Raw genomic sequence first — 144,179 nt, 5'->3', positions numbered from 1 at the left:
ACACCCCCAGGGAATGTTTATATCAGCTGCAAAGTATCAACTGGTGCATAATAAAGGGCCTTTTAATACAGTTTTGTTTTACAGTTAAAGTTCAGTTATTTCAGTATTTTGTTCATACTTGAATAAATCACAGACACACAAACATACACACTCAATCATACAGGTACACACAAACACTTTGTTGTCACCTTTATTTTATTGCACTTTTATGAAATTAAATATTGTGTAAAACATTAAACACGGATCTCCAGTTGTTTTTATAGGAGCATTAGTCTAAGGATGTACACAAGTGACCACCCAAACATCTATAGAAATCACTAATGGTCCCTGTTTAGCCCATATTTAGTCCTGGTTTGGTTCTGGTCTGGTTCTGGTCTAGTCTTGAGTTAATCCTGGTCTGGTTCTGGTCCAATCCTGGTTTAGTCCTGTTTTGGTTCTGTTCCAATCCTGGTTTAGTGTTGATCCAGCTGGAGGTTACTCCTGGTTTCGTTCTGGTTTCGTTCTGGTTCAGTTGGAGTTTAGTCGCTGTTTAGTCTTGGTTTGGTATTGATTTTGTCCTGATTCGGTCCTTGTTTAGTCCTTGTTTTGTTCTTGTATAGTCCTGGTTTAATCCTGTTTTAGTCCTGGTTGAGTCCTTGTTTAAGACTTAGTTCTAATGTAGTCTTGAATTAGTTCTGATTTACTCTTAGTTTGGATCTAGTTTTTTCCTGGTTTAGTCTTTTATCCTGGTTTAGTCTTTAGTTCGCTCCTGGTTTAGTTCTGGTTTAGTCCCGGTTTATTTTCTCTATTAAAAATCTCACATTGAGATGTGCTGCTACTCTAAGGCTAAAATCTACAAACCACTTTAATCTAGAGACATGACTTCACATTGACGGAGGTAATGCACTTTGCCAGAGATGTGCTGGTTCTGGTTCTTTTGTTCAAACATTTTCAAATCTAAATCTAAACTGCAGCACCAAAACTCTAAAAACGGTTTGATTCAATTGTCCAACTGCCCTTCATTTAGATGCATAGTCATTTTCTCTCTGTGCTTTTCAAATTAGGCACAATTTGGCATTATGGGGTCTTAAGGTGCCAATTGTCTAAATATTTGGCTTGGCACATATAGTTGCCGTGTGTCAGATGCCCTCCCGTCCTCCCATATAATCCCAGTGTGTCAGATGCCCTTCCATCCTCCTATCTCCTTGTAGTGTTGTTTAGCTGAGGTGGGAGCAGGTAAAAATGTATATTATTGATCTGCAGATTTAATCTTCTATATTAATCTTGTGGCTAAGGCTATATTTAAAAACATTTCACCTTAGTTCATTTATACTGCCAGAGAAGACATTTTTGTTCCATGTGGATAGAATGACAGAAATATTAACCATAAACCAGGCCACAGCATCTGCATTTTGACAGTTAAAAGACAAATTCTACCATAGACTTCACTTGTTAAAACCATTCAAGTTTTTCACACCAACACGACAAATCTTAAAACTAGGGAGGCATCGATCCAGCTTATTCTGTTCTGATACTGATGTCGATACTTTGGCTTTAAGTCTTTGCTGATCCTGAAATCAAGCGATACCAGCGCAGAGGCTGAAAACATAAGTTATTTCATTTAAAAACAAACGGCGTATGGTAAAACATGATCCACATGCGTTTTCACTATCGGCATATCTCTACGTAAAACTTTTGAATATTTAAATAGTTTGAGAATAAAACAACTTGAACTAAAAGCCACATGAAGGTGCAGTTGATCCAGTAGTGTTCGCAAGTTTGTTTGTTTTTTTCACATTTCGAGAAGCATCATTCCACTGGAGTCCGGCTTCGTAAAGTGCGTTCACGATGGAGACGACAGTGACACGAGCAGGTCTGGTTCAGTCCCAACAGTCTGTGGTCTGTACAGTTGAAACCTTTAATGCAGACGTCAGTTTAAATGTGCTCAGGGACGGTCCCCAGTGCCTCCTCGGGGTCTCTGTCCACGTCCACATTCTGAAAACAACAAAAGGAAATAAAGTTAGATTAATTTCTCTAAAACATAGTTAACTTAATTATATCTGACTACAGATCTGGCCTAGTGTTTATAAGTTTATCATTTTACTTCCTGGTTGGACACAAGCAGCAGATGTGACATAAGTGGAGGTAACGGGCTCTGTGCATGTCAGCTAGCTAACTGTCTCAAAGCTAACAATCACTTTTAATAAAATCAAAAAACACAATAAACGATGTATTAAAATTCAAATTAATTAAAATAAAGACTACACAATATTTTTACATGTGGAATACAGTTTGTGGTGTTGCTTTAATATTTATTATGCATCAAAATTAGCATTAGCGTTAGCATTGAAGCACAAACATCTCTTAGTCCTGGTGAAGTATTCTTTTTTTGTGTGTAGTGTTTAACATGTTGTCAGTGACATCCACCTGCAGCTCCCTGTCCACTGTCTGACCCTAACCCCTATCCTCTGACCCTTAACCCACACGCAGCTTCCTGTCCACTGTCTGACCCTAACCTCCTAACCTCTGACCCCTGACCCACCCGCAGCTCCCTGTCAACTGTCTGACCCTAACCTCTGACCCCTGACCCCTAACCCAACTGCAGCTCCCTGTCCACTGCCTCATCTTTAAATATGAATTAATTTTAGCTCAGTAAAAACCTCAGATAAAACTGGACAGGAAGTAGTGACGTTAACAGTCAGGTTGCCGGGTGCTGTTGTGCAGAGAGCTTATTCCATAACTGTTACCCAGCAACCATAATGTTAACAAGGGCTAAAACTTGTCAATATTACACAATAGTTCTGATTACACTTTTATTTTGTTATTTGAAGGTGTAAACTGGGTATTTTGGATGGAGTTTTCAGTGTCGATGACATAGATGGAGGGATTGTGTTTTAGAACTCAGCGCTACTTCCTGTATTTTTGTACTTTTCTTCTCAACTTTTTTCCCGACAAACTGACACTTAACTGATGAAAAACTATGATACATATTTACCACAGGAAGTATCCCACCAAACCTAGTTAGAATTTGAAAAAAAAAAAAAAAAAATTAAATGAGTACTGACCAACTTGACTTAACAGAGCAAAATAACTCACCACTGGTCTGTCTCGGTGTGTGTTCACCGCTTCTATGTTCAGGTAAATGGACTCCACTTTACAACCTGAGAAATGAACTCAAGTCAATATGGGACTAGAACACACGTAAAGGGCTCATATTACGCTATTTTCTGATCTGTGGTTTTTTGTTTTGTTTTTTTTTCCTCATCACAAACATTCGAGTTGTGTTTTGTTTCTTTCACACATGTTTAACACACAAACGCTGCATATTTAGGCTTTAGTTCACAAACAGAAACCACGTCGTGAACAGAGCATTTTGAGCTTTGGAGATGTAGACAGACGAATAATAAAGTGTTACTCAAACAAGTGTGAATAAAACAAAACACAACTCCAGGTATGTTTTTGGAGAGGTAACAACATAACAGTTGACAAGAGTAATTTTTGCACAATATATAACCTTTACACCCAGTCCATATTGGATTAAAAGTTTGTAATGATGATTTTATATGCAGGTTAAACTCACCGTAAGCCACTGGAGTGAGCTTCAGGACTGTGTGGAGAGGGCACTTCAGGTACGGCAGCTCATCTACAATAGAATAACAATAATACAGGTCAGTTTAGTGTTATTGATCCTTTGCAGCTGACGTCAGGTCATCAACATTCCCTGGGCTTGTGATGCTAACTGGAGGCAAAGCTCTGTCTGAATCTCTGTAACTCAAGTTAGACTCAATCTGAGCTTTAATTTAATACAATCTGACCTGAAAGAGCTAGCTTGGTTAGAACTACAACAGATTGGCTGATTTATGCTGTTAAACAAGTCCCTCTCAAACATATTACAGTAGTTTTTTCAGTGCGTCACTCTCACCTTTTTGTTTAAAATCAAACACTTAAAACAGGAACATGAACTCGTTTTGATCACAGGCTCCTGAAAATGTTCTCTTTAAATCCATTTTGTATTTTTCCTTGAGTTTTCAGATACTCTTCCACCTTTTTGTCAGTGTTTGCCAATGTGTGCATTGTGTCTCCAGGGTAACTGCTGAACATTCTGCCATAGAGATACATGTAGAACACCCCCAGCGAGCCCAGCGTCCGTGGTCTCACCGGCGCTCTTGTCAAGGAAGTACGCGAGCAGACACCTCATCACAGCCTGATGACAGATGACAAGAACGTTCTCCTGACGCTCCAGCTCCATGATCACAGGCTCCAGGCGATGAACCAGGTCTTCATACGACTGGAATATACAGAACAGGTATAAGGCCTCTGTGTCAGATGCCCTCCCATCCTCCTTGTATATCCCTGTGTGTCAGATGCCCTCCCGTCTGCCTGTATCTCTGTAGTATTAGACTGAGATGTAGTTAATCTGCAGATGTTGTGGTGTGGTTGGACTCTCTCACTTCTCCTATGGGATAAAGCCCCCCTCTCTTTCTCTCCCTCTTTCTCACCTCTCCTTTGGGATATCGGTATCGATATTTGTCCTGGTCCCTCAGAGCAAACTCCTCAGGGTGGTGCTCTTGTATCTCCTCGTAGGTCATCTCCTCACACACTCCCTGTGAAACAAAACAAACTATTTAACAAATACAAGAATATACCAAGACCTAACCAACTACTGCAGACTAAACCAGGACTAAACCAGGACTGAACAAGAACTAAATCAGGACTGAACTAGGATTAAAAACTTGTACATATGATGTACATATGAGGAGTATTGAGTTGCTAAGTATCAATGCAATTTAATTTAAATAAAATACAATTGAGTTAATTTTAAGATGTTAAAAATTATTTATATATATATATATATATATATATATATATATATATATATATATATATATATATATATATATATATATATATATATATATATATATATATATATATATATATATATATATATTTATATATATATATATTTATATATATATATATATATATATAAATATATAAAATGGACTGGTTCAGGATGTGTCAGTATGGCGGCCTGAGGCAGCAGGGTCTCATACAAAAGTATTATGCTGTGACTGAATGGTAAAAATTGGAACTGTAAAGGATCTGTCTGTATCCTGAGATCTTAAAGCAAAAAAAGGGACTAAAATCCTATCAGAGCCTGTGTCCAGAGCCTTAACCTGCAGATAGAGACAGATACAGTGTGTCTCATTCTCATTTTATGGACAGGCCTCATGTGAAAGAACCTCCAGAATTCACTCCCTGAGCTGCAGAGGCTGCACTGGTGCTGATTAATGATTGGCTGTGGGGGTTTAAGTACTAACCTTTCAGATCAGTGAGAGTCTTTTTAGGTTTAAACCAACTGGATTTCAGCATTGAACACAACGCAAATGATAGACTCATGAGAGGCTCTTTCTGCTTTCTGACTGGATAATTGTCTTGAACCAAAACACCAAATTATAACAAACAATTTGACCACCATGTCCAATGTTTTTGCAATTAAGAATAAATCAGCATTAGATTTGTTATCAGTAAAACTGTATTTGATTTGAACATGTTTACCTCGTATCTGGGGTCGTGTTTATGGAATTTAAAATCAAAATCTTACAGTTCATTAATATTTAAAAATGGATTAAAACAGTGATAGAATGAGAGGTAGTCTGTGCTCACGGCATCGATCTCGTTGAGGGCCTTCCACTGCTCGTATGGCACTCCCAGAGCCTCGGCCGTCTGGATGGTCCTCTTCATGTGACTGGTCCAAACCTTCAGGTCCTTAATATTCTGACCACTCATGTACTTCCCCAAAGCCTGAGCATACTGAGGAAGAGGAGTGAGAAAGAAGAGTGGGAGAGGAAGAGGACAGGGTTAAAAAGGAGAGTAGGAGAGGAGGAGGAGAGGAAGAGGACAGGGGTTAGAAAGGAGAGGAAGAGGAGAGGTGTTAGAAAGGAGAGGAGGAGAGGGTTGAAAAAGGAGAGGAGGAGAGGCGGAGGAGAAGAAGAGGAGAGAGGTTACAAAGGAGAGGAAAAGAGGAGGAGAGGAAGAGGACAGGGGTTACAAAGGAGAGAAGGAGGAGAGGAAGAAAAGAGGAGGAAAAGAAGAGGAGGAGTTAAAAAGGAGAGGGGGAGAGAAGGAGGAGGAGAGGGTCAGATGATGCAAAGGATGCAGAGAATGCAGAGGAGAGGGTGAGATGATGCAGAGGATCTTGTACCTTGCTCCCTCGTGCTGACAGGCCCGAGTCTCCTCCGATCCTCCCGAGCAGGTTGAGTTCGCTCTCTCCGTGTCGGCTCAGGAAAATGGCGCGAGGGGTGACGTGGATGTTCATGAGGTAGTACACGATCCTGCTCTGGATGTGGTCCTGGACGTGGTTCACAAGGTACCGACTCCCCACGTTAAAGATCTTTATGTACGAAAGACTCCTGAGAAGAGAAAGAGACAGAGAGAGGGAGAGAGAGAAAGGGAGAAAGACAGAGAGAGAAAGACAAACAGATAGACACAAAGAGAGAGAGACACTTTAGGTTATATAAACTCCCAGCATGCATCAGTGTTTAGTACCTGTCCTTCTGGTCGTCCAGGGGCACATAGTTCTGTTTGTAACACTCGATCCTCTTGAGGAAGTCCTCCACGGCCTCGTCTTTGTCACAGTCCACATAGTCTGGACTGCTCAGCTTCACCTGCTGTTTGATCAAACACAAAACGTCAAATGTTAAATCAGGGAAACAGATAGAATCATAAACTCCATTCGCCTGAATTGCAGTACTGAGGATTTTGGCTCTGAAACGGCCTTTGTGATGAAGATAATATTTTAAAGCAGCATTGTGCAACTTTCGGGAGGCAACATGTCAGCTGTATGAGTCCATGGAAAGAGTTAAATTTAATGCCATACTGTGGAAGATTATAGAACAACATTTCCATGGAAACAGGCAGAAGAAAGCCCTCCTCCTCCAAGCCAAATAAGAGTTTAATCAAGTTTGTGGAGATGCAAGCCCATTCAGAGTAAGGACACACGCTTTTCCACTTCAGTGCAACAAATAACCAAAATGAAGAAAACATGCATTTATTTTTGTAACTTTTTCTGGCTAAAAAGTTCCACGGTGGGACTTTAAAAAAACCTAGATGTCACTTACTTTAATGTTCTCTTCGATTATTTCAGGGTCATCACATATGGACTCCACAAAGAAAACCTGCCACCCGGAAACAGTCCAGATGAATATAAGTCTTCTATAGGTAAATATACAGTAGACTTTAAATGGACCATTACGGAACCTTGTATCCATTTTCTTTGGCGAAGCTGAGGATGAGGTCTCTACGGTCAGGGGTCGTGTTTGTGGCGTCGAAAACCTGAAAATGACACATGTTTAAGCTGATGTTTGGTTTATTTTATACTTTAATACTAATAATGCATTGGACTTATATAGCCAAAAGACATCTACAACTCTTCATTAGATATAAGATACTATTGTAGCTGCCCTGGGACAGAAGAGACCAACCAACGACCACCAACACTCACCGCATTCATACAAGGCAGTGTGGCTGAAGTGTCTTGCTCAAGGACACAATACTCACCGCAACTTGTCCCATTTCTCTGCTGAAGTAATCGCACACGTCCTTCAGAGCAGTGATGGCACAGGCCCTGTAGGAGAAAAAAGTCACGGTTAAGTCATGGTTCAGTTCTGGTTTAGTCCCTGGTTTAGTCCCCATTTAGTCCCAGGTTAAGTCCTAGTTCAGTCCAGTTTCAGTCGTGGTTCAGTCCCGTTTCAGACCTGCGGATCTTCATGGCCTCAGAGTTGTCTGGTCTGAAGAACTCGTAGCTGTTGTAGGTTTTAGTGGCGTCTCTTCGGTACTGGCCCACGTTAAACACTGGAACACAAAACACAGGACGTTACCATGGAGAGCTTCAGTAAAGCGATGAGGAAGGAGGGGCTTAGACAGGTACCTTTGGTGGAGACCCCGATCCAGTTGAGGTACCTGGTGAGCTTCTTGGAGATGTAGGTCTTCCCTCTGGCAGGCAGCCCCACCATCACGATCATAGTCGGGGAGTTTGTGAACTGAGGAACAGACGCTGGAGGTAAAACAGATCACAGTGAGAAATGTAAACGCCACAGAAGAGGATTACCTGTGTCTAAAGTCTTTATAGGGTCAGTAAGGAGGCTCTGAGCTGATATTTTACGAAATGACAATATAGCGACAACTCTACTTAAACAGCCCTAATAAATATTCTGTCTACTAGGGATGTCCAAACGAGATGTTTTTCAGTTGTAACCAATAGAGGAACAAGGACTAAACCAGGAACTGAACCAGGAACTGAACCAAGGACTAACTCAGGACTGAAGCAGGACTAACCCAGGACTAAACCAGGGACTAAACCAGGGATTAAACCAGGGACTAAACCAGGGACTAAACCAGGGACTAAACCAGGGACTAAACCAGGGACTAAACTAGGGACTATACCAGCACTGAGCCATGACTGAACCAGGGCTCAGTCTTTACAGTCAACAAAAAGTCTTACTTTACAAAAAGTCTTACTTTTTGTCAGATAGGTTGGATTAAGACCTATTCTTGCTTTTATCTGAATAGTCCAGATTATCAATTAACTCACTAATCTTGACCTCCCTCGACCCTCCCAGTGTAACTGCAGCACATGAGCCACTGCAGCGTGTTAGTGAAAGTAGCTCTTACATCATTGAACCAGGACTGAACCAGGACTAAACCAGGACCAAACCAGGACCAAACAAGGACCTCCCGCGACCCTGGCTGTGTGTTAAGTGAAAGCAGCTCTTACGTCATTGAGTCTTATCAGTTTTCAGGGCAGGGTTTACGATGAACGCCTTCCCTTTTCAACCTGTGCATTTCACTCATAAAAGCAAGACCAAGACAGAGTGCACATCATAAACACCTCCAGGAGCTCGCGTCACAATACCAACATTTCAAACTTGATTTCGATACTAAGGAATACACTTGATACTTGATACTCAATACCGGTTCCGAAAATAATAGTACTGTGTTTTCTATTCCCATGTGTCTTATATCTGTGTAATCCCTCAGTGTCCAGTAGGTTCATAGTGGTCCATGGTGTAAACTCGTCTATGTGTCTTATACTTGTGAAAGATACAGCTCAAGATCAGTCTAAAGATATTCAGGAAAGGTTCATTTCTGTCCTGTGAATGTGACTTTTTAGTATCGATATCTGCTCAAATGAGGATCTAGATTTTGATACTTGTGACAACACTTAACCAGAAGCATTTACATTTGAAGGAAGACTGAAATCTGAACTGTTAAACTAATACAAGGCTCCCATGCATTTCAGAATATGTTTGTAGAGGGATAAACTAGAGAGTTAGCAGCTTTTATACAATATAAGAGCCCATGGAGACACAGGGAGGGCATCTGACACACAGGGGCAATGACACAGGGACTCATGAGGGAGATTCTGCAAAGTCATTTCAAAACCAGACTGACCCCAGATTTCAACCGTTTGTGCAAAGGGTCAACGTCCAGCAGGTCAAATCTCCTCACTGAGCTCACACCAGAACGAGGTCACAAACGTTTATCTGTGGAGCACAATATCTGCTATAGTCATTCAAAGAGACTAAACTAGGGTCTAAACCAGGAACTAAACCAGGACTAAACCAGGACTAAACTAGGACTAAACTAGGAACTAAACCAGGACTAAACCAGGACTAAACCAGGACTAAACTAGGATTAAACCAGAACTAAACCAGGAACTAAACCAGGACTAAACCAGGATTAAACCAGAACTAAACCAGGAACTAAACCAGGACTAAACCAGGACTAAACTAGGATTAAACCAGGAACTAAACCAGGACTAAACCAGGACTAAACTAGGATTAAACCAGAACTAAACCAGGAACTAAACCAGGAACTACCCAGGAACTAAACCAGGACTAAACCAGGACTAAACCAGGACTAAACCAGGACTAAACTAGGAGGCCAGTTTCTGGCACTCACATGTGGAAGATGTTCTTTGGTGCTGGGCCATGGAGAGACTTGTTCACAAGCAGAGCTGCTTTAAAGTCTTTCAGTCGTGTGCACAGCTAAATAGAACCATTTGAGCCTGGATTTAAACATTGTCAAAGCAGAGGCCTGTCTCACATCTTCAGGGAGACTGTTACAGGTCTGAGATAAGATTACATAACGCAACTGTCCCTCTGCATCTTTACTCCTTTTCTTCACTTTATCAATGAATCAATCAGTTTTATTTAAAAAGCTGTTTCTAAACCTCAAGGAGACAAAGCACTTTCCACTCCAGCAAAACTCTCACATCTATGGAGTTATTTATGACACTTTTGCCCAACCAACAAAACAACTCATATCTCCCTGTGTGTCAGATGCCCTCCCTGTCCCTCCATGGGGTCTTATTGTGCATAAACGCTGCTAACCCTGTAGTTCAGATCTGTACAAACATGTTCTGAAATGTGACTCTTGTGTTAATTTGTCAGTTCAGATTTCAGTCTTTCTTGCCAGTTCTTCTGGACGTGTTCAGAGGTGGCCAGTACTCAGTTACATTTACTTTTTACATAAACTGTACTTTTTAGAGTACTTTTCTAGCAGCATACTTTTTCTCCTAATTGAGTAATATTCTTAGTGAAGTAACAGTTCTCTTATTTGAGTAAATGTGGTGGTTCCTCTTCCCACTGTGAGTCACTCTAAAGTGACTTGAGCTTTATGTCGAGAATATCAAATCATTTGAACATTTGTGTTTCTTGCAGCTCCTCCAGATATGATTTAGTTTGGCCACCACATTTTGTGCAGTTTTGTCCTTCACATTCACTTCAAATTATAAATCAGATGTTACGTCCCAACAGTTACTCTAAGGAGTTTTCCAAATACTCGAGTAATTTCTTGTACCACTACTTTGTACTTCTACTTGAGTATAGTATTTTGAAGTAACGTTACTCCTACTTGAGTGAAACTTCCAGCTCCTCTACCCTCCTCTGGACGTGTTTAAACTGAGAACTTTGAACAGAATCTGATTATTAAAATATAAATTGCAAATCTATTCACAATTGTTATGTTTGTCAGAAAAAGCACAAAGTACAAGTAGTAAAGTACTGTACTTAAGTTGAATTTTTAGGTATCTGTACTTTACTGAAGTACATTTTACAGTGGATACTTTTTACTTTTACTTCAGTACATTTGAGAGCAGTATCTGTACTCTCTACTCCACTACATTTTTGAACTGGACTGAAAAGTAAAAAGTACTTCTCATATGATTTGAGGGGTTATTTTTACCATGTTCGTGGAAACAGCCTGCCTAAATTTTTCAAGTTCAAGCTTCGGCTTAGAGCAAACAAACATAAATACAAAAAATTAATGAGAACAGTTAAGAAATCGATTTGTATTATTATTATTATTATATTGTATTATTTTTAATATCAGTATCAATATAAATAATCAATATCACTACATTTACACTTTAACAAATGAACAACACTTTTACGTTTTGCTCTTAAAGTACATTTTTAAACGGGTACTTTAATACTTTTACTTAAGTAGATTTTTTCATGTGATACTTTTACGTTTTATTTTTACTTGAGTAACTTTTCACCTCTATATCTGTATTTTTCCATAAGTAACAAAATTGAGATATTTTTTTCCAAACTCCTGAGTCCTATTTGAGATATATTTATAGTCAGCTCGTCTTTACTCACATCCTCTCCTTTTGCTCAGTCTGTTTTTCATCCATGGTACCCACGTTTTCTCCAGTGGGTTTTGGGTGAGTGAAACATGCCCCTTTGACATGACGATGATTTTAAAATGTCCAAACTTAAACGTATATGTTATAAATCTACTAGAATCTATGAATGAACCTGGAGCAGTGGCAGCTCCATGCAGGTAAACCCACGATTTGAACTTTTCACAAGCGCTGAGGTCACAGGAGGAGGGGCGTTGGGTAATCCTCTCCTCTGATTGGTCGATAATGGATGACAGGGAAGGGTGTGATTGGATGGAGAGCTTGTCAGTCACACTACCTGAGCCACATTGACCAATCAGAGGCAAGGCTGAGGAGGCACCCCTTCTGCCCCCAAAGCATGGTGCGAAGAGCCAGTGTCAGTCCTGTTTCAGTCCTGTTTCAATCTATTCCTGGTTTAGTCTGGTTTTGTAATTTTCAGATACAAAATAATAGAACCTTCTTGATGTTAGCATGTGGTCTTATGCTACTTCCAATACAGCTCAAAATCACACAAAAATTGTTCAGGAAAGCTCAAATTTTGTCCTGTGGATGGGACTTTTTTAGTAACTACACCTTCTCAAATGTGTATCTAGTTTCGATGCTAGTTTTAATATCGATTAGGATCTGATTTTCGATACTTTTGACAACCCTAATCTCCATACACATCTTCAACTGTTGATTCATTCAGTGGATTGTGTTCATGAGGCGTCAAAACTGTCTAAAAAACATATATATTTTAAAGGGCCCATATTACGCTATTTTCTGATCTATGTTATAATGTTGTTTCCTCATCACAAACAGACCTGGAGTTGTGTTTTGTTTCATTCACATGTTTAACACACAAACCCTGTATATTTAGGCTGAACTCTTCTCTCATAGTGAAAACACTCTGTTCCACCTTGTGATGTCATGTGGTAACACAGGAAGTGCTCCACTGTGTTTTTAAACTCCACACACCTTCACTAGAATCATTGGGATGATTTCAGTCCTGGAATTGCCAATCGCTACTGAACTGAAGGTAAAAGGAGCTGTTAACTTGAAAGCTACCACTTTGTGACATCATAAGATGGAACAGAGCATTTTGAGCTTTGGAGATGGAAAAAGACTATTAATAACATGTGGATGAAAAAACACAACTCTAGTTTGTTTTTTTGTTTTTTTTGATAAGGTAACAACATTATAGCACGGCTATGAGATCACAAAAGTCAATTTTGTGTAATATGTAACATTTCTGGTGAAGCTCCTGTCACCTGCTTGTCTCCATGGAGATGTCATTGTTGGAAATACTCACTTTTGTCTTTAAAGTTTGCACCTAATTATTGGGTCTCTTCAATTCTCTCCTCTGAACAATAGCACCATCTAGTGGTGGACCTAGTCACACACGGACGAATAATCAAACAAAGTTAAAGGGGCACTGTGTAACTTTTTTGGTTTGGGTCAGTTACCTGCTTGTTTCCAATGAGATGTAATTGTGTTGCCTAAACATTTCCACAATATGACATTAAACTTGTCTCCAGGGAGTTGAGCTAGTAGCACCAATAGGTCAGATCTGTGGAGAGGCGACCCCGCTCACAGTAACAATGCATGCTTTTTATGGTGGTTTTGAGCAATAAAAGCACCTGTAACGGAAAAAGTGCAAGATAGTAAATACGTTTAATGCCATACTGTGGAACATTCACGCAAAGCAACCGGTGGTTTTCAGAATCTAGAATCTGATGTCATACTCCCAGATGGGGTAAGTTTTCTCCATTGATTACACTGCACTTTGTCATGAAATATCCAAAAGATGAAATCACAAATGTTGAACCTGATCATTTCTGTCAGTGACTAGACCCAAGAACTCACTGTATTACGACACACATCTGCATTTGAACAGACGTGTGTTTGCACTGAATTCATCTTAGTTGTTTCTTCTCATTGAGCCTCTGAAGTTGTATTTGGAGTGATTCATCTTTAAGTAATCTTTAATCTCTTCTTTTCAAGATGCCATTTTGATGATCTGCCCCCATTTCACCTCCCCCGGTACACGCCCACAGTGACATACGCACTTCCTTCTCCAGTTTTATTTTCTTAGTAGGTAATATTTATGGGATTCAGCAACGTCGCATAGTAATTTTGGTACAAATGAAAAAAAAATGGGCTGGTCGCTAGTGTGATGTGCAGCTATGTAAAGGGGGCACCAACAGCATGTGGTGCTTTATTGTAATGACATTTAATGCTCCCATTGGACACCGCAAAATTGGACACAGAAGTCAGTGGACTTGTTTCTTTTATTAACAAAATTTAGCTCGTCAGAAATGTAACAAAATTTAACAAAATTTCTGACGAGCCAGTGACATGTTCGGGGAAAGAAACCAAATTAATTCTTTCTGTGAACGCTGTCGGAACTATCAACAGCAAATTAATGAGCTACAAGCACGGATATTTGTTTTAGAATCTGAAAAAGGACTTCACCAGATGCTGCCTGTGACTCTTCCAGTGATAAACAGCCCAGTTACTTTCAGAGAAGAGGGTGAAAAAACTGCTACTTTCAACTTAAACCTCAGTGTTATGGTGTCTTTTCCAAAACTTTGTAAAGACAAGAATGCCAAGCCAACGCAACAAGTGATTAAAGACAATGCTAATATAGTTACATCACCCAAAATACAACTTACAAACAGATTTTTACCACTGTCACAGACTGATGTAAACATACAAACAGAAAATTGATTTTTGTCACAAAATAAGAACAATGAAGCAAACATCAAGGTCACGCTGTTGTTAGGAGACAGTGCCATCAGAGATGTGAGCCACAGAAAAATCCAAAGTTGCTCCTGTCCCATTTACACTGTTTTTGAGATTACAAAACTCCAAAAAAAATAAAAGTTTTGTTAAATTCCGGGGAGTTAAACAGTTAATTGTGCATGAGGGTAAAGTTAACCCCAGAATGGAACAGACTAAAATCTTGAAAAGGGATTTCATTAAATTACTCGAGGAGCTTGATAAAGTGGAGGTTAAGACATTCAACAGTGGACCTCTTCCTAACATAGACAGAAGGAAGATGAACAAATTTACCCGGCTGTTTCAGCTGAACACATGGCTGTTCAACACGTGTGCGCCCAGAGGATTGCACTACATTGAGAACTTTAATCTATTCTGGAAACGAGAGGACTTGTTTAAGGGAAATGGCCTGCACCTGAGCAAAGGTGGAGTAAGAGTGCTGACGGAGAATCTCCTCCGTGCTCTGAGGCACCAGCCTGGACAGGGTCCTGGCCCAGTGAGAGAAAAGAGGAATGAGAGAAGCTGTGCCAGCCAGAGACTGAGACAATGTGTCAGCACCACCACACTACCACAACTATTACAACCACCTCCCCCAGCGAAGGAGTCACCACCAGCAGCACAACCATCTCCCCCCAGAGAACAAGTCAGCAGCCCCACCACCTTCCCAAGTGAAGGATTCATCATCAGCATCACTTCCCCCAGGCCCCTCGTCACAGGCCTTAAACCTGTCTGTGATGGCCCCAACAGAGGTTTCAGTCCCAGCAGCACCCCCATCACCTCCCCTGCCCACGGACCAGCCCTGGCTCCCCTTTGCTACATCTACTCCCTCTAGGGACTCTTCACTCTCCTTTTCGTCCCCACCTTCATCCATGGCCCTTCCCAACCATGTAGAAAGCCTCATCACATCAGAAATTAAAATGGCTCCCCTCACACGTAACATAGCACAATCAAGAGTTCTGGCATCAACTGTGCTGAACTCTTCCTCGTACCCACCTATGCCCCCTTGTCTTTCACCCAAACTCCCCCCTGCTCCACCTCCTCAGCCCAAAATCCCCCCTGCTCACCTTTCCATGTCTTCCAGAGCTGTTATCACTAAGAGCTAGGACACACAGGGCCTCTGCTGTCTCAGGACATATAATTATGATAAAGATAATATCATGCTGAGGCCCTGTGATGGAGCTATATCTGCATTTACACCACGTAGACTGATTAACAGAAGGACAGTTAGACTGTCCAATCAGAGAAATTTAGACCATATTCCCTGTAAAGAGATAACATCCAGTCCTTATGTAAGAAGTCATTTTTAATTAATGATTTTCTTTCTTTCTTCTTCTTTTAATCTTGACTTTATGTTTTTAATCGAAACATGGCTTGACAAAAACACATGTAATGCAATTCTAGAGGAATCAGCTCCACCCAACTTGAAACTTGAATGTGAAACAGTAGCAAACAAAAAAGGGTGGAGGTGTGTGTGCATTTTTTAGAGATAATTTAGTTACTCACAGGTTGTCATTTGGGGTGTTTTCATTTTTGCTCATTACAAAAGGAGTAAATATTTCAAATGTCAATGTGGTGGATGTTGTTCTGTCTGATCATTTCTGTGTCTTTTTTGAACTGTCTGTTATTCCCAAACCAGCGGCTGGTCCTGCAGTTGTTCGAAAGAGACACATAAATGATAAAACAGGTGCACTGTTCATGGAAATGATGCATGTGAATGTTCTGGACACCATTGCCATGATGAAGGTTAAAATGGTTAAGAATAAGCAGAAAGCCCCATGAAGGAATGATGAATCTGTCAGGGCACAGAAAAGGGAGTGCCTTAGGGCCAAGAGGGAATGGCACAAGACAAAGATGAGATTTACAGATAATAGATGTACAACCACAGATTATGTAAAACAAGGCTGAGGTATTTTTCTGACATTATTGGAAATTGCAGTAATAACTCTCATGTCCTGTTTGCAACAGTAAACAGATTAACAAACCCTCCAGCACCGCTGCCGTTAGAACTAATGTCTACATCTAGACATGCAGCATTCTTTACTGACAAGGTTCAGGGCCATCAATGCCATGAACTCGACAGACCTGCAGCCACCCAGACCTTAGAGCTGACTTGATGTCTTACCCTAAATTTCTAAAGTCTGTGCTCAACAGTTTGCTGCCACTCACTTGCATAGTTAACATGTCACTTCAATCTGGAACATTCCCAAGAGCTTTGAAAACTGCAGTTATCAAGCCTCTCCTAAAGAAGAGCAATCTTGATGCCACAATACTGAACAATTACCAACCAATCTCAAATCTGACATTTTTAGGCACAGTCCTCAAAAAAGTTCTTTACCAACAGCTTATTAACTTTCTCCAAATGAACAACTCTTTTGATGTTTTCTAGTCAGGTTTTAGACTCCACCACAGCACTGAGACTGATCTTATCAAGGTGACAAATGACATCCACCTGAACACGGATGCAGGCAAAGTCTCAGTCTTGATCCTGTTAGACCCGAGTGCTGCCTTTGACACTGTGGATCATGGGATCCTCTTACAGAGACTAGAGGACTGGGAGGGCATCTCTGGTACTGCAGTAAACTGGGTCAAGTTCTATCTTGAAAACAGGGAGAAATTGTTGAAATTGGAAAATGTGTCTTAGATAAAATGTCCCTGACCTGTGGGGTGCCCCAGGGATCAATCCTGGGACCCCTGTTGTTCAATCTCTACATGTTGCCGTTAGGACAGTTAATACGCAGCAATAATGTGTCCTACCGCAACTCTGCAGATGACACTCAGATCTATGTCTCACTGCAGCAGGTGAATATGGACCAGTGGATTCACTCTGCCACTGCATCCAACAGATCAGTGTGTGGATGCAAAACAACTTTCTCCAGCTAAACTCAGACAAGAGTAAAGTCATCATCTTTGGCCCACAGAAACATTGAGAAAGTGTCAGAAAAGGTTTTTATGTTGCACTCTATGATGATTATTTAAGTTTTGATTTTCTGTATTGTGAATTTAATGTCTTTCTTATTCTGTAAAGCACTTTGAATTACTTTATGTACCGGTTTTGCTATATAAATAAACTTGCCTTGCCAAGTTATAACATAATGATCCACGGGTGTCATATATTATAACTATAGAGAGACACAAGCACAATAGGGCTTTCTTTATATGATTCACAAACACATTTGCACCAGACTCAATAAAGCCTGTAGAACGTGTGAGGACATGCTGCCATTATCAGCGTGTTACAGTGGACTGGTTTGACTGGAGCGGGAGGGACACTGCTTATAAATTCTCTATGTTCTTTGATAAACACATCTGAGAGGCCTGTTCACAGTTTTAGGTTCTTTATGCAACATTTTAGAACTAGATAAATATATTCTTTTTAAAAGGTTGCTGTGGTAACAGTTCTGAAACACACTGATAGTAGCATACTGTCGTTTTGCTTGAAATATGAAAAAATAGCAAGTTAGACAAGTGGCCAAAGTAAATGGAAATAGTCACACGCTCTTCCTGTTAAGATGTGAAGTTCTGAGAGCTTTTGACCATTCAGATTTTGTTTTTGAATAGTTAATTGCTATGACAACTGTTCTCAGTTTTTTACCACTCAGCAACACATGGGTACAATGTTATATCTGTTGTTCTTAAAATGTTGCAGGAAACTGAAACCCATGAACAGAGAAATACAACTTAAAGGCTTGTCCACTTGTCAATTTTGCATGAAATACTCTCTTTCTCTCTCTCACCAATCCTCTCTTTCTCTTCCTCTCTCACCTGCGCTATCTCTCCCTGTGTGTGTCTCTCTCTCCCCCTCTCCTGTGAGAGAGTTCTCCCTCTCTCTGCTTCTCTCGTTCTCTGTGTGTGTGTCTCTATCTGTGCCTCCCTCTCTCTGTGTGCTTCCCTCTTGTTCTCTCTCTCTCTCTGTCTGTGCCTCTCTCTCATTCTATGTCTCTCTCTCCCCTCTCTCACCTGTGCCACCTCTCCTTATGTGTCTCCCCTCTCCTGTGAGAGTTCTCCCTCTCTCTTTCTCTCTCTCTGTGCCTCCCTCTCGTTCTCTGTGTGTGTGTGTGTGTCTCTCTCCCTCTCCTCTCTCTCTCTCTCTCTCGTGCCTCTCTCTCTCTATGTGTGTCTCCCTCTCGTTCTCTCTCGCTCTCTGCCTCTCTCTCGTTCTCTCTCTCTCTCTCGTTCTCTGTGTCTCTCTCCCTCTCTTTCTCTCTTTCTCACCTGTGCTCTCGCAGCGTCTCCGGGTCCGCCTCACGGGCGCTGCACTGGGCTTCAACACTCTCTCCATCTCGGCTCTTTCTCTCCGCGGATCCGCGGTCTCACGCGCACTCACTCTGTCCCCAAATCCACCGGCGCGCGCTCTGACACACAGCTGCGCCCTGTGTCTCCAAACCTAGCACTTCCTCCTCTGAGCGCAAACCAACGCGACACAGACATCCAATACCTCCAGAGCGGACAGACACAAGCACGTGCGCGGCCACAGGCTCCCAAAGGCGAAACTGACCTCCACCACAACATCAGTGCACAGGGGGGCGGAGGAACCAAAAATGTACCCAAGTAAGGGTAACCTTACTTCAAAATAATATTACTCAAGCAGAAGTACAAAGTAGTGATACAAGAAAGAGTAACTTAATGAGTAACAATTAAATAATGCACAAATGTGGTATTTTCAAACAGACACAAAAATGAGCCAAACTACATCATATCTGAAGGAGCTGCAAGAAACAAATGTTCAGATCATTTCATATTGTTAAATAAAACTCAAATCACTTCAGACTTACTCACAGTGAGAAGAGGAATCACAACTTTCACTCAAGTAAGAGTACTATTACTACTAATACTACTTCAATAAAAAATATGAAAGTAGGTGTAAAAGTATGCTGCTAGAAAAGTAGGCCTACTCGGAAAAGTAGTCATTCTTTCAAAAAGTACTCAAGTAAATGTAACTGAGTAAAAGTACTACCCACCTCTGTGTTTGCACCTGTTGCTTTTCTCATCTCTGTGAGCTACAAGCATAAAAACAAAAACTCAAATGGCATTATTCCAGTTGTAATCTGAGTTTAAATGTCCTTTTTGTACTATTTTAGATGGTTACCCTATTTATTATTATTATTATTATTATTAGTAGTAGTAGTAGTAGTGTATTTGGTTAATTAATTAATTGTTGTTTTTTGGGGTTTTTTTTTTAGGCAAAGCTGCTTTCCCTTCTCGTCCACGCGCGCTTACGTAACGCACGGAATTTAAAGGGGCCGCGGTGAAAAAATGGTCCGGGGTAAGCTGTTCATTCATTCATTTCAGTTTTACGCACGAGGACGAATGCACGGTCCATTGATAAAACGAGCACAGAACCGAGGCGTTAGAGGATCATTGATTCTCAGTGTGGCGCGCGCTCTGTAGTATCTGACGTATTTGACGGCAGACGCGTCAGAGGTGTGTTTATGTCATTATTTTGTCCTGGTCGCGTACAAACATGTTATCTCTTCTGTATCAGTGTGCACAGAGTTTAGTACTGGTTTCCTCCTGGTCTGTTCCTGGTTTGGTCCTGATTTAGTGCTGGTTTGGCCCTGGTCTAGTCCTGGTTTGGTCCTCTTTATAGTTTTGGTTTAGGCTTGTTCCTGGACCTGGTGTACTCCTCGTTTGGTCCTGCTTTAGTCCTGGTTTGGTCCTCTTTATAGTCTTGGTCTAGCCTTGTTCCTTTACCTGGTTTAGTCCTGGTTCTGTCCTGGTTTAATCCCAGTTTAATCCTTGTTCAGTCTTGGTTTAGTTCTGGCTCAGTCCTGGTCTAGCCTTGCCTGATAGTACCATCATCCCAGTTCCTGATTAAGATAACACTATCAGGCAAGATTTAGCCCTGGTTTAATCTTGCTTTAGTCCTGGTTCAGTCCTGGTTTAGTCCTAGTGTAGCTCTGGTTAAATCCTGGTTTAGTCCTGGTTTATTCAATCATTTTGCGTGACTCTTACATGAACATAGACGAAAACAGCGCCTCTATGACCAAGGCGCAGTTTACATTACGTAAAGGTACTTGAGGTGTTTCGTTTCTGGCGCGTGTCTCGTTAGTCTCACCGTGCGTCCGCCTCTGTAACCGGACCGTCCTCTCCACTCCCCCCGGCAGCTGCACTTCGCTCCGGGCTTGCGTAATCACCGCGGCTCCGTTCATCCTCGGCTCCTCCGGTGTATTTTGAGCCTCGTGCCGTGTTTTGACGCTCATATTCAGCGCTCTTCTGTCCTGCTCGCTGCGCACGGCTCGTTGTAAATGACGCAGGTGGAAGCTGTGTGACTGTCGCGCGCAGAGGACTCAAGAACCGGTCCCTCTTGTTGTTGTTTAACTCCTCGCTCCCCGCGGATCTGTGCGTAAAAAACAACGTGGCGTCGCCAAGTCTGTGCGTGATGGTCCCCCGCGGACAGGATGAAAGGCCCGCATAGGATTTGCGCATGAATAGGCGGTTAAGATAATGTTATTTAACCTAATAGTTACAGCAAGACGCCTTTGAAATGTTCATTAGTGACATAAGCTTCACAATCAGGTCATGTTAAAGATGTACTACGGAACTCTTGTGTTGAAAGCTCCTTCTTGTCTCTATAAAGATGTTATTGCTTCGCCTGTAATGTTCCACGGTATAGCATTACACTTACCTGGATTTATTAAAGCCCCAGTACGTAACTTTTTTGCCTAAAATAAAAGCTAAATTTTTCGTCATGGTTGTGTTGCATTGAAAAAACGTACAAACGTGCGTCCTTTCTGTGAGCGGACTTGCCTCTCCACAAACCTGACTCTTGTTTGGCCTGAGGAGGGCTCCTTCTCCTTGTTTCCATGGAAATATTGTTCCTTTGGCTATAATATTTCACAGTACGGCTTAAAACCTATCTACGTTCCAAAGCATGGTTTTAACTTTCTCTTTCCACGGAATCATGCAGTTGACTTTCCACCAAGAGAAAGTTACATACTGGGGCTTTAAATTACAGATGTTTTTTATTGCTCAAAAGTATCTTGAAAAACATGCATTCTTACTGTGAGCAGGGTCGCGTCTCCATAGATCTGACCTGGCTGTAGAGTCTGCATGAAGATAGATATGTGTAATGCCATATAGTGTAAAATTCCTGGCAAAGCAATAACATCTCCACGGAGACAAACAGGTGACAGACCCCTCACCAGAAAAGTTAGTGCCACTTTTACTCAAGTAACTTTTTAAAGAAATTGTACTTTTCAGAGTACTTTTCTAGCAGCATACTTTTACTCCTACTTGAGTAATGTTTGTATTGAAGTAACAGTGCTCTTACTCGAGTAGTTACTTGAGTCTTCTTCCCGCTGTGAGCAAGTCTAAAGTGACTTGGGTTTTATGTAACAATATGAAATGATTTGAACATTTATGTTTCTTGTAGATGTTACGTCCCAACATTTACTCTTTAAGTTACTCTTAGTAGCTTTACTTGACTAATATCTTGGACTAATACTTTTCACTTCTACTTGAGTAATATTATTTTGAAGTGACCCTTACGTGAGTTCAGTTTGTGTCTCCTCTCCCTCCTCTTTAGCTGAAGGTAAAACAGAGACATGTCGCTGAGGTGTAGTCCATGTTTATTTTATTAGTGTCAATTCTGTTAGTTGTTTACACAGCGCAGAATGCAAAAGCAGGTTTAGTTTTCATATTGCCATGGCACAGTCTCCAGGCCGACCACACAAACCCAAAAGCACGTTCTCAGCAGCACGAGCAGCACACGTCTGTTTAGGAGACATCTGAGATCTTTAAGGTGAGCTGCACAGGACCCTCCGCCTTTACCGTCCCTCTGACCAAGTCTGGGGGGATTTGAGACAGTTGGGGTGGACTTTTGGAGAGTTTTTGACCCCAGGAATCAATTAACTAAAGCATGGACCAAACCAGGACTGAACCAAGACTGAACCAGGCCTAAAGGAAGACTTAACAAAGAACTAAACCAGGACTAAACAGGACTAAACCAGAGACTAAAATCAGGACTAAATCAGGACTAAACCAGAGACTAAAATCAGGACTAAATCAGGGCTAAACCAGAGACTAAAATCAGGACTAAACCTGGACTGAATCAGGCTCAAATGAAGACAAACAAAGAACTAAACCAGGACTAAACCAGGGACTAAATCAGAGACTAAAATCAGGACTAAATCAGGACTAAACCAGAGATTAAAATCAGGACTAAACCAAGAGTAAACCAGGGATAAATCAGGACTAAACCTGGACTGAACCAGGCTCAAATGAAGACTTAACAAAGAACTAAATCACGACTAAACCAGAGACTAAAATCAGGACTAAACCTGGACTAAACTAGGACTGAATCAGGCCTAAATGAAGACTTAACAAAGAACTAAACCAGGGACTAAATCAGGATTAAATCAGGGACTAAAACAGGACTATAAACCAGGACTAAACAAGGACTGAATGCGCTTAAATGGATCAGATTTAAATGACGACTTAGCAAAGAACTAAAGCAGCAGTAAACCAGAGACTAAAGGACTAAACTATAGGCTAAGTAAAGTACAACTATACTTAACCAGGATGACCCAGCACTAGACCAGAACTAAAACAGGACGACTGGTGAGTCCTGGTAAGACAATGGAGAGGTGGAGGGGCATTTTTGTGGTAACTAAACCCAACTCAAGTTACATTTAGGCTTTTCATTTACTCATCTGTTGTATGGTACATGCATTATTCATATTATAACCTATATTGCTTTGGTTAGAGCAACATTTGAAACCATTTAAACCATAATCTTTCAAAGGGACGGTAACAGGCGGAGGGCACTGTACATTTGAGTGACATTTTGGCTCTGAAATGTTTTTTAAGTCATTATTAGTATAAAAGACCACAGACTGTAGGAGCAGAGACACAAGGCAACAGCTGGGACTTACATTAAAGTCTACAGTGCAAGAGATGCTCTGTTAGTACTGTTATTAAGACATCATAATGAAACAGAGCAGGAACCACTGTGTACGCAACACTTTCAATAGAAATACATGTTCTTTTTAGGGCTGCAGGATTAACTGAAATCAAATCGAAATCGCAACTTGAGTGGACACAGTGAGCGACGGCTGCAGCTGTAGAAGTTCCACCGTTTACTTCACAAGCAACGAAATCTAGAGCTGTACAAACGTGTTCTGAAATGTGATTCTTCTGTTAGTTTTAGGGAGGCACCGATATATGTTTTTCAGTTTTTCGATACTGATTTTGATACTATAGCTGAGCAGAGCAGAGACTGAAAACTGCATTTATTTCTGTAAAACAAGTATAGGAAGAATTCAAATCTGTCAACTGGACAAAAAGTTTAGCTGCTCATCCAAGCCGTGTCTTTGCTCTAAAATTTTTGTCCATTTTTGATATTTGGAAGCTGATATCCCAACCAGCAAATGTTCCCAGTATCAGTACCAGTATCGGCTCGGTGCATCCCTAATGTTCAGTCAGTTCAGATTTCAGAGTTTTTGTCAATTCTTCTGGATGTGTTTAAAATGTGAACTTAGAACAGTATCTTATTATTAACATGAATCGCAAATGTAATCACAATCAGAGTTAGACATTTTCCAAATCATGCAGCCCTGGTTCTTTTAAAAGCACATTCAAAGTGGAATTTTGTATTTTTATTCAAACTTTAAGGATGTATTAATTTAACAAATCTCACAATATTATCATGGCTTTTTTTTTTATAACAGAAAAAGGTAAAAGCTCAAACTAGTCCATGTGTCTTATACTTGTTCTGACGCAGCTAAAGCTCATTCTAAAGATATTCAGGAAAGGTTCATTTCTGTCTTGTCAATGGGACTTTTAAGCATCAATATCTGCTCAAATGAGGATCTAGTTTCGATTTACTTTAGTATTGATTAGTATCTGATTTTCAATACTTTTGGCAACCCCATATGTAAGTGTTTTGATTTGGGATTTTTACACTGGTCAAGACTGTTTTCCCTTGTATGACCATACCTCAAAACCTTTGTTGGTGTGAAACTGTAATACAAAACAAAACAGCAGAGGGCGCTCGAACTGCATCTGCTGGCACAATGAAAAGAGGTAAAAAGTCACAGTTCAAAACAATGGCAGATATTAATATGAGATTTGAATGTTGTTACATCCTTATAGTTTAGGAGTAGTTTTGGGAAGACATTTTTTTGCAATTCTTAACTTTGGCTTTTGATCTACAGTAAAAAGGTTTGGTCCCTCTCTCCTTTTAGTCTTAAAACTAAAATATTAAACTACCCCAAAACTTGATAAAAATTCCCATGTTTTTAGATTTTTGTTGTGTTTGTTGTGAAAAGTACACAGGGAAGATTTGTGTCCAAGGCATCTGGACCAGTCCTGGGCACTTGGAGAGATGATTCAGGGACAGTGGGACATTTCAGCGCTGATTTAAAAAGCATTCCTGGGTCAGTCGTTTACATGGAGTTTAATAGCATCACATTTTTGCAGCATAAAAAAAAACAAAAAACTTAGAGATTTTTGTTCTAGATTTTTCTAAATTCATCTGGACTACTCAAGGCTAAGTGTCAACAATAGTGAGATTATGATACAAGGCTACAGAGACTGGACCAGAGACCGGCCCAGAGACCAGAGACTGGACCAGAATCTAGACCAAAGACCAGGCCAGAGACTGGACCAGAATCTAGACTAGAGACCAGACCACAGACCGGACCTGAAACTGGACCAGAGACTGGACCAGAATCTAGATCAGAGACCAGACCAGAGACCAGACCTGAAACTGGACCAGAGACCAGAATCCAGACCAAAAGTACAAAACCAAACAGAGCAACAAAGATTTAAAAAGTTACAATTTCATAATCGTACAAAATAATAATAAAAAATAAAAAATGACAATCTTAAGGTTGTATTTACATTCAGAGAAAAGTACAGCTGATTCTCTTCTATCCCTTTACTGTTACATATTTACTCTGTCCTCTCTCTCTCCTCCCTCTTTCTTTCCTCCTTCTCTTTTTTCCCTCCCTCTTTTCTCTCTCTTTCCGAGGGTCCATTTTGGAGTTTGCTACACAGGACCTCTCCAGACTCCACTGTTTACAATATAAAACATATCGTTCATTATAGATGCATAGGATTCAAGTAGCATTGTTTTGGACCCATCTCAGTCTACTTTGTTTTTTACAGGGATAATGGTAAAGCAATGGGTCATTAGCCTGGCCAACCAAACTACCTTTTCTTCTAAACAAATAAGTCTGGTGACTCTATCGTTGAAAGCTGTGTAAGTAAAATACATAAAATCAAACTCTTAAACAGGACCATGAAAGCTCGGATTAATCACAGACTCCTGAAAATGTGCTCTTTAAATCACTTTTGTATTTTTTTTTTTTTAGAGTTTAAATACTTCTTGACCGTGTTTGCTAATGTGTGCATTGTTTCACCATGTTAACTGCTGAACGTTCCGCCATAGACACACATGCCGGAGATCCCCTGCATGATGGAAGTTTACTGTATTTGAATGAGTTAAACAGCTGTGATTGGTTGGGTAGAAACTCAATTGAAAGAAAGAGCTTGGAGTGAGATACCAGACCCCATTGTCTAATTACAGTTTGAAAAGCCCTTAGAGCGGCTGGCCAGGCTAACTAAGGGTTTAGGTGATAGAGAGAAGTGTTGGGAGAGAGGGAGGAGCAGAGGACACACTGGACTCTTAAGGCTTTGGGTCACACGCACACACACACACACACACACACACACACATCACACACACAATAATCATACACTAAGCTCCCATATTATGATTTAAACAGGACTTGCACGCTTTTGCATCAGTATATAAGTTTGCATACTAGTTTACACTTGGGCTGGATGTCTGTCACCCTCTAGAGGCGACAGTGTGGAGTGCGTTTAGAAATGGTATTTACTTGAGTGACCTTTTAATAAATTTGTACTTCTCAGAGTAGTTTTCAGATACATGTACCATACTTTTACTCCTACTTGAGGATTTTATACAGTGTAACAGTACTCTTACTTGCGTAAAGTTGCGGTTCCTCTTCCCACTGTGAGTAAGTCTAAAGTGACTTGAGCTTTAAGTATGAAATGATTTGAACTTTTGTGTTTTTTGCAGCTAATTCAGATATGATTTAGTTTGGCTCATTTTTGTGTCTATCATTTGAAAACGCCAGATTTTTATCCTTAAAATTCACTTCAAATTATAAATCAGATGTTACACCCCGACAGTTACCCTTTAAGTTACTCCTACTTGAGTAATTTTTTGGACCACTACTTTGTACTTCTAATATATAATTTTAAAGTAACAGTACACTTTCTTCAGCACAATTCTTGGGTACTTTACCCACGTTTGCCAATGCATATCTGAGATTATATATTCTACTGGGTTAAAAAATGGTCATTCAAAAAACAATGCAATGTAGAGTAAATATTAATAATTGGATTGATCATAATATGGGAGCTTTGAACTCAAATGCTAAAATTTTGCTTCTTAGGTGTAGGCCTGTCCTGAACAAGTCGAAAAAGATCAAAATCATTCCCGGTTACATGCACAAAACCGAACCAAACTGTGCTCCAACAAAGATACAAAGTAGTGACTTCAAAATGGCCGACAGAAACAACAGAACCAGTTAATATCGAAGTAAAAATATGCAAGAGTCTGTACATGGAGGATTAGTGTGAGAATAATAGAAGTACGTCCCTTTAATAGAGCACGTCCCTTTAAGATCGCTCGTAACATGCCACTTCTGTTTTCTGTCCTAAACATTTATTTCATTAAGAGATAGATTGATAGATTTGTTTAAAAGCTGTTTTACGTGTAAACTGCATTAACCTGTGGAATGTACAGAGACGACAGTGAAGAGGCCTGCTTATGTTAAAATGACTTGGATTCAAAAATGTAAGGTTTATTTGAACAAATTTGACAATTCTCTATTAATTTATGCATTAGGCCTGGTGATTTTGACACATTTTTAATACATTTTTTTAGTTCCATCGATGACAAAATTGTGCATGAATTAGCAGAGGTGGGCAGTACTCAGTTACATTTACTTGCGTAACTTTTTAAAGAAATTGTACCATTTAGAGTACATTTCTAGCAGTTTACTTTACCTCCTTCTTGAGTAATATGTTTATTGAAGTAACAGTGCTCTTACTCGAGTAAAAGTTGTGGTTCCTCTTCCCCCTGTGAGTCAGTCTAAAGTCAAGTCACAGCTTTATATTTTTTTAGTATGAAATTATTTTAATATTTTAGTTAGTTTCTTGTACCTAATTTAGATATTTTTTGACATTTTTGTGTCTGTTTGAAAATACCACATTTTGAGCAGTGTTTCATATTTTGTCCTTCAAATTACCTTCACTTCAAATTATAAATCAGATGTTACGTCTGGTCAGTTACTCTTTAAGTTACTTGATTAGTAATTTTCCCAAAATACTTTTTTACCTCAGTAATTTCCTGGACCACTAATTTGTATTTAAATAATATTATTTTGAAGTAGCGTTACTCTTACTCTTACAGTTTTTAGCTACTCTATAACCTCTGATCATGATCCATGCTTTGTCATATCTCCAGCCCTAATTTTGGCTCAAATCAAGATCACAGCTGATTCCAAGTCATTTTCACACATGCAGACGTCTGTTTACAGTGTGTGTGGGAGTGTTTAGGCAGTGCACAGAGCGTGGGAGTTTAACTGGGCCGGTTGGGCACAGGGGGAAGGGGCGGAGGTGGACCGGTTGTCATGGGGGAGGCGGGGCTCGAGCTCTCGTTGCCGTGCGGCACCGGGCCTCTGCCGCTGTATTGGCCGATGAAGGATCCGTCCTCATTGAACTGGATGTCAACACTGTCTCCGTACTCAGCCAGAGAGTCGTCACTCCCCAGTTTACTGCCGCACAGGGATGGCTGGCTGTCGGTGCGCTTCTCATCGCCATCACTGAGGAGAGGGAAAACAACTTTGTGAGAAGCAGTTAAAGCAGCTGAAGCAGACCTCATGCCACAACAACATTTCAGAGCCTTTAAGCGTGGTATAGTTATTTCACTTCTCATTTGCCCTCTCAAAGTTATATTCAGTGTGATTCATGTTTAAGTAATCTTTATTCTCCTGTATTCAAGATGCCATTTTGCCGATCTACCCCCGTTTTCACCTCCACCGGGACATGCCCACTGTGACATACACACTTCCTTCTCCAGTTTTATTTTCTTAATCAATGATTCACGTAGGATTTGGCAGCGTTGTGTTGTCATTTTGGTACAATTGAAAAAAGTCTGCTGCTCGCTAGTGTGATGTGCAGCTGTCCATAGGGGGCACCAACTGCATGCAATGCTTTGTTGTGATGATGTTTACGGCGACGTCAGCTCCCATTGGACACTGCAGTTTTCTAGCGTAGAAGTCGGCAAGGTTGTTTCTTTTATTAAATTGTTTTAGATGAATATTGTGATTTAAAATGTGCAAATAATAACATAATGATCCATGGGTGTCAGATTATAACACAAGCACAGTATGTGTTATTTAAATACGTGTATCACGAAATTTTAAAGGCCCTGTACTCCATTTTTTCCCCTGTATCTGAGCAAAATGTGTCTTGCCCCAGTACAGATTTGTTGACTAAGCAGCTCTTGTGGTCAAAATAAGTCAGCTCTGTACTCTAATTATGAAGAGTTTTAGAGTGTCCAAGTAACAGAAAATTTTTGGTTAGGTTTGATTGCAAAACTCCACTCTGATCTATAAAAGTTGTGCAAAGTGCTTATAAACTCATTGTGGTGAATAATTAGGATGTTCAGAATTGCATAAGGTAAGTGAGGAATAACTTTGGACCACTGCAAACGGTTTAAAATGGACTAGTTCGTTTTTTAAAACAGTAAAAATCAGGTGCAGCACTTTTAAAGGTGGAGGTGGAGCTATATTTTAAGAAGTGATAATATTGCAAGTGAAATGTGCAAGATTAGAATATTCATCAAAAAGAAAATTGTCATCTTCACAAAACAACCCGGGATAAATCAGGACTAAACTAGGGCTAAGCCAGATATAAACCAGACCAAAACCAGGACTAAATCAGGATTAAATTAGAGTTAAACCAGGTATAAAACCAGGGCCAAACCAGGACTAAAACAGGACTAAAACAGGACTAAAACAGGACTAAACCAGGACCAAACCATGTATAAAACCAGGACTAAACCAGGCAACACAATGCACGGTCTGATCTCACCTCTCCAGTGATCTATAGGACAGCATGGAAAGGAAGAAAAGCAAGTGCAATAAGACATTTAACATAAAGGTTTATATTAAGCAGAGAGAAAGAACAGCACAGAGAAACAGGGTGGATCAAATTGAGACATTCATTGAAACACATTATGCAGATGAAGTGGATAAAAGCTGTGGACCAGGATCCAGTAGATACAAACGTCCATAGAAATGTACATTGGCCCTGAGTGCTTCCAGGCAGCACAACCCAACATGAACTCTTAATGTTTTTAATCAATATGGTCTGATTCATTTCCCTTTATATTGACTTGTGCAGTGAAGCTTTCAAAGCGATATTAGCACAGAAAAGCATCATGGTCATTATGTTTTTCTGCAACTCTACAATAATGAGTTAAATGTGCTTAAAGGTCATATATTATACAAACTTGGCTCTTGTGAACTTTAAGTCATGTTCTAATGCTGTTACCTCCTTAAAAACATGCCTGGAGTTGTGTTTTGTTTCATTCACACATGTCTGAGTGACCCTTTATTATTAGTCTGTCTACATCTCCAAAGTTAAAAATGCTCTGTTCCACCTTGTGATGTCATGAAGTGGTAGTAACTATTAAATAAAAATATGTTTAATGTATCAAAGTAATTTGAACTCCTGCAGATATTCCTTCAGTGGAATTTTATATAACGTATTTGCATCAGGATTAAAATGCACTGACCTGTATTCTCCAAATGTCTCGTCTTTCATCGGTCGAGCTTCTGAGTCCACTTCTTTGTCTTCTTTATCTTTAACTGCGACACAAAATATGAAAAAATAGATAAATAAAACAATAATACGATTTATTTTAACCTATCTTTAGACAACAAAACACTACGTATGTGTGATTTGAGTGTGGTCTAGTTTTGAGCAAGATTTGAGCTTGGGTGTTGTGTTTTGAAAATTATGACTGAAATCAATTTTTAATAAATAAAATCAAATAAAAAATTATGTTGTGATGACAAAAAGAATTGTGTTTAATTATTTCACATATCGACGAGCCCTCGTTAAAATACAGACATCAGGACAATTAGTCATTCTTTACTTCTGATTTAGTTTCTAATCGCTAAATACACGACCAGTCAAAAGTCTGGACACATCATCTTATTCAGCGTTTTTTCAGTATGTTTACTACTTTATATTCATAGAAAATAAATCAAATACATGATGCCAAATATATGGAATTATGTAGTAGAGAAAAGCTAAATAGAGCTAAATATTTTAATATTTTCTATTCAAATCCTCAGATTCTCTTCCCTTTGCTTTGTCCCTTTGCTCTGTGGACAGCGCTGCAAACCCTTGTCCTTCTCTCAATGAGCTTCTTGATGAAGTGTCCTGAAATGGTTCTCACTTTACAGCTGTGTCAGGGTCAAGAAATGACAAAAGTGCAAACCAGTGTTCAAAGCAAAGAAAGCTGTTGCTGTGTGCCCAACCTTTTGACTGGTAGTGTATTTCAAGAGCAAAAACTAAATTAAAACATTCATTCAAAATTCCAACACTACCACCATCCACAGCTGTATTCTAAACTGTGTGAGGTGCGTTACCTGCATATTTTCCTCCTTTGCGCCGCTTGATGAGGCAGAGGATGAGAAGTATCAACACCAGCAGCACGATGGCACTGATGAGTCCGATGAACCAACCCTGAGTTGCAAAATTTCCAGGCATCTCCGACAGCTCTGCAACAAATAAAGCACTGTTACACACCACCACCAGGATTTTTCAATTTAAGGGAGGGTAGCATGAAATGGGTTGGTGAAGGTCAGAGGGGCTGATGACACAGATCTAGTCTGCCCCAGGATGGCTGTGGCTACAACAGTATCTTGTGAAATCAATAAATAATGTAGAAAATTGTAAAGCGACTGAAAAAGTGCTAATTAAATCTATCAAACTTAAACATGCCTGAATAAATTTAAAATATCCTCCAGTTTGGAGTTAGGTGTAAATGTTAGATTGATTTTGAGTACTAGTACTTAATACATACCTGGTCCTTTGGTCTGCACAATCTGCTCCCACTGTGTGTTGTTGTGGTGCAGGATGACCAGGTGATACGTGGTTCCCGGTTCGAGCCCCATCAGGGTGTAGAAGCCCTGGGTGGAGTTTACCAGCTCAGACTCCTGCCAGGTCTCTTCAGCTAAAAATAAACAAACAACATCATGAACCTCATTGAGAGAAAGTCAAGGGTTTGCAGTAGACTTGTCAAAAGTATCAAAAATCAGGTACTATTTAATACTGAAACCAACTAGACACTCATTTGAGCAGGTATCCATACTGCAAAAATCACATAAACAGGATAAAATTGGACCGTTCCTGAACAGTTCAATCTTGAGTTTATCAGAACCACTGTAAGATTGCATGGTATAATAAACAAATACTATTATTTAGAAATACAAATTACATTATTGCAAAATTGCTTTTAAAATTATCATTTGGGTCAAAATCAAAATCGGTATTGAGTCTATTCTTTAGTGTTGAAATCCAGTTTGAAATTTTAATATTGTGGCAACACTAGTTTGCAGCGCTGTCGACAAAGCCAAAGGGGAGTAATTTGAATATAAAACTTTTTCTTTTCTTTGCTACATAATTCCATATATCTTGCTTCATATATTTGATGTCTTCTATAATAACTAAAAGGTAAAAAGTAGTAAGAAAAAAACACTGAATGAGAGGGTATGTTCAAACTTTTGTCTGGTTGTGTATAAACAGGATATCACCAAATATTGACTGTGAGTACAGAATTTATAAATAAAACATGTTAAAAACTTCTGTCTAATTCAAAAGGACAACAATCTTTTTGGATATTTTTGGGTGCAAAACATACAATTACCATACACTAACCAAAACACTGCCAAGTTTAGAGTTATTGACAAAATAAAACACATTTCTGTCTATCATATCTCATTAAGTATTTCAGTGACAAAGGAGAATAAATGCTAATAGAATTACATTAAAAAAATCCGTAAAAATTTGTGAAAAATGTTTACACAGTGACTTTTTAAAATTGGACACGATATTTTCTATTTTATGTTATGAAAGTTTAAGCTTCCAGGACTCTAACTTGTCTCTCCTGTTGATAATATCACAAAATGTAAAATACTACATGAATAAGAAGATTTTCAGAGAGTTCTTACCACTCTTTCTCAGGTACTTGATGTGGAAGCCGTAGTTTCGGTCTCTGGGACCCGGGACCCAGCTCAGGTTCAGATAAGTGTCTCCAAAAAACATTGTGACGTTTGTCGGAGGAGCTGAAAATAGAGCACAAAAGGTAATCCTCTGATCTGCACTACACTGGCAATACATGTACAATCCAGATAAAGGCAAGGCAAGTTCATTTGTATAGCACAATTCGTACACAAAGTAATTGAAAGTGGTTTACAGAATAAGAAAGACATTAAAATCACACAAATCAAAACATAAATAAACACAAATAATCATCACAAAATTAACATTCAAATAGAAGAGTGCAGAATAAAAACCTTATATCATATACACAGGTAAATAGAACTGTTTTTAGCCTGGATTTAAACATTGTCAAAGTAGAGGCCTGTCTCACATCTTCAGGAACACTGTTCCAGGTATTAGCTGCATAAAACTGAAACGCTGATTCTCCATGTTTAGTCCTGACTCTGGGCACTAGCAGGAGGCCGGTCCCTGAAGTCCTCAGAGTGTGAGATGGTTCATATGGCACTAACATGTCGGAGATGTACTTTGGTGCTGGGCCATGGAGAGAGTTGTTCACAAGCAGAGCTGCTTTAAAGTCTATTCTCTGAGCCACAGGAGCCAGTGCAGAGACCTGAGCGCAGGACTTATGTGCTCGCACTTCCTGGCTCTAGTCAGGACCCGAGCAGCAGCGTCCTGGATGTTCTGCAGTTGTCTTAACGCTCGTTTGGAGAGACCAGTGAGCAGGACGTTACAGGAGTCTAACCTACTGGAGACAAATGCGTGGATAAGTCTCTCTAAGTCTGTTTTTGACAGTATACTTTTGATTTTTTAGATGGTAAAAAGCTGCAGATGTTATTGATTTGATGTGACTGTTTAAGTTCAAATCTGAGTCCATTATTACCCCTAGATTTCTATCCTGATTTGAAGGTTTTAGAGAGAGAGACTGGAGGTGACTGCTGACACTTTCTCTATGTTTCTGTGGGCCAAAGATGATGACTTTACTCTTGTCTGAGTTTAGCAGAAGAAAGTTGTTTTGCATCCACACACTGATCTGTTGGATGCAGTGGCAGAGTGAATCCACTGGTCCATATTCACCTGCTGCAGTGAGACATAGATCTGAGTGTCATCTGCAGAGTTGCGGTAGGACACATTATTGCTGCGTATTAACTGTCCTAACAGCAGCATGTAGAGATTGAACAACAGGGGCCCCAGGATTGACCCCTGGGGCACCCCACAGGTCAGGGACATTTTATCTAAGACACATTTTCCAATTTCAACAAAGTACTCCCTGTTTTCTAAATAGCAATTGAACCAGTTTAGTGCAGTACCAGAGATGCCCTCCCAGTCCTCTAGTCTCTGTAAGAGGATCCCATGATCCACAGTGTCAAAGGCAGCACTCAGATCTAACAGGATCAAGACTGAGACTTTGCCTGCATCAGCGTTCAAGCAGATGTCATTTGTCACCTTGATAAGAGCAGTCTCAGTGCTGTGGTGGAGTCTAAAACCTGACTGGAAAACATCAAAGGAGTTGTTAATTTGGAGAAACTTAATAAGCTGATGGTAAGCAACTTTTTCGAGGACTTTGCCTAAAAATGGCAGATTTGAGATCGGTCGATAATTGTTCACTATTGTGGCATCAAGACTGCTCTTCTTTAGGAGAGGTTTGATAACTGCAGTTTTCAAAGCTCTTGGGAATGAGCTAGATCAGGAATCAGTTCCAGGGAATTGTGCAAGTTCCAAGATTATTTCAACCTGGAACGACTCAAACAGACAGACTTCGGCACTCAGACCCAGTCTTGGCAGAAGACATTGAAATGAAGGGTGGTGCTAGGGAGGTGGTGCTGAGTAGGTGCTGGGGAGGTTTAAATAGGGAAGACTGGATGCTGGTTGGAGGATGTGCAGCGAGTAGTGGGAGGACGTGATGGAGGCTGATGAGCAGGTAAACTCAGGAAGCGGTGAATAAATGGGAGCGGAGTTCCAGGCTGAATTTACGCTAGCTCCATTTGCAGGCTTTTGTTGGCCCAAAACCTCTCAATGTTTGAAAATGTATTCATACAGTGCTATTCTATATTACTAAATAAACCAGTTAAAGAAGGGCTGCAACTAACTGTGGTTTTAGCAGTCAACTAGACAAACAATTAATTCTATTGCACATTCAGAGTTTAACAGGCTGAAGGCTTCTAGTTAGAGCATATGCACAAAAAAAGGTGTATTTTCGATGAAAATGAGAAATATTTGTTCTATTTCGTCATTTTGATTGAATAATGCTGCTGCCCTTGTGATCTGTAAAGGTCACACAATGATTATGATTATCACAATACGATTAAGGTTATTTCATTAGTTGACCAGACATGATCATTCAGATTAACAGTTGCAGCTCGAAGTTACAGTAACATATAAAGATCTGTTTTCAGTATCTCTGCTCTGATCTGGGTTGGTATCTGCATGTACTAAGTCAGAGGAATCAGACTTGTAAACACTGAATTGTATTTTTTCTGAAAAGCATTGCAATCAGATTTGTAATTTATGTTTTAATAGTATGATTCTGGTCAAAGTTCATATTTAGGACCTGACGAAAATACTGAAATCTGAACTGACAAGCTAACACAAGAATCACATTCAGAACATCTGAACTACAGGGTTAGCAGCGTTTATGCAGAATATGTGGAGGAAATGACCGTACTTTGAAAATTGCAGCTTGTGTCCATTCAAATTGTGATTAATCTTGCAACTCTAGTTGGTGCATCTCTAAAGTAAACACTGATTAGAGAACATGGCCTCGCTCACCTCCATCCAGCAGTGTGGCGGCCCGGAGTCCTGTGGCCGGTCCTTCCCCTGCAGCTGTGCGGGCCCTCACATTAAACAGGTAATAAGAGCTGGAGTTTAGAGACTGCAGCTCGATGTGGGTGGTGCTGGGGTCGTCAATGAACGCATACTCCATGTTACCTACTCCCTCTGCAACATAAACAACACAAACAAACAATACAAATAAGCAATATATTTACTCTGTAGGTAACATGTCCCTGTCAAATCAATACACACAAATACACATAGTTACAGGTGGAGGATATACTGAGAAACGGATAATGTTACAATTGTTGTTATGGAGATTTGCAAAATTAGAATATTGAGTATAACATCTATAATTAAACTATTAAAAATGACAACTAAAAGACCCAATTAAAAGGCAAGTCCTCCACCAGAAAAGTAAAAATTAGTAAACTACTACTACTACTACTACTACTACTACTACTACTACTACTAATAATAATAATAATAATAATGCATTGGATTTATATAGAGCCTTTCAAGACACCCAAAGCATTGCATTATTCATTCACTCTACACTCAACGGTGGTAAGCTACCACTAAGCCACATCTGCCCTGGGACAAACAGAGAGATGCAACGCCGCCAATCCGCGCAATCGGTTCCTCCCATCACCAACAACACTCATTCACCACATTCATACTAGGCAATGCATGACAGTTGTGTCACAGGCGCCCCACTAAAAACAAGCTGAATATTCTGAATTTTCACTTCCACAAGTTTCAGTCTGTGAACACAACTAAGATAGTTTGTACATTTTCTGTTTAAAATACACAGAAAAAGTTTATTTATTGGAGTTCATTTCTAAACCATAAGCAGAACAACTGGTTTGGACAGAATTCATATTTTCACTAGTGGTGAACATGTAGCTGTGTGTTTGGCCTGAATAAGCACATTTAAACCTGTGTGTTCTTACCCTGTTGGTACTGCACGATGTATCCCAGCAGGATGCCGTTGGTCTCCACAGGAGGAGTCCAAGTCAGTATGAGGGTGGTGTCTGTGGGGCTTTCAGACGAGAGAGACGCAGGAGGCCCAGGGGCTGGAGGCAAAACAATGATCAGTGTGTAAGAGACATATTCTGCTTTTGTCTAATCATGACTTTTAATAATTATTTTACATTTTTATATATTATAAACCACAATGTTGTTTTTAAAATGGCTTAAAGAGGCTAAATTAACTTCCCTCATCAAAAACATGCCTGAAGAGGTTTACTGATTCCTTCTTGTGGTCTCTCCTTCCTTAAGCTTAGGTGTACAAGACCACAGGTTTTGTCTAACATCAGCTCACAAACCCTATTCATGACAAAATGGCTATGAGACACTGCCGAATCCTCTGTGTATCGCTGATTAAGGAAAAAAATTCAGTACAGAGCAGTGGGTGTGTATGTAGGGTTGGTGAAAACAAAATTTTATGTAGAAATGATGACTTGACTGAAGGAGAGTAAAGATTACTCAAATATGTAAGAATCACTCCAAAAGAGAATGGAAAATGATTATGATATGGTTAAAGCTTGTAAAGAAGACATAGAGTGTGTGTCTGCTCTGTAGTTATAGTCTATGACACCCGTAGATCATTATGTTATAATTTGGACATTTTAAATCATAATATTCATCTAAACTGACTTAATAAAAGAAACAAGCCCAGTGAGTTCCATGTTAGAAAACTGCGTGTCCAATGGGAGCTGACGTCGCCGTAAACATCATCACAACAAAGCGGCGCATGCTGTCGGCGCCCCCTATGGACAGCTGCACATCTCATCACTAGCAAACTGCAGATTTTTTTTTTCATTTGTATCAAAATGACTACACAACGCTGCCGAATCCTACGAGTATCACCAATTAAGGAAATAAAATCGGAGAAGAAAGTGCACACATCACAGTGGGAGTGTACAGGTGGAGGTGAAAATGGGGATTGATCGGCAAAATAGAGTCTTGAAAATAAGTGATTAAAGATAACTCAAACATGACACGACAATTACAATTACAATACTGATTTATTGTTCAATATATGAAAGCTCAATATTTATCCTGAGTTCTTTTTCTTTGCAAAGGTTTGGAGATTTGGGGTGTTTTTGTTGTAATACGACAGGATTTGAGTTCACACGTGACAAAATGCAGGTGAATTCAGACTGCATGTGTGAGTGGAGCCTTGTTTAACCCTTTGTGCTCACCTCCCTCGAGTGTCTCAAAGCGGTGCATGGGGGAAGGCGGACCCTGGCCTTTGCTGTTGAAGGCTGTCATTGACAGGTCATATACAGAGTACAGCTTCAGTCCCGAGACCTCATGTGACGTCTTACTCCCTCGCACCTCCACCACTCTCTCACTCTGCTCCTCCTCCTCCTCCTGATACTCCGAGTCCTTCGCAAACTGCAGTTCCCCAAGTGACCTGCGGCGGCGCTGTGATTTAGGGCCCAGTCTCCGAATGTAGATCTGAGAAGGGAGCATCAGTTTAAGACCAATTTAGGTAGTTATTAGTTATAATTATACTAATACAAATAAATTATCTTTATTTGGTTAAATGCCTTCCTTCTGTGTAAATTGTGAATGAGTTTAACTGACAATGCGATTGACATGTTAGACGACTCATTTGAATAAAACACAGTTAACATAATTATACTGATGACAGAGGTAGACGGATTCTGTTTTAGTACTCAGAGCTACTTCTTGTATTTTTGTATATTTCTTCTCAACTTTTTTCCACAAACTGACACTTAACTGATGTAAAACTATGTTAAATATTTACTACAGGTACTATTGCACCAAACCAAGTCAGAATTAGAGGAACATGAAATCTAATGACATCCTATGCAGTTTAATGTCTGAGGTTAAGATCTAATTACCTTGTATCCGAGCAGCAGACCGCGCACATTTTGAGCCTCGTTCCATTTCACTATCACTGTGCTGTTCGTCACTGAGGTTGAAACACCACCGGGGGCCTCCAGGGGCACTGTGGAGCAGAGAGTGGGGATATAATATCTAATAATGCAATATAAGCAAACCCCAACAAACCCCTCTGACTCACATGGAGTGTCAAAGCTGCACTATGAAACTTTTATGATGGAGGATCTGTCACCTGCTTGACATCCAATATAATGCTACTATTAAGTCAGCTGTGTTCTGTGTGTACCTAACTATGATGCAGGCTTTTTATCAGAGAATCAGGAAATGCACTGTTAGCATGCAAATTATTGTTAACTTTACTGAGATGAAAAACTCAGCTCTGGCCTCTGAGAGTTGTGAAAAGTGCTTATAAACTCAAAATGTATAATGTAAGTGATTTCTAAAGACAGTAAAAAGAGGCTACAGTGGCTTTAACTACATCTAAACAAGTTCAAACTGCATTATTTAACTTGCTTGTAGACATTGTGTTTGTGTTGATGCTTGAGATGTACCGTCCTCTCCGGAGTATCCAATCTCTTCCTTGGGATTAGGCCCATCTCCGATGGCATTGACGGCCTGGACTTTGATCTCAAAGGGGGTGTAGGTGCCTGTGCCCGTCACCACAAATGGAGGGGAGCTGGTGGAGTTGAAGTACCAGCGCTGGTCTTTTTTTGACGCCTTGCGCCACCAAACTTTGTACATGAAACCGTGTCCGTTATGAAGACGCTTCTCCATCTCCTGTAGAGGACAGGGTTAGGTTAGTCTTTATTGTTCCAGTAGGGAAACCTGTCCTCTGCATTTGATCCATCCATCACTGTCTCTGGGTTAAACGTGTCGGGAGCAGTGGGACCCATCTCCAGATCTTGAGCTAGTCTTGGTCAGGACTAACTTAACTGGAGGATTTGACCTGTTGTGCATGTTTTTGGTTCATGGAGGAAACCAGTATTTATGGGAACTTTACTATTGATACTTTGCAGTGACATCACGCTGGGGGTAATCTGCATGTATGTGTATGGCAGAATGTTCAGCCGTTACCATGATGACAAAATGCAAACATTAGCAAAGACTGTCAAAAAAGTTTTAAAATAGTCTGAAAATACAAGAAAAAAATACAAAATGTGTTTAAACTTCACATTTTCAGGATCCTATGATCAATAGGAGCGTTCATGGTCCTGTTTAAGACTTTGATTTTCAACAAAAAGCTGAGAGTGTCTAACTGAAAAACTGTTGGCTAATGCTAGATAGCTTGTGACCGTAATGTTATTTTAGAGAAACTTTTACAGTACAAAATCAGCTCACCTGTTTATAGTTTCAACTAAGTCAGCTCTTTCTGGCCAGATTGTGTTAAAACAAAGCTCAGAATAAAGTCTAAACTGAGTAACAGAGCTTCAGACAAAGTAGGGCCTTCAGTTAGCTTCAAACCCCCAGGGAATGTTGACATTAGCTGCAAAGTATCAATTGTTCCTGTAGGGAAATTTGTCCTCTGTATTTGACCCATCCTTCAGTGTCTCTGGGTGAGCTGTGGGACCCATGTTGGGCTACCTAAGCTGAAAGATTTGGCCTGTGATGCATGCTTAGGGTTGATGAGGGAAACCAGTATTTATGAGAACATCATTATTTTGAAGAGCCTGCTGTTTAAAGGTCAGAATTGTATGGTAGAATTTTCTGTGCCAAAATGCAGATGTATAAATGTTGTTGCTTTGCCTTGAATATTCCACAGTATGACATTAAACTTATCCATCTCCATGGAGACAAGAAGGCGAAGCCACAAGGCCATGCTACAGGGTTGTGTGGAGAGGCAAGTAAGTTAAATGCCATATTCTGAAACATTCCAGGCAAAGCAATAATATCCCCCCGGAGATCAGCAGGCAGGAGTGCTCCTTTATTGGTCAATATCCCTGTAACTACTGGGCCAATCCACATAAAATGAACGTGGTACTGATATCCGTGTCAGCACAAATGAACTAAGGTAAAAATGTTGACACTGCTATAATCTGGTTCAGTCCTGGTTGAGTCTTTGGTTTAGTCTTTAGTTCAGTCCTTTGTTAGTCTTGGTTTAGTCCTGGTTTAGTCCTGGTTTAGTCTTGTTTTAGTCCTTTGTTAGTCTTGGTTTAATCCTGTTTTAGTCTCACTTACATCCCACGTGATGACCAGAGTTCCTGGTTCTTTGGATTCACTGTGGACTCCAGTCGGGTTACTGCTGGGAACTACAAACAAAACACAAAACATCATCTAATCATCTCAGGGACCAGGAAATCTTGTCCACCCCAAACTTACAGAGGCTCTATTTGTCGCAAGTGAAAAACAAACTTGTGTAATTCAGCAGGGGTAATTAAAATCTGATTTTTTAAATGACTTTTTAAAGAAATTGTACTTTTCAGAGTATTTACTTGAATAAAACCCATTGTGAGTAAGTCTAATGTGACAAAGGCTTTATGTAACAATATAAAATGATTTGAACATTTGTGTTTCTTGCATCTCCTTCAGATATGATTTAGTTTGGCTCATATTTGTGTCTATTCTTTGAAAACAACGTATTTTGTGCATTTTTAAAAGTTTGGTCCAATAACATCAACTTCAAATTATAAATCACATGTTATGCTTTATACTGTTGCTGTTATACTCTTTAAGTTACTCTTACTTGTTACTTTTTACTCTTACTTGAGTAATTTCTTGGACCACTACATTGTATTCTACTTGAGCAATATTACTTTGAGGTAATGCTACTCTAACTTGAGTATACCTCAGGCAGTTAATCATGACACATGCAAACACACTGTCATCAAAGTAAAGCCCAAAACCCGGGTCTTACTTGCAGGCTGTGTGCTGTGTTCCTGGGAGACTTGGCTGGGTTCACTTGGCCCTAACTCGTTCACCGCAGTCACTCTGAACCTGTAGGTGCAGAATGGGTGGAGGAGGAGCTCAACCTCGCGCACATCTCCTGGGACCCTCTTAAGCTCCTCCCACCTCCACCTGGACTTCTCAGTGTGCTGCTCCTCGCGCGCCTCCACGATGAACGCTGCAGACACAAGCACAGGGTGTTTGTGTTTAGCGGGAAAGCTTTACAAATTCATGGTGTAATAAAGAATACATAAATCACAGAAGCTGGAGTGTAACACAAGAAAATACAAGGAAAGTGTCATTTAAAGGTCCATCCAGTAAAAAAAATCTAGTTAAAAGAACTGATCTGATTATGATTTAGACTCAAAGAATTTTAACTTGACATTCCTTTGTTTAAAGCCACAGTATTTAACCAAAAAATAGACCCAAATAATATCATGATTTTTGATAATGGATGTTTGGCTTACATCTCCACAAACATGACTCTTATTTGGCCTGCTTGCTTCCATGGAAATGTTCCTTTGACTATAACTTTCCACAGTTTACCTTCAGATGTATGGTTTTAACTTTGTATTTCCATGGAATCATGTAGGTGACGTTCCACCTCCAGAAAGTTGCATACTATACCTTCAATTGTATTACTATTGTCCTTTTCCCCCTACATGCTTGTGAATTCCAGCATTATTGCATAGAGAGGCCAATGGCACAGATGGGCTAAAATATGTCTGTGTAATCTCTCAGTGGTCCAGGTTTGATCCATAGTAAAAAAAAAAAATTCAAATCTGTCACTGGACTAAAAGGTTGTTGTCTTTAACAGTATAGAGTTGTACCAGTGATGGGGCTGTTGTGGTGGTGGCCTGGAGTCCAGCCCAGGGTGATGCTCATGTGGGCGTCGGCCTCAGACAGAGACAGGTCAGTGGGTGGGTCTGGAGGAGCTGAAGGGAAGAAAGTTTACAGTTTATTACATTAGAACACAAACATTTATAAAACACACTGTAGCTGAAGTTGTTTCAAACCCATTTACACCCCTCTTCAGTATGCCTCAGTGTGGGTATTTTTCACTTTTATTGGAAATTTTGTGTGGTTTACTTAACCCAACTGTTCACAAAGCTGGGTTAAGGTTGGTTAAGTGTCATGCCCAAAAACACAACAACAGAAGGCAGTTAGATAGAGCTTTGATAGAGCTGTTTTGAAATAATTATCCAAACTTATGACCTTAAATGTTGAACAAACTTTATATATATATATATATATATATATATATATATATATATATATATATATATATATATATATATATAAAGCCATAAGATTAATATATTTTTATATATATATATATATATATATATATATATATATATATATATATATATATATATATATATATATATATATATATATATATATATATATATATATATATATATATATATATATATATATATATATATATATATATATAATATCATATTAATCTTATGGTTTAAAGTCCTGACAACGCTAACATCTTTAGGGCTGAATAATATAACTTTTGTTTATTTATGCTGACAAGGAAGATGCTGCTTTTGTTTCATGTGGATAGGTTCAGTAATGACAGATATTAACCATAAATCAGGTCAACACATCTGTAATCTGACAGTTACACAGCAAATTCAACCATAGGATTCTGAACTGTAGGGATTGTAAGACATTGTGATGTTTAAACAGGCCGCACATACCGATGACCCTGATGGCTCCGCTGGCCTCGGTGTGGTCCAGGCTGGTGATGACCTCACAGCTGTATTCTCCACTGTCATTTGTGTCCACACTGCTCACTCTCAGTGTCCCATTCGCAAACATGGTGAACCTAAGACCAGACAAAGCACAAAGCACATTCACAATACAACACATACAATTTATAATCACATATAATATCACATCATTTATTTTATTTATTTTTTGCTTTACTAGATTTTATTGACTTTTTGAAATTATTTTGACTACTTTTGATATATTTCTTTCAAATCTAAATTGTATCGGCATAAATTTGTTTCAGTATTATCGTTTATTGTTATATTTCTCTGTAGCAATATATTGCGCTTCTGCCCTGTAATTTTAAAATGTAATGATCCCTGTGTGTCCTTTAGAAGAGAAATACTGTCCTATTAATACTTTGTAGTGACATCAGGCTGGGGGGGTTCCACATCTATGTTTATGGCAGAATATTCAGCAGTTCAGCAGAGTGCACACATTAGCAAACACAGACAAAAAAGTCTGAAAACTCAAGAAAAAAATATGAAATTTATTTTAACAACACAAATTCACATTGCAGCTCACCTGTAAATATATCTACGTGAGTTCTTTATGTGAGATTGTCAGATTGTGTTAAAACAAAGCTCAGATTAAAGTCTCACTTGAGTAACAGAGCTGAAGGTCTCAGTTAGCTTTACAAACTGGGAAAACATAGTAATGTGTTTAGTTTGTACTTGTCATCTGCAGAGGACTCCTGTATCTTGAGCCCGTTTTTCCTCCAGACGATCTGCCGGTCGTGTTTTAGCCGAGGGTCAGTGAACGACTCACAATGGAGCAGAGCCGTGGAGCCTCTGTCTGCACGGACCTCATCTGGACTGGTCAAAATCACACTCCGCTCTAAAAAGACAGACGGTAATGAAAGAGGTATAAGAAAGAGCTTTGCCAAACTGCAAAAGCATGGATTAAAATGTAGTGTTTTGGTCAGTTTCTTTATTAGCTTTACATAGTTTGGCCTGTCAAATGAAAATGTGTTAAAGCAGTTTCAATTTGAATTTCAAGCAATGCATCTGGGGTATTTTTTTCCTCTTATTTCAAATATATTTTTCTTACTTCACTGGTAGATCATTTTTCTTGTTTTTTTAGTTAAAATTATCAGGAAACCGGTCAGAAATATTTAACAAAAGTACAATTTCCAGTGGGGTTAGGAAAAGGAAAAATAAAATTTCCATTATATTTGTGAGTTCATAGAGATTTTGTCCCACTCCCACTGTAGTGATTGGGCCTGAGATTGGACCAAGGGTAAAATTGATGTATTGAAGATGAATCTGGTTTGAGCAAACATGTTTTACTCCGAATACTCCTGTTTCACCCAACATCATCATACCTTTGTTCTCTTTAAATCTAAATATTATAGTTTGTACAGTTTTCTCCTTCGTACCGTAGACGTCCAGATGTGCGGTGATGCTGATGTTGCTCTCATGCACAGAGCAGACGTACTTTCCACTGTCACTGCGGCTCGTGTTAAACAGCTGAAGAGTCCCATCGGTCAGAAGAGACACGTGAGGGAGAGAGAGGAGTGGGGACGAGTCCTGCAGCTCCCTGAACACAGAAGCACAAATTTATATTAAACAGACAAACTATATGGACTTTAAAGCTACCATCCGTAAGTTTATTCAATTTTTTTGTTATCAATAGATGGCTGAGGTGAAACTTGTTCCCCCCTCACCTGGCCCCTCACCTGGTCTTTGTTCAGACTCACCTGGGTTTTGTACCATGTTACACATTTTATACCATGTGACGTGTGTTTTGTACCATGTGATGTGTTTTGTACCATGTGACCTGTGTTTTGTACCATGAGACCTATGTTTTGTACCATGTGATGGGTGTTTTGTACCATGTGACGTGTGTTACGTACCATGTGATGCGTGTTTTGTACCATGTAATGCGTGTTTTATACCATGTGATGCGTGTTTTATACCATGTGATGCGTGTTTTGTACCATGTGATGTGTGTATTGTACCATGTGACATGTGGTTGTGGAGACCCAAATGTTTCACACTTCAGACTAATGTCCCCCATCTCTGTGACTCTGTACTGTAGACCATCTGGAGTCAGGATCTGCGCTGGGAGCTCTGGAACAGGACACAAAATATACTGTTAATATTACATCTACAAACTGCACTTTTCAACAGGTTTGGTCTGAGCGTGGTTTCTGAAAAAAGAAGAGACTGAATCTGCTGAGCTGAAAAGTGAGTTATTCATAAATCAATTGCTCTTATACTGAGGACAGTTGTTTTAGAATATTCTGATTTAAAATGTCCAAATTATAACATGATGATCCATTTTTGGAGACAAAGCTAAAATTATTTTGATAGTTAGCCTGTTCCCAACCAGATTTTTGCCTGTTACTATGGAAACTCAGCGCCAAGTTAGCCATGTTGGCAGAACAGAATTGAGGATTAGATAAACCTGGATTACTCAATAAGACAGGCTTTGTTTTAATCTCATTTCTTGGAATACCCTGTTGGTCGCATTGGTCTAGTTATTGGTCTAGTTCCTGGTTCTTACCCACGACGTTAATATAGGTGTTGAGGAGGATGGAGCCATGTTTGTTGTGGGCCTCGCACTGAAAAACGGCAGTGTCTGAAACTTCAACATCCATCAGCTTCAGAACGCCCCCCTTAACACTGCGCCGAGGGTCTGGGTCCACTTCTGTGAGAGGCGAGGGGGAGAGAGTGAAAGAGAGAGCAGAGGAGAGATATAGTGAGAGGGGAAAGAGAGGGAAAGATAGGAAAAGAGAAGAAAAGGAGAGAGAGGAAGGGAGAAAGGGAGGAGAATATGGTAGAGAGAGGGAGGGAAGGGAGCAGTGGAGGAAGGAGTAAAGAGGAAGAGGAGGGAATTAGGAGCAAGGGGAAGACAAAAGACTAAATAATGTAATACTGTAAATCAATTATATTATTTATATTTGCAATGTATACAGTATGATACAAAATAAAAATGCAATATAATGGAAGGCGTGTATCTATAACAGACATGGGCAAACCACGGCCTGAGGGCCACACACGGCCCTTTGGGTTTATTAATCTGACTTGAAGAACGTGACCAATTTGTTCAATCTACCTTTTCAACAAGTTGTTGATCTTTTGGCACTTGATAAAAAAAAAAAAAAAAAAAAAAAATATATATATATATATATATATATATATATATATATATATATATATATATATATATATATATATATATATATATATATATATATATATATATATATATATATATAAAATGTCAAATTTAGAACCCATTGTGGCCTGTGTGTTAAAAAGTTTGAGCATTTAGGCCAATGGTGGAAGAAGTACTCAGTTGTGTTACTTGAGTATTTTTTCTCTGGTATCTGTACTTTTACTTAAGTAAAAGTAAAAGTATCACATGAAAAAAATCTACTCAAGTAAAAGTATTACCTGTTTAAAAATGTACTTAAAGGGTAAAAAGTAAAAGTATTTTGTGCAAGATTTGTGCTGAATTTTGTTCAACAGAAACAATTCAATCAACAGTTAAGAAAGTAAATAAGGCCTCGGCCTTTTCAGCAGGTCTCACACAATAATAAAAAAATACTTCTACTTTTCAGTCCTGCTCAAAAATGTAGTGGAGTATAAAGTACAGATACGTTCTCTCAAATGAAGTGAAGCAGAAGTAAAAAGTATCTACTTCAATTTTTTTTTAAACTTTACTAAGTGAATTGTGTTCTTATACTGGGGACATTGTGAACAGGGAATTCCAATGAAATCTGTTATTCTACATGATAAAAATACTATTAGTGAACTTTCAGTGAACTTTTTTGTTTTGGCTGACCTGCTTCCTTAAGTTGGTTTTATATATAATATATAATATAATATATAATTTTATATATGTAAATGTATGTGTTATAGTTTTTACAGTTTTTACTGTTATGATCCGAGTGGACCAAACATATTAAAGAGGACACAGGAGTCAAACAGGTTACAAAAAGGGAAATTGTTTTTATTTTAAGTTAAGTTTTAATTTACTTTAAAATGCCAAAACTCCCTCCCATGCCCAAAAACAAAGCAACAAAAGAAAGGTCGGCCCAGTTCAACAGGGCCATAGAAGCCGGTGCCGACATCACTAACCTAAAAACAAAAACATCCCCAAACCAACCTTAACAAACAAAAGGCGAATACAGGGTAGCTGGTCCCACCAACTCAAACACAAAAGACTAACTGCACCTAACAGTGAGCTAACAGTAACACTGACTGCACAGTTCCATTATATGGCTTGTAATAAGTAAAACAGGTTTGTAGATAACTTTGAAATAAATTTTAATTATATAACTTGAGGAATATTGCCAATATATCAGCCCAAAAATATCGTCAGATTTTATCAGTTTCACTGGATTCAATAAACAACAATCGATACTGGCCATGAAAAAACAGTATCAGTCAATCTCAACATGCATTGGGATATATCTTGTACTGTGAGGTACTTGGCAAATACCCAGTCCTAAGAATATGTTAAAAATGTAAAAAATATGAATCCTTATCAGAGGTTTTAGTTTTTACTATGTTATTGTGATATACTGAGCCCTAAAACTACTACTGATCAAAGATACTGATTCTACAAGAGTGTGAGTTCTTTGACTGAAAACGATGCTGTGTTTGTGCAGACCTGCAGCTGTTACAAGTCTTGAGCCATTCACTTTTCAGGTTCAACAATTCTGAAGAGTTGCCATTATATTAGACTTTACTTATGGTTTCAGTGCTCGAGACTGTTTCAAATTAAGCTACAGGACAGGTCTAATGTGCTAAATAAAATGTTTATGTTTTAAAATGTTTATCGTTTTCTTGATATATAATTCATAAGCAAAGTAATGTTGAAAAAAATAATTTGAAATAGCTCTTTGAATGTTCACAGTTAGCTAATTGTCCCTGTGTCTTCATGGGGTCTTGTTCTGTGTAAAATCTGCTAACCCTGTAGTTTAGGTTGTCCTGGTTTAGTCCTAGTGCAGTCCTGGTTCAGTCCTGGTTCGGTCCCGATTTAGTCCTGGTTTAGTTCTGACTTAGTCCTGGTTTAGTTCTGATTTAGTCCTGGTTTAGTTCTGATTTAGTCATGGTTTAGTTCCTAGTTTAGTCCTGGTTTAGTCCTTGTTTATTCCTGTTTTAGTTCCTGGTTTATTCCTGGTTTAGTTCCTGGTTTAGACCCAGTTTAGTCCTGATTTAGTCATTATTTAATCCTGGTTTAGTTCCTGGTTTAGTCCTGAGTTACTTCCTGGTTTAGTTCCAAGTTTAGTTCCTGTTTAAGCCCTGGTTTACTCCTGGTGCTTACCTGATAGTTTTTGTCCGTTCATGCTCCAGGTGATGGTGGGGGTGGGGATGCCTTCGGCTTGACAGTCCAGACGAACGTTCTCCCGAGGGGCATAAATCAGGTTCTGGGGCTCCTTCACCCAGTATGGAGCAGCTACACAAAAACATACGGTTTATTTCACTGGACAATGGTATAAAGCTGGAAAAATTTTCAGTCCTGGTTCAGTTTTGTTTTAATCATCATTTAATTCTAGTTCAGACATGGTTCAGTCTTGATTAAATCCTGGTTTAATCTCTATTCAGTCCTGGTTATTGTGTAGTCCTGGTTCACTTTTGGTGTAATCCTGGTTCAATCCTGGCTCAGTCCTGGGTTAGTCTTGGTTTAGTCCTGGTTCAGTCCTGGCTTAGTCTTGTTTTAGTCCTGGTCCACAGTGACAGTGTAGGACAGTTCTGTCTCTACATGCTCGCTGTGGGCTCTACATTCAATTCTGGTTCAGTCCTGGTTCAGTACTGGTTTAGTCCTGGTTCAGTAACAGCTCACCCCTGATTTAGTCCTGGTTCCGTCCTGGTTCAGTCCTGGTTCAGTCCTGGTTCAGTCCTGGTTCAGTCCTGATTTAGTTTTGGTTCAGTCTTGTTTTAGTCCTGGTTTGGTCCTGGTTCAGTCCTGGTTCAGTCCTGGCTCAGTCCTTGTTCAGTCTTGGTTTGGTCCTGGTTCAGTCCCGGTTTAGTCTAGGTTTAGTCCTGGCTGAGTACCTTCCACAGTGACAGTGTAGGAGTGTTTTGCCTCTCCATGCTCATTGTGGGCTCTACACTGATACTCTCCATCGTCGCTCTGGTCCACACTCTCAAACTGAAGCCAGCGGCCGTAGTTTGTCACCTCTCCTGTGGTGTCCTCCAGGTTCCCATCCTTCTTTATCCATTCCACTTTGGGAGTAGGTCTGGGGACAATTAGAAACAATTGGGGGAGGGTAATAAGTAATAAGTAATATAATAAGTAAATATATATATATAATCCCAAAAACTGTTATCTGATTTTTTTTTTTTTTATTGTTTAGTTGTTCCCCTCACCATTTACTCACCCAAAGTTGTAGGGCCATTTTCTGCCACTGGCACACGCCCCCTGCTCTATACTTACTTCGTTCTCCAATCTTATACGGCTAATGATTTACTAGCATTGCACAAATAAAATGTTAAATTGTTGTTTGCACTCTCATACTCGTTTTATAATCCAGTAACAGGCATTTTTACAGCTCCAACAAATGGAGTGTCCTACATTTGTTTCCTTGGTTTCAACTTAAGGCAAAAATATATTGAAAACTATCACAACCAAACATAAAAGAGTCCTAAAAATGTGCACTTCTCAAATGCACTCATTCTCAAAATGGAGGAAGGAGAGACATGAAAAAACCAACTTATTATGGTTTCTTATTCAGAATCACAAATTTTTCCATTCGCTTTGTAAACAGCGCCATTTATTTACTACTTCATTTGAGCATTTCAGTATAAAACATGCAGTGTAGAAGGCACCACTATTTCCTGGTCACACCACTGGTTTGTTAGGGGACTGGAATATAAAGTTTAACAGTGTTAAACAATGTTATCTCGAATACGCTGTTGATATAAGGTCAGTAAAATAAGTCCAAGAGGACGATAAAGGAATGAGGTCTTTTTACAGGTCTCAGTGTCTTTTTGATCCATGCTCTGTGGTAGAAAGTTTTTACACTGCCACTAGTGTGGTTGACAAAAAAGTGGCTTTCGAAACTGGAGGTGGGGCGAGCATGGGGTGACAGTAGCTGGCTCAGGCCGACCTACAGAGTCACAGTGACAGTAAAAGTGCTTGGTAAAAAAATCAAACATATTTTTATGAATGGGAGCTGCAGAGCTGCTATTTGAAACATTCATCTGACAAGAAAATTTGGATCAATTTAATATCAGTGACACATCTCCTCCTACCTGTCTGCGCAGGTGAGCCTGGGTCTGTCTGCACAGATAAGCTTGACTATCTGCGCACAGGTGAACCTGAGTGTGTCTGCGCAGGTGAGCCTGAGTGTGTTTGCGCAGATAAGCCTGGGTCTGTCTGCGCAGGTGAGCCTGGGTCTGTCTGTGTGTTGTTCAAAAAGCTTTTTCTCTGCTGTCACCAGGGAACATCGTCCTGACGATATATTTAGCCACAGCTGAAAGAAAAGACCACCGTGCATAGCACAAGGAAAGTGATTGCGTGTGTATTTACAGTGCTCTTGCCATAGAAACATATTCGGCAATGAGCTGATGGCCTCTCACGTGGCTCATGGAGTTTACACATCTTAAATGGGGGTAGCCTTTTACTAGAGTTATTTTTTGCTCTTGTACTGTACGAAAATTGAGTAGCCTTAGCTTACTTCACACTATGTGGTATTGGACAGGTATCAGTATCGGATTAAAAAAACTGCACCAGAACAACATTAATTTTTTCCCTGTTTGTTTTAGGGGCACTCACAGTCCGCTGGGGATGCACTCCAGTGTCAGACTGTTCCCTTTCAGAGCCAGCACGGAGCTGCGAAAGCCAGAGGGAGTAAAGAGGTGGGGCTTCCTGCCAGGGAGCACGCTGTTACCTGAAAACATAAGACAATCAGTGATGCAAACCTTTCACCCTAACTATGGTTGCACAACTTTGTGGAAAAAATGTAATTGTTTAGTCCTTGTTTAGTACTTGTTCAGTCCTGGGTCAGTCCTTGTTGAGCTCTGGTTTAGTCCTGGTGTAGTTCTGGTTTAGTTCTGGTTTAGTCCTGGTTTAGTCCTGGTTTAGTCCTGGTTTAGTCCTGGTTTAGTCCTGCTTTAGTCCTGCTTTAGTCCTGCTTTAGTCCTGCTTTAGTATATGAACTCACTAGGCTGGACAGTGAGGGAGACCGCGGTTTCGGGCAGAACTGTCATGGCTGTTGTGTACTGGGCGTTGCAGATGTAGTCAGGTCTGGAGTCAGACTTCAGCAGATTTGAAAAATACAGGTTTCCATCCAGACCAGCTGTGACTCTCTCACTGAGCTTTATGTGGACCATCCCTGAAGAAGACAACACACAAGACCTTGTGCAATTACTACTATTCAAATAAAGCAATAAACCTACAATGCATATGACAGTTTTTCATGTTTTTCTAATTCTGACTTGGTTAGGTGGGATAGTGCTAAATATTTATCATCAGTTTAAATTAGTTAAGTGGTAGTTTGTGGAAGAAATAGGTGGAGAAGAAAAGCTGAAAAATACAGGAAGTAGCACTGAGGTCTAAACTGGAATACCTGTGCCTATATCATCAACATGGAAAATTAAATGCAAAATGCAGGGGCAAGTTACAGGCAAGGAAGGCATTTATTATTTTTTCTAGCTTAAACCTCCATTTAACAAAAAGATGTTGCTATTTATTTTTAATCTAATCATAACTATCTCAGAAGCTAAGCAGGGCCAGGCCTGGATACTGCTCGGATGGGAAACCACTGGGAAAATGCATAATGCACTGGAAAGTACTTTGGGGGTCTTGAAAGGTCATACGTAAATCTAGTGGTTAATTAAAAAGTATTTAGTAAATAGTAAAAAGTTTTGACCATTGTTTACATTATGGTTGCTAGGTAACAGTTATTGAAATACCTCTACATATGTCATATCTGCTGCTTGTGTCCGACCAGGAAGTAAAATTATTAAATTTACCAGAATTTTTAAAACTAGGCATAATTTTAGTGATATTGTACATATAAGTAATAACTAGAAAAACATGAAAACCTGTCACATGCACTTTAAGCCTAGTATCAGGAAGTAAGTATCGGATTAACCCTAAACGAGATCTGAATTAGATTTATATTCTGACCTAGAGACCTTTGTTGTTTGTTTTGCAGCATAGTGTAGCTTAGACTTACTTCTGTCCATCCAGTGAATATGTGGAGGGGTGGAGCTCTCAGGAGGACTACAGGATAGAACCAGACTCTCCCCCTCCGACGCTCGCTTGTAAATTTTCTGCTGATTCTGAAGAACCGGATGACCTAAAAAAAAAACCACACAGCTAAAGTCATCAGGTTAGTGCTAGTCAGTTGGGATGGAAGTGATCGCATAGCTCTGGTTGCCATGGTAATGTGTTAGCTTCTGCTGCTATGAACATTAAAAAATGGTTATTATTGCAGGAGTGTCGGGTCGGGAGAGATGGTCTGCTATGATTGGTCATTTGAAGTGATGAAATTTAGGAGCAGGGATATGGTTCAGGGACATGTTCAGAAATGGGTCATGGAAGGTTAGAGTTAGGCAAATGGTAAAGGTTAGGGTTTTCTTAAAAAAGGGGATATTACACTTTTATGGCACATTGCTAACACATAACATATTAATCAGAATATAATCAGAACATCACAACACAATCACCGTGCATCCTGTTAATGAAATTACTGCACATCACATCGAGTTTGTGAAGTTGTAGTCTATTGTTTTATATCATGTTTTTGTATATTTATGGACAATTTTCATGCAGGAGCATGGGTGATGTAGGCTTGTGTACGGAGCTTTGGATATGATTGTACTGCTAAACTTATAAAACCTCTTCAGGCATGTTCTTGATGAGAGAGCAAAATTATAACATGATGAAACAAGTTTACTTTGCATAATAACGAGGGTATAATGTGAAATATAAAAACAATATAATGGATGTTTGAATGTATTTTATAATGCTGTTCTATCATCACACATGCCTGAAGAGGTTTTAGATGTCATCCATGTCCGTCTTAGTAATTTAGCGATCTCGCCTGGGCCCTATTCAAACCCTCCATATGGTTACCTGTATGATCCTGTAAAAGGCTCTGCCCACAAGCCCATATCACCCATGCTCCCACAACAATTCTACATAAATATACATAAATATAATATGAAACTGTACACAGCAACTTCACAAACCTGATGCACACTGACTGTGTTACAATAGCGCTCTGAAGGGTGAGTGACTAAGCACGGGGAGCAAAGGGAGGGGGGAATAACAGTGTCAAAAATGAAACTGAAACTTATTAAATATTTGAATACAGTGTTTTGCCTGAATATAGAATTTTCAAAACAATATATAGCAGTTAATACACCATAGAAGTGTAAACCCCAATACCCCCTCTTTGAAAATAGGTGAATAGAGTAATACAAGTCCAGGTCCTGGTTGACTCACGTTCGACGATGACGTGCACAGTCTGTGTCACAGCAGTCCCTAGTGTGTTAGAGGCGTAGCAGCGGTAGGAGCCGTGGTACTGGTCCAGCGTGTCATTTTTATCTGCGCGAATAGTCCCTTCACCAATGAGGTCAAGATCCAACGTCTCATCGTCTTTCACCCAACGGAAACTAAAACACAAAGAAATCATCACAGGGAGGTGAGTAGTACTCAGTTGCATTTATTCAGTTACATTTACTTGAATAGTCTTTTTAAAGAAATTTAACTTTTCAGAGTACTTTTCTAGCAGCATAATTTTACTCCTACTTGAGTCATATACTCTTACTTGAGCAAGTCTAAAGTGACTTGAGGTTTAGGTTTCAATATCAAATGATTTGAACATTTATGTATCTTGGAGCTCCTTCAGATATGATTTAGTTTGGCTCATTTTTGTGTCTGTCTTTTGAAAACTCCAGATTTTGTGCTTTATTTAATATTTTGTCCTTCCAGTTACATTAACTTTAAATTACTCTTTAAGTTCCTCTTACTTGAGTAGTACTTTTCCCAAATACTTACTTTCACTTCAGTAAATTCTTGGACTTCTACTATTATTTTGAAGTACTACTCCTATGAACTACTACTACTCAACCACCTCTGCCTAGGTGTCAGTTTTAAGAATTTTAGGAAAGGAAAAGGGGAAATTGTGAGACCTATCTATATTAGATGAATATAACCTGTTTGCGTAATTAAACTAATACTTCATGATAGATTTTGAGGTGTATATACCACACAGCACACCATGTGGTCAGAGCTTGAGGTGCCTAAGACGAGACTTAAAACCAGGAGGACAGATTAAACTGACCCATTTTTGCTACTTATGACTTATCTACTTATCATTTTTAGCTCTTACAATTATATAGTGACCTGAATCATCACAATGATCTTGACGTTCCAACCTGGGACTGTGGTTGTGCTGTCTGTAATACAAAAGTGCTTGTTTGGTTGTATCAGGGCCAGGTGATAAAGCCAAAAAATAAAATCTTAATATTTTCTCACACACTGGACGATTATGATTTTAATATATTTTGGAAGTCAGAGTAGAGAATGGTAGAGGGGAAGCTCATTTTTATCATATGCTATTACTTAAGAAACTGTAAACTGCTTTCAGCTGTAAGAAAATCAAGAGTAAACCTGTTTCATAATAGTCCTCAATTTCATGATTTTGCAATTTGTAATTTTGCGATTTACAATTGCAAAATCTGGTGCCCAGCCCTAGGTTGTATCATATAAAGTACATACGTGGCTATGGGGTTGCATCATTTAAAGTACTTAGCTGTTTGTGTGGTTGTACTGTCTCTAGTACTTACCTGGAGAGTGTAGTTGTACTATATAAAGTACTCACCTGGGCGTGGGGTTTCCTCTGGCCTCACAGTCCAGAACAACGTCGCTTGGAGAAAAGGCTGTGAAGGACTCGGGGGTCTTCAGCAGCACTGGGGGCTCTGGTACTAAAACACAAACACAATCACATTCTTAACGTTTAAAGGGCCCATATTACACTATCTTCTGATCTGTTATAATGTTGTTTCAGCAAAAACATACCTGAAGTTTTGTTTCATTTACGCATGTTTAACTCCATATGCCTTCACTACAATAATTTGGATCATTTTAGCCCTAGAATTGCCTATCTCTACTGAACAAAAGGTAAAAGGTGGCTTGATGTAGACAGAAACCAGGATGACTCAAACATGTGTGAATGAAACAAAACACAGCTCCAGGTATGTTTTCATGAGGTAGAATTATAACATGGCTTAAAGCTCATAACAGTCAATTTTATGTTATATAGGACCTCTAACACACTTACTGACCTCTAACACTGCACAATCTATTATTGACCAGTGGAGTGCTGCTGACACTTTTGTACAGATGCAGAGATTTGGAGAAAAATATATTGAAACAAGTAAAAGTCAAATAATAAGATTTGAGATTTAAAAAAAAACAACAATAAAAAATACTTTAAAAACTGTGAAATTTAAATGTTTTTTCTATATTCCTTTTTTGCAGTGAGTAACAAACAGAAACTCTTTGTTGGTCCAAATCACAGGTTTTTAAAGCACATATAAGGGAGACACACAAAGGGGTCGATTTAATCACAACAAAACCAAAAACAAGTGCCCTCCGCTAATATACAAATCTGTCAGATTCATTTTCTTATCAACCAACTAAATAACTACAGTTCTAGACCAGAACTGTAGTGTTTCATGGACCAGGACTGATCTAGGGACTGAACCAGGACTGAACCAGGACTAAACCAGGACTAAACCAGAGCTGAATCAGTGATAAAACAGGAACTAAACCAGAGACTAAAGCAGGGACCAAACCAAGACTGATTCAGCACCATAACAGGAACTAAACCAAGACTTTACCAGGGACTAAACTAAGGATTAAACCGGGGACTAAACCAAGGACTTTTTTTAATCCATCCTTTTTGATCATATTTGTCAAAAGAACTAGAATTCACGGAGGGCACTGTAGGAAAAAAATCTGGTTTACAGGTTAGTCACATGAGTCACATCTATGGAGAGAAGAGACTTACTGTTTTGAAACGTGTCTATGTGTCCGAACGGAGGCAGAAAAGCAGCAAATGAGAGAGAGGTTAGTGGACATGCAGTACACACATTAATGCAGAGTTTATAAAGTTAAACGAGCCAAGAGCATCCACTCTGCTCTGAATCAGACAGACAGGCGACAGGCATCACATTACAATATACACCAAGGAGCAAGAGCAAACCAGGACTGAACCAGGACTAAACCAGGACTAAATTAGGACTGAATCAGGAGTGAACCAGGAGTGAACCAGGGTGAAACCAGGACTAAACCAGGACTACACCAGGACTGAACCAGGATGAAACCACGACTAAACCGGGGCTGAACCGGGGCTGAACCAGGACTGAACCAGGACTGAACCAGGACTAAACAAAAAAAAACAATAAACCTCAGTCCAGATTTTTTTTCCATCTTTTGTGTCTCTTCATCCTCAGCTCTCCTCCTGTTTTTCTGCCTCTTCCTCTCTTCTCCCTCTTGTCACATCTGGTCAAAGCCACACCCAGAAGAGCAGAGAGTGAGAGGGGGAGAGAAAGAGAGAGAGGGCGAGAGATGGAGATGGGGAAAGTGAAAACGAAAGAGAGGGAAAGAGATTGAGAGGAGGAGAGAGAGTGAGAGAGTCATGTGAAGGTCAGACGATGGAACCCGACTCCTCCTCATCTGCCATCTTTCCCCCTGGACCTCCCCAAACCAAATAAACTGTGCCCTTTGAACTTCACTTCCTGGGGTCAGGGTCGGGCTAATTTCATTTGAGCTGATGTGTGAGTGCATTTATGTGTCTGATGTGATAATTACTTTATTTTAGTCCAAAGATTATCTCTTAAACTAGCCATGGTCTGGTGTAAAATAACTTGTTTATTTAATAGTTAAAGTGTGTAATGTTACCAGTACAGATCAATAATGATCGTAGTAAGACTAAACCAGGACAAAATGAAAATGTCTGGAATATTCCACAGTATGGCATAAGACTACAAATTGATTTAGCATGTATTTCATTGTGGGTGGGTGTTATTGCTATAAATCCATTGAAGAACTTGCATTCTTACTGTGAGTGGGGTCGCCTCTCCACAGATCTGATTTACAGATTTACAGAAAACTAGGACTAAACCAGGACTAAAGCAGGACTACCTCATCACAAACCACCGTAAACATTACTTCATCATAAAAAACAGAACTAACCATCAGATTAACGTTATTGTGAATGTATTCAACAAACCAAGAGTTTACCAGAACTAAACCAGGACTAACCTCATAAACTAAGACTAAACCATAACTAATCTCATAAACCAAGACTAAACCAGGACTAACCTTATAAACCAGGACTAAACCAGAACTAATCACATAAACCAGGACTAAATCAGACCTAAACCAGAACTAAAGTCATAAACAAAGACTAAACCATGACTAAAGTTGGACACCCTCATCATAAACAATAGTAAACATTACCTCATCAACCAAACCAGCAGTTAATGGTTAATCTAACCAGCAGATTAAGGTTATCATAAATCTATTCAAACAAAACCAAGACCAGAACTAAACTAGGACTAACCTCATAAACCAGGACTATACCAGGACTAATGAACCTCATAAACCAGGTCTAAACCAGAACTAACCTCATAAACCAGGACTATACCAGGACTAATGAACCTCATAAACCAGGTCTAAACCAGGACTAACCTCATAAACCAGGACTAAACCAGGACTAACCTTGACATCCATAACATGTAAATGAAAAAGCCTCGCGCTAACTGCCAGAGTAAGGTTTACATGGATCTCTATGGGAATCTGACCTGCAGGCGGCTAACGTGTGACGGTCTGAGCTAACGCTACAAGCTAACGGTCCTCTCAGGTGAAAAACAAGCGGCATTCTTTTGTTAAATTTATGAATAATTTAACAATTTAAATATTTCACAACATGCAGAAACAGTGCAAGGCTAAAGATGAAAACAAGGGCTAAAGAAGAGATTTGGCGCTAGCTATTCATGTTAAATTAGCACAATTAGCAGGCATCAAACACCGTGCCAAGAACATTGCTAACCGTTAGCAAAAGCTTTTAGCAACTTTAGCTTATACTTTGCTCATGTTTACATTTTAATAACTTACTAAACATACATTCTCTAGCCACGTAAATGGCGTGGTATAGCGCTGCTCACCTGCCCGTCTCTGTCCCATAGACTGTGTATGTGTGTCCAGTCTCAGGTAAAACTCATGTCAGATTTCTTTATGTCACTTTACTTAAAACAGGATTAGACGAGGGCTAAACCAGGACTACCTCATAAGCCAGGGCTAAACCAGGGCTAAACCAGGACTAAACTAGGACTAACCTCATAAGACAGGACTAAACCAGGACTAAACCAGGACTAACCTCATAAGACAGGACTAAACAAGGACTAAACCAGGACTAAACCAGGACTAACCTCATAAGACAGGACTAAACAAGGACTAAACCAGGACTAACCTCATAAACCAGGGCTAAACCAGGACTAACCTCATAAACCAGGACTAAACTAGGACTAACCCTATAAAACAGGACTAACCTGATAAACCAGGACTACACCAGGAGCCCTACTAGGTCTATACAACAAACCAGGACTAAACCAGGACTAAACCAGCACTAATGTGATAAAACAGGACCAAAACAGGTCGAATCTCATAAACCAGGAGTACGCCAGGTCTAATATGATAAACCAGAACTAAACTAGGACTAATCTCATAAACCAGGACTAAACCTGGAGCTCTATTAGCTGTATATAACAAACCAAGACTAAACCAGGACTAACCTCATAAACAAGGACTAAACTAGGACTAACACTATAAACCAGGACTAGTCTCATAAACCGGGACTAAACCAGAACTAAACCAGGACTAACCTGCTAAACCAGGGCTAAACCAGGACTATACCAGGACTAAACCAGGACTAACCTGATGAACCGGGACTAAACCAGGATGAACCTAATAAACCAGGACTAAACCAGGACTACGCCAGGACTAACCTCATATACCAGGACTAAACCAGGAGCCCTACTAGGTCTATATAACAAACCAACACTAAACCAGCACTAATCAATGACTATAATTAATGAAGGACTGTTATAGTGGTAATGTTAAACCAGGAGCTATAACCGGGACTAAACCAGGACTAAACCAAGTCTATACAACAAACCAGGACCAAACTAGGACTTAGCCAGAACTGTCATCTAGAACATCTTCATGAAAGAAGTCCACAAACCAGCACAGTAACGTTATCATGGATGTATACAACAAACTAGACCAGGACAAGACCAGAACTAAACCAAGACTGAGCTATAAACCAGGACTAATGCGAGACTAAAAACAGACCGAACCAGGACTAAATGAGGATTAAACCAGACTAGAGTAGGACTAAACCAGGACTAACCACTTTCAGAACATGCATTCACCACCATGCCTGTACTTGTGTTGTTTACTCACAGTTTAAGGGGATGTGTAGGGATCCCTGAGCGAATCGTGGTGTGAAGAAGAGGAAGGACAGAGAGAGGAGGAAGAGGAGGACTGAGGATCTCCTATGACTCCTCCAACAGCACTGTGGTACCTCCATCTCTCAAAGTCCCATCCAAAACGAGCCCAAAGGAACCAGGCTCATGCATCAACCAAAGACCTCAGACCTCCTCCACCTCCTCCTGTGTGAACCAGAGCGGAGACGAGACAGAACCTGGAGAAGGTGCGTTTCGCTGGGGAGTTTGGGCCTCTTCAACAGCCTCCTGTCTCACAACCAGTCCTCACGTCTGTGGAAAAATAAGGAAAAGAAACAATTGTTTAGGAAAAATTACATCTAGTGATAATTACAAATCCTTATAATCGAAGCAAAATAATTAGTCGATTAATACAAATTTTGGTTCAACTAAGACTCTATCAACCGATTAATGGAATAAACAACTAAAAAGACTACAACCATAATTATGTTCAGTACTGGAACATAACAAAGTACAAGTAGTGAAGTGGTGTAATTAAGTATAAATGTTAGGTATCTTTACTTAAGTATATTTTTATGAGTGATTACTTTTTACTTTTACATTTGAGTGTAGGTATCTGTGCTTTCTGCTCCACTACACTTTTGAATTTAAGTGAAAACAGTAATAAAAGTATTTTTATTATTGTGTGAGGCCTGCTGAAAACGCTGAGTTTATTTTTAATATGTTCATAATTTGAGCAAACAAAAATATACAAATAAAAACAGGCAGAAAAAAAAACCACTGATTCAGTTGTTTCTGTTGAACAAAACTCAGCACAAATCTTTATCAAAATACTACTATTTGAAGCTTTATTAGATCTCAAAATCTGTGCGAATACTTTTACTTTTTACTCTTTACCTATATTTTTAAACGGGTACTTTTACTTAAGTAGATTTTCTCATGTGATACTTTTACGTGAATATTTTTTGCTCTGGTATCTCTACTTTTACGTAAGTAACTAAACTGAGTACTTCTTCCGCTACTGATTATTTCACACATTATATCTTATACATTTGAAGGGTGTCGTCATGTTTGGAGATCCTATAAAAATTTGAAAAATACTAACTGTATACATTCTAAAAATTCAGGAATGGAGGAAACATATGGAACATAATGATATTTCAATTTCAAATATGAAAATCAAGTATTATTATTTTGAAGCAGGCCCATTGACAGAAATTTGGGCATCTGGGGCAACAAACCTCTCATGGGCCTCCCTCTAATATAACTCAATAGGAAGGGGGTCCAATTCTGGGCCCCTAGACCCTACTCTTACTTGAATACAATTTTTCAGCTACCCCACCACCTCAGAGATAATTAAAGAAAAATAATGGTATTCCTTATCAAACATCACAAGACAAACAGTTATTTAGAATCAAAGCACCGCAGATTAAACAGAAACCTCGTTAACTCCAGGGTCATGTGTGCACAAGCCAGAAAAGCATCGCCCAATCACAGAACAGATAAAGACATTTACACACGCGCCATCACTCAAAGGAGAAAAGATCCATTAGATTAGACAATAATTAACCGTCTTGTCTTTCAATGCTATAATGAACAGGCTTGAACAAGATTCCTATATGTAAAAGAACAACAGAACTCCCACCAGAGGAAACGTGTATTTTAACAGTAAAATTATTATAAAATGAAATGGTAGAATTTGTGTGTGTACGAGTTAGTATGGTGTGTTCTTCAGAAGAAATCAGTTAAGAATGCCAAAAAAATTAAGTACAAATGTGTTGGTAATGAAGTGCTATTTGAGATCCAGTATTTAGAACTGGAGGCATTTTTCACCCTTGTTTTGTGTGTTTTTTGCTGAGTGGCAGGAAGATGAGGTCACTGATGAAGACAGATCTGATCAGGGTCAGGAAACAGCTTCATCTAATCTCATTATGAAAACATCAGGTTTGGATCGCCTCCTCCTCCTCTCCTATACTCTTCTTCTCCTCTTTCTCTCTCTCTTACTCACTCTCTTTCCTCTTCTGCTCACTCTCCTCCTTTCTCACTCTTTCGCCCCCTCTCCCTCTCATCCTCCTCTCTCGCTCTCTGTCTCTCTCTCATTCTTCTCTCCTCCTCTTTTCTCTTTCTCTCTTCCTCTCTCTCCCTCCTCTCTCTTTCTCTCCTCTCTTTCTCTCCTCCCCTCTCTGATTGTGCACATGTCTCCTTTGTCCTTGCTCTGTGACTGACCGCTGACCCGTGACACAGACACATGGAGCACGTCTGGTGCTTGGAACGTCTCCTCAGCACAAAAATAACTCATCCAAACAATAAACACAATATGTGAAAACATGAGAGCTGCTGAGTAATTCAAATTAGGCTACTAATGGAACATAACAATCTTAGTATTCATTCGCTCCACATTCTTCTAATGTAGCCACAGCTGCCTTGGGACAGACTGACAGAAGAGAGGCTGCCAGTCTCACACACCACATTCATGTCAACTCATATAAAATGTGTTGTATAAATATAATGGATTGGACAGCAGTTACCAGCAGTGGTCCAGGTAGGTTCCATAGTGGTCCATACTAGTCTACTCTATCACAAATTGGTTTCAATAAATCTGTAGCTAAAGATGCCGGATGTTATATCATGTTTGTGTGTGTGTGAGTGTGTGTGAGTGTGGGCAGTACTGACACGAGAGGTGCTTTCAAATCCAATGACTCTAAAAAGAGGTGAGAAAACGCCATATTTTATCCATTTATAAGGATAGGGTCTCAGATGGGACCCTGAGCACACGGGGAGGAAGGGGGAGGGGACAGGGGGGACAGCTGGCTAATGCAGACCCCCTCCCACATCCAATTATTACACAACCTGGGCCCACAGTGTGTCGCTCTTCTTTCTCTTTTCTCCTCTACCTGTCTTTCTCTCTTGCCTTTCTGTCTCTCTTCCATCGCTCCTTTCTCACTCACTTTTCTCTTCACCTTTCGCTCTCTTCCATTGCTTTTCCCTCACCCACTCTCTCTCTCTCCTCCATCACTCTTCTTACCCACGTTCCTCTTTCTCCTTTTCTCTGTCAGTCATTTCTCACTTCTCACTCCAGCTCGTCTCTTCTCTGTCACTCTCCCTCTCTCTCTCTTTCCTTCCTCTCCATCTTTCTACTTTCCTCTCTTCTATTTTTTTCTCTTTATCTCCTCTCCCTCCATCTCTCTCTTTAATTCAGCCACAAATCTTCCAAATTGGATGTAGATTTACATAATAGAAAGTCGAAGGAATCACATTTTACAAAAGAATATATTTTGGGTTCTGGATGAAATGGTTTCAAAATAAGTTTTTAAAATGTCTTTATTTTTTAGCTCTGCCTTTTTTAATGTTGTAAAAAAAAACAAAAAAAACATTATATTTAGACTCTGTTTGACCTCAGTAACGAACTAGATCTGGGTATTTTAAATGGACCGGCCGAGGATCCAGCTCTCCCCTTGTCCTGCCCCACTACACATATATTGTATAAGTCCACTGTGTACTCTCTGCGTCTAATTATAAAGTGTTTGATTATGCTAAAATCAGGTAGTAGTTGTTAGCATACTTGTTGTTTATATCTTTACCATGACTGAGAGTTGTAGAAAGTGCTTATAAACTCATCGTGGTGAGTAATTAGGATGTTCAGAATGTTTAAAATGATCTAGTTCTGTTATTCTTATTTTTAAGTCAGGAAAAATCAGATACAGTGCCTCTTGTATTATATTTGTGTTTGTATGTATTCCCTGGGGTCATTAGTGGTGTTGTGTTGTTTGATAAATATTTGAAACTAAAGAATAGCTGACACGACCCCCCATTTTGTTCGCTATTGTTCCAAGACCCTCACTCGTCTTGTGTGCCAATTATTCCCCCATTCCCATCTCCCTCTCCTCCTCTACCTCACTCCCCCTCTCCCTTTTTCTCTCCCCCTCTCCCCCTGCCTTTCACCTCTCTCCTCTCTCTCTCTCTCCTCTTTCCCTCTCTCCTCCTCTTCATCTCTTGCTGTCTTTGCCCTCTTTCCATCCCCCTCTCCCTCCCTCTCTCCCTGACTCCCCTCTCTCTTGCTCTTTCCATCTTTCCATCATCCTCTCTCTTCTCCTCCCTCTTTGCCCCTCTCTCTTCCATCTCCTCTCACCCCCTCTCCCTCTCTCTTGCTCTCTCTCTCTCCTTCTCTCTCTCTTCTCCTCCCCGCTCCACCTCCTCCTCTCCCTCCTCCTCCATTTCCCTCTCTCCCTCAGGCTGTTTATTCACAAAATAAATGACTCCAGCAGAAAAACAGCTGAGGGACATAAGGGACAGCAGGGGGCAGCGCTAACGACCACCAGCAGGGGGCCCCCACTGTCCTGGGCCCATCAAGGAGCAGCAGACATGAATGATGACAGAGCAAAATGTCCCAGCATGCTTCACTCTGTCCACACGCTAACAGTATGTGCCACGCATGTTGCTTTATCTAAGTCAATTCATACACTGTAAAAAGTTGAAATCACAGTTGTCCCTCACTTTATCGAGGTTCACCTTTCGCGGCCTTGCTGTTTCACGGAGATAAACGAGGGAACACTGTACTTGAATATACAATATATATTTTGTTTTGAGAAATCAGTTGAGATGTAGTTAGTAAGTTTAAAATTTTATACTTGAATTTTGAGATTAGTTAAAGATGCTGTGCCTGACTTTTCTGTCTTAAATGCTTATGCATTCAGAACATCCTAATTACTCACCGTGATGAGTTTATAAGCACTTTTCACAACTCTTCAAGACCAGTTATGGTAAAGCTAAAAACGACTAGCATGCTAATGTCCTGATTCTCTGACAAAAAACGCTTTATAAAATTAAATGCAGACACTACACAAAACATTAAAAGGTAACACATCTAAATATGTTATGTGTTAGTAGTTAATACCCCATCGAAGTTAAATACCCCCTCTTTAAAATGTACTCTTTCGACCTACATAAAATATTTGCATGTTTAAAAGGACAGTAGACATTTATTTCAGTTCAATATTCCATTTTTTATTCTAAACTGGTCCAAATATACTGAAGTCATGTTAGCTCGGTCCTCTTTTTTGCAGTGAAGATATTGAAATCGAGAGGTTATCCATGTGGACACAATTGAAATATTCATGAGCTCCTGCTGTGGAGGGGGGGTTGAGGAGGGAGGAGGGGCCAGCCCTCGTTAACTAATTAAGTCTTAATGTGGAGGATGTGAGGGAGAATGTGGGCCTTTGGTTCATTATGGTAGCACTATGCTAAATGTACTTGACCTCATGCTATCAGGAAACTGCCTGGGAGGGCCTGTGTTTCTTGTCCCATTGTGAGCAAACATGATGCTTCTGTTTTCATTAGAGACGATGGAATGACACAGAGAGGAGGCGTTTGCAGACGAGAGGAACAGGCAAAAAACTCACAGACAAGATCATGACAAATACATTAACTTACACTAATGTTTACTCTGGTAAAGTCTATGGAAATGTAAAATAAGCCAGTACTAAATCAGGACTAAATCAGGATTAAATCAGGACTAAATCAGGATTAAACCAGGACTAAATCAGGACTAAACCAGGACTAAACCAGGACTAAACCAGGACTAAACCAGGACTAAACCAGGACTAGACCAGGACTAGACCAGGACTCCTTTCACAAGTGGCTCTGTGGAGTGCCCCCCAGTGGCGGTAGATTTAGTTTTGTTTACTTTACTTTCGGGTTGGTCCTGTTCACAAACAACATGCATCATTCACCCCAAACACCATGAGCCACGTGAGAGTCCATCAGCTGATCAAAGAACTTATTTCCAAGGCAACATGCTTCAAGTGGACAGACCCAGACTCACCGCTCTCAGAGCGAATGCTCTTTTATGTCAATCTAACTAGTGTCAATGTGAAAGTGACCCAAGACACGGCTCAAACAGGTCTAAACAGGACTGAATCAAGAGCAGGAACTGAACCAGGGACTAAGCTACAACTAAACCAGAACTAAACCAGGGCTAAACAAGGACTAAATCAGGTCAAAACCACCAGAACCAGACCAGGTACTGAACCAGGGATTTGAACCCAAGGCTAAGCCAGGACTAAAACAAGCCTAAATCAGGACTAAACCAGGACTGGACCAGGAACTGACTCATGACTAAACCTTAACCAGGATCAAACCAGAACTAAACCAGGACTAAGTGAGGACTAAATCAGACTTAAACCAGGATGGAATCAGGACTTAAACTAAAACTAAACCAGGAGTAAAGCAGACATTCACCCAGGCTTAAATCAGGACATTATGAAACAGTGACAATATTAAATAAAATACTCATTTTCATCAATAGTACAATTCTTTTTTAGCTGAAAAAATCCTCCCTGCCAAGTCACTGAAATATAAATGATGGTAAAGTTTAACTGACCACTGACACAGCAGAGATGTAGTGTTATTTCAACAGAGGAACAGCCTTAGGGCTTGGAGCTCCCCCCTCCATAGATCTGACCTGGAACTTAAAGAGCAGACTGTCCACTGGCAGCCCGGGGCAGAGGGAACAGAGAAAAGGGAGAGAGAGGAGGGGGAAAGACAGAGGAGAGGAAGAGAAGAGGAGAGAGGAGGAGGAGATAGGAGAGAGAGAGGAAAAGGAGAGCGAGAGAGAAGGGGGAAAGACAGAGGAGGGGGAGAGAGAGGAGAGGGAGAGTGAGCGAGAGGAGGGGGAGGGAGAGAGAAAAAGAGGGGAGAGAGGAGTAAGAGAGAAAGAGGGAATACTTTATGCATTCTGGGCATCCTAATGATTCACCACAATGAGTTTAAAATCACTTTTTACAACTTTCAGAGACCAGAGCCATCACAATAATGCTAACAACAACTAGCATGCTAACAGTGCACCACATTACTTCCTTGTTCGGGGACAATAAAAATGGAATTGGGTCTCATTTTTTAAAAGCGCCAAATCTTTTTCTTTGTCATTTTTATGCATTTGTATCTTGATTAACGCTGAACCAACGCACGAATCAGAACAGAAGCAGAGCAGGCAACACAAGTTTAGATTTCCGTAATTACACACTCCCACTCGCCTTGATCATTTCTCAGTGATTAGTTTGTAGTTAAAATGAGTTCTCACATTGGCGTCAGTCATAAAAATAAATACAAAAAAGCCAGTCTTGTGAACGGCTCTTTGAAATGAATGGTTCCAATAAAATTTGGCCGAGAGTCCCGTCACTATAGTACAGTTCTGGCCTTATCAAAGGGAAATAGACGTCGTCTGACATTTTTAGCATAAATTATTCAGTGTTTTCATGACCTCTGGCTCTTTAGATTAAGTACAGGGGGAGGTGGGGGGCAGGTGGTTGGCCGCTTTGAGGCAGGTGGGGGTAGAGCTGCTGAGTAATCACAATTTAATCGAAATCACAATTTGAATGGACGCAAACAGCAAATCACATAAAAACTGCTAACCCTGTAGTTTAGATCTGTACAAACATTTTCTGAAATGTTCCCAAATCATTCAGCCCTCGGTGAGGTAGGTGAGGGTAGGTTTAAGGGGGTAGGTTTAGGGGGGTAGGTTTAGGGAGGTAGCTTTGATCAGAGGAACAGAGCAGAGGTGAGGGTGGTGGATATATGGGATCCGACGGAGCGAGAAATTCATTCATTGATAGATTCCGATCTGCACAATGGGAATGGGATTTAGAATTGGGATTTGAGGAAGTGGAGATTAAGCAAAGGCCAAATTGGAGGAGCAGAACTCACTTGTGTTTTCAGGCAGTAGAATGAACTGACGACGTCTCACATGGAACAGGCCCAGGAGGGAGTGTGTTTTTACTATACAAAAATGTCACAAATGTTGGATTTATGTTTAAATATAATAAGTTTAAAGCTCCTATATTACACAAAATGGACTCTTGTGAGCTTTAAGTCATGTTATAATGCTGTTACCTCCTCAAAAACAGACCTGGAGTTGTGTTTTGTTTCATTTGAGTAACCCTTTATTATTAGTCTGTCTACATCTCCAAAGGTCAAAATGTTCTGTTCCGCCTTGTGATGTCATGTAGTGGTTGTTTTCAAGTTAACAGCTTCTTTTACCTTTAGTTAGTCCAAATTCTACTAAGGCAAAAAGCATGTAAACAATATATATATTATGGTCCCTGTCAAACAGTCAATGAGTGTGATGGTGGCAGAGTGGTTAGTACTCCTGCCTCACAACCAGAAGATCTCGTTCGATTCTTGTGTGCCACAGTTTACCACATTTTTAGTTGAACTGTCAGAACTACTGACATCAACACATTCTGAGCTATTTTATAACAAAATGTTAATATAAAAATTATGTTTTTACTTAGTTTCTTTACACACCTGAAAGTGTCAGATCAGAGATGACAAAAACAGCCTCGTTTAAAAAGGGTCTAACTGTTCCCCCAAAATCAAAGAGAAGCACAAAACACAGAGACAAGGAGGAGCTGTTTCTGTGTACAGATTTTTGTCCCCATAATGTCATAAATACACATCCCCACACTGACACCCACTCACACAGATGCTGACGGTGCTATGGCCCAGGGGCATTGAACGCACCACCAAACCAGCCCACCATTCAAACCTAAAGTGTGTAAAACCATAGATCACACTGAAGCCTCATGAATATGGAACAGTTCTGTTGTTTTAATGAACCGCCACAGAGTCAAACAACAGTGACCATGTGCAGGGAGAGAACGGGGGAATGTCGTTAGCAAAATACTGAGAGCAGAAAACATTCAAAATAACAATAATAAAATATAATAAAATAAATCTGTGCATATGACAGCTAATCTCTCTAAAACATAGCTGACACCATTAGATTTAAGATTTGACTGAAAATCTTGCCAAGTCTTTCCTAGATTTATAACTTTGGTGAACGTTATAATTTTACAGACAACAGATATGACATAAGCAGAAGTATCAAGCTTAACTGTGACCGGCCGTTTCAGTTCTGGAAGTAAATTTTTCATTCATTTTTCCCATAGACTTTTCGAAAAATATTAAGAGTTAAAAAGCATCACGGAGGCTAACCAGCTACATGCTAACTAGTGTTTTAAGTCCAAAAAGTCAGTTTTAAATGCAATATTCTGTGAAATGTTTTAATAACTTGGTGGTTTATACATTTTAAGAAACAGATTTTATATAAAATTCTAGGTCTTATGGTCATTAATTCCACATAGCTGATTATGCCTGAGCAAGCTTTCAAACATGATTTTTTTGTTTAGGAAAGTCTCTAAAAATGTTTGAATTTCACAATAGTTACACCTTTATTTAGTTAAATGAAGATCTAAACTGTCAGAAAAATGCCTTTCTCATGCGTGAACTATTTCTGTATTTTGGATGGATTGATGACAGCTGATGAAATAGATGGAGGAATTCTGTTTTAGAACTCAATGCTACTTCCTGTATTTGTGTACTTTTAGTGTTCTACTTTTCTTCACAAACTGACGCTTCACTGATGTAAAACTGTCATTGATTCATTTTTTTCTGCTGAGCAAAATTCTGCACAAATCTGTATCAAAATCAGTACATTTGAAGCTTTATTAGATCTCAAAATCTTCCTGAAATGCTTTTTCTCTTTACTCTTTCACTACATTTTTAAACAGGTACTGTAATATTTTTAGTTAAGTATTTTTGTTCTGGTATCAGTACTTAAGCAATTGAGTATTTCTTCTTAAGTATTTTCCAAAGTGCAGTGTCCCTGAGGTCGTGTGCTCTTGTGTCATGGACCAGAGCCTCATCATGTTCATGGCTCAGTCTCTGTCGGGAAATGACACACGAGTCTTTCTGGTTCTGCTCATTCTTTCGTCAGCTCCTCCTGTTCCTGATAATGACCTCACAGCCCCCCCCCCAGCCTCTCTCTCCTCTCACGCTTTCTCCCTCCTCTCCCCTCTCTCTCCTCCCCTCCTCTCCTCTCATTCTTTCTCTCTTTCACTCTCTATCCTCTCAATCTTTCTTTCTCACTCTCTCCTGCCACTCTACTCTCTCTCTTTCACCACCCCTTTCACTCACTTTCTCTTTTTCCTATCTCTTCCTCTCTCCTCTCACCATTTCTCTCTCCTTCATCTCTCTCCTCACTCTCTCTACTCCCATTCTATCTCTCTGTCCTCTCACTCTTTCTCTCTAGCTCTCTGCCCTCTCACTCTACTCTCTCTTTCACCACCCCTTTCTCACGTTCTCTCTTTGCCCTATTTCTTCTTCCACTCCATCCTCTCTCTCTCTATTTCTCTCTCTCTATCATTTTCTCTTCTTCCAACTTCCTCTTTCTACTCTCACTCTTTCTCTCTCTTCTCCCACTCTCTCTATTTCACCTCCTTTTTCTCTCTTCTCCCGATCTCTTTTCCCACTACCTCTCTCCTCTCTCTTTCACTTGTTCTCTCTCTTCTTAATGTATGTCACTCTCTTCCCTCTCGCTATCTGTCACACTCCTCTTTTTCTCCTCTCTTCCTCCTCTCTCATCCCCTCTCCCCTCTCAATATGTTGCAGTGTGTTCTCTGTTCTCTCCGTTCTCTCCTCCTCTCTCTCTTGCAGTTCCTCCTCTCTCTCCCTGTCTCCCCTTCTCATCCTTCCCCTCTCTCCTCTCTCTTTAACTCTCTCTCCCTTCTCTTCCTCCCCTCCTCATCCTTCACTCCCCTCTCCGTCGCCACGTGCCGATCCACTTCAGCCTTTGTCCTAAGCAGACCTTTGGTTCCCAGAGGAGTTGTGTCTAAATGAATAAGTCAATAGAAACAGGAGGCCACAGACCCTCCCCTTAAATCCACAGACCCCCCCCTCCTCTCCTCTTCCCCCTCTCTGCCACTCCACTCTCTCTACCCCCCCCCCCCCCTCGCGCTGTCTTTTTACCTCCCTCTACTCACATCCACAGACCCTCCTCTCTCTCTACCGCTTTTCCTCTCTTTACCTCCCTCTCCTTACATCCGCACATCCGCCGACCCTCTTCTCCTCTGTCTCTCTTTCTCTCCCCTCTCCTCTTTCTCTTTTTCCCTCCCTCTCCTCACATCCTCACATCCGCAGACCCCCCCTCCTTTGTCTTGTCCATAGACTGTATACAGATTCATGTAAAGAGTCTATGTGCTAAAACTGAATTCAAGTTCCTAATTTCTTGAAAATAAACAAGATTGACTTAATGATTGACATTTGAAAGTAATAATGTGTCAAATTTGTTCCTCCAAAGTTTCCCCATTTGCTCCAAGCCACATGCTTTTACTGACAGAGGATTGGCTGTCTCCTCTAAATGTGAATCTACATACTGACCTGGTTTAGTCCTGGTTTAGGCCTGGTTGAAACTTGGTTTAGTCCTAGCTTAGTATGTGTTTAGGCCTGGTTTAGTCCGACTTTAGTCCTGGTTTAGTCCTGGTTTAGTCCTGGTTTAGTCCTGGTTTAGTCCTGGTTTAGCCCTGCTTTAATCCTGGTTCAGACCTGATTTAAACCTGGTTTAGGTTCGAACACTGTCAGATAGTCCTCCCCTCATGACTGTGTAGCTGTGTGTGTGTATGTGTGCGCGCACGTGTGTGTACACATATGTGTACGTATGTGTACATAGTATATATTGTTCTGTGTTTGCCTCTTGTAAATGTGCTTTTCTTTCCAGTTGGTTTGGCTCAGACTCCATCCTGAGCTCCCAAGGTGCCACAGCTCCATTCAAATTCAAATGCTCCACCGACTGCCAATCCGCCCCCAACAACCCACCCACTCACCCGCCCGGCAACCAACCCCCTCCCCTCCATAGAGCCGGCTGGGAGGTCAGGAGGTAACCATTATATTATTATTCCTCATTATAGATGTCACAGTGTTATGGCAGGAAATGTTCAACATTTTTATTTCAAATCTACTACTTTTTTTTATCTTATAATGAGTTATTTCAGTCGTGTCCTTTTGAAATAACGATAGCATCAGATCTAGAGACCAATTTAAAACTATTCAAGAGGGGGTATTATGCAAAATCACCTTCTTGGAGCTTTTTACCATGTTCTAACATTGTTCCCTCATCCAACCATGCAGAGGTTTTAGATTCATTCATGCATGTTTAGCTTAGGGTTTAGCTGTAAGATTCTGTGCAAGGCTCTGCTCACAAGCCTACGTCACCCATGCTCCCACATGACAATTCTCCATAAATATACAAAAGCACGATACAAAATTTTACTACAACTTGACAAACCTGATGTGATGTACAGTAGTTTCACATTAGTGGGATGCACACTGATTGTGTTATGATAGCACTCTGTAGGGGAAGTGACTTAGTGCAGATGGGAGACTACAAACCGCCCTGGGTCAGACTGACGGAAGTGAGACTGCCAGTCTGCACCATCAGCCCCTCCCACCACCGACACTCACACACCACATTCATTGTTGGCAATGTGGGTGAAGTGTCTTGCCTAAGGACTCAACAACAGAACTTGGTCAGAGCGGGAATCAATCGATTTAGTCCTGGATTAGTCCGTGTTTAGACCTGGTTTTAGTCCTGGTTTAGTTCTAGTTTGGTCCCAGTTTAGTATGCCTTTAGACCTGATTTAGTCCTGATTTAGTCCATGATTACTCCTGGTTGAGTCCTGGTTGAGTCCTGATTTATTTCTGGTTTAGACCAGGTTTAATCCTAGTTTAGTTCTGCTTTACAGTAGTCCTGGTTCGGTCTGAGTTTAGACCTGATTTAGTTCTGGTTTAGACCGTTACAGAGAGTTGAATTGAAAATGCAATAAAACATGTTAATGAAATGATGTGACAATATCAAAAACATAAGGAAATGACTTATAATGATCCACTATAATTTAGTCCTGTTCAAATAAATGCTTCTTAATGTTTGAAGGTGTCTGTTTATAGAGAATAAATACTGAGACAAATGAGGTGATAAATATGTAAATGACACCGACACATAATCCTCGTGTAATACGTTTGTTCATGAATCTAATTTGAGTAATCCGGCTTATATTCCTGTTATAGTAGAAGGCCTCCTGCTGTAGTGAACAACGGAGAAACCCACACACCTATACACTGTCAATCAATACACAACATGATATAAACACCACGCCCTCACTGACAATCTGAGGCCTGGTTTAGACTGGGTTTAGACCTACTTTAGACCGGGTTTAGACCTGGTTCAGACCAAGTTTATTCCTGGTTTAATCCTGGCACAGTCCTGGTTTAGTCCATCCCATCACAGCTGCTCCTCCCTCCACTCGGTTCAGTTTTTTCCTGGTTTAGTCCTGGCTCTGTCCTGGTTTAGTCCTGGCTCAACCCTAGCTTACTCTTGTTATGATTCCTATACGATTTCTCCTGGTTTGATTTAATTTTGCTTGTTAATTGCTATAGAAACCTCTCTTGTTTGTCTTTATACTGTAACCCATGGATATGGCTTGTTCCAGTGAGTTTGTTTTGTCAGATTCATAGTAAAAGCTCTGTCTATTCTCACAGAGACTCTCTTCCTCGCCCACACACAGCTTGCCCTCCCTGTGTCTGAGCCCACCATCGCTGCCTCTGTGTGTGCTTCATGTTTCTGTTTTCATCCAGATACTGCAGGCTCCATAGCTCCTCACAGTCTTCACCTCAGGGCCTCATCTGTCCCTCTTTAAACTACCTCTCTTTATATTGATTTCTGGAGTAAAAGATACAGGACGTATTTTTGGCTCCGGCAAATATCTGAGAGGATTAGAATGCGTACCGAGAATAATCTGCCTGTTCCACCAGTCCAAGAAGGCCCCATGAACTATGGATTTACTCATTATTAAAGGACTCATATTATGCTGTTTTCTGATCTATGTTACACACATGGACAGAATTGTTGGTACCTGTCGGTTAATGAAAGAAAAACTCACAATGGTCACAGAAATAACTTGAATCTGACAAAAGCAATAATAAATAAAAATGCTATAAAATTTAACACTGCTTTTCAACCATGCTTCAACAGAATTATTTAAAAAAAAATAAACTCATGAAACAGGCCTGGAAAAAATCATGGTACCCTTAACTTATATTTTGTTGCACAACCTTTTGAGGCAATCACTGCAATCAAACTATTCATGTAACTGTCAATGAGTCTTCTACACCTCTCAGCAGGTACTTTGTCCCACTCATGAGCAAACTGCTCCAGTTGTCTCAGGTTTGTACGGTGCCTTTTCCAGATGTTTCAGCTCCTTCCAAAGATGCTCAATAGGATTTAGGTCAGGGCTCATAGAAGGCCACTTTAGTCCAGTGTTTTCCTCTTAGCCATTCTCGGGTGTTTTTAGCTGTGTGTTTTGGGTCATTGTCCTGTTGCAAGACCCAGGACCTGCAACTGAGACCAAGCTTTCTGACACTGGCAGCACATTTCTCTCTAGAATTCCTTGATAGTCTTGAGATTTCATTGTACTCTGCACAGATTCAAGACCCTGTGCCAGATGCAGCAAAACAGCCCCAGAACATAACAGAGCCTCCTCCATGTTTCACAGTAGGGACATTGTTCTTTTCTTGATATGCTTCATTTTTCCATCTGTGAACATAGAGCTGATGTGCCTTGGCAAAAAGTTAAAATTTTTTCTCATTTGTCCATAGGACATTCTCCTAGAAGCTTTGTGGCTTGTCAACATGTAGTTTGGCAAATTCTAATCTGTCTTTTTTATGATTTGTTTTCACAATGGCATCCTCCTTGGTTGTCTCCCATTAAATCCCCTTTGGCTCAAACAGTGACGGATGGTGTGATCTGACACTGATGTTCCTTAAGCTTGAAGTTCACCTTTAAACTCTTTAGAAGTTTTTCTGGGCTCTTTTATTACCATTCATATTATCTGTCTCTTTGATTTGTCATCAATTTTCCTCCTGTGGCCACGTCCAGGGAGGTTGCCTACAGTCCCATGGATCATTAATTTCTGAATAATATGTGCAACTGTAGTCACAGGAACATCAAGCTGCTTGGAGATCATCTTATAGTCTTTACCTTTAACATGTTTGTCTATAATTTTCTTTCTAATCTCCTGAGACAACTCTTTCCTTTGCTTCCTCCATGTTGAGTGTGGTACACACCATGTCACCAAACAGCACATTGACGACCTGTAGCCCTGTATACAGGCCCACTGACTGATTACAAGATTGTAGACACCTGTGATGATAATTAGTGGACACACCTTGGATTAACATGTCCCTTTGGTCACATTATTTTCAGTCTTTTCTAGGGGTACCATCATTTTTGTCCAGGCTTCTTTCATGGGTTTATTTTTTTAAATCATTCTTTTGAATCATATTTGAAAAACAATATCTGACTTTCATTGGTTAAATTTCATAGAATTTTTATTTATTATTACTTTTGTCAGATTCAAGTTATTTCTGTGACCTTTGTGAGTTTTTCTTTGATTAACTGAAGGGTACCAACAATTTTGTCCACATGTGTATAATGTTGTTTCCTCATCATAAACAGACCTGGAGTTGGGTTTTGTTTCATTCACACATGTTTAACACACAAACTTAACACAATACAATGTTCCTCCTTCTGATGTCATGTGGTAATACAGGAAGTGCTCACTGTGTTTTTAAACTCCACACACCTTCACTAGAATCATTCGAATGATTTCAGCCCTGGAATTTCCTATTTCTACTGGACTTAAGGTAAAAGGAGCTGTTAACTTGAAAACTACTGCCTCATGACATCATAAGGTTAAAGAGAGCGTTTTTTCAGCTTTGGAGATATAGACAGGCTAATAGTAAAAAGGTTACTCAAACATGTATAATGAAACAAAACTCCAGGTATGTTTTTGAGGAGGTAACAGCATTATAACGTGACTTAAACCTCACAAGAGTTAATTTTGCTTAATGTAGGACCTTTAAAAGTTGATTATTTGCACAGTCCTACTTTAATCCCTGCATTATTTTGCTCTCTGTAGCTTCCTGTGGTGAGGTCTGGCCCTCTGGGATGAGCACATCGCCATGGAAATGGGGGAAGCCTTTAGCCTCAGGAGGTTTTTTAATCCTCCAAATGCTAATGCTAATGCTAGCCGCTTTTAGATGACATCACCACATCCTATAGAGGCCTGGAGGGGTTGGTTGGGGCAGGTCAAATGTTTGGGCTTTGTGCTCTGGTCAGATAAAGACAAAAGGTTAATTGACTCTTTATTTGTGAGACTGGATCACTATAAATGTAGATGTATGTAGATGTTTATATGCTCGTTATGACGTAACCATGGATTGTATAAAGAAGTGGACTATCATGTAGAGCAGATTAATATGAACATTTTAAGCCCAAAGTGACTATCCTGACAGCAGCCATTACAGAGAGAGCGGCGACAGTCTGCCAATAGAAAGTGAATTGGAGTCGATGGAGTCGGTGCTAACTTCCTATTTGGAAAGCAGCAGCTGGCAGGTTAGCTATGCCCATTTATATATACAGTCTGTGGCTCTCTGTAAGTTTGGTGATTGACAGTTTGAAGTTTTTAGAAGTTCGTAGAAGTTTGGAGCAGAGTGGATGTATTTCAGAAACAGCATCTTCTGTCAATACAAACCCACAAAACAGTTTTCCCCAAGAGAGGATACACTTTCAGCTATTTATCTATTTGAAATACTCCCCCGCCCTCCTTTTATCACAGCTCCTCTTTCCGGCCACTCCTGTCCTCACCTCACCCCTCCTTTCTCCGCCCTCTGTCTCATCTCTCTATCCTCTGTCTCTTGCTTTCTCTCCCTCTCTCCATCAACTCCTCTTTCCGGCTGCTCCTGTACTCTCCTAACCCTTCTTCACCCTTCCTCTCTCTCTCCCTTCCTCTCTCTAACTCTCCCTCTCTCCTCTGTTTAGTTCTTTGTATCTCTCTCCTCTCGTTCATCGGTTCCTCTTGTCCTTTACAAGGACTGTCCTTTACTCACCTCTCTTCTCTCCCTCACCCCCCTCTCTCTCCTTTCTCTTTCTCTTTCTTTGTCTCTCTCCTCTATCTCTTTATCTTTCTCTTTATATCTCCCTCTCTCCTCTTTTGGTCTCACTTCTCTCCTCTCTCTTCTTCTCTCCATTCACTCCAGGAAGTATTTGCCTGTAAACAGATTTGTTTCCTGCTCATCACATTATTTCATGTGTGTAGTGTGAGAGTGAACAGACTGAACACTCTGTCTGACAGAGCAGTTTCCTCAATCCGGTTTATATTTTATAATAAATATACAAAACAAAAGTCCTAATACAGAGCAAATGAAATGCACAGTATGGGAGGATGGAAGGGCCTCTGACACACAAGGATATAAGAGGATGGGAGGGCATACATGGGTATATAGGAAAACGGGAGGGCATCTGACTCAGGGATATTTAGGAGGATGGGAGGGCATCTGACTCACAGGGATATAGGAGGATGGGAGGGCATCTGACTCAGGGATATTTAGGAGGATGGGAGGGCATCTGACTCACAGGGATATTTAGGAGGATGGGAGGGCATCTGACTCACAGGTATATTTAGGAGGATGGGAGGGCATCTGACTCACAGGGATATTTAGGAGGATGGGAGGGCATCTGACTCACAGGTATATTTAGGAGGATGGGAGGGCATCTGACTCACAGGGATATTTAGGAGGATGGGAGGGCATCTGACTCACAGGGATATAGGCAAACGGGAGGGAATCTGACACAGGGATATTTGAGTCTCGTCACTGGAGCATCCCTCTCTGGTCTCCATGGAAACCGCTGCCTCTGCCCCATCCCCCACGCACCCCTCCCTTCCCCCATCCCCCGCTCCATCCTCTCCTCGCTGCCACTCCCTGCACTCAGAAGTCCTGCTTTAGACCTGGTCTAGGCCTGGTTCATTTCTGAGTTAGACCTTATTTAGACCTACTTTTCACTCACTGCCACTCCCAACACTTGGAAGTCCTGTTTTAGACCTGGTTTAGTTCTAGTTTAGACAGTTCTGGGTTAGGCCTGGTTTCAGCCTGATTTAGTTCTAATTTAATCCTGGTTTAGATCTGGTTTAGACCGGGTTTAGTTCATCGTATCATTCACTGCCACTCCCAACACTTGGAAGTTCTGATTTAGACCTGGTTTAGTTTTGGGTTAGACCTGATACAGTTGTGGTTAAGTCCTAGTTTACACTTAGTTTAGTTATAGTTTAGACCTGGGTTAGTCTTATTTTAGACCTTAGTTTAGTTCTGTTTTGTAGTCTCGTTTTTAGTCTTGGCTTAGACCAGGTTTAGGCTTAGTTTAGTTCTGATTTGGTCCTGGTTTAGTCTTGGTTTAGCCTTGAATTAGCCTAGGTTTAGACTTAGTCCTGGTTTAGAACTGGTTTAGACCCTGTTAAGTCCTGGTTTAGATCTGTTTTAGTCCTGATCTAGTTCATCTCCATCAAGTCTGATCTCTTCTGCAGTTTGTTCTAAAGCAGCTCATTAAGACTGAAATGAGAAATGAATCTTATTGATATTCCATGTGTTAAAACAAGTGAGTTAATCAGGAGCTATTCTCCAAACACACGAGCCTCGTCAGAGCGGCTCAGAGCAACATTCAGAGTCTCAAATATATTTTACATCTGACTCTTTTGAGATACGTTTGTGCAGAGTTCTCTTCCTGACACTTTTGGGCTTTGTGTCGTCCCCACCTGCCTGCCATTTCCTCTCCATCCTTTTTGCTCTCCTTCATCTCTCTTTACCCCCTCTTCCTGCTTTTCTGTCTCCTTTTTCTTTTCCCTTTTCCCTTTCTCACCGTCATTTTCTCTCCCATCCCTCTCTTTCTCACACTCTCACTCTTTTTTCTCGCTCCTCTCTGTCACTGTCTCTCACTCTCTCTCTCCTCCCTCTCTTTCTCACACTCGCTCCCTCTCTCTCTGCTCCCCCTCTTTTTTACACTCCCTCTCTCTCTTCTTGAGACACTTCCTTGTTGCTCAGTGTTGTTTTTTCTTCTTGATTCGTTAAATATGAAACACCACCTCCCTTTCGTCGCTCCTTTCTCTGCCCCTTTTTTCTCTCCCCCTCTCTCCCATCCCTCCTTTTCTCTCTCCTCTCTCTACCCCCGCCCCCCATTCTTTCTCTCTTTTTTAAAGCAGTTCCTTGTCGTTTGTTTTCTCTTGTTCTTTTTGAGAGGTTTTTTAAATAAATTTAAACTCCAGAATCACACGACGCAGTGACACAGAACTCATTAGTGAAAGAGACAGATGGAGCTCAGACTGTGATCAGTACAGCACCAGGAAGCATTAGACCTGCTTTAATTCTGGTTTAGATCTGGTTTAGTTCTGGTTTCGTCCTGGTTTGGACCAGGTTTAGTCCTGGTTTAGATGTGGTTTAGTCCTAATTTTGTCAGACATGGTTTATTCTGTTCAAGAAAGGTTCATTTCTGTCTTGTGAATGTGACTTTTTAGTATCAATACCTGCTCAAATGAGTATCTAATATCGATGCTAGTTTTAGTATTGATTAGTATCTGATTTTCGATACTTTCAATAGTGTAATAGAGATGGATACAGAGAGATCCAGTGTAACATATGACAGCTGTGTGACTCAGGGCTCTGCAGGGAAACGGGTTCACCGATACAGAATACTGCAATTACCACTAATCTGCCTCCAAAAGAGATTTATATATGTTATTAAGGTGAAAAAAACTAAACCAGAACCAAACCAGGAAAAGAACAGGACCAAACCAAGTCTGCATCAGGACTAAACTAGGACTAAACCTATGGAACCTTGAATCGACACACTTCTGCACTTTTCTGTTTTAATGTTAATTTTATGGTGATAATTTGTGATTATTTATGCTTTGATTTGTGTGTTTTAATGTCTTTCTTATTCTGTAAAGCACTTTGAATTACTTTATGTATGAATTGTGCTATACAAATAAACTTGCCTTGCCACGACCAACTGAGCAACAGTCGCCCCATCTTACTTTTGTTTTCTAATTTGTCAATATCGTTTTGCCAGATTCGGAAAGCAAACAAACTGTTTAAATGAAAATCCAATGCAAAATCGAATCATTATGTCTGTCTAATCCGCGTTCACAGTGACCAGTCTAACGGTCAGGCTCAGAGATGTGTAAGTGGGTTTATCAGCCAAAATCCAGCTCCAGAGTTAATCTATAACGTGTTCTCATCTGTGACTAATCCGACTGAAGCATCGTAATGAGCACATCTCCTCTCAGCACAGGCCAAACCAATCATTACATTAAACTAGTATTTACATCTGAATACTGGGGACCACATTGATTTGCATAACGATTAATATCCAGCCTCAAAGATTTCAATAAATCCAGACAAAGGTGTGAACAGTACTAGTGTGTGAACTCTTGGGCCTCTTGGCAGGCTAAAGCAGTGAAGGTGCTGATCCTTTATATTTTAAACTGTTTTATTTGAGCGGTTTGACTAAAAAATACATTGTTTTAAATTGTCAGAAAGTTGACTGCATCACCAGAACTAAACCTGGTTGCCAACAGTATTGAGAATCCAATATTAATCAATACTAAAAATACTATATACTTATTTGAGCAGGTATCAATGCGAAAAAAAAAGCCATTCATAGGACAGAAATGAACCTTTCCTGAATAGCTTGATAATGATCTTGAGCTGCATCAGATCAAGTATAAGACACATAGACTAGTACACACCCATGGACCACTATGAACTTACTGGAGACTGAGGGAGTACACAGATATAAGGACACATGGGAATAGAAAACAAAGTGCTACCATTTAATGTGGAAAATCACATTCTTTTAGTCATTTTAGTATTTTAGTATTGTGACAACACTAATATGTATCTTCTATATATCCTCTGTATCTGTCTATATCCCTCTGTATCCCTCTGTATTCCTTTGTATCTCTCTGTATCCCTCAGTATTCTTCTGTATTCCTCTGTACATGCTCTGTTCTCGTGCATTGACATTTGAGTAGCTGTTAAAAACTGTTTATGAGAGATAAAATCGTCTCTGTCTGAATTAATGAGCTTCAGAAAAACAGGCCAAAGTCACTGTGTGTCTGGAGGTCCTCAGTATGTCCCCATGTCCCCTCTCCTCTCTGTCCCTCTGTCCTTAGACTGGTTTAGATCTGATTTAAAACCCAGTCCTAGACAGTAGCCCTGGTTTAGTTCTGATTTAGTCCACAGCATTTATTAGATTAGATTATGATTATTCCTTGTTTAGTTGTTATTTAGCATTAGTTTAGTCCTGGTTTAGTTCTGGTTTAGTCTTGGTTTAGTCTTGGTTTAGTCCTGGTTTAGTTCTGGTTCAGTCCTGGTTTAGTCCTGGTTTAGTCCTGGTTTAGACCTAGTTTAGTCCTGGTTTAGTCCTGGTTTAGACCTAGTTTAGTCCTGGTTTAGTCCTGGTTTAGACCTAGTTTAGTCCTGGTTTAGTCCTGGTTTAGACCAAGTTTAGTCCTGGTTTAGTCCTGGTTTAGACCTAGTTTAGTCCTGGTTTAGTCCAGGACACAGATCAGTACTGTTATGAAACTGGGTTATAAAAAACTACTAAAAAATACCTATCAAAATGTTGGACACACCCTCTAATTCAGTGTTTTATATTTACTACTTTATACATTTCATATACACACAGAAGACAGAAGACAAAAAAGTAAATACATATATTTTGTATTTAAATCCTCAAAGTAGCCACCCTTTGCTTTGTCAAAAATATTTAGTTATTTAACTTTTTTCTTTGTTATATAATTCCATAAATTACTTCATGAATTTGATGTCTTCTGTGTGTATACAAAATGTAGAAAGTAGTAAAAAAAAAAAAATAATAATAATAATAATTTAAAAAACGCTGAAAGAGAGGGTGTGTCCAGACCTTTGACTGGCAGTGTATACATTCACAATTTACCATTTACTTCCTTACAATCCTTTCACTTTCACTTTCCAATACCCCTGTCACCTCAGTGTGGGTGCTCACTGCCTTTATGTGGGTGCTCCCTTGAGTGCTCCTCTCCTCTGCCACATGTGTGTAAACCATTGAAGTTAGATTAGCTGTTTCTGAAGAGATTAACCCAAAAGCTCTGCCCGGGCTCTAGTCCAGCCACTAATCTGCCTAATAGATACTCCTCTCTACACGCACACACGCGCACACACCCCCACACGCACACACACCCCCCACACACAAGCACACACATACACACACACACACACATTAGCAACACATCTGTACACTGTAAAAAAGAACGTGCAGATGATAGGGCTGTCAAAATCAGATACTAATTCATACTAAAACTTGTATGGAAGCTAGATACTCATTTGAGCAGGTATTGATACTAAAATGTCACATTCACAGGACAGGAATGAACCTTTCCCGAACCAGAACAAGTATAAGACACATAGACTAGTATGGACCACTATGAACCTACTGGACACTGAGGGAGTACACAGATATAAGGACACATGGGAATAGAAAACAAAGTACTACCATGTAATGTGGAAAATCGTATTCTCTTGTCTAAAGAAAGTGTTTTTTTGTTTATTATCATCGTAGTATCAGTATTAGTATCGAGTCTATTTCTTAGTATCAAAATCTACATCTACAGTGACTTTTGCGTTTGAGGTTCTTATTTCTTGCATGCCTGGTTTGGGCTACTAGATGAGCTAAAATAACTTGAATGCAGAATATTAATTTAGATTTTTGATTAAAAGTGCACTCAGTAACTTGTCTGGTGGGGGCTTCATAAGCTGCTTGTCTCCATGGAGATGTTATTTCGCCACATTATTGTTCTGCAATATGCCATCAAACTTATTACTCAATAACACTTTGGAAAAACTTGCGTTCTTAGTGTGAGTGATGTTGCCTCTCCACCATAGACTGTATATATAAATGGACATAGATAACCTGAATGCTGTGGGTGATGTCACACTCACTTAATCCACTTCCATGTACAGTCTGTCCATAGATCTCACCTGTAACGTGGCTTGACTGATCCATCTACTTGTTTCCTTAAGTATAGGTAGGTTCAGGATGTGAGTCAAAGCAGGGATCCTTTTGCTGTGCAGTGCAGGCTGTGCTCCCCAAAAATGAACTTTAATAAACTCGAGTAATGATTAACTCTTGTGTCTGTTCTTCTTTGCAGCGTGAGGAACAGAGGAAGCAGACATGGCATTCCTCTGGTGTGTGAAGACAAAGATCTCATTCTGAAAAGGCTACAGGCGAACAAGGGCAGGCTGTGAGCATCACCAAACCCAACCATCTAAAGGTCAGGGGACAATCTAGCAACGCTGCGGTTTTAGGTTTCAAATGAATCACTCGAATCAGTTCTATAAATGTCACCCGCAAATTTCAACTTGTGTGTAGAAATTATTATGACTCTTTCAATGTATTTTGTTTGATCTGATCTATCTGATCAGACCTCGCTCATTTTAAACAGTTTGCAGTGGTCTAAAGTTACTCCTCACTTACCTTACGCATTCAGAACATCCTAATTATTCACCATGATGGGTTTATAAGCACTTTTCACTACTTTCACACAATTAACAATGAAATATATCCATACTGGGGCAAACCTTATTTTACTTAAAAGGAAAAAAAATCTAGTACAAAGCTAGGAGTCTTGGGTTGAAGAATTTTAAAGAATTTTGAAGAGATCAAGCTAATTCTAAGTATTTCTGAATTGTGGGGCTGTATTCAACTAAAATTCTTGTTGTGGACTAAAAAGCCATGTGCTACTGACTAAAAAGGGGCCAAAAAGCTCTCAAAACTATTATGCATCTCCATGTGTCTGATACATACTGCACTCACAAGAATTCATGCCAAAACTACTATACTACTTTATACAGAAAAACGTACTATGAAACAATGAATTCATATAAAAACAGATTAAACTTGTGAATCATGAGTTTAATCTGACTTTTTACATATAAATACCAAAAAAGACCAAATCTTCGGTCACCCACTCCTTTCTCCTTTCTGTTGTTGTTCCATATAAGTCCTTATAATCTAAATCAAACGATTAATTGACTAATACAAATCTAGAGATCAACAGTCCTGGTGAAGTCATTTTAACTCATGTCTTTGTGCTGTTTTTTTGCCGTGAGAGGCAGCTCTGTAAGAGACCAGAGACACAGACAGATGAGAGGAGGAAGCAGCGGTCAGGCTAATCCGATTGTACACTGAACAACTCCCCCTGACCCTTGGAAACTCAGGCTAGTCCTGTCCACTCCAGTCAATGCACCGCACACTGGAAGTCTATGAGAGACACTGGACCATAAACTGTATAAAGAAGTGGACTAAGTGAGTGTGACGTCACCTACAGCGTTTGGCTCCAGTCAAATGAAACTCACCAAGGTTAGCAGTTATAGGGGCAGACTTGGAGCCCAGTTCCGCCCGTGAGTATCATAGCAACCAAAGAGCCAATCTAAAGCCAGGCTTTTGAAGGTAACGCCCCCTTCCGCTTAGCAATGCTGTCAATCAAGCCTGTTGCTAATAACGGGAGCAAACTTGGGGAAAGAAAGTGCATGATTTGTCTGTTGTTAAAGTTCATATCTTGATTTACAGACACAATAGCAAAATAAAAACGCAAGCGTCATGTACAGTGGGTTATACAAACATTTTAAGACCAAAATGACGAGTCTGACAGCAGCAGTTACAGAGAGAGGGGCCACAGTTTTTCAAAGTGAATTGGATCCAGAGTCGACAAAGCTGGAAACACGCCCATGCTCACTTCCTGTTTGGAACGCAGCAGATTTGGAAATGTACATAGTAAAGAGTTACTCAAACATGCGTGAATGAAAAAAAACGCAACTCCAGGTCTGTTTGTGAGGAGCTAACAGCATTATAACATGGCTGAAACAAGAGTCAGTTTTGGACCTTTAAATAAGTTCTGTTTGCTTGTGGTTCTTCTATTATGCCATCTGTAATTGTAAATTTGATTAACCCTGGCATCATCTCTGCATACCGGTATATACACTCCATACATGACAAACATTTGAAATCCCACTGTTGTTCTAGATAAGACAGACGTAGATTTGTAAATGGGGGGAAACTACATCTGTTGTCATTATCAAAGCTGAGCAAAGATAAGAGGAACTGTCACTTTTAAAGAATTCACTGCATAAAAGCGCAATTGAGGAGGACGTGCTGCTCGGGAGGTTTATACAGAGGCTCGTTATGGGACCTCAGTCACATGTCGTTCTGTCATCACGCTGTACGGATGGGCGGCCGAGTGGTTACCCCTCCTGTCTCTCGACTGCACTCGCCTTATGTTCAAACTCATTTTAATGGGTTACCTTGGCAACATTGTAGTATTTTTATAATGAGGGAAATGTTGTTCTATTGCGATTTTTCTGACAAGATACAGGATTAGATTATGTTGTCTAGGAGAGAAAATCTGAGAGAAAATTGAAATCTGAACTGATAAACTAATACAAGAATCCCATGCATTTCAGAACATGTTTGAGGTCTAAACTAGTTGTCACAATACTATAACTTCAAACTTGATTTTGATACTAAGGAATAGATACTCAATACCGATTACGATACCAATTCTTTCTTTAGCCAATAGAATGTGATTTTCAACATTAAATGGTAGCACTGATACAGCTCAAGATATTCTAAAGATATTCAGGAAAGGTTAATTTCTGCCCTGTGAATGGGACTTTTTTAGTATCGATAATTGGTCAGATGAGTTTTTAGTTTCGATACTCATTTTATTATCGATTAGTATCAGATTTTTCAGTCCATTCATGATTTTCCTTGCCACTCTAGTCATAATATAAAATGGAATACAGGGATGTGTAATTTTTAATAATCAGACCTTTTGAAAACAACATAAAATATGAAATAATAAAACAGCATGTTGTCCTTTTCGGTGAATTCTAAACAGCTGGTGAACAGTTACTCTAGGGTCGTAGCTCAGTGCAGTGGTATGTTTGTTTGGTGAATTGGGGTGATTGCAATAAATGCAGGAGTAAATAGAACATGGTTTTACTCCTTTTGTTTGGGGTGTAAATGCCTACAGCCCATTGTTGCTATGATTTTCTGCAGCCAGTTAGTTCTGATGGTCTTGACCTTATTCGGCCCCGCCCACTTTTACCTCTAAATGCTCCAAGTGGCGTTTTCTTTGTGGTGGCACTTCCGATTCAGCAGGAATCCCATACATTTTAACTACAATCTGATATAAAGTAGGTTGACTCTCTGGAGGCTTTAAAACAGCTTTGGGGTCTGGACAGAATGCACTTGCTGTTAAGATCTGCAGCCCCAGGCAAAATAATACAACCCCAATGATGATGGCAGCTTCCCAAAATAAGGTGAAGTAAACAGAAAATTAATGAATACAGCTCTCCAAATGTAGCATAGTATCATACAGTATTATTATATAAGAGAAGTTACTGTGCTACTTCCTGGGATCAAGAACATACACTCCTTCAATACTTTACAAAGATGTCTGGTCAGGCTGTGACCGTGGCTGTGGATTAGCCAATCAGAGACACACATGGTTTGTCTGTATCAAAACAAATATGGCCTCTTATGAGGAAAAAATAAAGGAAAAAAATATCACAGACAACTGAAAAATATGGCAGATTTCTGCAGAATCAATGAGCGAAGAACTAAACTCTGTTCATCTGAGGAGAGGGAAATGTGATTTTGTTCAAATGATGTGTGACCATTGAGCTCCTTCGTTTCACATTTGTCTCTGAATTAAACAAATCTGATTGGATGATCATGTTTGATTGTGGCTTGAGATGTGTTAGAGGGAGTGGGGACCAGACTGAGCTCCCTCTGTATTAAAATACAGAGAGATATCAGTCTGGATTTCCCAGACAAGATCTGATGCAGAGCAAATAAAATGTCCTCCATTTTAATGCCTCATTAGATTAAAAACAAAACACTGGAACATTTGGTGCAGCCAAAAGACGCTTTGGCTGATTTTTTCAGTGTTACAATCACAAATAAATTTAAACCAAATTATTCACCAACCACAAACTCTCACTGTTTCTCTTTCATTTTCTGTCCTATCGCTCCTTCCATTTTTCCCCCTCTCCCTGCTTTCTCTCCTTTTTGTCTCCTTCCTTCCCTTCTATCTCTCTTTCTCTGTGGTCTCTGTTCTCTCTTTTTCTCTTTCTCAGACTTTCTTTCTCTTTTGTCATATCTCATCCCCATCTGTCCTCTTTCTCCTTATTTCTCTCTCTCCTTCTCCCCTCTCCCTCTCTCTTTCCTCTTTCTCTCTCACTGTCCCTTTCTCTCCCCTTCCTTTCTTTCTTCCTTTCTTTCACTCCTTCTGTCTCTCTAGTTCTCTTTCTATCTCCCCTACTCCTCTTTTCACCCCGTCTCTCACGTTCTCTCTCTCTTTGTGTCTCTCATCTCTCTCCCTCTTTTTCACTCCCTCCTTATCCCCTCTCCCTTCTCCCTCTCACCTCTCTCTCTCTATCCTATTATGTCCTCCCTCTCTTTCTGTGGCCCTCTCTCTCTTTCTCTCTCTCTCACCTCCCTCTCATTATCTCTGTCCCTCTTATTAGCTCCATCCTTCCTCTCTCTCTCTCTTTCTCTCGCTCCCTCCCTTGCTCCTCTCTCCCTCCCCTCCTCTCTCTTCTGCTCTCTCTTTTTCTGCTTGTTCTGTTGCAGGTCAACTTAAAACATACTTTGACCGTTGTCACAGAGAGCAGCCCCTAGAGTCCAGCCTGAGGTATGTCATTGTCTGAACCTAATGATGTTGCCAAGAACTAAAGTTGGAATTCAGGAGTAAACAAACAGGGACAGACAGAGGACAATAAGATTTAAAACTAACACAGCAGAAAAAGACCCCGGGTTAGACCTGTTTTAGCCCTGCACAGTCCTGGTTTAAGTCCATAGTTTGGTCCACTTGTATTTAAGTCCTGGTTTAGTCCTTATTCTTTGTTTAGTTCTGTCTCTGGTCTAGTCTTGGTCTAGTCCTGGTTTAGTCATATTTTAGTCCTGGTTTATTCCAGATTAGACCTGGTTTAGTTCTGCACAGTGGTTTAGTCCTAGTCTAGTCCTTGTTAAGATTAGAACATACCTGTAAATTAGTCCTGGTTTAGTCTCTGTTTAGTCCAGGTGTTGTCCTGATTTAGACCTGGTTTAGATACACACCCAAGCCTCACCTCACCCCAGCCTGGTTTAGTCCTGCTTTAGTCTGTGAATAGACCTGGTTTAGTTCTGCACAGTCCCGGTAACCCCATAATTTAGTCCTGGTTTAGTTCTGGTTTAGTTCTGGTTTAGTCTGAGTTTACTTTGGGTTTAGACCTGGTTTAGTGGTGCACAGTCCCAGTTTAACCTCATAGAGGAGTCCTGGTTTAGTCTTGATTCTTAGTGCATACTTATTTAGCTCTGATTTTAGTTCTGGTTTTGGGCTGGTTTAGTCCTAGTTTGCTCCTGGTTTAGTCCTGGTTTAGTCCTGGTTTAGTCCTGGTTTAGTTTAACTACTGAATTCAGATACTGTATTTGTGGCAGTAGCCTGGTATAGTCCCACTCCTTATTGATTTAGTCATGATTTAAAACTAGCACTATCTTGTGTTTTGTCCTGGTTTAGTCCTAGTTCAATCCTGGTTTAATCCTGATTTTGTCCTTGTTTAGTCTAGATTAGATCTGATAGCTCCATTTATACCTAGTTTGCTCTCTGAGGTCGAGCCTCTGCCCAGTGAATAATTTAAAACAGTGATGTTTTATAGTGCGGCGTTCATTCAATATTTATACAAACATACAGCTGGAGACTGAAGAGAGGATCAAAAAGTGGAATTTTTCTACGTTGACCAGAGGAAATTATGAATGAAGTTTGGGTTTAAATTCAAATTTATGTGGCACACCAAGTGTAATATCTGGCAACATATTCTCTTGAATATAGAGGTGTTTTTGAGGCATTTTTATTCACAATTTTGGTGCAGAGACTTTAAATTCTAAAATGTTAATGAAATTAAAAAAATAAAAATAAAAACTTGCATTTTACATAGAAAATTCACAATCATTTTCATTTTAGGCTCTGTAAAAAAGTGGTGTGTGTGTTTGTTAAATGGCTCAGTCCGATTTCTTATGATAATGCATTAGCTTATATGGTAATAAGGCTAACTCCCAGACAGACAGGAGCAGACAGGAGCAGAGCCAGAGGAGCAGAGCCAGAGGAGCAGAGACAGAGGAGCAGAGTCAGAGGAGCAGAGACAGAGGAGCAAAGCCAGAGGAGCAGAGCCAGAGGAGCAGAGCCAGAGGAGCAGAGACAGAGGAGCAGACAGGAGCGGACGATTATGGTTGGCATTTCAGACAGCATAAACAGCTGAGCAGTTGATGCCTGCGATTATGTAAGAGATCATCATTAAACCCCCCTGGTTCCCACTCTGTCTGTGCCTGGTTTAGACCTGGTTTAGACTTGGTTTAGATCTGGTTTAGACCTGGTTTAGACCTGGTTTAGACCTGGTTTAGACCTGGTTTAGACCTTAGTTAACCTCAGTTTGAACCAGGTCTTGTCCCAGTATAGTCCTGGCATAGTCCTAAATTGGATCTAGTTTAGACCACCTTATCTGACGCCTATTTAGCCCTGGGTTAGCCTTAAGTTAGACCTGGTTTAGGCCTGATTTAGACCTGGTTTAGGCCTGGTTTAGACCTGGTTTAAACCCTGTGGTTTGGTTTAGTTTTCATCCTGGTCAAGAGTTGTTATAGTCCTAGTTTAACCCTGATTTGAAGCTCTGGTTTATTTACTCTACTGTCTTTTTTATTTAGTCCTCATTTAGACTTGGTTGAGTACAAATTTAGACCTTCCCAGTTTAGTCCTGGTTTATACATTGTTTAGTCGTGGTTCCCCCTACTACAGCCATGGTGTATTTAACCTTGGTTTAGATCTTACTTAGTCCTGATTTGGTCCAAGTTTAGACCTGGTTTAGTCATGTTTTTGTCCCATTTCAGTCCTGGTTTAGTTCTGGTTTGGTCCTGTTTTAATACTATTTTAGTCCTGGTTCATCCCTACAATAGCCATGTTATAGTTAGGCCTAGTTTAGTCCTGGTTTAGTCCTGGTTTAGTCCTGGTTTAGCCCTGGTTTAGCCCTGGTTTAGCCCTGGTTTAGTCCTGGTTTAGTCCTAGTTTAGTCCTGGGTTAGTTCTGGTTAAGTCCTGGTTTAGTCCTAGTTCACTATAGCCATGTTGTATCTGTCCCAGCCCAGTGACACACAGCAGCATGCAGAGGAGAAACCCCATTGTTTTCCTTACCTCTTGGGTCTTCCCTCTCTCCTCTCCTCCTTCGTTCTCGCCTTCTTTCTTGTAGGATCCTTTCTGTCTCCTCGCTCCCTTGGCTGCGTCCTCACGCTGCGTCCTAGCTCCTATCTCCTCTGCTTGTTAGGCCTTTTGGGTTGATTTCTTTTCTTGCTCTGATGATGCTGCAGTGGCACAAAACACACCCTGACTCTAGCCCCGCCCACCTCTGTTCCACGCTCTCCTCTGATTGGTCGCCCCAAAAGAGATGACATCAGTCTCTCTCTCCTTGTCTCCCTGAGCACACTGCAAAAAAAATGAATCTACGAGAATGAATTTAGCTCAAAGAAGGGGTATTTTATTTTTGTGGGGTATTAAAGAGGAGGTATTCTACTTCTGTGGGGTATTAACTGTTAACACATAACATATATAGATCATTACATTAGATTATTAGATTATTCTTTTTAAAATGCTACATTCGTTTTATAAGCTTCAGTTTTGTTTTCTAATGAAACTACTGCAAATCACATCAGCTTTGAGAAGTTGTAGTATACAGTTTTGTATCATGTTTTTCTATATTTATAAAGAATTGTCATGTGGGAGCATGTGTGACGTAGGCTTGTGGGCGGAGCCTTGTACAGAATCATACAGCTAAACCTTAGGAGGGTCTGAATAGGGCCCCGGACAGATCGCTATTATACTTACTTAAACATACAGGGATGACAAAAGCTCTTGAAAAAAAAGTAGTAGTAGTAAATGTAATTTTCAAATAATTATTTCTTCAATAGCCAATTACAATGGAGTCTTGATCTAGTTCAGATATTAGTGCTGTCACAATACTAAAATTTTAAACTTGATTTTGATACAAAGGATGATAATACAAAACACTCTTTCTTTAGACAATACAATGTAATTTTCCACATTAAATGTTTGTACTTTGTTTTCTTTTCCCATGTGTCTTATATCTGTGTAATCCCTCAGTGTCCAGTAGGTTCATAGTGGTCCATGGTGTACACTAGTCTATGTGTCTTATACTTGTGAAAGATACAGCTCAAGATCATTCTAAAGATATTCAGGAAAGGTTCATTTCTGTCCTGTGAATGGGACTTTTTAGTATCAATATCTGGGTTAAAAATCTCTTTCATCTCATTCAAATCCAAAAATGAGGCTTGATAAAAGAAACAACACTGAAATAAGTTTTATATTTATAATTGTCCTTTTGTGAATTGGAGCCGTTTTTACTCACAGTGCTGTCCTTTTTTATAGTGTATCCCCCGAGGACTCTGGCCCCTCCCATGTTCTACCTCCTCACTGCTCCCCCCTCCCCTCTATTTTTACCTCTCTCTCTTTTTTCCTCCCTCTGTCTCTATCTCCCTCTTTTATATGTCTCTCTCGTTTTCTCTCACCTCTCTTCTGTCCTTCTCTAGATTCTGTCTGTCTCTCATTCTTTCCTCCTTTTCTCTCCCTCATCCTGTACCCCTCATCTCCTCTCTCTCTCACTCTGCTTTTTTCTTTACTCTTCTTTTCTCCTCTCTCATCCCTTACCTATCTCTCCACCCATCTCCTCTCTCTTTCTGTCTTTTCTTTACCTTCTTTCATTCATGTTTTTGCTTTCTTCTGTCTCTCTTTCTGTCTCCACTCACTCTCTTTCCATCTTTTATCTAATACTCTTTCCCTGTTACCGGTACTCTATTTCTCTCTTGCTCTTTTCATTTTTTTCTCTCTCCTTTTCCCTTCTTTCCTCTCTAACCCCCCGTCTCAACCATTTCTTCTCTCCCTCTCTCCCTCCCTCTCTCTCTGCATCGCTCTCTTCCGCTCTACCTCTCTCTTTGCCTGTCACTCTCTCTCCCTTTCCCCCTCTTCCCCCTCCCGCCCTGTCCCTTTCTTTCTTTCTGCCCCCCTTTTTTCCCCTCTCTGCCTCTCACCCTCACCTCCCTCCTTCTCTCTCTGTCCATCCTCTCTTCTCCTCCCTTCTTTCTCCGTGCTCCAGTTTGAGTGTATCTGATGGGACAGATGTTGTGTGTGGATGACAGGGAAACACCAAGGTGCTTGTTATTATTATTTATATATTGTTCAGTGAAGTGTTTACAGTTTGAAGATTGAAGATGAAAATCGACAGGTGGCTTATCCAATCAGGGACAGGGACAGGCTTTTGATCGGACCCCAAACAAAACAGACGGAGTGGGGACCAGACTGACATCCCTCTGTATAAAAAAATACACAGAGCCAGGCAAGAAGTAACCCGCACAGACACAGGGAGAACATGTAAAATCCACACAGTCAGGAATCGAACCAGGGACTTTCTTGTTGTGAGGGTGTAATGCTAACCACTCTGCCAATTTAAACAACCACACACTCAAACAGACCAAATGTGACTATTATACAGACGCAGAGACGATAGAGAGGGACCATCGGCTCTGTGTCTCCTCCATCTGCTTCTCACCATCGATTGTGCTCCTGGACACGGCTCAGGCCATTACAGCAGACCCATATTGACTTAAGACCTTTGTTTTAACGTAATGGGATTCACCAAGTCTATTTTCAAATCATGACATTCGACATCAACTATATCTGTAACGTCTGAATATCACTGTTTGCATGGCTGCACTTGTTTAGGTAATATACTGTCCTCTTTGAAAACTAACCGGGGTTTTATTCTGTGTACAAGCTGCTAACACTGTATCTTAGATTAGCGTTGTCATGATCTTGAGCTGTATCTTTCACAAGTATAAGACACATAGACTAGTGTACACCCATGGACCTACTGGACACTGAGGGATTACACAGATATAAGGCACATGGGAATAGAAAACGAAGTATGAACATTTAATGTACAAAATTCTACATTCTATTGTCTAAAGAAAGTCTAAAATATAACTTCCTACTCAAACCTCACCGCTATCGCAATTAGATATTTTAAAAATCGTTCCGAGCTGATTGGCATTGTAAACTGACAATGGGATCAAACAGAGCCGGGCAGTTTAAATGAGGCTAACAGCTTCTCCTGTGCAGAGGGAGGGAGGGGCAAAAGGAGGGAGGGGCAAAAGGAGGGTGGGGCAGACGGGAAGGGGGGGTGGACTGAGGTGTAAAAGTGTAATGGCCAGTGGAACGTCCAAGGCTTTTGTTATTGACTGAAGCCAAAGGAGCTGAGAGACAAACCATCTGTGCTGGGGTTTAACCAGGGCCGCTGCCATGGCTCTGTTAAAGCTACAGTGTGAAACTTTACCAGGGCATTGAGGAGGGCTGTTATCATGGCCCTGTTAAAGCTAGTGTGTGACTTTACCAGGGCCACGAGGGCTGTTACCATGACTTGGTTGAAGCCGCAGTGAGTAACTTTACCAGGACTGTGAGAGGTGTGACCACTCTGTTAAAAAGAAGACCAAAAAAAAAAACGCACACATTTGGGGGCTGTACCACATTTTGAGAAACACTTGAGTAAAAGAAACATAGGGACATAAAAACAGACAGACGTGTATCTGTTTGTCTCTGTGTGGTGAACTTGATTCTGGGAAACACTGGACCAGTTTCATAAATGCATTCTGTTCTGTTTGTCTCTGAAAACGTCAGCCTCTGTTTTTACTACTCCAGATTCCAGATATCTTCCAGAAAATTCTATTCCATGAAAGACCCCCCATCTCCTTTATTTCTCCCCCTTCTCCTCTCACTCTCTTCTCTCTTTGCCCCCCCTCTCCTTTTCTCTTCTTTCTTTCCTCCTCTCTCCATCTCTCATCTCTTTGTCCCCCCTCCTCTCCTCTCTCTCTCTCTCTCTCATCTATCCTCTTATTGTCCCTCTGCTCGTCTCTCTCCCCTACCCTTCCTGTTTCTATCCCCCTCTCTCTCCATCTCTCCTCTCTTCCCCCCTTCCTCTTTCTCCTCCTCTCTCCTTATCTTTGCCCCCTCCTCATTTTCCCTCTCTCCACACCTCTCCTCTCTTTGTCCTCCTTTTCTTTCTCTCTCTCTGCTGTCTCTCTTTGCCCCCTTCTCCATTTCTCCTCTCTTTAACCCCCTCCTCTCTCTCTTTCCTCCACTCTCCATCTCCCTCCCTCTTCTCTCTCTCGCACCCCTCCCTCCCCTTCTCGCTCTTTCTCACCTCTCTTATGGCCTCTTCCTCTCCCTCCTTTCTCTGTCCCCACCCTCACTTCACTCTCTTTCACTCACTTTCTCTCTCCTGTCCTCCTTCTCCCACCTTTCTCCTCTCTGTCACTCTCTTTCTTCCTCTCTCTCCCTCAGTCTCTCTTTATCATTTCTCTCCCTCCCTCCTCTTTCTCTCACTCTTTTCCCTCTCCCCCTTCTACCTTCCTCTGCTTTCTTTGTTTCCATTCCCTGGCATCTCCCTCCTTCTATCTCCCTCTCTTCCTCTTCCCCTCTTTTTTTTCTCTCTCTCTCCTTTCTTCCTCTCCTCATCTCCTTCCCCATCTCTCTCTCATGTCTCTCCTTCCTCTCTCTTTCTCTCTTCTGTTCAGAAAAGAGGTTTTGTGTTGAGCTTGTTCTGATTTTTTTTTTAAATATTTCTTAATGAAGATTTTGGATGTAATTTCATGTGACTAGACTGATCACACATCTTTCCCTCTCCCCCCCTCTATGCCTCCCTCTCCCCCCTTCTCTATCCCTCCCTCTCCGACTCTCTCTGCCTCTTTCACTCTCCTTTTTTGCCTAAATGAAAGTGGTGTTTCCTTGTTGTATTCATTGGCGCAGAAGCCACAGACATCCGCCTCATGGGGCATTCAGCTCTGTGCCAGAGAGAGAGGGAGAGAAGGAGAGAAAAGAGAGAAGAAGAGAGGCAGGGGGAGAGAGGGAAAGAGAGAGGGAGAGGGGGGGAGAGAAGATGAGGAGGAGAGGGAAGGACAGAGAGGGAGAGGGAGAGAGAGAGAGACGGAGGAGATGCAAGAGGTAGAGAGAGGAGAGAAAGGGAGAGAGGACAGAGGGAGAGAGAGAGAGGAGAGAAGAAGGAGAAAGGGAGGGGATAGAGGGAGAGAGACGGAGGAGATGCAAGAGGGAGAGAGGAGAGAGAGAAGAAGAGAGGGAAAGAGGAGAGAGGGAGAAAGAAATAGAGAAGGTAGAGGGAGAATGTAAGAATGGAGAGAGGGAGAGACAGAAAGAACTAGAGACAAGGGAGAGGGAAAAGATGAGAAAGAGAGATGAGAGAGAGAAAGGCAGAGAAGAGTGGGAGACAAAACAGAAAGAGATAGAGAAGGGAGAGTGAGGAAGAGATAGCCAAAGAGAAAGAGAGAGAACGACAGAGTTAGAGAGAGGAGAATGAGAGGATGGGAAGAAAGAAGGGAGTGGGTCAGAGAGGAAGAGGGAGAAGTATAAGAAGCAGAGAAATGAGAGAGACAGCTGGAGAAAGGGAGATAGAGAGAGTGACAGAGGCAAAGAGGAGAGCGAGAGATGAAGGGAGGAGAGAGAGGAGGACAGGAAGAGAGGAGGGAGAGAAGGGGTGCGAGGAGCAGATGGCGGGCCATGTTTGAAGCGTCTTTTGGCCAAAGACAGACACGCTTGTGTTCGGCTCCTTCAGACTTGTGTTTGTTTGTTTGTTTATTTGAATAAGGAGCGCTTCAGTCTTTAACCCCAAAGACGTGATCACCACCATTTAAAAAGACTTTAAGATTAATATGACGAGTTTATGGAACCAATCCCTAATTAATAATGAGAAAGTTCAACTGTGATTCGCCCATAGAGTTATATTGACCTCTGACCTTTGTTCTACTTTACAAAACATGAGAGAAGAACTCAGCCAAAAGCCTAAATATTCAGGGTTTGTGTGTTAAACATGTGAATGAAACAAAACACAACTCCAGGTCTGTTTGTGATGAGGAAGCAACATTAGAACAGATCAGACAATAGTGTAATATGGACCTTTAAATGTTCATGAGTAAAGTGAGACCATGAAGATGGAGCTGTTTCATTTATTATTTTGTATAATTGTATTTTGTTGTTTGTTTAAATGTCACATGTTTATACAGATGACTCCCGTCCTCTGCAGGCACACTTTCTGTCAGATGCCCTTCCTCTGGCTTTATCTCATTGGACTCAGTAAATTGAGTTTGTTCTCCCATTTACATTTTACTCCATCACTCTCTCTCTCTCTCTCTCTTTCTCTCCTCTCTCTGTCTCTCTCGCTCTCTCTCTGTCTCTCCTTCTGTCTCTATTTTCCATCCTTTATTATATATTCCCTCTGTGTCTTCTTTACCTCTTCCTCTATCCTTCTTTCCCCTCTTTCTCTCCTCTTTTCTATCTCTCTCTCCTCTCTCTATTTCACTCTTTCTCCTTCTGCCTCCATTTTCCTACTTTTATCATGTAATCCCTCTGTGCCTTTTCTACCTCTACCTTTCTCCATCCTTCTTTCCTCTCTCTCTTCTTTCCTCTGCCTGTCCATCCCTCACATCTCTTCTCTTCCTTCCCTCCTTTCTCTCCTTCTCTCTTTACTCTTCTTTTCATTTATTCTTTCTCTCTCCTGTCATGCTCCCTCTCATTTAACTTCTTCTCTTTCACCTTTTCTGCCTCTCTCAATCTCTTCTCTGCCCTCTCTTTTCCTCCCTTTTAACATCTTCTCTGCTCCTCTTCTTTTTCCTCTATTTTTCTCAATCTCTTCTCATCCCTCCATCTCATTACCACCCTCTCTCTCCTCATCCCTCTTTCTGCCCGCTACTTCCTTTTTCTCTGCTCTCATCTCTCATCTCCTCCACCCTTTCCTCTTCCATTCCCTCCTCCTCCTCCTCCTCTTCCCTCCATCTCTGCATCTCTTGAGGCTTAATCCACTTAGGCTGATGCATCTTCATCTTGATCAATACAGAAGATGGTCCTCCCTCCCTCTCCCCCTCATCCCTCCCTCTTGCTCTCTCCCTCCCTATTTCCTCCACTTTTCTTCTCATTTATTCCCTCCCTCTTGCTCTCTCTCTCTCTCTCTCTCCCTCCCTCCCCCTCTCTCTGTCCTGTGTCCTTCACTGCAAAAATAAACTCATGAGATGGAATCACTTAAGTGAAGTTCATGAAAATCACGTTTCCTGCTTAGATTTACTGAGAATGCAACAAGAGTTTATATATTTGGATATTTATATACTTATACATGTATATATTTATATCCTTATGTATTTATATACTTATACATGTATATATTTATATCCTTATGTATTTATATACTTATACATGTATATATTTATATCCTTATGTATTTATATACTTATACATGTATATATTTATATCCTTATGTATTTATATACTTATACATGTATATATTTATATCCTTATGTATTTATATACTTATACATGTATATATTTATATCCTTATATATTTAAATAAACAGGAGTGAGAGATGCACTTTTGAGTTCAGTTTAATTTCAAGCAAATCATTACAATAAGAAAATACTGCAGTTTATCTCTCTGTCTCTCTCTGTCTGTTTCTCACTGTTTCTTCTCCTCTCTTGTTTCTTACCCTCTCTCTCCTTCTCTCTCTCCTATCTCTCTCTTTCCTGAAACTGAAAACATAACGACTAAAAACACTGTACTGTAGTTGTTTTTTAAGAACATTTGCACATTGTGATTCCCTGATCTCGTTTCAGCTCTGAAGCAGGTCGGGGTCTGGTCAGTTCTTGGATGGGAGACCACTGGGACCACAGAGGAGCAGCTCAGTAGTGAGATTGCGCGCTGTTGTTGTGTCCTTAGGCAAGACACTTCACCTCGAGTGCTGAAGTACACAGGTGTCTGAATGAATGAACATGTTTTTGAAAATGGAACAACAGCTCCAAGCGACACTCTGGTGTTTACAGTTTGTGTATCCTGAGTGTTCATTACCGTGTGCTGTTCACTCTCTCCTCCTCCACTTGCTCCTCCTCCTCTCTGTTTGTCCTTGTCTCTCCTTCAATTTACAGCATGTCCCATCTCCCCACATCTTGTTTACCACCCTCCGTTTTGTCCTTGTCTTGTCTCTCTTCTTCCACTCTTCCTTTCCTCTCTCTCTCTCCTTCACTCCTCATGTCTGCTGCACTTCCTCCCCTGAACCTCTCCCTTTCCTCCTCCTCTCTCTCTCTCCCTACTCCCTCTCCTCCTCTCTGTGTCTTCTCCTCCTGTCTCTCCCCCACTCTATCTAGCCCCTCCTCCTCCCTCCTCCTCCCTCGTTCACAGATGCAGATCTCTGGAGCATCACTTCTGATCAGTGACGCAGTGTCTCTGAGCATAAACAGTGCTCCACATCTTCCTTGACCCTCAGACAAACGGGTGGAACTGCTTTGCATATTGATACTTTGCATTCCCTGGGGGTGTGACGCTAACTGTAGGAACTGCCCTGTCTGAAGTTCTGTTAGACTTTAATCTGAGCTTTGTTTTAGCAGAAATCTGAAATCTGATGGAGTGATTTAGCTGAACTACAACAGGCGAGCAGATTTGTGCTGTTAAACAAGTCTCTCTCACTTAAAATTAAAGTCGCAAGTTAGCTAGCATTAGCCAACAGATTTTTGTTTAGTTACTCTCACCAAACACCTGAACAGGACCAGGCTCCAGAAAACTGTTTGAATCAATTTCAATCAATCAATTTAATCTGAGTTTTCAGACATGTCTCTGTACTTTTGTGACAGTGTGTGGCATTTTTCCAGTGTCAAGTGAATTGGAGCCAGAGTCGAGCCAGAAATGTGCCCATGAGCACGGCTACCACGTAGCTGTGTCCACTCTGTGTTTAAATCTATCTTAAAACATTTGTACTAAACAGTGTTTGCTAACGTGTGCACATAAACTGTGTATAAAGAAGTGGACAAAGTGATTGTGACGTCACCCACAGTGTTCAGCTCCAGTCAAATGAAGCTCATCAAGGCTACAGCAGTTATAGCGGCCAATTTGGAGCCAAGGTCCATATTTGGAATTATGCGAGTATCATAGCAACCAAAGAGCCAATCTGAGGCAAGGCTGTTGAAGGTAACGCCCCTTCCCGCCTGCTCCACTGATTAAGCACAGAGCGGACCCTTAGACTGTGGTTCATCTGGAGGTTAAACACTCAAGTCAATCTTTTGAAGTGCTTCAGCTCTGAGACGGGAGCAGAGACAAGAGCAAAGACAGGGACAGACAGGAGCAAAGACAGTAGCCGAGTTCAAAATTCTAAAATGGCTCCAGTGACTTTGCTGTTTTATCAATTCATTTAAACAGTTAACCCTTTGATACGCTCCTCTTCATCTGCTCAAAGTCTTCCTCACTGCAGATCTAAACCAGAGACTGAACCTGGACTGGACTGGACCAGACTAAATCAGGACTACACTAAACTTTCTGTTTCTCTCTGAACCCTCAACACTGTAAACTCCTCTTTCCCTGATGTGGAAAAGTCCCAGTTAAAATATTGCCTCCGTTAACATCTTCAGACGTACCAATACATATGCTTATTTTTGTAATTTTGTCACAATTTAACTTTCAAAATGTTCTTATTTTCAAACTAAAATAAAAAGTGTAACGTGTTTGAGGGCAGTCCTGTGTGAGGCAGAACACTCATACAGACCTGCTCCGTTTGGTCCAGAGCAGCAGTGGAACTACATGACATTTGTTCATTAGTTTTTTCCAGTAAAATCAAAGAAAATCACTCAAAACTCAGAGCAAAATGAGGAGCATGACACGGCATCAGTACTCAAGAGACATGGCCAGTTTTACTAATGAAAAACGCAGCTCTTTAAGCACAAAGCCGCTAAACTGACACATAAACATGTTTTTAGTCTTTAGAAATTGAGTTTAAAATCGTTTCTGTTTAATGAGTGTAGTGTGTGAAGGGCGCCTCCTACTGGACTCACAGGGAAAAAAAACAAACGACTTTACAAATCAGACTGTTAAATTGTCTTGTAAATGTGTGTCTAACAAAATGTGTGGCTGCACAAATCCATTAGAGCAGGATTTGAAATGTTGCTAATCTGCAGGTGTGTGTCAGATGCCCTCCCAGATGTGATGATGTGGCTGGATAAATGCAGAGGGAGAATGGAGCTTGTCACCAATAGAAATGATCAGTTAAAACATTTCTGGGTTTGACTGTGTAGAGAGGAAGAGGAAGGGGCACGGGGAGTCCAGTCTATGGGGGTCATGTGTGTAGTGTTCAGTCCTGGTTTAGTCCTGGTTTTCTCTTGGTTAAGTCCCGGTAAAAAAAAATATACCAGAGAATGAGATGGAAAACTGACCCTTGCTCCATCAGAGACACACACCACATGCTATCGTCTGAAACCAGCTAAATTGAAATAGTTGAATAGTCATTTTTTATTCAAATTTTACAAAGGTGTTGTTAAAGTGAAACTAAAACTAAATCCACTTTTTGCTACTAAACTGTGTACATGGACATTTTGGCAATGTTAGTCCTCCAAACCCCGCCCAGTTTAGCAGCTCTGTTTGAAATGACGTTGTGGGCGGAGTTTCACTTTATCTGAATGAAAAACGACATTCTTCAAAACTGATTCACATTTTTATTTAAATTCAAAAAAACTTCAAACTGTTATGTAATTTACATATTTACTGTTTCTGCTGTGTTTTACAGATAAACAAATCATTCACCACTAAAAGGAGCACTGTGTAACTTTCCGTCTGCCACCTTCTTGTCTCCATGGAGATAACATAACATTAATTTATCTTGCATTGACATAACAGATGTTTTGATGTATTGCTGAAACACACTTGGCCTAGTGCAGTCTGCATGGAGATAAATGCCATATACAGTAGTGGAACATTCCTCACAAAAACAGAACATCTCCATGGAGACAAGAAGCTGGCAGACACTTAAAAGTTACACAGTGCAGCTTTCTCTAAAAAGTTCATTTAATAACAGTCACGACGCAAAGGATCATGGTCTATGTTGTTAGATTTTTTCAGTTAAAAGGCTAATTTGATCATAGAGAAAACTGCCCTGTCCTCCAGCTCAGTGTTAAAACTACGATGTGTAACATTTCTAGTGGGGGGTTCAGGTTTTTTTTCTCCATGGACATGTTGTTTTGCCTGGAATACTCCACAAAAATGGTACAAAACTTTGCAATCTCTGTGGAGACAAGCCAAGTTGTCAAAATCAGATATTAAGCGATACTAAAACTAGTATCAAAACTAGATACTCATTTAAGCAGGTATTGATCCTGAAAAAGTCACATTCACAGGACAGAAATGAACCTTTCCTTAACCCTTTAAGGACTGAGCACACTATGGGCCAGTATAGGTCACCTAGACTTTTATATTTTTGTTAGCCATAAAAATCATATTAAAAGGAAGTATCAGAATTTACTGCATTTTTTCACACATCTACTTCTATTTTACACTTTCATCCGTATTTTTTCTTTTACACATCGAATAAATGACTGGGAAAATCCCCGCAGCACCCGCGCTCTCATTCGTCACCTTCGCGGAGCAACAGAGGCATATTACCGTAACTGACGGAAAAATATTTAAATAGCCCCGTGCCTCCGCTTTGAGACGCCGTTTGAATTTACTTGAGAGCACGACTGGTTGCGGAGTACGCAGCTGGAAAGTCCGCATCCGCGCTCTATCGGCAACGATAGGATCCGACGCTAAAGGGTTAATATCTTTAGAATGATCTTGAGGGATTGCACAGATATAAAGCCACATGGGAATATAAAAGAAAGAAATTAAAGTTTTTATGATCATTGTGGTATCAGAATCAGTATAGAGAATCGAGTCTATTCCTTAGTATCGAAATCACGCCATGCTGTGGAACATTCCAGGCAAATCTATAACATTTTTGACAGCTCCTACCAGGAAAGTTCCATAGTGCACCTTTAAACTAGAGTCTTTAGAAGGTGGAGATATCAGGTGATCTCAGGCCACTCCAGATGCCCTCCCGCACACAGGTCTCAGGGCTGCATGCGTATAGCTCCATCCAATCGGATCACTTCTCCATTGATCATGGGGTTCTCTGCGATGGATGTGACGAGGTGAGCGAACTCCGCGGGGTCTCCCAGGCGCGACGGGAAGGGCACCTGACGAGACAGAAACGAGCGCACCTTCTCTGGAAGACTGGCCAAAAGAGGAGTGGAGAACAGGCCTGGAGGAGGGAGGAAGAGGAGGAAGAGGAGAAAGAGGAGGGGGGGATGGGAGTAGGTCTGTGTTATTCAAGGAACTGTATGTACAAGATAAACATGTTCAAATCAAATATAACTTTTACTTCAACAATTATAATGCTGATTCATTCTTAATTACAGAAATATTGGGCATGAGCATTTATTTGGTGTTTTGGTTCACATGAGTCTCTCATTTGCTTTGCCAGGTCCAAAGCTGAAATCCAGTTGGTTTAAACCTAAAATGTCTCTCTGATCTAAATTGTCACCACCTAAACCCCAACACCTGCAGCCAATCATGACTCAGTGCTAGTGCAGACTCTGCAGCTCAGTGAGTGAATTCAGGAGGTTCTTTCACATGAGGCCTGTCCATAAACTGAGACACTGTGTGTGTCTCTATCTGCAGGTTAAGGCTCTGGACACACAGGGTCAGATGTGATTGTAGTACCTTTTTAAATCAAGTGCAGACTACATACAGTTAATTTAATAAGAAAACATATATATATATATATATTTTTAAACATTATGTTATCACCATCAAACCTATTTTAGTAATACTTCAACCTCCTGCCGTCTCTGTAAGCTCTAAACACTGTTCTAATTCTGTGTTCCTATGCTTTCCTGGCCTTGGGTTTCAGAGTAATGAATTTGCACTGTTGCTGTAGCAATCAACAATTTAAAACTAAATTTTATATATTCAAAATGGAACATATAAAAAGTAAGTTTAATTCAAAAAGTTGAAGGCCATCACAGAGCAAACTGGAGGAAGTAAAAAAAACAAAAACATTCTGCTGCCCTCTGCTGGACATTCAAGTTCATGAATCAAACCAGGTGAGGAATTATAGAAAACTAAAGTTGGATGAAATAAATATTTTAAATGTTGCTTTAGATAGCAAAAGTAGTAAAAAAAAAAAAAAAAAGTACTTAGTTTGTAATGACTCAAATAAATGTATCACAGTTGTACCTGGAGCGATAGTAACCACTCTGATGCCCATAGGAGCCAGGTCTCGTGCAATGGGGAGGGTCATGCCCACGATGCCACCTTTAGAGGCCGAGTACGCAGCCTGCCCCACCTGCAACAACAACACAGTATCATGATAACACAACAGCATAGTATCATGATAACACTACAGTATCATGATCACACAACAACACAGTATCATGATCACACAACAACACAGGAGGGAGCAGAGTCTTTATGTGGAGACAGGTGAATCTGACGTCTGATTTTACAAACAGAGGGAGGAAGTTCAATAAATACAGAGAAATATTTAAAAGATGATTTGTATTCAGTAAACATTAAGCCAACATCTGAAATACATTAGCTCAAAACAGTGAGAAACTAACAAAAAGATATAAAACAGCTCTTTATCCAGTCAGAGACGAGGAATGGTCAAACTCTAATTCTGGAACTTAATCTGGTCTGGAGCAGGTTACCATAGAGATCTGCCCCGGAAGAAACAGATCCTGCTCCGTGGTATCACTAAACCAGAGTTAACACCAAAATTACCCTGCAAACCCACTAATCCAGCTTTGGAGTATACGCCTTTGAGGTAGAGCCCTACAACTACAACTGTAAGGCCTCCCCCCGCACCCGTCAGACCTCCCCCTGACCTCCCCCCGCCCCCATCAGGCTTCCACCACCATCTACGCCCTCAGCAATTTCTCACAAAGTTAAGATCCAGAGAGCGGGATTCAAACTGCCAACCGATCAGACCTCTCCGCACCTCCCTGCACCTGTCAGGCCTCTCCCCCCTGCCCTTGACAGACCTCTCCCTGCATCTACCAGACCTCTCTCACCTGTCCATCAAAAGCTGCGACACTGGCTGTGTTGATGATGCAGCCTCTGTGTCCGTCTGCGTCGGGTTCGTTCTTCCCCATCTCTCCCACAGCCAGACGGATCACGTTAAAGGTCCCTGCGATGTTCACCTGACGAAAAACACACAATATGAAAACATTTAAACTAACTCAGCTCATTATACTTAACCAAAACTGTTCATTCCTCTGTGAATAAGTCAGGCTTTGTCATAAAAGACTAAAAACTAAAATATTTTACTTGTTAGGACTATAAGTTTGCTAAAGGACAAAAAAATATCAGATTGACTTAAAATTAAAGAGGAGGTAATTTATTTAGGTTTGTCAAGTTGCTGTGTACAGTTTTGTAATGTTTTTATAGATTTTTAGAGAATTGTCAGGTGGGAGCATGGGTGACGTAGACTTGAAAAACCAAAAACAAAACATAGCTTTTGTATAATACTCCCTCTTTAAGTAAATATTCAAACTGCAGAGGATCTTGTACCGCAGTTTGAAAAAACACAGGAATAGCATTTAAATCTTTGGCAGAGCATTTCATATCTGCCTTATCTGTTCCCTGGTTGTTTTGTCTCTTGTCTCACATTAATGACGCGTTGGAAGTCCTCTAAACTGTGCGGTGTGTCCTTTTTAAAGTTGTAGGTTTTCACGGCGACAGCGATGCCGGCACAGTTCACTGCCAAGTCCAGTCTCCCGAAACGCTCCCGAGCCAAAGCCACTGCAGAGCGGACATCTGCTTCTGAGGTCACCTGAAAAACATGGGTTTAGTCCCATTAAGTTCATTCAATAATACTCAATATTTTTATTTGAGTTGCTTTATTCCTATAGCAACAAGGAGAGCCGTCACCATCGTAGACTGTATAAAGACGTGGACTAAGTGAAGGTGATATCACCCACAGTGTTCAGCTCCAGTCAAATGAAGCTCATCGAGGCTAGAGCAGTTATAGGGGCAAACTTGAGGGTGCATGATTTGTCTGCTATTAATGTTCATATCTGATTTACGGGCACAATATCGAAAATAAAAATACCAGGATCACGTAGAGTGGGTTAATACATGATTTTTAAGACCCAAATGACAAGTCTGACAGCAGCAGTTAGAGAGAGAGGGGCGACACAATAGAAAGTGAATTGGAGTCAGAAGCGATGGAGCTGAAGTGCGCCCATACTCACTTCCTATTCTTGGAATGCAGCAGCTAGCAGGTTAGCTATATCCATTTATATACACAGTCTATGGCTGCCGTGCCTAAGTCCTTTAAATCAGGAAAGAGTGCTTTTCCTGTAACCCATGATTTGTTTTTTGAGAGACGAAATTTCACCTTTGTCAATATCATGTCAACAACTCCACTTTTCGTAACCTTTTGGGATAGATTAGATTGTCCCCCGTTGACAGATATGTTAAACCTCTCAAATGTTCCTGTAAATAGACTCACATCGGTTGGAGCAAAGGCACAGCGCTCCCCCAGACTTGCAGCCACAGCACCACCTTCTGACGAGGGCAGGTCCAAGATCACAGCGGAGGCTCCACTCTGGATCAGACGCTCCACTGTGGCTCTGCCCAAACCCGAGGCCCCTCCACTGACCACACCAACCATGCCCTGGAACAACAGAGTGCACATACTGGGGTTTAAAGAGACAATAAGGAACATCACCTTCACTCATCAAATCAACCATACACATGTAAACATGCTCATTATCTCTACTATCCATCTCTACTGAACAAAAGGTAAAAGGTAACTGTCAACTTGAAAACTACCACTTCATGACATCACAAGGTGGAACAGCATTTTCAGCTTTAGAGATGTAGTTAGACCAATAATAAAGTATGTTTTTAAGGTGGTGACAGCATTATATCGTGGCTTAAAGGTCCTATATTACGCAAAATTGAACTTTAACTATTTTAACACATTTAGACAAAGTATAGTTATAAAAAATATAAGTATATTGTCCGTAATTGAATTCAATGGGAGTGGTACTGCTACTTGTGCACGGCAACTATAATTTAACTTTTAGCTCAAAACGCAAAACGATAGAAACGAGCTAAAAACACGGGTAGAAAGCAGAAATGTTCACGTGTGTAATATTTAAAGATGAACTTAATCCTCATAAGCGCAGGGGCCCAGTTTGGACAAAAATGAGCTCACCTTGACGCACCGAATGTTCGCCATGTTCACTCACAAACGTGACGGCGTGACGCACACAGAGATCCGCCACAAAGACAGGAGGTACCGCTCTGTGGGGACTTTCAACGAGATGTGATCATGACGGCTAGGGAGGTGTTGCCATGGTAACCTACAGTATCTAACGTCCAGTCTCAACAGAATGTGAAAATCCGCTCAAGAACTCATACAAACTATTAGGGAGATGGATATTTAATCATGGTGTATTTTATAATTTGATATTTGTCTTTTCCCAAAAGAGCTCCTGCATTACTAAGACCACAAATATAGCATTATTTGTCAACTGAAAACGTTTAAGCAATTAATTGTCTAGCCCTGTTCTATTGTTTTCTGTTAGAAAACTCACTTAAGTCACAAGATGGCCGCTACATTCGCCATGGCAACAAAATTCATGGTGTCTCTAACCTATAGTTACAGTAGATTTGAACAGTTTAATTGATTTTTAACTGGTTTCATTTAAAAGTATAATGATTAACACAAAAACACTGCGTCAACAATCAATAAAATCTGATCACTCACATCAGATGGAACTGTTACTGTTCAATAACCTAATAACACATATACATTGTTGCTTCTTCTGTAAAATCGCATTTAATTGTATCGATTTTTACAGAAATTAATGGATATTCTAGAGACATAATAATATAAATGATAATGTTAATATAATCCGTTAAGAAATGTACATCTTATTTTCACAAGTGAGAGTGAGAGATCTGTCTTTCAACCGATCTTTAATGAGAGCGTAGGCGGACGTCACCTGACCCGAGATTCTCCAATCAGAGAGAAGTATGCGGAACACCCCCTTTTGGTACAAATGAATGTAGAGTTGACTTTATTCATTTATATAATATTCAGATTTCGTTGCTGGAGGAAAAAAAACTTTATTTACAAGTAACAGCTCGTGCAATGCATTATCTATACCAACAAGTTCAAAGCGTTTTACAATAACATGTTATAAGTCCAGGTGAAAGTACAATATGTAACTTTTCTAGTGGGGGCCTGCTACCTGCTGGTCTCCATGGAGATGAGTCTTTGCCTGGGATAACCTAAAACCTATCTTACCTTTAACTTGGCTTGGTCTTTCTCCCAGGGGGTAGATGGTGTAATATACCTTGAAGTTGCCATTTTACACAGAACTGACTCTTGTGAACTTCAGTCATGTTATAATGGAGTTGTTTTGTTTCATTCACACATGTTTGAGTAATCCTTTATCATCAGTCTGTCTACATTTCCAAAGCTCAAAATGCTCTTTAGTTGAGTAGATTCCAGGGCTGAAATAATTCTAGTGAAGGTGTATGGAGTTAAAAACACAGTGGTGCACCTCCTGTATTCCCACATGACATCACAAGGTGGAACAGAGTGTTTTGAGTTTGAGAGAAGAACTCAGCCTAAATATGCAGGGTTTGTGTGTTAAACATGTGAATGAAACAAAACAACTCCAGGTCTGTTTGTGATAAGGAAACAATATCAGAACAGAGGGCAGAGAATAGCTTAATATGGGCCCATAAATGTCATATTGCATTGCCTGGAATGTTCCAAGGTACTAGGATAGCAGAAACCATCAGAAAAGTTACACAGCGCAGCTTTAACACCCTGTATCTGAATTACAAAGTGAAAAATAGTCTCCTTTGATTGCACCTAGAGATAAAGGAGTTGTACAATCATGAAATAAAAACATTCAGTCTGGTGTACTGCATTTGGATTTTACTGTGGCATTACCAAGAACATGATATATTTAAAAAAACATTTATAGCTGGGTGTTTTTGCCCCCCATAGACCTCTGATCCGGTGAAGTCTGATCTGGAGTGCACAGTCTTTAGTCTGGGGAGAGGGGCCGAGCTGTGGAAGGCAGAGGGTCGTGCTGTTGCATCTCCAGAATCGGGGTTAGAATCAAACACCCCACAACAACACAACTCACTACCTCAACACAGCATAGCCAGAGGGACAGCAATAATACAACCAAAATACAGCCAGAACAGAGCTGGAACTAGAACAACACAACTTATTACCTCATCACAGGAGAGCCAGAACGACAGCCAAGAAACAACCAAAATACAGATAGAACAGAGCCAGAACACCTCAAAACAACTCACTCTGTCTGTTTGGGTTTCCTCCCAGTACCCAAAACTTTCACTGCCATTTCCTGTATTTTCAAATGTTTTGGTTTCTGTTTTCTTCACGAGCTGACACTTAACTGATGTAAAATTACTTATCACAGATACTACGTCAACAAACCAAGTCAGAATTAGAAAAATATATTTATGTGTCAAATGCACTTTATAACCTTAACCTCACCACAGCACAACCAAAACACAGCCAAAAACAGCCAGAACACAACCAAAATACAGCTAGAACACAACCAAAATACAGCTAGAACACAACCAAAAACACAGCCAGAACACAACCAAAATACAGCTAGAACACAACCAAAAACACAGCCAAAAAACAGCCAGAACACCAATATACAGCCTCACAACACCTCATTACAACACAAGTGATTAATTGATGAATTTGTTTCAGCCCTTGACCAGACTTGACGTCCCTCTGTATAAAACACAGAGACTTCATCACTACATGAACACAGCCGTAACATCACCATCCTCCTCCTGTGACTGACAAGTGAATGAATAATGCAGTGTTAAAGTATTCAGCTGGTAGAGGCTGTAGAAAACACTCACTTCTATTTTAATAAAAATACTAACACAAATATTTACTTTACATGTAATATCAGGCCAGAGGGGGAGTCTACATGTTTAAACGATTGAAAAGATGTTTCAAACTCTTGATTTAATTTAAGCCTTTTGGTCTCCAATGGCAACGGAGCCTACAGTCACCGTGGCAACAGGCTGCAGTCTCCTCCATCAAAACCAGGACCAAATCAACGTATAAACCAGGTCTAAACCAGCTCTAAACCAGGACCAAAACATATTCTAAACCAGGACCAAAATGAGGTCTAAACAAGCTCTAAACCAGGACCAAAATGAGGTCTAAACCGGGTCTAAACAAGCTCTAAACCAGGACCAAAATGAGGTCTAAACCAGGACCAAAATGACGTCTAAACCGGGTCTAAACAAGTTCTAAAGCAGGACCAAAACGAGTGCTAAACTAAGAACAAAACGAGGTCTGAACCAGGACCAAAACGAGGTCTGAACCAGGACCAAAACGAGGTCTGAACCAGGACTAAATATTTGGGGAGGTTTTGGTCTGACTAAACCTCAGCATTTAATTATAATTTCTATACAAGATTATGGCAAAAATCTTAGAACTATTTGAATAAATGGAGCATTAAGTCAGGAGCCCACATCCACTGAATATGAGTTTCACTAAACCAGGACTGAACCATCTGATACAGGGATATAGGTGGATAGGAAGGCATCTGACACACAAGGATATAAAATAATGGGAGGGCATCTAGGTCAGCCTTAAAGTCAATTGGTTTACAATTTACTAAACCACATTCAGACTAAATGAGAAATAAACTAGGCCTAAACCAAGACTACATCAGACCTAAACCAGAACCACGTCAGGCCCAGTCTCCTCTGATGAACTTGTCTGCAGATGTTTAGGTCCGTGGGAAAGACAGTAGACTGTATAGTTATCTCCCAGATCTGGTGTGATCCTAAAACTATACAAACTACTACCTCACCCCACAGCACCCATACGACCAAAAGGACCCATGAAGAAAGGGCAGAGGAACACCCAAGATTTGAGCTGCGCTGCAAAAGTCACGGGTCTAATAATCCAAATTTGACCCAAAGAAAGGCAGATCCGAATGTAGATAGTTCTTTCATGGTGTCTTGTCACTTCATGGGAGGGCATCTGGATGTTTTATCTGCAAGAGAAAACCAAATAATTTAAAACAATACTATAATATGTTTATTATGAACATGAGGACTAAACAAGGACTATATTACATTAGGACTAGACCAGGACTAAAAGAGGACTAAAACTGTCTCCAGGACAGTACCTGCAACTTCAGAGAAGCAGCATTACGTTGGTGATGAGAGCGTTTGTCCCCAGCACACTACTGTTGTATCGTTCGGCAAGGCACTCCACCCTCCTTGCTAATGTATGAATGTGGTGTGTCACTGATTGATGGTGCAGATTGGCAGCCTCACTCCTGTCAGTCTGCCCTTGGGCAGGTGTGACTAGAGACTACAGGTTGCTGATCTTAACTGAGTCAGGGGAGTGAATGATGCAAGAAATTCTAGAGCAACTCAGAGCATTTGGAAATCATACAGGTCTGGACCAGGTCTAAGCAACCAAATAAGAGTATTCAACATCTAGGCGTAATCATACAGGTCCAAACCGGTCTGGCTGATTTCTACTCCATTCACCGGGACTAAACCAAGAAGAAGACGAGGACACCAAAACAGGTCATAACCAGGACTTAACTACATCTATGTAGTTATAAAGCAGGACTAAACCTGGACTCAACTGTTCTGAATTCTACTCCATTTCTTTACACGGCCTTTACGCACATCTTTAACCACCAAAACAGCTCATTTCGTCATTTTTTCCACCAACCGAACCTACATGCCCACATAAAAAATCTGGCCTGCGTCCTCTGCGTTTGTCCAAATGATTTATCCCAACCATAAACGCTTCTACAGCCCCCCTTGGACCCCCTTAGCCCAGAATGTGCCCAGGCTAGCCCGCTGTCAGCTAGCACAACTGGCACCCACCTCTCCTTCTCCCTTCGGCTACTACGCACGCATCCACGTACACACGACATCAGCCTCGGTCTCCGGCTACGTTTATTTCGGCCTTTAACTTTAAATAAGCGGTAAAAACATGAACAAACCGTAGCACAGGCGTCGGCAGCAGCAGTCTCCTCGCCATATTTCCTTTAGCAGAGCGCTCCGTGGTCCTGGAGCGAGTGGCGTGCGTAACCTGTGCGTAATATCTCGAGATTTTCTGAGGAGCGCGCCCCCCAAACGAGACTTCAAGAATTAGGAAGGAAAGAAATGATCACTGTGAATCAAACAAGCGAGTTTATAATCTGAACTTTTGAATATGTAATAAATTAGATGTGTTAAGATGGTGGAAAGTGGCGTGTCTCTCTGTATTCTGTATCATTCTGTGGAGTTTTAATTCGAAATGTAGGAGGATGGGAGGGCATCTGACATACAGGGACACAGGAGGATAGGAGAACATTTGAAACACAGGGATATAGGGAGATGGGAGGGCATCTGACACACAAAACCCGGTTTTCTCATTTAATTTTAGTTACTACTTCAATGACATAACTTTAAAGTGGCACTATGTAACTTTCCTGGTTAGGGCCCACCTAATGCTTGTCTCCATAGAGATGTTTCTGCTTTGACTCAGATATTCAACAACAAATACCTTGATAAACATGTACTCCTTAATGTGTGGGCTCTCCTCTCCGCAGATCTGATCTTTAACTTAGCTGTGGCATCACCTGCTTTTCTCCATGGAGATATAAGAGTTGAAATGCCATACTGTGGAATATCCCCAGCAAAAAACAAAACAAAAACAAAAACATCTCCATGGAGACAAGCAGAAAAGTGACACTGTGAGCCGTTACAGAATAGTATCTAGGAGCACAGAACTCTAGACCTCTAATGTGACCTAAAACCACTGTTTTTGTGGCATCTCCATGGAGATAAGTTTAAATGCCATATTGTGGATAATCCCAGGCAGAAAAAAAACAAAACAATTAAACTCCATGAAGACAGAGCTGAAATGCCATACTGTGGAACATCCCAGGCAATAAAGCAACTGAAAAAAAAACTGAAACAAAAACATCTCCATGGAGACCAGCAGAAAAGCCACATTGTGCACCTTTACACCGTGGCATCTAGAAGCACAGAACTCTACATTTCTAATGTGACCTAATATTAAAAAAACAAGACCAGACTTGTTTTTTTTTTTTTTTTTTACTAAAAGAATAAATTTTATTTCAGCACTGTAAGTCATTTCCCACCGGTACAAACTTGACGGCCATCTTGACTCTCTCGTGGCGTTTGTCCCCTCCCTCTGCGTTACCACCGACAACCAGACTAAATAAAAAAAGCCTTCCAAGTCTTTCCACAACTGTCTGGTGCTTCCATAATGCTAAACAATGATGACAACTTATACCAACTGGAATTAAACAGCAAGAATGAAGATTATTTTAGTACAATGTCATGAGACCTTAATCTTACGCTGCACAGGTCGTCGGGGGTGGGATTAAGTACATTTATATTGGTACAAATGATGAAATGGAGGCATTATTTTACTTTATAAATGGGTGGATTTAGACTTAAAAATAGTTCTTGAACTTGGGGAGGGGCAGTGGCAGTTTTAGAGCGGTCAGACAGGATAAGGGCAAAGAGCTATTCGAGTCCTGAAAAACATTTAAAATACAACACAATTTTGAGGGGTTTTTAATACATTCTTAAAGACGCCGTGTTTTACTTCTATGGGGTATTAAAGAGGGGGTATTATGCTTCTATATGGTATTAACTAACCTTAGTCTCCTGTCCTTTTGCTCTCCACACTAAGTCACTCCCCCTTCAGAGCACTATCACAACACAATCAGCTGCATCCCACTAATGAAACTACTGTACATCACATCAGGTTTGTGAAGTTGTAGTATACAGTTTTGTATCATGTTTTTGTGTATTTATGGAGAATCGTCATGTGGGAGCATGGGTGATGTAGACTTGTGGGCGGAGCTTTGTACAGAATCTTACAGCTAAACCAGGAGAAGGGTTTGAATAGGGCCTGGGAGAGATCACTAGATTACTCAAACATTTAAAACCTCCTCAAACATGTTTTTGATGAGAACAGTGTTATAACATGGTAGAAAGTAGAAAAAAGGCTGATTTTGCACAATACCCCCTCTTTAATAACTAGGGATGTTCAAAATTTTAAAATATGAGTTTGTTTTAAAATCACAAATTAGGTATTAGAAAGTGAGTTAAGTTTTTTTTGTCTGTTAAAATTTGTCCCAATTGTAAAAAAAAAACAAAAAAACCCTGAAATAATCTGTTAACAGTTATTGTAATATGATTTAACATTGCAACATTCCCAAATAGAACAAAAAAACACAATTTTACAAATATTTCCCAAACATTGGTCTGTCAAATTAGTTAATTTCCCACAAATTATCTGAATTTTCCCTTTTAATATTTCTTAATGCTTTGATTAAAAGTATAACGTTTTTGAAAATACATTTAATTATTTACGATTTGAATCTGATAATGCAAGGAAAACAAAATGTCCACTGAAATTACATAATCTCTGTAACTGTTTGACTGATTTGAGGAAAATTCTGTTTCAAATTTGTGGAATTACAAAAATAGAGGAACATTACAAGAGTAGGAAAAAAAAAACACAAAATGAGAACAAATTTTCAGTCAGTTAACACAAAAATTGTGTTCATATCATAAAACTTCAGATGGAGGGCAGCAAATATCCCAAAAATATATATTCAAATGGAAACTGTCAAACTGAATTTTTGACAGAATTTAGGTCCCACCAAATGAATCATAATGGTAACCTCGCTAGCTAACGAAACGGAGAAGATGCTAAACTTTGTGCCACTTTTCATGTGGATAGGCCCAGTAATTACAGAGATATTAACCATAAACACAGGAAACTCCACCTGAAAATTCTTAGCTGCTCTCCACCTCATTTTAAAGGTCCTATATTACACAAAATCAACTTTTATTTTTACCTCATCAAAAACAGACCTGGAGTTGCGTTTTGTTTCATTCACACATCTTTGAGTAACACTTTAACCCCTCTGTTCCACCTTGTGATGTCATGAAGTGGTAGTTCCTTTTACCTTTAGTTCAGTAGAGATTGGGATCATTTCACGTCTGGAGTTGCCAATGATTCTAGTGAAGGCGTACGGAGTTTAAAAACAGAACACTTCCTGTATTATCACATGACATCACAAGGGGGAACAGAGTGTTTTCAGTTTGAGAGAAGAACTCAGCCTAAATATACAGGGTTTGTGAGTTAAACATGTGAATGAAACAAAACACAACTCCAGGTCTGTTTGTGATGAGGAAACAACATTAGAAAACAGTGTAATATTGGTCCTTTAAACAAATTGCAACGTTCTAACTTAATCTAAACACAATTGTTTACAAATCAAATTACATATTTCTGAACTTAAATGTCCTGTCGTCCCTGTCCTGTCTGAGACTCTTGAATTACCACAAAATACTTCTATTCTGAAAACCTCACTGAAACCTTGTGCTGTCTTTTACAGTTTAAATCACATCTGAAAACGCGTTACGGGGCAATACAGGGGAATATATAAGATTTAAAAGGGTTTAACTTGAATTCTAAATATACTTTGGTTCTCAATGTTCAAGAATAATGTTTGTTTAGCTTTGTGCAAGGGTGCAGATTACAGCTTAGATCATAAGATTTATTTTTGGGGTTATTTTTGAAACCGAACATAGTGCAGACAACCATTTTAAAGACGCACTACAGAACTTTTCTGGTAGAGGAGCCATTGCTGCTTGCTGTCTTCAAAGAGTTATTGTGTTATATGCCTGGAATGTTCCATAGTAAAGCATTAAAACTGAAAATGACTAAATAAAACCCCCAAGATCATGTAGAGCGGGTTAATATGATCATTTTAAGACCAAAATGACGAGTCTGACAGCAGCAGTTACAGAGAGAAGGGTAATGGTTTTTCAACAGAAAGTGAACTGGAGCCAGAGTCGATGGAGCCGGAAGTGCACCCATGCTCACTCTTATTTGAAATGCAGCGGATAGCAGGTTAGCTATGTTCATTTATATATACAGTCTAAGCTCCAGACCAAGTTACAGGTCAGATCTGTGGAAAGGCAGCCAGCTAACTTTAGTAATTTGTTGTTGTTTTTTTAGCAATAAACCATCTGTAATTAAATAAATGTACCATAAAAAGATAAAATCACACTGTGGAACATTCCAGGCATAGAAATAACATCTCCATAGATAGAAAAAGAGCTAGACACCGACCAGAGAAGTTCCATATTGCAACTTTAAATAAAAACGGGCAATATATTTACTATACTTACTACATTACAAGTGGTGAAGTGGTCTAAGGATGCCATATAAAATACAGGTAAGGAAAATTGCAATCGTAACAGTTGAAATCTCTAGGTTGGCTAAGCGCATTTCAGTACTAGGTTAACTGAAGCAATGGTAGGATTAGATTAGATGTAGTAACATTAAAATAGTAAGAAAAACACATTTGCACAATTGAATAAAACAGTTTTTGATTTTTTTTTCAACTTTTTCTTTTGAGACTGGCTAGATACATACAGAAACGGATTATCCACGTTAATATAAGTTTACTGTTAATTGGGGGAGGGGGCGGGGCAGCCCAGAGAAAGAGAAAATGGTTTTAGAGCTAAGAGGAGGGGGAGGAGCTTGTGTGTTTAATATATGAATGTGATTTTAAAGCTTACAGAGGTGGACAAGGTTACACCGATCCAGTGAATGCGTTTGGTGTGTGTGGTTTGAGGAAAGGTCCAGTATTATGCAGTATGCGGGCTTTTCCAGCTCTGCCGTTGTCATGGTTTCGCCTCATTGTTAGTTTCCAACTCAAATTTGTATTTAGATCAACTTCAACTTCTTCTCTTTCTCAAATCTATCCATGTGTTTGTCATCCTTTTGGGTTACGTGGTGCTACAGTTTGAGGACGGCAGATATAATGTATGACCCAAAGTCTGATTTGTTCCCTGTTTAAAAATGTTCCATACCCAATTTTCAGAAATAAAATAAAAACACTTTACTATAAAATCTGCTGCTCCTTAAAATGCCTCAATGGACCAGTTTCTATTGTCAAATCATTTTAGATCAATATTTATTTATTTATAATTAATGGAAAAAAATCTAGATTAGCACCTAATGATGTCACAAGGTGGATCAGAAAGTTTTAAATTCTGAAAAGAGAGAAAGACTCAAATACGTCAAATTACTCAAACATGCGGCTTTGTTTTTGGTGAATGAACAGCCTTATAACATGGCAAAAATCCAAACATATTTTGCATAATACAGGGCCTTTAATATTGCGTGTGATTCGATGAGTGTGGGATTATGAATTTTTCAGGAAAACAACAGACTATGGGACAGATGGGTTGGGTGATAGAAAGTGTCAGAGAGTAGCGGGGGAGGATACGAAGCATAAAAATCACCAATAATAAAACTATTGAACTAAATCAGACGAGGACAAAAGCCGGACACTACATCTCCAATCATGTTGAAATTTCCCTTGTCTAACTACGGCGTTAACTCAGGGTTAAAACATCAATGTAATGTTATGTGTGCTGTGTTCAATGTGTGTAGGAATTTTTAATGTTCATGCAAAACTTGTGGGATTCTGTTTGTTGTTTCATCAGTAGAATATGTTACCAAATGATCTTGTATGAACGACCACTCCACTAGAACAGACTATCACAAAAGCAGTGACGCAGTTGGTAACATAACTGGTTTATCCTGTGTTATGTGAATGTGTGTGTGTGTGTGTTTAGTATGGCAAGCCAATCACGAGTGGGAATCATCGTATTGTTGATTTCACTCAAACTTGCCGCTGAAAATAGCCTAAGAATGTACTGCAGAGATACAAGTTTGTACTAATCTGATGTCATAAGCTGAACGGTAAGTATGACGTCGCTAAAGGTCTAGACTTGTTTTTTCAGCCAGAGGTGGTGGATTCGCTAGCCTATTCTCGTGTTTCGGTCGTGTTAATAATCCTGGCGCTGTCCGATTCCACAGCACCTAAAACGTGAGGAGCCGCGAAGGCAAAAGAACCTAAAGTCATTTTGGTGTTTTGAGTCTGGGCCAGAGCCTGAGCAGAGCCGCACTGGGCGTTCTGTATAAACCACGCTTCACTCGGAGGACTTCAGTTTGAGCGGGTACATCGTCATGGTGATAAACAAACGCAGTCGACGCGTTAAGAGTAAGGTGCTTCCGTCGACCTTTGACACCGGCTCAACCCGCCCTGAGTTTAACACAGCGCCTCCTGTGGTCAGTCTCCTGCTCTGCGCTGGCAGCGGTGAAACCTCTAATGGTTATAATACTCTTATTTGTCAGATATAGATTTTTGGGGCGTCTGTCATTGTCTACAAACATAAGTGCTATATTAACGCGTTGTAGTTCTGTCCCTGCCTGGGCCTGTCGGCGGAGGTTTAGGGAAGTGCTTCTCAGCTTCTTCAGAGCCATGGGGCTTTTCTGCCGCACCCCTGTGTAAGACTATTGGCTCATCGGCCAATCAAATCGACTTTGGACATTTCAGAGATCTGAGATCTGTTACATCTCCCAGCAGGGGGAGTCTTTTAGCGTTGTATAAAGTCATGTAAAGAGGAGGGCCTCTGCCTGGCAGGGCCACACTCTCCATTCAAGTCCATTTGTGTTTCTCTTTTTGGCCTGAACCTCAGAGTTTCACTGGTAGGGGGCGCTCCAGTGTGGCTAAGATTTTAAAACAAAGTGCTTCTCTGAACCACTCTGTTCACATTCTGACGTCTCATAGAATCTAGCGGTGGATCTCTGTCATATTCTGGGAGGAGCGTTTAATTCATTTAAATAGAACATAAGTGCTTCAGTTGAGATGATACAATCAAAGCTTTGGGGGGGAGGGGGGTTTAATGCACTTTGAGGAGCGGGGCATTCTCTTGCATACAGGCCTAAGGTGCATAAGGGTCTCTGAGCACAGCAAAGGTCAAGGCTATGCTACATAGGTCAGAGTGAGTTAGCACGCTAATACCACGACGGTGCAACTGCTCCAGAACCAATTAGAAGGACTGCTCCATGCACACATGCATCTGAAAGGGGGAGGGACACTGCACTAGATTATCATACTTCTATTCAAATTATTTAGAATATATTTTTAAAACAGATTTAAAAACAAAAGTTTTCAGAATGCTCTGGCTACGAGTTGAAGATTCCATCAATGGTAATGAGGCTGACCAGGCCTAGAGCTGTAACCACCATCCTGCCCGTCTTTGCTGTGCAGAGATTCAACAGGGCTCAAATCAAACCATCAAAACTAAGGGGGGCTGCTTATTCTGTTTAAGGGGACGGGGCATTCTAAAGGGGCAGGGCTTTAAAAGGTTTGGGGCTTTGTGAGGGGGCGGGGCTTTCTAAAAGGGCAAGGCTTTATAAAGGGCGGGGCGCTTACAGACCAACAGAATGTAAAATCACATGGAAACTCAAAGGCGCCGCTAGCTGCTTTAGCGCTAACGTGAAGCAGGACACTTCCTGGTTCATGTTAGTGCGCAGAGAGGGCGGGGCTAACACGGGGAGGGTGGGGCTACAACAGTGGGGGCGGGGCTAAAACAGGAAGGCAGTCGGACTGTCGGACTTCACTCCTCTTTCTGCAGCGCTCCGTCTGACGCACAGTCTTCAAGGCAACACGCGGCCTCCTCTGATTGGTTGTCTCTGCTGGCTAAGGCACATGGGATTGGCTGGGCCAGAGGAGCCAGGTCCAGGGACTGGCCAATGGCAGCGGCCGAACTGCCGTTTAGCTGCGACACGGCATCTGGCATTGAGCCCGCCTCCTCCTGTGGACTGGAGGGAGGAGAGGTCTGAGGGGAAGGAGAGTGGGGAAAAAGAAGGGAAAGAGGGGGATAGAAAGGGTCATGAGAGGGGAAGGAGAAGGAAGGGGAAGGGGGGGCAAAGAAAGAAGGAAAAAAGAAAAAAGGGTGAGAGGGGGTAAGGACAGAGAAAAATAGAGGAGAGAATGGAGAGATCATGAACAGGAAACATGCACATGAAGGAGAGGGAAGACAAGTAAGAGGGAGAGACAATGAGGGCGGTGAGTGATGGGAAAAAGGGAGTGAAGGGAGAGTAAAGGGAGCAGAGGGGGCAGAAAGGAGAAGAGAAAGGGGGGAGGGAGAAGAGAGGGAATAGGGAGGAGGAGAGAAAAAGCATTATCACACATTATGAAACACTTGCACGTCTGTCCCAAACTGTTGGTGTGGTCCACTCTCTGTACCTGGGGTCTGTTGGCAGTGGCCTTCTTTCCTCCTCTCATTTTAGCTGGAATTTCTTTGCCTCTTCTGTTTGAAAAATATTTACATTGAGAAACGCAACAATAACTGTTATTTTAAAGGTGTACTGTGGAACTTTTCTGGTGTCAGGGTCCGCCATGTGCTTGTCTACATAGAGATTTTATTGCCTGGCCTAGAATGTTCCACAGCACGACATGAAACACATCTATTTCTGTGGCAGCAAGCGAGCAACACTAACAGGCTGAGTTATAGGTCAGATCTGTGGAGAGGTGATGCCCACTAACAGAAAGAGTGCACGTTTTTCAAGGTATTTTTGAGCAATAACAACATATGCAGTTTATTAATAAGAACACATATTATGCAAAATGTACTTTTAAAAAAAGAGGGGAGATTGAGAAGGAAGAGAGGAGTGAAGATGAGATGGAGGGGTGAAAGAGGGACAAGAAAAAGAGAAGGTGAGAGGGAGAAGTAAACAAAGAGAAAAGACAGAGGGGGGAGAAATGAAGGGAGAGGAGAGAGAAAGGAGAGTGAGCAAGATGCAGGAGAGACGGGGAGATACGAGGAGAGAAAGGAGAATGATGTGGAAGGAAGAGAAAAAAAAAGAAGGAGCGAGAGGGGACAAGGACAGAGAGGAGAGTGAGAGGGATGAGTGAGAGATGGGGAAAGGGAGAGAGAAAAACAGAGCAGAGAATGGAGAGATTGAGGGTTGGGGCTGGAGTTGTATTTTGTTTCATTAATGCTTGTTTCATTATTCTGTTAATCCAAAGTTGTCTTCTCTGAGCCTCAAAAATGCTCATGTTCACATTTTGCCTGGATTGTCGCATCACAGATAAAAGTCCAGACTTCAAAGTAGTTTTTAAGCCACTAAACTGTCTCCGGACATATTCTACACCCAAATTGTGTTCACAACAAACACATGGCTCTATTAGCATGGCATTCACAAGGGTTGGTTTACTTCCTGATTGTTCAGTCCTGTTGCTGACAGCAGAGGGAGCTCCAGAGTCTATATGCCTCATTGGAAACAGAGGTGTAGTTTATACAGTGCAGACATTACTTTAAGAGAATGTGAAATACTCATCCCAAAGAGAATATGAAGTACTCAACCAAAAGCATGTTTAAAAGGAAATTAGAGCCACAAGAATGCATAATATGTGTTCTTTAAGTTGAAAATGGATTAGATTAAAGTCCTGAAGTGGAACATTCCAGGCAAAGCAAAAATCTCTGCATGGGGACAAACAGGTAGCGGACTCTCCACTCCACTAGTTACATAGAGCAGTAAACTCAGATCAAACAGGTGAGGTCTTTCATAGGGATGGGCGATTGGTACTGGCAGCAAACGTTACTCAATACAGATATTTTTTGCATGCTTCCCCATTCTCTTTGTGCCCTTTTTTGAACAGAATAATGAGTCAAAATGGAAATAGAAGAATGTAATATGACTGTATGTTTCACAAACTTGTAACAAATAATTTTACATCCGGGATAAATACATTTTGTTATTTTTACAAAAAAGAAAAGTTGTGGGCCTTGTTAGCACTTGGTTGGTTATCAGCCACAACAGCAGGGCCAACTGCCCCCTCCCAAAAAAAAATAAATAAAAATGTATTAATTAAATTTAATTTAATTAAAAATAAAGAAAATCCATATCAGCCCATCCCTAGTCCTTCATATTGACACAGAGAGCCTGGTGCTTACCCTCTCCCTGCTCCCACTGACACCACCTGCATGTTCATGTTGAAGCCTCGGCCTCGCACTGGTTTGTTCCCGGCCCACTGCCCCACCACCATCCCTGCAATCTCCAGTTTACCCCCCTGAGGAGGGATTGACTGGAGGCCTACGAGAGGACACAACAGGGAGATATAAACGACACGGGAAACATGCCCAAAAACTCAAGTTAAACTAAAATGCATCATCTGTAAAATGTTTTAACCATGTTATAATGGTGTTCCTTCACGTTTACTCTTTAGTAGTTGCGAAGTATTTTGATACATTCATGCATGTTTGAGTAATTATCTACTGTCCATTAATACATACAGGCTGGAGTGCACGGAAAATTCCCATTTTCACCTACCCCCTATCCTTTACATTACACAAGATTGAGAGCAGCGTACCTGGGAAGGCTCTTGGTCTGTGCTGGGCGGGGTGGTGTGGGTGGTGCGGGTGATGATGGGGAGGCATTCCCATGGGCCGTGGGGGGTACAGAGGAGGAATGGGGTAGAAAGGGGGCACCATGGAGGGGGGCAGGAAGGCAGGAGGGGGCAGCGGAGGGGGAGGAGGGGGCGGGCGCGACAGGTTTATGCCCTCAAGAATCGCCTGACGCATCTTCTCCACTTTGGACACCAGCTCCTCCTAAGAAACAAGAACGAGGATTATTATGGCAAAAAATATAAAATAAAAAGGCAACTAGAAGAGGTCAATATGGCCAAAGGGGAAACACACACTAATGTTGGGATTGACCTCAAAGCAGACCTATTATGCTAAATAATCACCATCCCTGGTACATGCCTACTGCTCTGTACTTACATATATATATATATATATATATATATATATATATATATATATATATATATATATATAGAGAGAGAGAGAGAGAGAGAGAGAGAGAGAGAGAGAGAGAGAGAGAGAGAGAGAGAGAGAGAGAGAGAGAGAGAGAGAGAGAGAGAGAGAGAGAGAGAGAGAGAGAGAGAGAGAGAGAGAGAGAGAGAGAGAGAGAGAGAGAGAGAGAGAGAGAGAGAGAGAGAGAGAGAGAGAGAGAGAGAGAGAGAGAGAGAGAGAGAGAGAGAGAGAGAGAGAGAGAGAGAGAAAAATTTTGTGTGGGAGCATGAGTGACATAGGGTCTAGTACCGACACTGGGGAGATCTCTAAATTATTCAATCGCTGAGATCTAAAATCTCTTCAGGCATGTTTTTGATGAGGGAACAACGTTATAACATGGTAGAAAGCTCTAAAAAGTCAATTTAGCATTTTACCCCCTCTTTAACCACATTACTTGTACTTAACCTTAGCCTAAACCCAAACCGTAACCTACTTTAAGCCAGATCTGAACTTTAAACCATGTTGTGGATCTAATAATAAAGGGTTTTGTTGTGGACCTGATTTTTCTCCCTATAAGGGAGGCAGATCCCCATGATGTGAGGGTATATGTACAGAGTTTAGTCCCCATAATGAGATAAATACCCATCCACACACATCCGTTTTTTAGATTTTAGTTCACAAATTAGATTTCACCATGATTTGTGTGCACCTAATATCTTTTAAGTGCTTTATAGTGAGACTGTCCAACAGAAGCTGCATTAAACAGATGCACTGCTCTGCCCCATAGAACAAGCTAACCAGATTAGCAACATTATGTCAGATCACAATTTGATTCTGCAATGTTAGAATCCCCCACCTCTATACAAGTACATTTATACATGTTTGTGTAATGTTTCTGATTTAATCCTGGCTTTCCTGTACATGTCCTTTGGTGTTTTTAATGACAATTTTAAATTGGAACTAAATTAACTATTAAATCCACTTTTTTAAATACTAAACTGTGTATATGGTGTTTTAATGGGATTACTGTTCAAAATGCTGCTTCAGTGGCCTGTGCAATTTCAAGTACTATGTGACATCACACAAGACTGCCCTGATTACAGCCAGTTGTTTCTAATTACGAAACATCGGGCTGCAGGGGCAGTTTGAAGTGTGGATACCTATAATCACACTGTGTCTAATACATCCAGACCCCACCCTTCACTCTTCCCTTTAGTCCTCCAGACCCAACCCCTCTTTGCCCCTCACTCTTCCCCTTTGTCCTCCTGACCCCGCCCCTCACTCTTTCCTATAGTCCTCTAGACCCCACCCCCTTCGCCCCTCACTCTCGCCTTCGTCCTTCAGATATTGCCCAGTTTAGCAATTCTATCTGAAATATGGTTGGGGGCCCAATTTTAAGCACAAACAAATATTCACCTGTCCCTCGCACATGTCCAGCAGGGCGGCACGGTCTCTCGATGCTCGCGACAGTTTGCTCTGAAACAGTTTTCCATCAAAGAAGCCCCAGGGGCAGCAATGTTCCCACGGCAACGGCTGACCACAGACGTCATTGACAAAAAGCGCTGTGTCTACGCCTGCCATAAAGACAGAAGCGAGCTGCACGCCACGAGCATCCACCTTCTCCACCTAAAGGAAGATAAAGAACAATGAGGAACTTTCTCCACCTAAAGGAACACTCAACAACTATGTGAAACTGTCCTTCACAACATGACTAGCATGTCACTGCAAAACATCTATTTGGTTGGAGTTATCACGGTGACACAATGCACATTTTGGCAAACACTGCGATAAATAAGTTTTAAGATCGTCTGAAAGCTCAGAAAAAATACAAACTAGATTCAAACACATTTAAACACATTTTCAGGAGCCTGAGATCAATACGTTCATGGTCCTGTTTAGGAGTTTGATTTTCAACAAAAAGGTGAGAGAGACTAAGTGAAAGACTGTTGGCTAATGTTAGCTAGCTTGTGGCTAGAATGTTATTTGAGAGGGACTTCAGTAGAAACATTGCAAATCAGCTCACCTGTTGTAGCTCTAACCAAGTCAGTTCTTTATGGTCAAATTGTCTTAAAATAAAACTCCAGTAACAGAGCTTCAGACAGAACAGTGCCTCCAGATAGCTTCACCCCCCTCAGGGAATGTTGATGGTATAAGCTGAAAGGTATCGACACATCTGAAATACTGAGGCTAAGTGTCTAAAGCCTTAATACTGTATCATAAATGTCATCTTAATAACACATCCATATAAACCCTATGGGGCAGTTACCTTGAGCTCTTGGAGCTGGTCCGGCTCATAGAGCTGACTGGAAACAGCCTGAGCCAAAAAGGCATCGAGTTCATGTCTCTGAAGGATCCTGCCCCCGGGCCACTGCATCATATACCTGCAAATATGCAACAGGTACAGATCAGAACTGTACAACATATGTTTAAGCACCACTGCATCATCTGCAAACAGATTTGAAACATGGCATGTTTAAATACTGTGGAAATATAGTAAAATATAAAGAAAAAAACACCTGCAATAAGGCCCCCTGCGTCATATACCTCAGAGTATTGATAATAAGACACAGGGAATAAGTCCAACTGTATCACAGACCAGTGAAAATATAGGGACTAAACAGGTACAGGTCAGAACTGTACTACACTAAATGTGTTTAAGCAGGTCCCACAGCCTCATGCACACGCACAGTATACACCTAAATATATCATAAAATATTAGATTTACTGTATCTAATGGTTAGTGCCAAAAAAACCCAGGCTGCTGGATTAAAACAGGTCAAGGGGCAGATTTGGCCCACAGGCCACAAAATACCCAGGAGTGTCCTACACACACTGGAGTGTATCCCTCCTGTCGGTGGTGTGTCCCCTCCTGTCGGTCTGTGTCCCCTCCTGCCGGTCTGTGTCCCCTCCTGCCGGTCTGTGTCCCCTCCTGCCGGTCTGTGTCCCCTCCTGTCGGTCTGTGTCCCCTCCTGTCGGTCTGTGTCCCCTGCTGTCGGTCTGTGTCCCCTCCTGTCGGTCTGTGTCCCCTCCTGTTGGTGGTGTGACCCTCCTGTCGGTCTGTGCCCCCTCCTGTCGGTCTGTGTCCCCTCCTGTCGGTCTGTGTCCCCTCCTGTCGGTCTGTGTCCCCTCCTGTCGGTGGTGTGACCCTCCTGTCGGTCTGTGTCCCCTCCTGTCGGTGGTGTGTCCCTCCTGTCGGTCTGTGTCCCCTCCTGTCGGTCTGTGTCCCCTCCTGTCGGTGGTGTGTCCCTCCTGTCGGTCTGTGTCCCCTCCTGTCGGTCTGTGTCCCCTCCTGTCGGTCTGTGCCCCCTCCTGTCGGTCTGTGCCCCCTCCTGTCGGTCTGTGTCCCCTGCTGTCGGTGTGTGTACCTGAGCACGCAGCACATGAGCAGCAGGTGCTGTGGCACCTGTGCAGGGTTGAGCAGGGCAGGGCAGTCTGAGCGCAGACAGGCTAAAAAGGCCCTGGTTCTTCTGGAGCGGTCCTCAGATGCTCGACCCAGCCACAGACGCCTCAGGTTTGGACACGTCCACTCCCGGAAACACAGAGCAGGAACCAGCTCTGGAGTCAGGGCAGACTTTGCTTTACCACAACTCCATTCTTTCACGATCACCGGAGGAACTGCCAGACAGAAGGTACAGTGAGTATGTGATAATAATATATTAGTACTACAGAACATGGTGGTGTGGTGTTCACCCTCTAGGGGCGCCCTCTTGCGCAGGGCGAGCCTCTCCAGGCGGCGGTGCGTTTCGGCCAAACTGAAGAGGACTCCATAGGCGTATTGTCGCGCGGCTCTGAACAACAGGGAGGCCGGAGGCAGCTCAGAGTTACACTCATCCTCAATGCACACAGGCATCTTCATCTCGCCCTAAGACACAAAGGAGGGTAAATACAGGGTATTTCATCACTACTCACACCCAGAGGGCACAGCTAAAAGCAGAACAATTCCATTCACACATATAAGCATTGCCATGGCGACTGTACCTTGGTGAGGATGTGGTAGATCTGTGGATACATGAGTCCTCTTCTGTGTCTGTGCTCGGCCACTCGCAGCACCTCAGCACTGACCTGAAACAGTACAGGGCCATTAGATTCTGTTTAAATATATGGTTATTTATCACTAAAATATCCTCATCTCCTCCCTGTTGTACCTGGGGCAGAGGGGGCGTGGTGATGTCCATGTGGCTGCGTGTGGCCATTGACAGCAGGGAGGGGATACTGGAGCTTCCGTTCCCTGAGGAGGCGTCTCCAGAGCCGGGCTTTGCAGAAGGCTCCTCCCATCGAGAAGACTTGTCCGTCAAATGGCTGAAAACAAGATTAAATCAGTAAGTCTTTTACTGGCGAATTAACATCTGTAAAGCAAAAGTTATGAATGAAACTGTGCTTCTATGAATCCTAGATCACCGGGGCTGAAAACATCGAGTGGCTCTCTGCACTTGCACTTTACATAGTTTGAGTTCTTACTTTGCGTTGTTGTCGTTGGGCTCGTCTCCGTCGGACGAAGACGAGGGTGAAGGGGAGGGGCCAGACTGTTGTCCTGTGTGGTGATTGGGTAATCGACTCCCGCCCTGAGTGGAATCGTACGGAGCTGACCAATCAGTGAAGCCCATCTTGTTTGACAGTGCATCATTACAGTCTGTGGGCGGGGCCTGGAACAGAGGAGAGCCGGAGCCGAAAGGAGAGTTCTGAAATGGAGGCTTCAGGCCTGGAGCCTGGGAAGGAGAGAACTGAAAAGTAGGAGGGAGAGAGGAGAAGGAGGAGAGAGAGCGAGAGAGAGAAAGAAAGAAAGGAGTGGAATGAGAAAGGGGGAGAGGTTAGAACAGAGGAGCAGAGAGAAAAGGAAAGTGAGGGAAGACAGATAAGAGGAGAGGGAGGGGAGGGGGAAAGAGGAGGGAGAGATAGAGGGAGGAAAGGGCGAGAGAGTGAGAAAGAGAAGAGAGGGAGGGGGAGAAAAACAGGAGGAAGAGGGGCATACAAGGAGGAGAGAGAGATAGAGGGAGCAAAGATGGCGGAGAAGAGAGAGGGAGAGGAAAGAGAGGGAAAGAGGAGGAGAAAGGAGAAGGGGAGAGAAAGAGGGGAACAGGAGACAGAGTGGAAAGAGGAGGGAGCGAGATTACATTTGTCATGCCAGAATGATAAGATTTAAATGACTAAAAGTAGGATTTTTGCTGCAAACTAACTTTTAATAGCAACGTGTTAGTAAATACCTGGTTCTTTCCGGGCTGCATGGGTCCCATGGGTCCTGGTGGTCCAAACGGAGGAGGTCCAAAACCTGGTACTGAACATAAATACAGAGATGAGACTTTCACAGTTGAGTTTATTAAAATGGCTGTACCTGATGTTTCACCATGTATTTGAGCAAAAATGGGACTTGCCCCAGTACAGATACATTCTATAAGCAGGTCTCAAAGTCAACATGAGACTGCTGCGTGCTGTCTGCATCTAATTATAAAGTGTTTTATTGTCCGATAATCAGGAAGTGCAGGAATGAGTGTGGTTAGCATGCTTGTTGTTATCTTTACAGTGATGGTAAAACTCCGCTGTGGTCACTGAAAGTTGTGAAAAGTGCTTATAAATCTATAAACTGAATGCATAAGTTAAGTGAGGAATAATTTTAGACCACTGCAAACGTTTAAAATGAGTTCCGTTTTTCACTTTTTTAGACAGGTACAGCACCTTTAAGGGTCCTATATTACACTAAATTGATTCTTGTGAGCTTTTCAGCTCATGTTACATTGTTACCTCATCAAAAACGTAGGTGGAGTTGTATTTTGTAGTCCTGACACAATGACTGCAATATATTGCTGAAGTAAATATAGAGGATAAATGATAATATTGAAACAAAAACATAGCTCAATTATCCATAAAAATGTTCTAAATGTAAAATATTGTTTAAAATATGAGATGTAATAAATAACAGAATGAAGCACTTTTGTGTTTGTGTTTATAATGAGTCAAAGAAGTTCTTAATCCAACCTTCCATAGCTCAAATTGTATCATAATGGAAAAAAGTCAAAGTAGTGCAAATTAGTGCAAAGAAAAAGTCCCCATGATAAACACCGATCCCCAAAAATGATTGTCCCATCTGTCATGTGCTGATACAGTGATCATCATAACAGTCTTGGTGTTTTGTTTCATTCACGTTTGAGTAATCCTTTATTATTGGTCTCTTTACAGCTCAAAACACTCCGTTTCACCTTGTGATGTCCTGAAGCAGTAGTTTTCAAGTTAACAGCAACCTTTTACATTTGGCTCAGCAGACACTGTCAATTGGAAATTCTAGGGCTGAAATCATCCAAATGATTCTAGTGAAGGTATATAGAGGTTAAAAACACAGTGGAGCACTTCCTGTACTGCCACATGGCATCACAAGGTGGAAAGGAGTATTTTCTGTTTGAAAAAACTGAGCCTAAATATGCAGCGTTTGTGTATTAAACATTTGTGAATGAAACAAAACACAACTCCAGGTCTGTTTGTATGACAGAGATCAGAAAATAGTGTAATATGAGCTCTTTAAGTGTTTTAGGTGGATTTGTGACATAAAATAACTGCAGTACTCACAGATGAAGGCAGAGGGGCCCAGGTTTTGAGAGCGTGGTTTGGAGGCAGCAGAGAAATACTCTACAGCTTTTTTGAAGCGTTCGATCTTGTCTTCCATTCGAGACTAAAAACAAACAAAAAAACTAACAATTATACCAGCATCACAGATCTACATAATGCATTTTATATGAACTCCAAAATGTACACACAGGGATGAAGAACCTTTATGTCATTTTTATCTGGTTGGAATTTGTAAATACCAAAGACTGTGAATAATTCCTAGAATGCCACACCCTAAAGATTCTCAGCATTCACAGTCTGTCCCCAAATCTAAGATAAGACTGAGAAAAGACGGCAGATTTTGTTTTCAGGATTTTTGACCCTGTGACCAAACAGTGAAAGTGTGTGTGGGCTGCTTTATGAAATCAAACTTAAGGAGTGAAGCAGTCAAAGTGGATTCATCTAATGTGTCAGTGACAGTTGTGCTGAATTATAAAGCACAGGTGAATGAGACAAAACTCCAGGTAAAAATGTCAAGATTAACTGGTAAAAAACTAAATTCTATTTATGTCACATTAAAGCCATAATATGTAACTTTTCTTTTTGCCAAAAATTACAAAAAAGCATGTTTTTACTGCACTGTAAAAACAGAGGTCCTTACTTACTTACGGGCTTGCATCTCCACAAACCTTACTCTTATTTGGTCTGGAGAAGGGCTTCTTCCTGCTTGCTTCCATACAAATTTTGTGTCCTTTGGCTTTAATATTCCACAGTATGGCATAAAACTTAACTATCTTCAAGGAAAATGTTCCCAAGTGTGGCTTTAACTTTCTGTTTCCATGGAATCATGCAGGTGATGTGCCACCTCCAGAAAGTTTCATACTGTCACTTTAACTTGATGTTCTCATTCATAAATGGTAAATGGTCACATTTAATATAGTGCTTTTCAACCTTCTGGGCACTCAGAGCGCTTTACATCAAGAAACCACTCAGCCATTCACACACACATCCCTCCCCCTGTGAGCTACTGAGCTACTGTCACCCCGTGGCTCAGTTGGTAGAGTCTGATTTGATGAAGCTGCTCACAGACATGTGATCTATGGGACAATGTTAATGAAAGTGAATGAAGGATTTCACTGCTGTTTGGTCATGGGCTCAGGAATCAGGAATAATCACAAAACTGAGATGTTTCTTCTCACAACAAATATACACCTTGAATTTGACCCATGTCATTCACCAACTTCCCCTTTCTGCTGTTGTCCCATAGAAATCCTTATCATCTACATGATAATACTAATTAGTGGACCAATACACGTTTTGGTCGACTGAGGTTGTTTTCACATATTAGTGGCTCTGTGGAGCGCCCCCCTTTGGCACTAGATTTAGTTCTGTTCACTTTACTTTTGGCTCAGCCTTGTTCAGATGCGTGAGAGCCCATCAGCCAAATTTATTTCCATGATAACACCCTTCAAGTGGACAGAGCCCCGCTTGCTTCTCGGATTGACCTTATTTTGCTCTGCCCACTTTTTCCGTAAATGCACCTAAACTGCGCTGTCTTTGTAGTAGCACTTCCAGTTAAGCGGAATTCCCATTCTTTTCAAAAGGAGAATTTAGGAAAAGTTTTGATGCTAGAATATTATATAAAGTAGGTTGGTTTGTGTCAAATGTTCAATGTTTATGTGCAACAACACGTCAACACCGCACCGATTCTCTGGGAAACTTCCAAACCGCTCTGTAGTACCTATAGAACTTTTTTACCGTCAAAATCAGTAGCTCCATAAAAAATAACACAACCCAAATGATGATGGCGGCGCCCACGGCAAATTCCAGAATAAGGTGAATAAGTGATGGTCTTTTTTTCACTCATGGCTAATTACACCGTGAGGACTGTATGTGCTGATGGTGGAGAAGAAAAAGATTTTTGAATGACACAGACAGACTCAGGCTCATGGTGAATATTTAGGATGTTCTGAATGCATAAGGTAAGTGGGGAATAACTTTGGACCTCTGCAAACTGTTTAAAATGAACTGTTCTGTTTTCACATTTTCAGACAGGTACAGCAGTGTTTTAGTTGGATTTATGATGATAAACCCCCAAAAAACTGCATCTTGACATCCCAAACTCCAGCTCCATTTTAGATTAGGATTATAAAACAGCTCCAAACTCAGACGACTGTGACTTAAGTAATGGCTGCTGTATTGTACCTGTGACTGTTTGAAGACGTCTTTGGCGATGGCGTCCAGGTTGCTCAGGTCTTTGATGGAGGAGACGTACTCGGACACGGCTTTGATCACCACCTCACAGGGAGGCAGCACCAACTGATGAGCGCGAACCTGAATATAAAATTCACGATAAGACAAAGACAATACAGACACTCAAATGTTTAAAGTTAGATTAACCATTTCACAACAACGTTAACGTCATAATATTTAAAAGATGTAACCAAAAAAAAAATTGGTATTTTCTAGTTTTAAAATTTTGATGACGTTTATAATTTTACTTTCTTGTTGGACACAGGCAGCAGATGTGACAAACATGTATGTAATTCCTTAACTGTTACCTAAGAACCATAATGTTAACAAGGGCTAAAACAGATACAAATACATGAGAACATCTTTATTTTGTTAAATGAAGGATTAAACTATCAGAAAAATAGCCTCCCTGTGCGTAAATTGGATAGAACGTGTTGCTGACATAGGTAGAGAGAACTCTGCGCTACTTCCTGTATTTTTGTACTTTTCAACCACAAACTGCCAGTTAACTAATGTAAAACTATGATAAAAATTTACCACAAGAACTATCCCACCAAACCAAGCCATAATTAGAAAAACATGATATGCACTTTAACTCAACTAAACCAGCTGAGGGATTACACAGATATAAGGCCACAAAGGAATATAAAAGAAAGTACTACCATTTAATGTTGAAAATCAAATTCTACTGTCTAAAGAAAGTGTTGTTTTTTTTTTACCATCATCGTGGTATCAGAATTGATCAGTATATTCCTTAGTATCGAAATCGAGTTTGAAATTTAGTACCGTTGACAACACTATTTCAGATGAAAAGTGATCATTTCAGATTTCTTCTCACACGTTGATAGCCCTGGATATGTTTAAAATGTGCTGTGTGAACTAGCTGTACTTGAACTATTTTTTACATGTTTTGTAAAGTATTTTGTAAATAAATAATAAATAAAAATGGGAACGTTTAAACTGCACCTTGAGAGAAGCGAGTGGGTGCTCTGGTCCCAGGAGGCTCCAGTGGAAGGCAGCCAGGTCCTCATCAGGCAGAATATGGTTTCCTGGAACGCAAAAAGAACTCATGTGAACATAGACAGTACAAAGAAATGGACTAAGGGCGTATGACTGTTGCTAACGCTAGTAGGAGCGACCTCGGGGCAAGAAAACACCTGTTTGTCTGTTATGATAGTTTGTATCTTGATTTACGGACACAATAGTGAAATAAAATCCAGAGGATCAAGTAGAGCGGGCTAATATGAACACACAAACCATACTTCTCCACGGAGATAGATATATAGCCAAAGGCCTTCTTTCAGGCCAAAGAAGAGCTAGGGTTGTGGAGATGCAAGCCCACTCGCAGTAAGGACGAATGTTTTTATGCCATTTTTAGTGCAAGAAAAGGAAACAAAATGCGAGAAGACGATTTTTTGGCTATAAAGTTGCATACTGTGTTTAACTATGAATTTATTGTGGCTTCTCTAGTATTCACATGCATGAATGTTTGGACGTGTGAAGATTTATGACTTCATCTTTCAAAAGAAGCAGAGAGGGCTGCGATTCCACAGCCAAACTGTACCACATACAACAACATACATCAGACACGCAACAAAAAGTTTAAGAGTTATACATGTTTGGATTTCGGTTCAACAGGCCTCCCTGACAGGTGGAAGAGACCGGAGAGGTGTGTACTGGGCTTAAAGAAGGGGGATTATACATCACAATTACTATAGGGTATTAACTACAAACGGGATGGGATGATATTAAATTTTAGACTCACGATTATTGTGGCCAACATAATCGCGATTAATGATATTATCACAATAATTATTAACCGGTTAACGTTTCGATGGCCCGGGCCTACTTTACAACTTTACAGCAATGTACATACACTTCTGTGTCACCCGCACAAACAATCTACACATCAAATGAAAGATACGGCGCTCGTCTTTCTGGATATGCAAACCATTTTCACCTGCAATCACCACAGTGCTGACAGGAAAGACGTTTTTACAGAAAAGTCACAAAGTGTGAATTTGGACTTCATTTACCATTGAGCACTCTGGTTCTGTCAAACATCAACATATTCACACAAAGTTGGTCTCGTTTGTTCCGTAAAGGTCGAGGGAATATATTCCAGTCAAGAAATTATGTCCAAAAAATAAGATCCTCCATGTCCAATCTGCTGCAGGAAAGTACTCCAAATATGAAATCTGCTCCGTCACTTCTTTGCATTTCTTTTGTCGATTTCAGGCATAATAAACTTCTGACAGCGCCAACTTTGTTCCCCAGTGCTAAACACACGTGTCAGCTTGTGATTGACACCAGTGTTGGCCAATAAGGTGGGGGTTGTGGGTTACTGAGGCCGCAGCCAGCGAATCAGTGCTACAGATGACTGAAAGTTTACGCCCCACTCTTCCCCTTGTAGAATCAACCAATTACATTACACACATTTAGTGACGTTTTCCCCTTACAGCCAATGAGCAGCAGCACATGATGTATGACAGGCCATGGTTTTCCATAAACAGACGTACCCGGAAGAAAATGTGTACTCCTCAATGCCATGTTGTCGGAATGGACCAGTCTTTGTCGCGCCGGTAGTGACACAAGTGCCCATTGACGAACACTTAGAACGATGCAATTAAGGCACTTTGGCGAATTGGGAAACGGTCGAAGCCGAGTGGATGCAGAAATCTGTGCATAATGGCTCATTTTACGCACTGTTGTTTTGCATTTTAAACATGACGAAATGGACAGAAAAAAGAGAGTACGTGATCGAGGACACTGTGGATGTTTGTACAAGTTAAACTATGAGCATCTCTGACCTGGAGTGGTTCATGGCAAAGAGTAAAGATCCCACAGTGGACTCAGGGATAAAGGACCTTATTTTTTGATGGACTGGACGCTGTTCTCGATCGGTAAGCGTGGTTTATTCTGCTATTGACTTAATTGCAGGTAAATTATACTGTGTATAATCGTTAGCTTTGCTTCTGTGCAGATAGTGCACATTCGGACCATGCGCTCTGGCACATTTGTATCCACATTGTATCTAGCACATTTGTGTCCACGTTCCTGTGGAGAGTTACGGATCAGAATTTGTTTATTGTTCATATCTGGCAGAATACAGTTCAGACAGAGATAAGCACAGAAGCTACAAGTGTCATTGCTATGTCAGAGTGGGCAAACACCAGAACTAACATCTAAATGTTGTATTGGAACTGGAAACATGAGGCAGTGTGGTGCCGTAAAGGCGATTATAATCGTGCGCGATGATCACGATTATTAAAAAATGCCATGAACGATTCATTGCAGACCTTTTTTATCACGATTAACAATATTATCGTATATCGCCCCATCCCTACTACAAACATATAACATATTTAGATCACCATGTTACCTTTTATTGTTTTGGAAATGCTGTATTCCCCTTGTTTTCTGCACTAAGCCACTTTCATATCATACTTTTGTACACGGGCTAAGCTTTGACAAGAGTCTTACAGTTAACCATAAGGAGGGTTCGCATAGGCCCCGGGAAAGATCTCTAGATTAGTCAAACATGCATGGATGACATATAAAACCTTCAGGCGTGTTTCTAATGAGGCAGCAACGTTATAACATGGTAGAAATCTCCAAAAAAGTCAATTTTGCGCAATACCCCCCCTTTAATATATTTCATGGGAGGGAAACAAAATCTCCCCTTTTACAACAGAAAAGTCACATACTTGCTTTAATATCACATCATCTCTAGTTACCAGCCTGACCTTATTACCAGTGTAGACTTCTGTTTTTAAGTTATTTCTACAGGGAGAGCCCAATGAGAGCATTACTCTATCATGAGCGTCCTGTTAAAATACAGAACAATACAAAGAAAACATAAAACTGCATAGGTCTATTTAAAACATTAAAAACAGGAGCAGGTATGAGTATAAATATTTATCCCCAGATTATTAAAGTGCATTAGTGGCACCAATCCATCCAGTTTTCATGACCTTCAAATGTATTCCATTTTTGAGAAGCAAAACAACCAAAAGCTTCCTTCTCATTGACCCTCTGAAGTTGTATTAGGAGTGATTCATGTCTGTTTGAGCAATCTTTAATTGCTTACTTTCAAGACGCCACAAGTACAGCCTTTTCTAAAACTCAGTGCGCCCATTGACTAGTGGTGATGGGAGGGGCTTGGCCGCCTGTGTCTGGCCCGGAGAGTTTGCTTTTGTATCTGTTGAATATTATAATTATTACATTCCAAATGATTGGCTTGTTTTCCTCAGGTTTTCGCAGATGGACCGCTGATCATGCTCTCCAAGTTGTATTTGGAGTGATTCATGCATGTTTGAGCCTTTGTTAATTGCTTATTTTAAAACACCATTTTACCGTTTTCAGCACCACCGATACACAGCCACTGTGACATATGCACTTCCTTCTCCAGTTTGATTTTCTTTATCGCTGATACTCGTAGGATTCAGCAGCACTGCATAGCCATTTTGGTACAAATGGAAAAAAATGGGCTGCTCACTAGTGTGATGTGCAGCTATCCATAGGAGGAGCCAACAGCACTTTGTTGTGATGACGTTTACGATGACATCAGCTTCCACTGGGCATCACAGTTTTCTAACAAAAGTCAGTGGATTTGTTTCTTTTATAAAGTTGTTTTAGATGAATGTTGTGATTTAAAATGTCCAAATAATAACAATGATCCACGGGTGTCATGGATTATAAATACAGCAGACACAAGCACAATGTCTTCTTTAAAAGTTCTCGTATTAAAGACTTACCGAGCAGAGCAGCGAAGCAGGGCAGGTGGTGTGTCTTCAGCCCCAGTTGTCTGGCGGCCTCAGAGAGCAGGTACTGGTGCGTGGTCAGATTCTTCCCGTTCCAGCTGAGTTTGAGTGCGTGAGACGAGAAATACGCCGGAACGTTACACAGCGCAAACTCTGAGTCCTGAGCGATCAGTCCCGCAAATCCAAAGTCCCGGTACAGAGACAGCACCTCCTGGTGGTGGTCCTCCAGTGTCTGCACCACCTGAGCACAGAGGAGAGAGGAAGAGTGATCAGGACCAAAAGAGAACTAAAGAAAGTTTCCTATTAATATAAGAGAATACGCTAGTCCATCATAGTCTGTTATGTCTCAAATCCAAAACAAGATGAAGAAAAACTGGTAAAACAAATGATACTTTTTTATGGTTTTGTCCCACAAGAAACTATATTTGATCAACCGATGTTTTTTTTCATGGCCAATGCTGATACCGATTGTTTAGAATCCAAAGAAAGCGATGTCTGATATTTTTGGGCTGATATGCAGATATGTGGATCATTTTCTCCAAATTCTGTAATAAAATTTTTTTGCAAACTCCCCCAAAGCCATTTTTACCAAACCTTTAAGAGAGCTGTGTATTCACATTTTGTGCAGTTATCTTTTTTGCACTAAAATGTTCAAATAAAGTTTGTGTGTACTCTTTACGTAACAAGTTGGTCAAAACAAAATATTGGCCTGTGTTCAAGATTTAAGACCTATATGTTAAGTGAAAATACAGCCCCATATGTTGATCTATCGCTACTTATTTTCCATAAATTGTATCAAAGGTCCTATATTACACAAAATTGACACTTGAGATTTAAGTCATGTTATAATGTTGTTACAGCCAAAAAAAAAAACATACACCTGGATTTGTGTTGTTTCATTCACACATTTGAGCCATCCTTTATTATTGGTCTGTCTACATCTCCAAAGCTCAAAATGCTCTGTTGCACCTTGTGATGTCATGTAGAGGTGGTTTTCAAGTTAATGGCTTTTTACCTCTAGTTCAGTAGATTCCTAGGCTGAAATTATGCAAATGATTCTAGTGAAGGTGTATGGAGTTTAAAAACACAGTGGAGCATCATATTACCACATGAAATCACAAGGTGGAACAGTGTTTTCCATTTGAGAGAATAACAGTCTAAATATGCAGTCTGTGTGTTAAACATGTGTGAATGAACAAAACACAACTCCAGGTCTATTTGTGATGAGGAAACATTACAACAGAAACCAGAAAATAGTGTAATACTGGCCCTTTAAATGGAATTACTCAAATATTGATGGTTTGTTTCACAATAGTCTAAACATAAACCTGTGGGAAACACTGAAACATCTCATTCTCTAGGTGCTGTTCAGAAATATAAAAGATTTGTAGAGATGGCAGAGAGGCAAAATTCATGGCCCAAAACACTGAAATGGAAAACTGGCAAAATTTTAATCTCAAGTAACTTCTATTTGTCTTTTACAGTGAATTCACATGAGCAATACTTAACTCTCAACATTAACAGGCACATTTTAGTGTGTTTGTAAAACTGATCTGATCCTTGCATCATTATATTATCTGCAATTTCCGTCAATATCAGCCCAATTCAATTTAAGATTAAAAAATAAAATAAAATGCATGTGTGCATTTATTAATTAACAAAAAAGTGACAGCTTTCCTCAAACAGGCAAAATATATAATCCAGAGATCAGATTTTTATTGAGGAGGTGGGGAATGCTGGCAAAAATACTGGGATTTCTTTATGTCTTCCCAGTCTGAAACATGCCTAATGTTCTGGTTGAGGTTTTACTATCACCATGTGAATGAACAATGTCCCATTGTGAATCTTTTGAATTAAAAGCATGTTTTTATTCTTAATATTTTGGAAGTTTTTTGTTGCACTGAAAAACTACAGCATCCTTTCTGTGAGCGGGCTTGCATCTCCACAAACCAGACTCTTATTTGTCCTGGAGGAGGGACTGCTGCTTGTCTCCATGTAAATGTTGTTCCTCTGGCTATAATCTTCCACATTATGGCATAAAAAAATACACCTATTTCCATGGAGTTTCTGAAATTTGTTTTTTTAACTTTCCATTTCCAGAGAATTATACAAGTCACATGTCATTTCTAGAAAGTTACACAGTTTTGCTTTAAATTTAAACACAAACGTGCAACTATATGAAGCAGTTCCTTTGACTTTAAGATTACAAGGCCAAGTAGAGACAGCCTGGTTTATTGTTAGGTCAATATTTGTGTTTGAGCCCAACACCTGCCTGAAGGACAGACATGAAGCTTTGAACCGTTTAGTGCAAAGAGAAAAACTACACTGTAAAACACATCTGCGTGCTATTGTAAACAGGCATCTTCCAAACACCTTTCTGGAGATGAATTGATGGAACAGTTTGTCAGAATGTGGTCATTTGAACAGCAGGACCGCACTGTGACGTGGGTGGAAATCTGCACATTTATAATAGGCCTGAACTCAAGTCAGTTTTAAAACAGACCGTGAGCTGTGACTATGTAATGCAGAATTTAACAAATTGAACAGCACATAGCAGAGGCACAATCACCCATTTTAGGCTGAATGATGATGCATTTTTTTTGTTTGACACATTTCATGCCAGAAATTCCTCAGCTATCTATAACACTCCTAACATGGGCAAGCTTTTACATTTAATTAAAACTAATGAAGATGTAGCAAAAAAGCTCACAAAGCCCCGGCCTCCTATAGCTCCCCCTGCATTGTCCCGCCTGGAGGTTCAATGGGTTCATGTTATGTAATGTGTAGGCTACACTGGGTCACGCTGCACATGCATGTTTTTAATCAGAGCCACAGACACGCGCATATCCATTCAACAGAAGCACGCGCTGCACGCACACGGTCAAAACGAAACCACTCCCACCACAACTACTACAACCACTCCAATTACAGCTCCGGGAAACAGAGGGATGAGCACCAAATAACCACACAAAGTTATCTAAACTAATCTAAACATGTAGAGCAACAGCCCCGTGTCTAAGCCTACAAAGAGTTAATCTGAGCTACATGACGTAACCTGGAGAATAAACGTGCAGAGAGGGGCTCATGTGTTTTAGCCACGCCAAATGACCAGACTGTTAACATGGCTCACCCGCACTCTGAAGCGGAACATGGCGAGGCGCACACAGTGGCTGAGGCACGCGGGCGGCAGAAACCAGGCCCGGGGGGGCGGGGTGGCCTTACTGCCGACGTGGTTGACGATGAGCTGCGCGGTCTGCCGCTGGCCCTGCACGCGCCGCGCCCACTCGGGCCAGCGCTCCTTCCCCAGGGTCCCGTTAAACACGACCACGAGCTCCAGGCCGCCCTGGTACAGACAGGCCTGCGACAGTGCGGCCAGGTACCCCAGCATGGCGTTCCACTCCCCGCCGCACACCCAGTCCGTCTGGTAGCCCCCGTACAGCCGCTGCAGGCCCGAGTCCGCGTCCATGAGGATCCGGGTGGGAGGTGGGGGAGGCACGGGCCCGGGGTGATGAGGGTGATGGTGTGGGTGATGATGAGGCTGGCGGGCCGCTGTCCGGGCCAGTTTCAGGAGGTCCACGGGGACCGCGGCCCCGGGGCAGCGTTTCTCCAAGTACTCCTGAAAGCCCTGCACTCCCATGACGGTGTTACTGAGCCGGTGCGTGTGTCCGGGAGCGGGCTCGGAGTATGTCCTGTACGCCGTGTTTGAGTGTGTGAGAGGGAGACTGAGGCTAGCTGTGCGCCGAGGGCGAGCTAACTCTGGGTCTCTGTAGTGACTGAAGCTGTAACAAGTGCCTCGGCGGAGCTCAACAGTCCACAGTAAACAAAACGCCTCAGTTTTGGTCGAGTGTAGTGTCCATTTCGGTGGATTTTTGGTGAGTTGCCAAGAAGGCCAATGTCGCTACCTACAAGCAGAAAAAGTTCACTTTGCGTGTGCCCATAATGTGCCCTAAATCCAACCGCTTTGGCAGCTAATGGCGGATACTGGTGGGTTTTGTGCAGTGACGGGGTGAAAAAGAGTAACACAGCAGCGGGGTGAGCACATTAAACTGATGGATACTGCGCATTAGTGGAAGAGCCACAGGCTGCACGGCCACTCCGCGGACATGTTGAGCCGAGCACGGTCCGAATCAGGCTTTTCTGTGACAGCTGCGAGCCCCGCGTGGGTCTGGCGTCCTGACGGGGGTTTGTGTGATACACGACAGCAGCCTGTTGCCTCGCGTATCTCAAACACGGACCTGCAGCGCAGAGTGGGGCAGAGCTAAACTAATGTGAGCGTGAGTTAGCCGCTTTAGCAGAGTGTGTGAGTTAGCCGCTTTAGCCGAGTGTGTGAGTTAGCCGCTTTAGCTGAGGCAGGTCCCGGCGTGATTTGACGCGTCACTCCCGAAGATGAGCTCGGGGCCGACGCGACGCGGAATGAGATGGATGTTTGACGAAATAAAAGAAAAGGAACTAAAAGAAAATAAAAACAAAAGCCCGATGGTGCCTCCCTCGCGGTCTCGCACTCTCACGGCTTCATGTTGCAGAAGGGAGCAGACTTCCAGCCACGGCAGCCATCTTGAGACTTCCTCGCGGCCCAGAGCAGTGAAGGCGGGCGGAGGGCGGAGGCGGTGCTGCGAGGGGCATTCTGGGAACTGTAGGCTCACAGCGTCACGCCTCTCATTACTCACATTTGTACAGTACAGAGTAAAACTACAACTACCACCAACAGCTTCTAGACTACGTATAATGCGTGGAGTTCAGTTACTTTTCTTCAGATTACTTTTCTATGTGAATATGACTGTAAATTGTACCGTTATTTCACGCAGTTTAGAACCCGATTTAACATTTAATCTCATATAAACCAACTCTTTGCAGCTATCATGACTTAACGAACATTAGTTGTTGCAATTCCAACTTTTTTTTTAAACATAATTTGTGACCGTATCCAGATGTTACCGTTATTACGTTATTATTCTCGTCTGTAATATTCAGGGATGACCATGAAAATGTGAAAAGTGAACTTGAGGCAGTAACAGGTTGAAAATATTTTGTGAGTTTATGTCGCCGCCTGGTGGTAAAATGTGAACCGTCTGTCCATGTCTCCTCTGCTCTGCATCCTCTTTTCTCAAACTTCATGTCCTCCGTCACAAAATCCATCACATATGTTTAACAGGAATAAGTCCTTGTTTAACTACAGGGTAAACATATGTTGGCACAGTTTGTTTAGGCATTAGCAGAAATAGGCTAATAAAGGAGACACACACAAATTAAATACATTTACTTGAACAATATATTCCAAAGAGTTTGTAGTACTTTGAGATGGAGGACAGCTTAGAGTTATGCTAAAATGTAATGTTATGTCCTGGTTTATGGTAAATACTGTGGAATGTCCCTGGCCTAGCAATAACACCAACCTGAAGACGAGCAGGTGGAGGAACTTCCACCTGCAAAGTTCCACAGTGCAGCTTTCAGGACTCAGAATTAATGGGGAGCGTGTTAGAAACCTAAACTAATATTAAATAAAAAGTAATGATATGATTAAAACTGAAACCAGATTCTTTTTTGTTCCGTCATTTAAAAACCCCTGTTTGACCGTGGTAATGACTCTATTAAACCACAGAGTGGCGCTGTTTAGCTTGAATGCTGAAGGCTTTACATTTTCAATCACTCAAACAGGTACATAATCTATCAACTGTAAATATATGTAGAAATGCACACCCATAACATGACACCCAGAACACGACACCCAGAACTCGACACCCAGAGCACGACACCCATAACACGACACCCATAACATGACACTCAGAACACGACACTCAGAACACAACAAGCCAGAACACGACACCCACAACACGACACCCAGAACTCGACACCCAGAGCACGACACCCAAAAAACAACACTCAGAACACGACCCCCAGAACACAACAAGCCAGAACACGACACCCATAACACGACACTCAGAACCTAAAGACATTCTTGTTTGACTGAGACTCCACTGACTCATTAATGAACTACTTCCTTCCCTACATTTTTTGTATTAGATTTGCAGTATTAACATGATTAACATTAACATACTAAATCTAGTGTTCTATTATCAATGTTGTGGGCCACTGTATCAATATATAACTTTTTTGTTTTATATTTTACTAAATTCTTTTGTGACCATGTTGCATGCTGCTGACAGTTCCTTCTTTAGAGAAAGGAAACTTGTTTCTGTAAAACTTTTGACAAATGTGTGCGTTTTAGATTGAGTTTGTACAGGTTTGAAATACCGCTGTAAAGTGTTTTAGTTCTGTGGAATATCATGTGCACTATGTTGATTACCACGATTATCACAACATCGTGATATGAGTGAATCATGAGCCGTACCAAATCCTGGGCCATATCGAACCATGAGCCGTATCGAATCATGAGCTGTATCGAACCCTGAGCCGTATTGAATCCTGAGCCATATTGAATCCTGAGCCATATTGAATCCTGAGCCGCACCGTATCGTGAGCCATATAGGATCTTGAGCCGTATCGAATCGTGTGCCATATTGAATCATGAGCTGTATTGAAACGTGAGCAGTATCAAATCATGAGCCATATCGAGTCGTGCACCATATCAATTCATAAGCTGTATCGAATCATGAGTGACCCTGCAATTCCCAGTCCTGATGTACAGCATTCCTCTGTCCATGTTTAGGCTTAGGAGCAGCTCAGGAGCAGATGAGGGAGAACTCATGGAGTCAGAGTTCACGAGGGTTTTAAAGAGCTGCATGAATGAACCTCCCCTGACCTTTGACCTCTGTAGACAGCACTGCACTTCCACACTCCGCTCGATGGCATTACAAAAAGTTATACAATGTTTTCAAAGGAGCTGTGTGTAGCCTGTGCTTTTAATATACTACAAAAACTATTACAATCCCATCTGATCCCGTGTGTCCAGAGCCTTAACCTGCAGATAGAGACACATACAGTGTGGCTCATTCTCAGTTTATGGACAGGCCTCATGTGAAAGAACCTCAAAATTCACTCACTGAGCTGCAGAGGCTGCACTAGCACTGAATCATGATTGTCTGCAGGTGCTGTAGTGACCGTTCAGATAAGAGAGAGAGATTTTAGGTTTAGTCCTGGTTTAATCCTAGTTCAGTCCTGCTAAGGTCCTGGTTAATTTCTTGGTTAGTTCTTGGTTAGTCTTAGCTTAGCCCTGCTTCAGTCCTGGCCTAGCCCTGCTTCAGTCCTGGCCTAGTCCTGATTCAGTCCTGGTTTAGTCCTGGGTTAGTCCTGGTTTAGTCCTGGTTTAGTCCTGGTTTAGTCCTGGTTTAGTCCTGGTTTAGTCCTGGTTCAGTTTGCGGTAAAGGTCTCACAGTGGGCCTCTGGATAATGAGAGGATTCAAGTGGGGGCAATCGAGAGGAAGCAAAGAGATTACTGTCAGTGTGAGAGAGAGAGGAGAGGGAAAAGAAGGAAGAGAAGAGGAGAGGAGGAGAGGTGACAGGGTGGAAAGAGAGAGAGAGAGAGAGGTGACCGGGTGGAACAAGAGAGAGAGGGAGAGAGGAGAGGTGACGGGGTGGAAAGAGAGAGAGAGAGAGGTGACCGGGTGGAACGAGAGAGAGGAAGAGAGGAGAGGTGACGGGGTGGAAAAAGAGACAGGAGTTATATTGATAGGAGAAAGGGATGGAGAAAGGAAGGGAGGGAGAGGGGGAGAAAGAGAGGAAGACAGAGCAGGGAGAGAAAAGGGGGAGAAAGAGAAAAAAGAGAAGAGTGAGGTAGAGAGAGGTAAAGAGATAAAGAGAGTTAAGAGGAGAGAAAGAGAGGGATTCACACAGATGGAGGACTCATAGTGAGACAAAATCTGTTCCAGCCTGTTACACCACTCACACTGTGTTATGCAAAATGTTTTGGGGTTGTTTTTTTTTAGCTTTCTCCCATGTTATAACATTGTTCCCTCATCAAAAATATGCCTGAAGAGGTTTTAGATCCTTCATGCATGTTTAACTAATCAAGCGATCTCTCCAGGGCCCTGTTCAAACTCTCCTTAGGGTGAGCTGTAAGATTCTGTACGAGCCTCCACCCACAAGTCTACATCACCCATGCTCCCACACGACAATTCTTTATAAATATACAAAACATGATACAAAACTGTACACAGCAATTTGACAAACCTGATGTGCAGTAGTTTCATTAGTGGGATGCAGCTGATTGTGTTGTGATAGTGCTCTGAAGGGGGAGTGACTTAGCACAGAGAGTAAAGGGCGTAAGAACGTCAGCATCAAAAACGAAAGCGAAACTTATAAAACATGTTAATACGTTGTTTTTGGTGAATATAGCATTTTAGCCAAATTCTCTTTACATTGAAAAACTGCGGCCCCTCTCTCTTTAATTGTTTCTGTCAGATTGTCATTTTGGTGTTAAAATGTTCATATTAACCCACTCTACATAATCCTGGTGTGTTTTTTTTCACCATTGTATCTGGAAATCAAGATATGAACATTAATAATAGAAAGATCAGATGCCTTTTTTTCCTGAGGTCACTTCCGCTAGCATTACTCACAGGTTTGATTGAAAGCTTTGGTAAGTGCCCACTCCCTGCTAAACCAGCGGTGTGGGCGGGATGGGGTGTTACCTTCAACAACTCCAGATTGGCTCTTTGGTTGCTATGATACTTACGGTCGGATGAGCTTCATTTGTTTGGATCCAAACACTATGGGTGACAGCACACTCATTTACGTAGTCCACTTCTTTACACAGTACACTCAGAAGTTTTGTCTAGTATTTATTTAGTAAACAGTTATCACATGCACACATGATTATGTCACATTTCATAAACCACTATATTGATCTAAGGTAGAGTAACAATAGGAACAGGATCTTTGACTTCCTCTTCAGAACAGCAGAGCTAACTTTGTTCTGGCCGCGCCTCTTCTGCGGCTTCACTACAATAAGCAACGTGTTTCATTTCATGTTTTTATTTTTCAAAAGGCCCCTGGACATTTTTAAACTCTACTTTTATGACCTCTATGGCAAATTTTCAAAGAATTACAAGTAAGTACAGAGCATTGGGCGGGGATAGGGGGTTGGTGAAAACAGACATTTTCTGAGCACTCGCGAGACAGTTTAGACTACTCATCTCTCTGGGGTAATGTGATTATATTAAGATTTTACCAAAAATCTTTACTCACTTCCTGTTTGGACACGGGCAGCAGATGTGACATAAGTAGAGACATGTTACCTAGCAACCATTATGTAAACAAGGGTAAAATGTGTCATAATTACACAACATGATAAGTTATGATTAGACTGCTAAAAAAATGAATTGCAAAACCTTTATTTTTGTTAAATCTATGTTTAAACAGAAAAACGCCTTCCTTGTGTGTACATCGTCTGCATTTTCCATGGAGCTGGTGACAGTCGTTCAGAGGTAGATTCTGTTTTAAGACTCAGCGCTACTTCCTGTTTTCTATTTTCTACTTTTCTTCACAAACTGCCACTTTACTGATGTAAAACCATAGACTGTATGTATAAACGGACATAGCTAACCTGCTAGCCGCCGCGTTTCAAATAGGAAGTGATCATGGACGCACGTCCGGCTCCATCGACTCTGGCTCCAATTCACTTTCTATTGAAAAACTGTTGCTGTATCTGCTGCAGTGAACCATATCATTTTGGTCT

General features: G+C 40.8%; 5 protein-coding genes across 7 annotated transcripts in view; 1 reads left to right on the top strand and 4 right to left on the bottom strand.

The window, feature by feature from the left end:
- ndnl2 (necdin-like 2) overlaps nucleotides 1–237 on the top strand; it is an 8,566-nt gene extending 8,329 nt beyond the window's left edge. Inside the window, exon 11 of the mRNA XM_033969798.2 lies at nucleotides 1–237. This exon is cut by the window's left edge and continues 1,376 nt beyond it. The gene's annotated coding sequence lies outside the window, so the exon portion shown is untranslated.
- LOC117373625 (6-phosphofructo-2-kinase/fructose-2,6-bisphosphatase-like) lies at nucleotides 175–20,818 on the bottom strand. 3 transcript variants are annotated; one of them, XM_055223248.1, is made up of 14 exons: nucleotides 20,487–20,818; nucleotides 7,913–8,038; nucleotides 7,740–7,836; nucleotides 7,543–7,609; nucleotides 7,243–7,317; nucleotides 7,104–7,160; nucleotides 6,532–6,653; nucleotides 6,188–6,395; nucleotides 5,650–5,796; nucleotides 4,479–4,583; nucleotides 4,138–4,267; nucleotides 3,560–3,622; nucleotides 3,076–3,140; nucleotides 175–1,974 (listed from the first exon to the last, which is right to left on the bottom strand). In XM_055223248.1, the coding sequence occupies exons 1-14, from the start codon at nucleotides 20,629–20,631 to the stop codon at nucleotides 1,915–1,917; spliced, it is 1,467 nt and encodes a 488-aa protein (XP_055079223.1). In that variant the 5' UTR covers nucleotides 20,632–20,818; the 3' UTR covers nucleotides 175–1,914. The 3 variants fall into 3 exon arrangements, with proteins under 3 accessions (XP_055079223.1, XP_055079224.1, XP_033825580.1); XM_055223249.1 differs by lacking the exon at nucleotides 20,487–20,818 and adding an exon at nucleotides 18,644–18,807 and having other exon boundaries at nucleotides 184–1,974; XM_033969689.2 differs by lacking the exon at nucleotides 20,487–20,818 and adding an exon at nucleotides 11,649–11,778 and having other exon boundaries at nucleotides 184–1,974.
- A 3,865-nt stretch (nucleotides 20,819–24,683) lies between these two features.
- Nucleotides 24,684–89,649, bottom strand: LOC117374057 (neural cell adhesion molecule L1.1-like). The gene is made up of 28 exons (XM_055223230.1): nucleotides 89,510–89,649; nucleotides 59,528–59,841; nucleotides 56,070–56,084; nucleotides 54,879–54,981; nucleotides 53,498–53,667; nucleotides 52,224–52,346; nucleotides 51,207–51,377; nucleotides 50,819–50,933; nucleotides 49,096–49,280; nucleotides 48,365–48,496; nucleotides 45,593–45,736; nucleotides 45,045–45,156; nucleotides 44,463–44,623; nucleotides 43,759–43,921; nucleotides 43,012–43,139; nucleotides 42,124–42,228; nucleotides 41,265–41,471; nucleotides 40,589–40,659; nucleotides 38,965–39,190; nucleotides 38,413–38,519; nucleotides 37,744–38,002; nucleotides 36,490–36,612; nucleotides 35,534–35,701; nucleotides 32,716–32,829; nucleotides 31,569–31,718; nucleotides 31,132–31,263; nucleotides 30,270–30,342; nucleotides 24,684–28,290 (listed from the first exon to the last, which is right to left on the bottom strand). The coding sequence occupies exons 2-28, from the start codon at nucleotides 59,652–59,654 to the stop codon at nucleotides 28,047–28,049; spliced, it is 3,828 nt and encodes a 1,275-aa protein (XP_055079205.1). The 5' UTR covers nucleotides 59,655–59,841; nucleotides 89,510–89,649; the 3' UTR covers nucleotides 24,684–28,046.
- A 10,243-nt stretch (nucleotides 89,650–99,892) lies between these two features.
- On the bottom strand, nucleotides 99,893–105,511 carry hsd17b10 (hydroxysteroid (17-beta) dehydrogenase 10). Its single transcript, XM_033969835.2, has 6 exons — nucleotides 105,457–105,511; nucleotides 104,746–104,910; nucleotides 103,900–104,064; nucleotides 103,304–103,432; nucleotides 102,468–102,576; nucleotides 99,893–101,490 (listed from the first exon to the last, which is right to left on the bottom strand). The coding sequence occupies exons 1-6, from the start codon at nucleotides 105,478–105,480 to the stop codon at nucleotides 101,300–101,302; spliced, it is 783 nt and encodes a 260-aa protein (XP_033825726.1). The 5' UTR covers nucleotides 105,481–105,511; the 3' UTR covers nucleotides 99,893–101,299.
- A 7,213-nt stretch (nucleotides 105,512–112,724) lies between these two features.
- fam120c (family with sequence similarity 120C) lies at nucleotides 112,725–139,128 on the bottom strand. Its single transcript, XM_033969149.2, has 17 exons — nucleotides 137,676–139,128; nucleotides 134,540–134,786; nucleotides 130,749–130,831; nucleotides 129,735–129,863; nucleotides 127,551–127,653; nucleotides 126,197–126,267; nucleotides 125,454–125,716; nucleotides 125,141–125,294; nucleotides 124,974–125,057; nucleotides 124,686–124,857; nucleotides 124,361–124,610; nucleotides 123,262–123,376; nucleotides 122,412–122,621; nucleotides 120,569–120,806; nucleotides 120,153–120,291; nucleotides 118,442–118,505; nucleotides 112,725–118,031 (listed from the first exon to the last, which is right to left on the bottom strand). The coding sequence occupies exons 1-17, from the start codon at nucleotides 138,180–138,182 to the stop codon at nucleotides 117,810–117,812; spliced, it is 3,051 nt and encodes a 1,016-aa protein (XP_033825040.1). The 5' UTR covers nucleotides 138,183–139,128; the 3' UTR covers nucleotides 112,725–117,809.
- Between the last annotated feature and the right edge of the window lie 5,051 nt (nucleotides 139,129–144,179).

The sequence above is a fragment of the Periophthalmus magnuspinnatus genome, chromosome 7, assembly GCF_009829125.3.
Source record: "Periophthalmus magnuspinnatus isolate fPerMag1 chromosome 7, fPerMag1.2.pri, whole genome shotgun sequence".
Taxonomy (NCBI): domain Eukaryota; kingdom Metazoa; phylum Chordata; class Actinopteri; order Gobiiformes; family Gobiidae; genus Periophthalmus; species Periophthalmus magnuspinnatus.
Note: the sequence above shows the minus strand (reverse complement) of the source record. Positions and strands in the feature narration are given on the sequence as shown.

Excerpts from the sequence above, each read along its gene's own strand:
- LOC117374057 (XM_055223230.1), bottom strand. The coding sequence starts at position 59,654 with ATGGAGGTACCACAGTGCTGTTGGAGGAGTCATAGGAGATCCTCAGTC. Across the intron at positions 53,668-54,878 it reads AGAGGAAACCCCACGCCCAG|TTTCCGTTGGGTGAAAGACG; the intron begins GTGAGTACTTTA and ends TTTGTGTTTTAG. Across the intron at positions 41,472-42,123 it reads CCACAACAGCCCCATCACTG|CGTTCATCGTGGAGGCGCGC; the intron begins GTACAACTCTAT and ends TTGTGTCTGCAG.
- hsd17b10 (XM_033969835.2), bottom strand. The coding sequence starts at position 105,480 with ATGGCGAACATTCGGTGCGTCAAG. Across the intron at positions 104,911-105,456 it reads CGAACATTCGGTGCGTCAAG|GGCATGGTTGGTGTGGTCAG; the intron begins GTGAGCTCATTT and ends CTGTTGTTCCAG. Across the intron at positions 101,491-102,467 it reads AGTGGTTACTATCGCTCCAG|GCCTGTTCTCCACTCCTCTT; the intron begins GTACAACTGTGA and ends TCCCTCCTCCAG.
- fam120c (XM_033969149.2), bottom strand. The coding sequence starts at position 138,182 with ATGGGAGTGCAGGGCTTTCAGGAGTACTTGGAGAAACGCTGCCCCGGG. Across the intron at positions 126,268-127,550 it reads GGGCCCCTCTGCCTTCATCT|TACCAGGTTTTGGACCTCCT; the intron begins GTGAGTACTGCA and ends ATTTATGTTCAG. Across the intron at positions 122,622-123,261 it reads ACCAGCTCCAAGAGCTCAAG|GTGGAGAAGGTGGATGCTCG; the intron begins GTAACTGCCCCA and ends ATCTTCCTTTAG.
- LOC117373625 (XM_055223248.1), bottom strand. The coding sequence starts at position 20,631 with ATGAGCGTCAAAACACGGCACGAGGCTCAAAATACACCGGAGGAGCCG. Across the intron at positions 8,039-20,486 it reads GTTACAGAGGCGGACGCACG|CGTCTGTTCCTCAGTTCACA; the intron begins GTGAGACTAACG and ends TTTTACCTCCAG. Across the intron at positions 5,797-6,187 it reads TGTCAGCACGAGGGAGCAAG|TATGCTCAGGCTTTGGGGAA; the intron begins GTACAAGATCCT and ends CCTCTTCCTCAG.